The sequence below is a fragment of the Hordeum vulgare genome, chromosome 1H (genome assembly GCF_904849725.1).
Source record: "Hordeum vulgare subsp. vulgare chromosome 1H, MorexV3_pseudomolecules_assembly, whole genome shotgun sequence".
Lineage (NCBI taxonomy): Eukaryota > Viridiplantae > Streptophyta > Magnoliopsida > Poales > Poaceae > Hordeum > Hordeum vulgare.
Window position 1 is genome coordinate 43,512,273 of NC_058518.1, and position 144,179 is coordinate 43,656,451.

General features: G+C 45.8%; 1 protein-coding gene across 3 annotated transcripts; it reads right to left on the bottom strand.

The window, feature by feature from the left end:
• Window positions 1-27,146: 27,146 nt before the first annotated feature.
• LOC123412728 (dnaJ homolog subfamily B member 4-like) lies at window positions 27,147-55,305 on the bottom strand. 3 transcript variants are annotated; one of them, XM_045105840.1, is made up of 3 exons: window positions 55,012-55,303; window positions 54,435-54,907; window positions 27,147-27,458 (listed from the first exon to the last, which is right to left on the bottom strand). In XM_045105840.1, exons 1-3 carry the CDS (start codon window positions 55,168-55,170, stop codon window positions 27,455-27,457), a joined length of 636 nt encoding a protein of 211 aa, XP_044961775.1. In that variant the 5' UTR covers window positions 55,171-55,303; the 3' UTR covers window positions 27,147-27,454. The 3 variants fall into 3 exon arrangements, with proteins under 3 accessions (XP_044961775.1, XP_044961701.1, XP_044961632.1); XM_045105766.1 differs by lacking the exon at window positions 27,147-27,458 and adding an exon at window positions 35,679-36,647 and having other exon boundaries at window positions 55,012-55,305; XM_045105697.1 differs by lacking the exon at window positions 27,147-27,458 and adding an exon at window positions 45,870-46,114 and having other exon boundaries at window positions 55,012-55,305.
• Window positions 55,306-144,179: the final 88,874 nt, after the last annotated feature.

Here is a 144,179-nt window from a genome sequence, read left to right on the forward strand (position 1 = left end):
TCTCCCCCTCGCGCAAGAGCTCAGGCGACGCGTGCCCGTGCGCGCCCGACGCGACTGAGCATGCACGGTCGCTGAAGTTCGTCCCCACTCCCTTTCCCTCTGCGGCCGTTGCACCAGGAGGCCCTAAACCACGTCCCGAACCCGTGGTTTCGCGGTCAGCACCTCACTCTGCTTGCACGCGTGCCCCGGTGAGTCACCGGCGTGCCCGAGTCGGGTCACCGTCGTTGGCCTATAAATAGACCCCCCCCCCCCCGGCACTCCAGCACCCTCCAAGCAGCTTCAGCACCGCCAGTAGACACTCCCTAGCCGCCCAATCGAGCTCGCAGAGCCCCGGTGCCCGAGATCGACCGAGGCCCCTCCGCTTCGGAGCTCCGGTCAATCTCCGGCTACACGTCGGCTCCTGCGCTGTCCGACCTCCCATTACACTCCCCTCGACACCAGGAACGTTTCCCCTAACTACCCCGAGCAAATCCATACCTCTAGCCCCTAGTTCAACACGAACCCGAAACCCTTCCGCCACGAGCACCTCGTCGCCGGCGACCCAGACCACCTTCGGTGATGTCCCGACCACGAGCAGGTAGGCGGAGGCACGAGGAACCCGTTCCCGTGCCTAGCTAGGCCCAAGGACAACGGCAGCCTCGCCGGCGTCCATCTCCACCTCTCTGGCCGGAGGTAGGATAAGGACCCGACAGGTGGAGCCCACCTGTCGGTGTCCTGGGGCAGCCAGCGCGCGCAGCCGCTGACGCTGACCCCAGGGGCCCGCAGGTCAGGTTTGAACCTAGCCCGCGCGCGCCTGGTGGCCAGGCCTGCTGGCAGGGCCGGCTGGATTTGGTTCCCTCGCCTTTTTCTTTTGTTTTATCCCAGCAAACTAAATGATTTTTATAAAAAGATTTAGCCAGTAGAAAAATATAATTCTTCCACCAATATTTTTCTAAAAATGAGTAGTATTTGATTCTGTTATAGTTGACATTTATCAATAACAGAAACTATTTTGGTATAATAAAATGATATTAAAAAGCACTTGTTTGCTTCTGTTTGCTTTTAAATAAATATGATTAGCTAATAAAACAATAGGAAACATTTTTCAAAATAATATCCTGAATTTATTCAAGCCTTGCAACATTTTTAATAGCACTTTGTGATATGTTTTAGTGAGAGCTAGTATTTATTTATTCCTTTCTCGACGGTAGAGTTACCGAGTGACGGAGGATCCGGAGCGGAAGACCTCGAAGACCCCGGATACTTAGCTGACCAAGGCAAGCATGCCCTTTTGCCATGACTTAAGTAAATAAACTGATGCATGCTAGAATAGCAAGTATTTTCCGTTGCATGTAATCACGATGCCGGTTCATCACCGATGTGATGATACCGAAGGCTTCTTCAAAGCCCTTGCATTATAATAGTGATGTTCACTTAGCTCCTCGGAGCACAAACATGATGAGCTTGATCTTACCCTCTACGAAGGTCTTGCTACTTTCATGTTGACTAGTAGAGTATAATCACTGCATTGAGCTTGACCGTGAAGGTCACGATACTATCATGATGACAAGTAATGTTAAGGCATATCATGTTGACTAGTAATAATAATAAGAGCATTTTTATCATGAGCATAATGATGAATTAAATAGAGAATTTATGAAAACCCCGTCGGGTGCCCCTAATGCCCGAGGGTGATGATGAGTTGGTGATCACTTTTGGTGAAGTGATGCACCAGTGATTTTGGTGTGAGTATGGTTTTGGAAATGGATTAGATTTATGATGTGTCGACCGTCCCAACCTTACCCAGTACGACCACGATACCCCTTTATGGGACGGGGCTTTGTTTATTACTCTGGTCGGTGCTAGCAAAGAGCCACATTACTAGTGGCGGGAGTGGTCGGTGTCACTCTCATGATGGGGTCGTGCCAGGTAGGACGACTATGCCATTATTATGAGTTCCAGGCACACCGTTGGTCCCTGCATGGTTGATACAGTCCAGAGTCGGTGCTCGTAAGACGTACAACATGTGGGCTGGGTACCAATTGAGTGGATCTCCTTGTCTAGTATCGTCAGGGGAAAGATGATGATCGGATACTTACCTCGGGTATATGTGATATACCGCGAGTCGTGGATGACACGGAAGTATTCCGTTTCTCGTGGGTCCAGCGTACTACCTCTGCAGAGTGTAAACTATTCGAATAGCCGTGTCCACGGTCAAGGACAGTTGGGTGGTGCTGCTTAAACTACGTCCTGAGTTTCCGCATAAACCAAGTGTGTGTGTGTGTGGTGTTAAAAAGGTGTTTTCTATAATCATGCTAATCACAGTAATATGATCAATTTCGGTGACTTGACATATAGGGTAAACCCGGATGGTTTAACCCTCATTAATACCTTGAGATTATGACAAGTCCGATGACTTGGCATTTAGGGTGAACCCGGTGTGTTCAACCCTTTACGGATATGTCAATTTCTGTAACCTGTTCTTCAAAAGTAATTCATTAACCTGATGCATATACATGATCATTCCACCCAGATGAGTTACACTAAAGATGCATGTAGCTGTCATTCATTACCATTTATGTCATGGGCTGTTTGCGAGTACATTCAAAGTACTCATTGGCTTGCCACTGGTTATGTTATTGACCAGACATGGAAGGACTGGAGTTTGGCGATAAGTACGCCGTCGGAGACGGACCTGCGATCTAGGACGCTTCCAAGTCAGAATGCTTGTCGGTGTAGGCTTGATGGCATGCGCACCGCTTAGCCCTTACGAGTTTCCGCTACTCGATGTATCCCTTTTATTTGGCTTTAGGCCTTGCTCTTAAACCCGACCTTCTGGTCAGTTGATGTAATAATTTGGTACTTGGATGTAAGACTCTATCATTCAGTATCTGTGTTCAGTGAACATTGATCCTTGGGGTCACTGGGCACGGCGAACTCGACTTGCTAGTCGGGGTCCCCACAGTCCATGATAGACTGAAAGATGATCTTTGGACCTTGCTGATGACAAATTTCAGCCTACCGTGAGAGGAGGATCCAAATAACCCAGTTATAGAGCAAAAGGTCAAGGCGTTTGCTCTTAAGAAGATGGTAGAACTATTCAAGAACTCGAGGAAACATTTGAACACAAAGTTTGTCGTGAAAGACGAGACTCCAGAGTTCATCGGTCAATATGAGAAGATCAGAGATTACTGTCCCGCATTTGTGTCCTACAAGAAATCGAACAATGGTAAGCAAAGGTCAGAGACAAACAAGCGAAATGCTGCAAAGAAGAAGTATCACCATATCACAAGGTCAGGTGGCTACAACAAAGCTCGGCCATTGTGGGATAAAGCTGAGGAAGACCTGCTTGCTAAAGGGGTCCAACCAGCGACATTGCACTGCCCATATCGGTCAAGGACTTGGTTCTTCGGGGTTGGGGGAACTTTGGACCCAGAATCAGGAAAGTGTGTTTTGACGAACGAACAACTTGCAATACCCATTACCAAGCTTGAGGAGGCAATCAATGCAGCGCAGGAAGGGACATTCATTCCCGAGAGAGAGAAGGGTGAGCTGACAGAGGCCCTCGGAATCCTGAACACCCTGGACGAACACGACGCACATCAGGCTCCGTTTTGTGGGTGCATGGGTTTCCCGACAGCGTTGGTTATAGAAGCCGACAGAGAAAGAAAAAACAGGAAGCAATTGAAATGGAGAAGCTGAGTGCAAGATTAGCGAAACTAGAGGAACTTGAGATCCAGCGAGCTACCAGCCAATCATCTCAACCGCACGAAGATCCTTACTTGGACGCTGCCACATAAGCTACCCCACCATCTCAGCAGAGAAGCAGTGTGGCTTCCATGGAGCTCGTTCGGCCGGATTTAACGGCTCCTCGCTACCCCGTGGATAGTATCATGAAGGCTGAACATTGTGCGCTAATGGCGAAATGCCAGAACCTGACCTTGAAGGTGGCGCTCGGCTCGGTTCTACCTCCTCGAGCTGAGGGAACTTTCAATTGCCTTCCGATTCCACATGGCTATGCTATTGTGACACTGGATGAAATAACAAAGGGATTTGAGGAGCTGGATCTTGACTACCCTACACGTGAAGGGGAGATTCATCTGGAAAATGCTTTAAGGTATACATGTTTATGGAGAAAGGAGTACATCAAGCTTCCAAACTCGAGGCCTCAGGAGACTGATCAGCGGACTCCGCCTCCTCCTCCCCCGCCGCCTCCGGCGCGTGAGCGCACTCCGCCTCCGCCTCCTCCTGCACATGAGCGCACTTCACCTCCTCCTCCTCAACCTCCTCTGGCGCGTGAGTGCAGTCCACCTCCTTCTCCGCCTCCTCCGGCGCGTCAGCAACGGCGGAAGAGAGATGCCGCCGCTCCCGTGGCTAGCAGTACAAGAGGCGGGAAGGAATTAAAATTTTGTCCAACCTCAAGGCTCCTGCAAAGTTACCATATGAGAGGACTAAGGAGGAAAACGTGTAAATCGTGGATGCCTATAATAAGGATTTATTTTTGCACCTAAACGTCCACCTCCAAAGGAGAAATTCGATACGATAAAAGTGAAGCGTTGTTTGGATGCCCTTGAGCGACCACCACCGGTACCGCGTCCGCTGCCTTCACACTATGAGCAAACTATTCAGAAGACATATGTTAAAGCGAAGCAGTCGGAAAACTTAAGCACCAATGGTTCGAGAAGTGGGAAAACAATTCCCAGTTTGGCGAACAGTTGAAGCAATCGTGCCTCCTGCTCAAGGTGTTTACCGATGTCACTAATGTTGTTCCGGGGGTAGTGGTCGCTAATCACTACAAGGAATATGCTAGTACACGACGCTATTTTTTCGTCGCTACATCGTCACGGTTTTTCATTTACGACGATCGCACGACGAAAAACCAAGCGTCGGAAATGGAGCGTCAGAAATGAACAGCCACGACGTTTTGATCAAAATCGTCGTAACTTTACGACGATTCCTAGATTGTCGTAACCTTGACGACGATCCTAAATCATCACTGACAATCAAACCCAGTCCTACGTGGCAGTCCTATGTGGCAAAATTACGACAAAATCAAAACGTCATGGCTGAAATCAGCCCAACCCATTTCAATTGATAACATGGGCTCGTTTTATTTTTTTGGGGGCTTTTTTTATTGGGCTTTTTTTGGGCCTTGGCCTATTTACATCCACTTTTAGTTTTTATTTTTCGAATTTTTTTTGGGCCCTGGCCTTCTAGTGCCTAAATACATTTGGTCGAGTTTCAGTTTTGGCCTTTTTTCATTTTTGAATTCAGCAACTTTTTTTTCAAGAACTTGGTTTCATTTCTATTTATTGGGCCTTTTCAACCAATTATTTGTCCAATATTAAATGCAACACTATTTCATATTCAAATTAAGAAAACTCCAAGTCGAATTAAAATCATCCATCATATAACATCACATAATACATCTCCCAGGTTTACATAACACAATAACTCATCTCATCAATACATTTCCTTACACAGGAATATAGCAAGAGCGAACAAAATTACACAACAGAACAATGGCACATCTGCTACTATCCCAACACTACAATGGACTTCATTCTTCTCTCCTATGAGACATGCTTGAGATGCAACAACTTGTCATCCTACAAGAACATTACACTGCACATGAATCAATCAAAAAGAAATAAATATAAAAAATATTAGAAATAAAAAGATTTGTGTTCATCCTGAAGATGATGTTAAAAATATCCTTCGTATCACAAATGATTTATCCGTTCTACTGCAACAAAATATAACCACAAGTCAATTGTATCTACACATATTTTGTGTTGAGAAGAAAGAATGCAAAGAATGCATTTTTAATGGACACTTCACATCAAGCAAATAGTGCAATAGTGATGAAACACTAGTGGTTCAATTAAGAGACGGGATAAACCATTACCTCTTATGTACTTCTCCTTCGATGGACGCTCAATGTGGTTGGTGGCCTTCACAATCACAATATCAAGTTCCTATTTGTTCCGAAGAAATGGTAAGCCAGCAGGGACTGAAGCATGATAAAAGTCGAGGTTCAAGTATGAAAAGCTTCAAATACAATTCAACATTCAATGGAATCATAAGTGGCCCAACCAACAGAAAAGTGTGTTAAATGAAAGTATAATCAAGTTATCCTACAAGTGACAAGTAACAAACACACATCACAGAACTGAAAGTGCAATAGGAGCAGCAATTGCTTTGGCCATTCGTTATAGACCGAACAATCAATAAGTGTATGGGGCTAACGAGGCTAGGAGCTGCCTATTTTCTGGCCTAGAAAACAAACATGAGATTTTTCAAAGTAGAAAGCAAACAATTTTCTGGCCAAGCAAACAAATATGAGATTTCTCAAACAAGAAAGCAAACAAACGTGCTACAGACAATTACTTAGTTTTTTTGTGAGAGGAAGTTGTGCACCTGTACAAGTATTCATTTTACGTGGATCAAACATTTATGTACTCTAAAAGAAATACAAGAAAAAGTGAGAGAGACGGACACTTAGTTTTTTTTGTGAGAGGAAGTTGTGCGCGCATAGACATGGTACCACACCATTCAAGATAATTAACAGGAGTAAAGGAGTAAAGGACAATTCTTTATAGAATGATAAACAGATTTCAGCTAATACCGTGCTTTCTTGGCTAAGCTAGTTAAAATGAGATAGTCATACAAGACAATAGAGACAATATGAATATGCATGGCACAAGTGCAGGTCCTGGTTAAATAACGTGCTTTCACAAATAAATAAATTCTGCTATAATAAGACTGCTGCTACAAGCTGAAATCATGTCCTGAATTTCATATTGACTGATACATCTTTCTACAGTTATAGAACGTGTTGAGCACCCTGTATATTTGTTGTTTTGTCAAATTATTTTTAAATTATTTAGTATATAGTAACAAATTTCTCAACTTCAAACAATGACCATGGTAGGTTGCACTAATTACCCCAAAAAAATGCTATAATGTACTTACGAAAAATGCATATATTAGTCAAAATACAGTACAAACCCCCTGCTATTAGCACATACATCAATGGCAAGTACAGAATCGTCTACTTGCCATTGTAAAACTGTGCACTTACTACTCTGCCTTCTCTGTTTACCCCACCCATGGTCACGAGAAATTGTTCCTAGTAGCTCACCATCAAGAGGTCGAGCTCCTAGCCGCCGGAGGGAGCGCCGGCGGGGGGGCAAGGGCAGCGGGGCGCGCGTGGCCATCTGCGCGGCGATGCGGTGGAGCTAGTCGACGGGGGTGGCGATGCGTAGGCAGGCGACGTGTAGAGAACATCTTCTTCTTCAGGGCGGCCCCTGCATCAAGAATACTCTTCACTAAAAAATTCTCATCAAATTGGTGCCATCAATAAATGACTATTATAGTAACCAACTTGGTTGAATAATAAATTGGAATTATTATCATCAAATCACCAAAGTGACACACATCCAATATTATGTAAATTTGCTTAAGTGTAACCAAGAGCGCACCTTCAATTGATCCATGTGGTTTTCTTGCTCGCTTTATACCTTTTGTTGGTCCAGTGGTACTCTCCTTATGATACCCTTGACTAATCTCTCCCTTCCCAGCTTCAGAATGGGCATTTTCTATTTGAATTTCCTCCTCATTTTCCTAAATCATGTGAAGAAGATACATGAAGATGTTGGTAACACTTATAGTATCATAGTAGAACACTAACTCGCTAACATTCTGCAGCTAATTGCCTAACCATATTGGAACACTGTGTCATTTCTAACGATGAATTATGAGATCCATGAGTCTTGAAATGGATGGCATGCTGTGCTAACTTGCTATTTTTTTTAGAATAAGGATATAATCAAAGGAATTCAGCAAGCACAAGCCCTCATTCCAAGGGCTGAAAATGGAGTTAGGATATATACACTACAAAACCAGAGTTCAACAATTTCTATAAGAAACTGTGAACAACATTGCACTATAAGTTCAGTACCAGGACAGTCTTATCTCATAAGGCCAGGTACAAAAGATCTTAAACCTTCAGCCTGAAAATCATCCAAAGACATTATATGCTGCTACAACTCACTTTACACATTCAAGGTGAGACTAAAATCATCACTTCAACTATACTTAGACAACCTGGGTCACCACAACCAAAGATACACACAGAACATGTTACTATGGCCAGTTCTAAGCTGAAGATAAGCTGCATAGAAGAAGTAAATGAGGATGCATATATATAATAACTAAAGCCCACATACACAAGGCTGCTTTACTAAATAGTCTTCATCTGAGATGTTCCCTCCAAAACAGAGCATGTCAATCGGATGTCGGTTTCATGGTTGCAGTGCAGGTTTGTTCGAACACTTCAAGAATTTAATCTAACATGGCGATCGTTACTACGCACATTGGCCATCTATAAATGCAAGTAATGTTAAACGGAAGCATACAAAAAATAAACAGAAGCATTTCCACTCAGCTGATGAAACCAGCATATAATTTCAGGAAAACACCAGTCCAAATCAGTAGTGCCTATCAAGAGTAAAAAAAGCCTAACTGGACTAGACTTGACTTGAGAGAAACTAAGAGCAGGCAAAAATATCAGCCACTATACTACCACTTAGCAATTCAGACACCGAACTTGCCGAGAATCAGCTAAAACACAAAGCAGTTATTCCAGTTGGTATGGTGCTGTGCTCCTGCACCAGCCAAGGCGCCAACCACAAGTAGGTAAGCAGGAACAGAGAGCTCAACAAGAAAGAAAATAAGCCACAACCACACCAAGAATCCACACAGAAACACTAAAAGTAACAGTAGCACTGTCATCATTATTTTCTGATGGGCGCCACAGCCTGCATGTATTTGGCTATCTGAACATGAGAAACCATCTAAACTACATCAAGATTCATGTTGTTTATGTTGTTTGTTTTGTTGCACTGTAATCGCAACTAACAATGGAGTATTTGAATTAATTATTTGATTTTGGTTGGTAGCATAATCTGGAATACAGTAGTTAAAGTCCACAAACATGTTCTGATACAGAGCAAACTTCTAAAAGGAAAATAAACCTTTTTTAAGCGTGAAAAGAAATAATTAAAGTTAAAGAGAACCAGGAGAAAGGCGGTGAGATGTTTGCATATGACATATTTCACAAAAGATATGCAGATTCGGTAAACTGCTTATACGAGAAATGGGCAGAAAAAAGCAGAATGGCCAATATTCACATTCGTATAATTTTTTACCTCAATAAAATTTGAGATATGTAAGAACTCAAGACTCAGTTTTATGTGTTTACCGGTGTATTTTGCGATACAATTTGGGGACCTAGCCAGAAAAAGAATAAGGGTAAACATGTCCATAAGTAATGGATCTAAAAGAACTTGACAGTCATGAACGGAACGGTAGCTTCGTGTTATAGGACTTCGGATATTACCTAGTGTCAAAAAGGCAAAAAGCATCTTATATTTTGATACTGAGGGAGTACTAGTTTGCTTAGCTAGTTTAATGGATTTCTAACTTGAGAAATACAGGGGTCTCAGTAGGGTCGATCAACAAACTACACTATATTGTGTCACCTACAAAAGACAATTGTTGGAACTATCTAAAAAGCATCGTAGCCCTGCCTCTAATTCTATCTTCAGAAGATGATTTCAAATCAAAATAGTTTCTGAGCACAAGCTATTCTTACTACTTAAATGGCAACTCCATTGCGCAATTAGAGGAGGAAAGGGAGAAGTCGTCGGCGAGGGCAACCAACGGCCGAGTTGGTTGAGCCTGAACACCATCTCATCCCCGAGAATCTCCCTGTATAGGCCATCTCCTCCTCCTCCTGGCTGCTGCTCTGGCACGTCTGATTGATTCTGTAAAATAACCATGGATGGGAAAGAGAAACAGTTTCATGCGGGGAAGGAGCACCTAGATGGCTGCGCATGTGTGAAATTGAACGCGCACCGGAGACGGGGGCCGTGGCGAGGCTGGCCTTGACGCTGGAGGAGGAGGAGGATGAGGACGGCGACGGAGGGGAGCGAGGTGGAGGAGGGAGCCATGATGAGCCGCCCGTCGCTGGCGCGTGTGTGGCCTCCGTGGATAGGGGGGCGGCGGTGGAGATTGCTCGCTGGCGGATCCCCATGCCCATGCATGTATCACACACACCACCGTCAGCGCCATGCGGATCGGTCGGCCGAGGGCCGATCTGGAGGAGGGGAGGGAGATCTGGAGGAAGGGGAGGGAGATCTGAGGGAGGGGAGGGGAGCTTACACGTGATTCACCCTTGACACCGGCCAGGAGAGGGAGGGTGCAGACCGGCGGCGAGGGGAGAGGGAGGCGGGTGGCGGATTTGGATCGGGGAGCTGTGGTGGGAGGCGGCGGCGAGGGGAGAGGGTGGTGGGTGGCGGATCTGGATTGGGGAGATGGCTAGGTTTCGTGTGCGTGCGAGAGAGGGGAGATGTTTTCTGTGAGAGAGAGAGAGGGAGGGAGATGTTTTCTGCCATAGAATAGGATGGACCGACGGATGTATGGATGGATGGGATGGAGAGATGGATGGATGGATGGACGCCATGTCATCGATCCGTGGGAAGGGTTCTGAGTGTTTGTGACGATCTCATTTTATGTGGTTACGACGTTTTTGACTCACATCGTCGTAATTTATATGTAGATTTGGTCCCCTCAAACGGTTTACGACAATCCCAGATGAAATCATCGTAGATTTATGACGAATTCATCAACGACGTCTTAAAAAACATCATGTATGAGCATATTTCTTGTAGTGAATTATCCTGGTTTCACTATTGCTGATTTCATAAGCGACGATGTACAGTTCGAAACTGCCCCGATAGTAGCCCTTAGATACGAGCACGGGAAGCCTCTCGTCAAACCTGAGCAGTTGACGGAACTATCAACGATGATGCGAAGACTACATGATTGGTACTTGAAAGCCTGCAAGGATGGGACCAACATTATCTACGTGGGAATTAAGGATGATGACTTTTACAATGGAAACGGGTCATTGTACATTGAATTTGACAAATTATTTTAGTTATAAAATCAAGACGCCCTCGACAAAATGATCGTCGATTCCTATTGTTTGTAAGTATTATTTCTGTAATTAAGTCCCTGGCTCAGCTCCTTCATTATTGCATGTGTAACTATCCTTACTATATTATGCAGATTGAAGATCCTCAAATGCAAAAGAGGATAAATATATGGCATTGGGTTCATTAACCCAAATACCGTAAATGCACATAACGTATGTAAGACTCCCAGGGATACAGAGAACAAGTTGCTAACTGCGTTACTTCGACAACATGGCAGTAGGGAAATACTAATTCCTTACAACTTTGGGTGAGTGTTACTAGTAGTCTTCTGCACATTTTGTTTCGCTTACTCGAGGTTAAGTGTAATTGATGAGTTATGCATGCGCAGGTTTCACTTTGTTCAGCTAATCATTTGGCTTGATGAGGAACTAGTACTTGTCTTGGACTCGCTACGTAAAGACCCTACAGAGTTGGCGCCGATTACTGAAATGCTCCAGAAGTAAGTTCAATCATTATCGCACCATATCAACAACTTCCTTTCATTTAATGATATCAAGTAATCATTTTATTTGCCGTAGTAGGGTTTGGAAAAAGTTCACCAAGACTGCTAAAGGTGAATGGAATAAGGAGCTGCGGTTTTCCTTCTTCAAAGTAAATTGTACTAGCTAGTTCCGCACATCTCTCATTCATTCTAGTATCAATACTATTATTATGCTTGATTATTATTTTGATTGAACTCTATTATCGTAAAGTACTGCTTGAGGCAGGAATCCGGGACTAATTTATGTGTATACTATGTTTGCGAGAGGATTCACCACACGACCTGTGAGAACGGTAGATCTTTTAAAGAACTTGATGTACGTAAACAATATTCACATTTTTAGTTTATGACCATCAACTGTGTTGGGTTTCATATATATATATATAGACACACACAGGGGTAGTTATCCCACATGTTCCATATACTACCACGCGTGAGTATATATACTAATTTATCTTTTTTAATATGTTCATATACTATATATAAGATTTTTCAAAGTGAGTTACATAAAAAAATTACAAGTTGACCCATAGTTTTTATTATATTTGTGAAATAAGTATATATTTATATGTAAAAAAGAGCATACACAAAATATGACACATACTACCAAAAAAATAGTATATATACTACCTAAACATGATTATATACTACATACTACACATACATACTCTCCGATTTGATATATACTACATACAACATACAAAACGCAAGTGGTGGTAACTACCGCCGGTGGTAGATAAAATTTATATATATATATATAACATTATTCATCATCCACGGTGCGGAATAAGTTATTCTTCACCCGAGGTTATTTTACAATTGTTCATACATAAATTACATATGATATACAAATAGTTACATTCATATTGATTCACAACATATAATTTGACATAAAAAACAAAATTATGGGTCACAAGACCTGAAAATTTGTTTTTATGTACACTTTACACTATAATTTTACGTTCATAAATATACGTAACATAAAATAATTTTACGTTGATTATGTTTTTTCTTACGTTTAGTTTTATGTGTGAAGTAAGATAAAATTTACGGGGCGTAAAAATACGGTGCATTGATATTAAAATAGGAGGGGGTGAAGAATAACTATTCCTCACCCAGGATGACGAATAGCGCGACCCTATATATATATATATATATATATATATATATATATATATATATATATATATATATATATATATATATATTGACCCCCTTCTTTAAATTAGATCAAGCGGAAGCGGGAAGAACTCCTACCAACTGATCGCATCTGAGCAATTCAAGAGGAATTGGCGGGATTCCTTGTTGACCATGTCATACCCACAGAAGGGGAATATCATGAGGATTTCCTTATCAATGTTGGTAGGTACAGATAGATATTAGCTAGTTAAGGGTCGCAAGAGATGTTAATTATTGTATATATGCATGATCGTGTACTATATGTAGTAGCTTCGAGTTGTTCGACCAAGCACGGAGAAAGAGAGGTCACTTCTCTCTGTATATGTTCATGACGATGTTGTGTAATTAATGGTTCCTTCATTTGCTTACTAGTTAGCGTCGAGTTATCTCTATATGTAGTAGCTACCGTCGACCAAGCACGGAGAAAGATAGGTTACTTCTCTCTATATGTAGTAGCTAACTAACACAATAGGAAATCCCTAATAAATCCCTCCAAAACCCCTAAACCCCCCTTTCAAAACAAAAACAAAAACCACAGCACCTGACACGTGCTGACGCGTGGCCGCCTTTTAGTCCCGGTTGGTGTCACCAACCGGGACTAAAGGTCCCCGCCCCCTGGCGCCCCAAAGTGGCCACGTGGAGCACTGTTAGGCCCGGTTCGTATGCCAACCGGGACTAAAGGTTTGGGCCATTACTCCCGATTGTTTAGTCCCGACTGGAGAACCGGGATTAAAGGCCCTATGAAACCGGGACTAATGGGCCTTTTCCTACTAGTGCTTGGATTCATTTGAAATATTGCTTTTTGATGAACTTGAATCTTGCTATGATTGTGGCCATGCTGCCAATATGAATTATGATTATGAAGATGAACTTGCTATAGTTCGTTATGTTAAGCATGAAATTGTTGCTATTGCACCCACGCATGATAGTCCTATTAGCTTGTTGAATTCGCCTAACTACACTATTTCACACAAGTCTGTTCTTATTAAGGATTATATTGATGGGTTGCGTTTTACCATTACACATGATGATTTTGATGTATATAATATGGATGTGCTTGCTACTCCTACTTGCAATTATTATGAGAGGGGAACTACATATCCACATCTTTATGTTTCCAACACGATAAAATTGCAAGAAACTGGTTATGCTATGTATTGGCCTTTACCTGTTATGCATGAATTGTTCTTTTATGACATGCCGATGCATAGGAAGAGAGTTAGACTTTGTCATTGCATGATATATTTTGTTTTGTGCTCCTTACTAAATTACAGATCACTGTTAATTAAAATTGGCTTTGATATACCTTGGGATCCAGGTGGATCAATTACTTGATCAATTTATGCCTACCTGAATGGGTTTAAAGAAAGCATTGGCAGGGAGACAACCCAGAAATTTTAGAGTCTGTTGTTTCCTTTAAAATATTTCAAAACAAAAAAGTGAGGAACTTAAAACTTTTTCAAAAAGAAAAGTGAACGTGAGAAGGACGAGCACCATTGAAGTGGGGGCTAGCCTTGAACATTGTTCATACCCATGGAGACATTGTGAATGTTGATTATAGAAACTTTTCAACAAAAAATAATTATCCCCGTGTATAAATACCATTGTATTATAAAAATAATGTACCAAGATTTTCCTTTAGGATGATTAGATTAATTGTTGGTATGTGTGGTGCAAAAACAGAAACTTTCGCTGTAGTGCGTGAATTTACATTTTTTACTCGAACGTCGAAAGGTTCTGTAATTTTGACCAAGTAATGCTAGGCAATTTTACATAAGTATGGTCAATGTCCAGAGTATTACAGGTTAGGTTGTCCTATTTTTATAGATTCTGTTTTTGATGCATTGTTTTGCTCATTTTGTTGAAACTATCGATTTTATCGATGGTATAAGCCATGGAGAAGTTATATTACAGTATCTATAATGTAAAAAAATGAATGGGTTTGCAATAGTACTTAAGGTAGTAATTTGCATTATTATACTAACTGATCTCACGAGTTTTCTGTTAAGTTTTGTGTGCGTGAAGTGTTCGAAGTTCGAGGAGGTCTCGATATGAGGAAATGGAGGAGAGGCAAGAGTTCAAGCTTGGGGATGCCCAAGGCACCCCAAGTAAATATTCAAGGAGACTCAAGCGTATAAGCTTGGTGATTCCCCAAAAGGCATCCTGATGGGGTTTACAGTCCCAGGGTAGGATCATAGGCCTGCCCTATAGGTCCTACCCAAGGACTACCCTTCATAGAGGACAAGGCCCTTAGACAGTTCCGACTGAACTAAGGACTCCCCCATCATCCAGTCAGTGACGAGCATTCGGAGCGTATCTAACGTACCGACTGAATTCCACTCTGTACATAGTAACCTCCCAGGAGGGAAATGGTCATACGTTTTCATACACCATTATTAGCATTTAAGGCATACGTTACCTGTAACGTAGGCATTTATTCGCCACTATTCCACCCCTGTCCACCGGGCCGTTGTGGAGGGCAGCGCACTCTATATAAGCCGCCCTTCCCCACTAGTACAGGGGTTGGCATTTACTGTAATCCTATATTCCACTCGACACTAAAGCTCCCAAGAGCACTGAGACGTAGGGATTTTACCTCCACCGTAGAGGGGCCTGAACTCATACAACCTCGCCGTAGCTAAGGCTCTGACCGTCCTTTCATACCCTACACATCTACTGTCAGACTTATACCCACGACACATCCCATCTTTCATCAACAAGTATCGGTATGTTTTCTTCTTCGTTTCGTTCACGTGATATGCGTAAATCTTGGAGCGTCTTTTGTGTTTAGTTTTCACTTCTATTTTATGCACCATGCTAGTATGATAGTCCATCGTTTATTTATACAATCCTCATTGCACTTCACTTATATCTCTTGAGTATGACTTTATAGAATGCTTCATGTGCTTCACTTACATCATTTGAAGTTTGGATTGCCTGTTTCTCTACATATAGAAAACCGTTATTTGTAGAATGCTCTTTTTCTTCACTTATATTTATTAGAACGTGGTACTTTGTAGAAAGAATTAAACTCTCATGCTACACTTATATCTATTTAGAGAGTCAAAAGGAATTGGTCATTTACATGGTTATTCATAAAACCCTACATAAAACTTGTAGATCACTGAGTATGATATGTTTGATTCCTTGCAATAGTTTTGCGACATTAAGATAGTAATATGTGGGTGCACTAGTTTATGATTGTGGATTAGTAAGAATAATGATGTTAAGGTTTGTGATTCCCGAAGCATGCACGTATAGTCTCTAGTTATGCGATGAAGTTGGTGCATTATTTATCCTTGATTTAAATCCTTTGTGCTATTATAATTGGAGTCACGCGATGGTTAACTCCTCCCAACCTTCTCCCTAGCGGCATGCGAGTAGTGCTTTGCTTCAAGGGAGCTAATAAAATCTTGAAATGAGTATGTGATTTCTTTCTGACTGATGTGAATCCATGGATATACGCACTCTTACGTTTCTGCAATTTGCTAGACTCTACGGTACCATGCATTGCCCTTTCTCACCTTGAGAGACAGTGCAAACTTCACAGGTGCATACAAACCCCATGATATGATACGCTGAAAGCTCAATTTCTCCCTAAGGTGGTTTTGATAATTGATCACAACATATGCATGATTGGTCTAATAATCTTATCCAAGTATATTTCAGAAAAGTTCAAAGATGCCTTGGCTAAAGGATTGTCAGGAGAAACCACCTTTATGAAGGAAAGAATAGGATTGGCTCAAGCTTCAAGCAAGAAGACTCTACATGTTACATTTGTGAGAAATCACTTTTGAGTCCATAGGAAAGCCAATGCTATAAAAAGGGGGTGAGGTATTATGATGAATTGGTTGATCAAGTGCTTAGAGGTAGACACCAAAAATATTCACTCATTCTCCTACAGATATCTCTATCCAAAGCCAAATCAGCAAAATCGGTGCCACCAATGTTTTCCACTCGGCCCTACCTATTTTCCACCACACACATCCTTTGCCAAACCCTAATATCTCGGTACCACCAACTTTCATATTGGTGCCACCGAGATTCAGTGAGCAACTTTTTGTTGAGCAAATTCCAGGAATCGAAATTTTCCAAGAATGGAATTGGTCTCACCGAGATTTGGAAACTGGTCTAGGTCATCGTATCGGTACCACCGAGATTCATATATCAGTCTCACCGAGAATTCAAAAGTTGCCACATTTAGTGCAACTCGGTACCACCGATATCCATTTCGGTGTCACCGAGTTGGGCAATACTGTTGTAACGGTTAGATTTCTGGGGATGCCTATATATACCCCATCCACCTACTCTCATTTGTAGAGGAAGCACTCAGAAAACACTTACACTTGCGAGATCCTTTTTTCTGAGAGAGAGAGAGAGCCACCTACTCATGTGTTGATATCAAGAGATTCCAAACCAACCATTTGAAACTAGATCTCTAGCCCCCCCCCCCAACTTGTTTTCTACAAAATCAATCTTTTCTACCCATGCCAAATCTGTGAGAGAGTGATTGAATGTTGAGGAGATTATCTTTTGAAGCACAAGAGCAAGGAGTTCATCGTTCTACCACATCTATTACCTTTTGGAGGGTCGTGCATCCTAGATTGGTTAGGTGTCACTTGGGAGCCTCCTACTACGTGTTGTGGAGTTGAACCAAGAAGTTTGTAAGGGCAAGGAAATTGTCTACTTCATGAAGATTTACCGTGAGTGAGGCTAGTCGTGTGTGAACGTAAGCCATGGTGGAATACACAAAGCCGCTTCTTCATTGACCCCTTATGGGTGGAGCCCTCTCTGGACTCTCGCAGCCTTACCCTTCGTGGGTTGAAGTCTCCACTAACGTGGACGTATGATAGCACCTCCTATCGGAACCACGACAAAAATCGACGTGTCAACCTTTGCGTTTGATCTTCCTACCCTACCGTCTACATTACATTCGCATGTCTTTAATTTCCGCTGCTACACTCTTAGATAGGCACGTGTAGGGTGAAGTTGACTAGTCATAATTGCTAAAACTGGCCCACAACTAAAATTGGGAAAAGGCTAAGATTTTATCTTTTCAAGTAGTCTAATCACTCCCCCTCTAGACATACTTCGAATCCTACATACACGCATCACACATAAGCCTTATTACATCTTCCTCAAAGCAACCACCATACCTATCTATTATAGCATTTCCATAGCCATTCCGGCATATATTGCCATGCAACTTCCACCGCTTCCATTTTGATGACTTGAGCATTCATTGTCATATTGGTTTGCATGATCGTAAGATAGCTAGCATGATATTTCCATGGCTTGTCCATTTTTTTTATGTTCGTGCTATGCTAGATCATTGCACGTCCTGGTACACTGCCAGAGGCATTCATATAGAGTCATACTTTGTTTCAGGTATCAAGTTGTAATATTGAGTTGTAAGTAAATAGAAGTGTGATGATCATCATTATTCATTAGTAGAGCATTGTCCTAGTGAGGATAGGATAATGGAGACTATGATTCCCTACAAGTCAGGATGAGACTCCGTACGAGAAAAAAGAAAAAAAAGAAAAAAGCAAAAGCAAAAAGAGAAAGAAAAAAGTAAAGAGAACGGGAAAGAAAAGAAAAAAAGAATAAGAAAAAATGAGAGAAAAGAGAGAAGGGGCATGCTAATTCCACACTTGTGGTTCAAAGTAGCACCATTTTTTTCATATGCAGAGTCTCCTATGTTATCACTTTCATACACTAGTGGGAATTTTTATTATAGAGTTTGATGCACACCCACTTAGTTTTCATATTGTTAGTGCATCCGTTGCATGGCAATCCATACTCATTGCATTGATGTCTATTGATGGGAATCTTCATAGCCATTGATACGCTGAGTTGATGCGAGACTTTCTTCTTTATTTTTACCCCTTTGAAACCTACCATCATATTCTATTCAACCTTTATGCTATATGCAGGGTTCACGCCCATTATTGAGTGAGTAATAAAAAGTTGAAGCGCGTTAAAAAGCACGATCCAATTGCTTGGTTTGACACTGGGGTGCTCATGATTTATACCTTATGCTAGGAAGCCATGACAGGATATATGATTTTGTAGGGATAGAATTCCTCAAGCATTATTATTTTGAAAGGACATGATTGTTTGCCAGTAAAACTGAGTATGGATGTCTTTTTTTCAAATGATAGACATTGCCTTGAATCACTCCTATCTTAATATTCATGCCATGGTTAGATATATGATCAAGATTATGCTAGGTAGCACTCCACATAAATATTATCTTTTTTTATCATTCACCTACTCAAGGATGAGCAGGAATTAAGCTTGGGGATGCTGATATGTCTTTGTTGTATCTATAAAAAATTTATTGTTCCTTGTCAATATTATACAACTTTCACATATTTTTGGCAACATTTTATATGATTTACTTGACTAACATATTGATGCAGTGCCAAGTGCCAGTTCCTATTTGTTGCATGTTTTTTGTTTCGCAAATTTCCATACAAACGAAGTCCAAACACAACAAAAATTTACGAAGAATTATTTTGGAATATACGTGATTTGGGGGGCGAAATCAACGCAAACGGAGGCCCACGGCCTCCACTAGACACCAGGGCACGCCTGGCGCCCCAAGTGCGGGGTGGTTTCTACTAGGAACCCCTTAAGTCGGTTGGGGATCTTCTTCGGGCGCAAGAAAGCTAATTTATGGATAAAACCCCCTCAAAATTTCAGCGCAATTGGAGTTACGGATCTCCGGTAATTTAAGAAAAGGTGAAGGGCGAGAAAACAGGAACTCTAAACATAAGAGAATAGAGAGGGAGATCCAATCTCGGAGGGGCTCCTACCCCTCCGCCATCATGGAGGCCATGGACCAGAGGGAGAACTCTCCTCCCATCTAGGGGGGAGGTTGTCACGCCCAAGATGAGACCCTATCCTTAATTTGGCACGAAGGCCTCGTCAGGGATAGAAGCGCATCTCGTCGTGTCGCAAGAATGGATATACAAGTAGATGTACTGAAAAAAGAGATATTTCTAAATAGAATTGGCTTACACTCGCCACAAGCTACATCAGAGTCACAGCAGTACAATACATAATCATCATGAAGAAGAGCAGGGTCCGTCTACGAACGAAAACAAACGAGAAAAGAAAAACGACGTCCATCTTTGCTATCCCAGGCTGCCGGCCTGGAACCCATCCTAGATCGATGAATAAGAAGAAGAAGAAGCAACTCCAAATGAACAATCAACGCACTCGCGTCAAGTAACCTTTACATGTACCTGCAACTGGTGTTGTAGTAATCTGTGAGCCACAGGGGACTCGGCAATCTCATTTCCAAAGGTATCAAGACTAGCAAAGCTTATTAGGTGAGGTATGCTTAAGTGGTGAGGTTGCAGCAGCGCTAAGCATATATTTGGTGGCTAAACTTACGAGTACAAGAAATAAGAGGGGGAAGATCTACGCATAGAGGACGTTACTATTGATGATCAAATGAATGATCCTGAACACCTACCTACGTCAGACATAACCCCACCTTGTCCTCGATCGGAGAAGGAACTCACGAAAGAGACAGTCACGGTTACGCACACAGTTGGCATGTTTTAATTAAGTTAACTTCAAGTTATCTAGAACCAGTGTTAAACAAAGTTTCCACGATGCCACATAACTGCGGGCACGGCTTTCCAAAAAGATTTAACCCTACAGGGGTGCTCCAACTAGTCCATCACAAATTACCACAAGCCGCATAGAAATCCTCAATCACGAAGCTCGCGACCTCGTCGGATTCCTTAGTGGAAAACCTCAACTCTGAGATTACCCAAAGCATCACCGGAATCCCGATGCACAAGACATTTCGTCAAAGGTAAAACTAATCCAGCAAGGCCGTCCGACGTGTCGACGATCCCAATAGGAGCCGCGTATCTCGTTCTCAGGACACGACGGGTGAGCGATGGTTACCACGCCAAACGCCGAGTTGCCCCGGGTAGCGTTAATAAGCTGCTCTATTTTGGACCAACACTCATGAGGAGCACTAGCCCGGGGGTTGATTAAATTATCCTCGGGGTCCGGAAAGTCCCTATGCAATTTTATAAGGTGTTTAGGCAAATGTAGTACCAATGTTGGGCCTTGCCACACCAGCTTTAATCTAAAATGAATTATCAAGGGGGTCCCCATAACAACCCCGATCATGTTAGGAGCTCTCAATTATGGAACATAACACCGGTAGCCGAAACTAAGGGGGCAAAGGTGGAACAAAACACCAGGCTAGAAAGGCCAAGCCTTCCACCTTTTACCAAGTATATAGGTGCATTAAATTAAATAGCATTAATATGGTGATATAACAAGGGACCCATGTTAACACATGGAAGCAACTGCACCTGCAACTAGCAACGCTACACAGGGTTAAGAAAGCGGTAACATAGCCAATCACTGGTTTGCTAGGTTGAACAGTTGAAGGTTTCATGCCATTGTTGAGAGGCTGATATTTAACATGTGGTAGGCAACGAGACATAATCGATAGAAGCGATAAAACTAGCATGGCAATGATAGTAATGGTATCTGGGGAAATGGTCATCTTGCCTGAGATCCCGCTTGGAAGAAGAATGACTCCGTGAAGCAGACGAACCGACGTAGTCGAACGGGTCCTCACAATCCGACACGCTTGCGGAACTCTATCGAGGCGAAGCAAACCGGAAACAAGAATCAACACACAATATACACCACACGATGCACAACACAAATGATGCATGAGCAGCTCAATTCATGCAAGTCACGGCATGGCAATTCACAACACTCAAACACTACACATTAAGTGAAGTTCAATGTGCAACGAGTTGCATATTGACGAAACTCCACGTTTAACTATTTAGTTCTATCCCGATTAGATACACGACAATATTAAATGTGGTTAAACATGGCAAGAGGTGAAGCGTAATTAAACTACCTATCTAGGCATTTTAAATGATGTCAGAAATGACATATAGCATCTCCGAGACGACCTCACATGTTAATTTACAATTTTGTCCAGATCTGAACTAACATATTTAATTAGTTGTTAAACATCAAAACAAATAGGTTCACGTGATTCTACACGCCGTTTCAAGCAATCTACACATAAAGACCATCTCCAACGGAGCTACGGTTCAAAAGATACAAGCACCGCAAGATATGATGGCATGAATGCAATATGTGTGCAACGACGGTCACGAGCTCTTCAAAACATACAACCAGCAAGAGAAAATGAAACTACACAAGATTCTAAGCAAGTTTCATATAGGACACGTTCAAATCGGAGCTACGGTTCAACAACTACGAACAAAACAAGAAATGACTATAATCTGCCAAAATCAGCCATATAGCATTTTCTACACCCCACAACTACGAGCTACAAAATCCCAATATGCTCAAGCAAGGCATGAGACGATAGAGAGCAAGAAGCACTACAACAAACAACTAACAACAACTAGCATGGCATCATGGATCACTAGGGAAAGAAGTCATAAAATGGCTCCTCACACGCAGTTTCAGACTTAGTGAAAATTACACTTCATGAAAGTGCAGTTTTCGATCTGAAGCCATATTGACAGCAGAAAAATCATAAGCTACAAGACTCCAAATGGCATGAAAATTCACAGCATGCTAGAGAATCACAAGGTCTACAACTAACTCCATTGCACCAACCTCAAAAGAGCTACAGAACAAAAGATAGAAGCAAGACAAGACAGCAACAAAATATAACAGATTCCAGACTTAGAAATATTTCTGCACCTCCAAATCAGCACTATTTCTAGCAACTTGAGAGCAAGAAAACCACACCTAAACATGCATTTCTATTGCAACCAAAAATACCAGGGGCTAGAGTAAACATCAAAGAACAACTCCCTAGTTGACAACTCCTTCAAACGAAGCACGGAATAATTCCTACGAAAAAGACAAGAGGGCAACATGGCAAAATATCGCGCGAACTAACTTGCTCAAAAGCCAAAACTAATTGCACATACCCCAAAAACATATAAAACATGTGGGGTTGCACAACAAAAATAGCGCCACACGTAAATGCAAGATGATAACCTAAGCACGGAAAATAAACTAGCGGCAAATCCCTACACGCAAAAATACCAACGGCTACTCTAAAATACATGGCAAGAGGGTTCCTAAAACATGAACATTTAACCTACGGCATTTGGGCAAACCGGACACGCGCGGAAAATAAATACGGGACGCAAACACAATAGGACAACACGTTAATCTATGCATTTGGCACGCTAAACTACGTCAAACAAATATGCAAGTTGCACCAACGTAATCTACGCATAAAACTACACGAAATCCATATGCTACACGCCTCGTTCCGACTAACGGTTAAAAAGATATGGACGTTTAACTATCCGTCTAGATCCTGAAATAAAACTAAATTTCGAAAATCCCTAAATAGCTAAACGGGCCAACTCGGGCGCAGCATACCGAAAATAACCTAGGCGGAGAATAGAGGCAGTGGAAAGGGGATCTCACCTCGCTTCATGGGCCGGCCTGGCCGGGAGGAGAGGCCTGGGCCGCGGGTGGAGACTCGGCCAGCTGGGCCTGGCTGCTGGGCCGGCTCGGGAATGGCGGCCCACATGGAGGCCATGCACGGTCAACGCGCCCGAGCGGCGCTCGTTCTTCTGCTCGACCCCGAGCAACGGAGAGCTGGCGGCTCGCTGCACCGGGGCAAGGGGCGAGGGCGGAGGCGGTGCCTAGCAGCTCGGCGGCAGGGTCGGGGCGACGAGGGCGGCGCGGTGGTGACGCATCCGACGACCAGTCTCGGATGGAGGCAGGGCATGGTGTCGCACGGGGCGCCAGTGCTCTCGGGAGCTGCGGCCTGGGCAGGAAGGCTGATTGGATGGCGGCGCGGTTGGGGGCTCCAGCGAGGTCCGACGGTGGGGCACCGGCAGCGGGACGGAGACCGGTGAGGGGCGGTGCTCCGTGACCTGGGCTGGAGCAGGGAGCACGGGGAGGCGGCCGGGAGCACCTCGGGCATGGCGCTGCCATGAGAGGAGCTGAGGATCTCCAGATCTAGAGCTGAGGGCGAATGGGCCTGCCCGGGCCCGATCTGGGCTCGGCGGGCCTCGCGACTCGAGGAGAGAGGAGGAGGCTGTGGTGGAGGCTAGGGCTAGGGTAGGTGGCGCGGATTCCGAGGTAGGAGGCGAGGGGGTTGTCTAAAATACCCGGGGTCTATTTATAGATAAATGGGGGGCTGGGTTAACCGGAATTTCGTTCCGGATCCAACCGTGGGGTCGGATTCGAACGATTCCGCGCGCGGGAACGGGTACGTGGCTGTGAAGAGTGTTTTACCGGAGACGAGAGGGAAAACGGGCGGCGCGGCAACGAGATTTGAAACACCGACAAACGTCTGACGGTAGACCGAATACGGTGCCGCTACGGTCGACCGTTCGGGTACCAAACGAACTCCGATCGCGACGAAATTCGACAAGCGACCTAGCTATAACTAATAACTACCGCATGCCAAGTCTCAACCCAATCAGAGAAATTTTTACGCACACTTTTAAAACAAGGTTCTGACGATGCCGCGGGCGCATGCATGTGTGAACGGGCTCAAAACGAACAATGACGAGAACCGGCAACTAACAACGGATGCAACTTTTGAAAACTGGTGGCAACGAAGACGTCGATGCAATGCAGATGATGCGCATGATGCGATGATGATGCGACAAATAAAAATAACCACACGACAAAAACGGAATAAAGGGGGAATCTTCTAAGGCGTCGGTCTCGGGCTGTCACAGAGGTCAAGGAAGAATAAGGATGGGGATCTCTCCCCCTCTCTCCCGGTGATGCTGGAGTGCTGCCAAGGTAAGGAGCGTGACGAGGATCTACATCAACAATCTTGTCGCTGTCAACACCAACTCTTTCCCCCCTCTATGCAGCGGTGTAATACCTATTTCCCCGCAGTAATTCTCTACTTAAACATGGTGATCAACACTACATACTATGTCCCAATGATATGTGGCTATCTTATGATGTTTGAGTAGATTTATTTTGTCCTACGGGTTAATTGTGATATGATGTTATTGATATGAGTTGTGTGTTGATATGGTGTTGTCCTAATGTCCCTTCCATGAGGCACACAAGTGAAGGATACAGGTGGAGGTTTGCAATATGTTCATAATTCGCTTGTAGAGGATGGCCAGAGTGACAAAAACTTACACCCGAGTAAGGGAGTTGTGCGCGTATGGGCGTAAAGAGGACTTGATGCTTAATGTTATGGTTGGGTTTACCTTAATGATTTCTAGTAGTTGCGGATGCTTGCTAGAGGTCCAATCATAAGTGCATATGATCCAGGTACGAAAAGTGTGTTAGCGTATGCATCTCCCTCATTGCACATAATAAGTATCTATCATGTCATATTCAATTGCCTATGGACAATCTTTTTCTTACGTTACATAATAAGCTTTCTATTAGACAGCCCCAAACTTTTATTTACTTGCTCTTTATTTTTCCGCAAAGTAGTATCATACTTGTTCTAGGTAAAGTAAGCGTTTGCGTGTGTTGAGTTGTATCGGTGGTTGATAGAACTTCAGGGAATATTTGTTCTACCTTTAGCTCCTCGTTAGGTTCGACACTCTTATTTATCAAAAAAGGCTGCAAACGATCCCCTACACTCATGGGTTATCAGGTTCACGGGCCATCTCCCATCACAATCCTGCGCATTGCGAGGACGTGCGGTGTCAGTCCTAGCACCTCTTAATACAAGATCCATGCTTACGCGGACCCCCGAGCGCGTGCCGCTCAACTGTGACATCGGAAGAGCTTTCGGGCAAATGTACGACGCAGAGTACCCATACTTATTCCCGTGTGGTGGTTAGTGCGAAACAGGCCAAAGGCCTTCTCACATCACATATCCAAACCCATTAAAGCTTTGTTGAACTACGGCTACGATCAATGATCCACGATAAGTGATCTTGTCGCCCCTTCTCGAGGTCTTGTGGCAAGGGCCAAGAATGCCCGGCCACGCCTCGTTGCAATTACGCGGGTATCCACCCGCACCACACATCTCATCATGTTCAAGTAGTAAAGTTGAAGTAAATGTGTGTCTATAACATCAAGGGAATCTAAGGTATCACCCTCTTTGGATTCAAATCGATGTAACCGTCAAGGTGACCAGGGAGGAATCACCCTCAATGGTTCACACTTGAGGGGTTGCACGACAGAGTCGTTATCGAAAGTGGTGAAGAAGGAATCACCCTACGTAAGCCACCTCTGATTAACTACACTACCGAGTAAACATTAGGAGTATATTACAAAGTATCACCCTCGATATTCAATAGTAGCTCCGCAGGGACGTACAACTGAGAGGCGTGAGGTGATGTGACGAGTCATGGCTTGTCGATCAGTTGACCGAGTCTTCGAGTCTCCGAGCCTACAAGCCGTCGAGTCTTCGATGATGAAGCAGGGCAACTTGGGTAAGTGGGGTCACTAGGGATCACTAATCAACATATACTAAGCATTTAATATGACTAGGGCACAACAACAATTTAACAAAAAGAGGTTATGCATCAAAATAGGAGCTATCTACAACAGTACAAAAATCTAATAAAAGCACGAGGGAGAACGAATGAGTGATATCATAATGATCGAGGGGTGCTTGCCTTATTGCTCTACTGCAAAAGGCTGATCGTCATGGGCGTAGTCGTACCCGGCAGCAGCGCCAGTCTCGGTGACTACGAGAGAGAAGAGGGGGAAGAAACAATAAATAAAACCAAGCAGATGCAACACGATGCATGACATGGCAACATGCGGTACTAGGGATGAGCTAACGCAGTACTACACAGCACAAACGGAGCGGGAAAATATTTGACGATAATTCCCGGGTCTTTGTCTACTGTCGGACAGATAATCCTAACGTCAAAGTGTCCACGTTCATCATGCTAGGAGCAAGTGTTCATCATGCTAGGAGCATGTGATACATGGACGGACAGCGTATTCAGATTCATGGGATTTTTCTAAGCAACTTTCATATATGTAAATTATTTTCATCCAAGCTACGGATTATTTTATATGATTTTACAAAGTTTTAATAATATTCTGAAATAAACAGATTTATTTTAATTTAGAAAATGCAATTTATGCATCAACATGATGTCAGCATGACATCGGCATTTAACCCAGCTGTCTCACGTCAAACTTGACAGTTGGGCCCCACATGTCATTTACCTAAAGACTAAATTTGTGCTAATTAAGTTAACTAACTAAATCACTATTTAATTAGTTAATTAACTAATTTATTATTGTTATTATTTTAAAACCTTTTCTTTTAATTTTTTTGTGGTCGACCCCACTCGTTAGTGGCCCATTGTCTACAAGCACACAAGCACACACTACCACTCGGCCAGCACCGTATGTGACGCCCCCAACTTAATCGTACGATGATCATACACGCAAATGCGTACGATCAAGAGTAGAGACTCACTGAAAGATATCACAACACAACTTTAAACACAAAATAAAGTCATACAAGCTTCATATTACAAGCTAAGGGCCCCGAGGGTTCAAATACATAAGCTCGAATACACACGAGTCAACGAAAGGAAAATATCTGGGTACAAACATAAGTCATCAAGTTTTGTCTTAAAGAAGGATAACACAAACATAACATAGATCGAAAGAGGTGAGGCCTCCTGCCTGGGAACCTCCTAACTACTCCTGGTCATCAACGGCCTCCACGTAGTAGTAGGCACCGTCGGGGTAGTAGTCGTCAGCGGGATCAGCCATCTTCTAGGCTCCGTCATCTGGTCACGACAATCATATCAAGAGGAAAAGGGAGAGCAAAGCAACGGTGAGTACTCATCCAAAGTACTCGCAAGATTGACATCAAAACTATGCTAAGTATGCATCAATATCAAAGGAGTGGGGCTATATCTTGGACTGACTGCAGAAATGCCAGAACAGAGAGAAGGTCTAGTGCTATCGAAGACTAGCATCTTTAGTGTCTTACAGCATTAGAAGAGTATAGATTAGTAACACATATGTAGTCATATTGTTGCACCAAATTTATTAAGCACGCCCAGAGATTCTTCCTCGACTCCCTACGAGAAAGCAATCTCAGAGCCAATCATTCAAGTTAAGTCACAGTTCTAGTTATATTAGATCGGGATACAACTCCAAGTCGTCATGTTACCGTGGACACGACTATTCGAATAGTTAATTCATCCCTGCAGGGGTGCACCACGCTTCCCAACTCGCTCAATCAACTCCTGCCAAGCACACTTTCCTGGGTCATGCTCGGCCTCGGAAGATCAACACGTTGTAGGCCTACCTAGGCTCAACAAAGAGGCCAGCCCACCGGTCCACATCCTAAGCGTGCAAGCGTCATGGGACCATCGCCCTTTGCATTCCTGCATGTTGCGTGGGCGGCCGAGATGAGTCCTGGCACGAATCGCTCAAATGCTGACGTCCGAAGAGCTTCAGCAGATAAAACGACGGTGAGTGCCCATAACTATCCATGAGTGAAGGTTAGCGCGAAAAGGGTCAATCGACCAACTCAAATCAAATACCCAATCTCATTATTGTTTTGTTAACTGCGATGCCGATCAGAGATCCACGATATGTGGTCCCGTCACCCCGTCTCGAGGACGTGTGGCAAGGGTCAAGAATGCCCGGCCACGCCTCGTCACAACCACACGGGAATCCACCCGCACCACACATTTCATCATGTTCCGAGTAGTAAAGTGAAAGTAATTGTGTGTCTGTAACATCCGAGGAATCCGAGGTATCACCCTTGATGGATTCCAATTGATGTAACCGATAAGATGACTAGGGAGGAATCACCCTTGATGGTCCACACTTGAGGGATTGCACGGCAGAGTCGTTATCGGAAGTGGTGAAGGAGGAATCACCCTCCGTAATCCACCTCTAGTTAACTACACTACAGAGTTAACATCAAGTATCACCCTCGGTACTCGATAGTAGCTTTACAGAGTCGCAAAACTAAGGGGGGTGAAGTGATGTGACGGGTCATGGCTAGTCGATCAGTTGATCGAGTCTTCGTGTTTTCGATAATAAAGCAGGGGCAAATGAGGCTAGTGGGGTCACTCGGGATCACTAAGCCACCTATACTAAGCATTTAATATGTAGTAGGGTACAATAGCAGTTTAACAAAAACATGTTATGCATCAGAATAGGAGCTATCTACAACAGTAGCAAAATCTAATGCAAGCGTGAGGAAGAAAGAATGGGCGATATAAGGATAATCAAGGGGTGTTTGCTTGCCTTGTTGCTCTACTACAAAAGGCTAGTCGTTAGTAGGATAGTTGTACCCGGCAGCAACGTCAACTTCGACGTCTACCGGAGAGAAGAGGGGGAGAAACGATAAATAAAGGCAGACAGATGCATCACGATGTATGCCATGGCAATATGCAGTGCTAGACATGAGCTAACGCAGTATTACACGTCATGGACAGAGCGGGAGAATACATGATGATACTTGCTAGGTCTCTAGCTACTACCGAACAAATGATTCTGGCGCTAAAATGTCCATGTTCATCATGCTAGGGGCATGTGGCAGATGTACTAACGTCGTATTCTGATTCGTGGGATTTTTCTAAACAACTTTCATGTACAAAGTATTTTCATCCGAATTATGAATTATTTTATCTTAATTTTTGAAGTTTTATTAATGTTTTGGAATTAACAAATTTAATTTAATTAGAAATATGGTATTACGACATCAGCATGATATCATTGTGACATCAACACTCAACAGTCTTTGTTGACTGGTCAAACTGACTGCTGGACCCCACGTGTCATAGACAGTGGGTAATTCTAGAGTTAAAATAACCTACTTAACTTAATCAAATTAACAGAGCCCACTTGTCATTGCCTCATAGGGCAAATTAATTAGTTTATTTAGTTTAGTTAAATTAACAATTTTAAGCAGGGATTGATTATGTCATTAATTAATTAACTAATAAATTACATGATTTTATTATTAATATTGTTTTATTTTTGTTTATTATTCACTTATTTTATTTTTTGTTTTATCAGGCGTGGGCCCGTGTGGTTTGTGGCTTTGGCCATTGGACGGGCTACAGGCGAACTGGCGCTGGGGTGGGGCTCCACCCGAAAGCTCCCCCGTGGTTGCCCGAAGGCAAGCGGGGCAAGGAGTGTCGGAAGTGGCAGAGGACCGCGCCAGGGCGGAGTACGGTGGCAGGGGCGCATGGCCGGCGGCTACAACAACTAGGAGAGTTGTGAGTGGTGTCGCGTGCGCGCAGGCGGCTGGACGAGGCATGGTTGGGCGCTCGCTAGGACGCGGCGAGGCAGGATGGGGGCAAGGCGGTGCAGCGCAGGGCACGATGGCGTTGTAGAAGGGGGCGCATGGCACGCTTGGTGTGGTTGTTAGTAACGCTGCCAACAGTGCAACGGCGATGCGGGTGCGAGTAGCATCGAGGGAAGGGGTGTGTGGCCAGGGGTGAGTGGGGCAGAACCGTGAGGGAGGAGAGGGGAGGCCGGGGGCCTCACCGCGTTCGATGGGGGTGGGGCATCGAGGCTCGAGGATGGCCGGTGAGGAGGAGTCGGGGACGACAACAGCAACGGGCAGCGTCGGTGAGGGCGACTCGGGGTGGCAAGGGGGCGAGGTTGCGTCGGGGCAGGCGCAGGGGTGCACAAGGGGGCCCCGTCGTGGTGAGGGGAGAGTGGGAGGGGAACCTTCGCATTATATAGGCCAAGAGGGGGAGATGGGTCGAGTGGGTGTGATGAGGTGTAGCCCAGGGAAAATTGGAGCCTTTGCCCCTCCTTTTATTTCTCTTTTTCTTTTCTTTTTGCTTTTATCTTTTCTCTGCTTCTGTTTTCATTTTATTTATTTAACAAAATCCTTTGTAAAAAATTATGGCACTTGGTCCATTATTCATCTTGCAAATTTTGGTATTGCCACAAAATGTTTGGGACGCATTTGAAAGGTGTGGATATTTTCATGATTCAAAAGATATTAAATTAATTGTTTTGGCCTCTATTATAATTTAATTTGAGGCAACAAAGTACTTCATCCGTTCCTAAATATAAGTCTTTTTAGAGGTTTCACTAGGGATTACATACGGATGTATATAGACATACTTTAGATTGTAGATTGAATCATTTTGTTGTGTATCTAGTCCCCTAATGAAATCTCTAGAAAGACTTATATTTAGGAACGAAGAGAGTACTTGCTAAAATGCTTGTTCATATTTATAATTACTAGGTGAATATTTGCAATCTAGTCATGATTTTAGTTTTCTTGTTTGGAAAAATATTTAATCCACTTATTTAAAGGAGTTTGAATTTCAAAGGAAATTTGAAATGAGATATGATCCAAAGATTGATCAAGCACTGTTTAGCAAAAGCATTTAGCTTAATCTTGGACATCACTTTAGCATAATTACAATGATTAAAGTAGCTTAATCCAGGGATGCCACAACTCTTCCCTACTAAAAGAAATTCTGGACCTGAGAATTAAGAGGTAGAAGGAATGAGTTCAGGGTATTCATCACAAAGATGATCCTCGCATTCCCAACTGGCTTCATCTTCAGAATGATTTGAACACTTTGCTTTGAAGAACTTGGTAACCTTTTGACGAGTCCAACGTTCAGTTTGATCGAGAATGCAGACCAGATGCTCTTTATAAGAAAGGTCTTGTTACACCTCAAACATATCATGATCCATTGCTCGGATAGGATCCTCGAAGCAACGGCGGAGCTATGACACAGGGAGGACATCGTGAACCTAAGAAAGGTTCGACGATAGCTCCAATCGATATGCCACCTTTCCACGCCTTCCAAGAATAGTGAATGGACCAATATAGTGAGGAGCTAACTTGCCCTTGATCCGAAGCGGTGTGCACCTCTCATTGGTGCGACTCGAAGATAAGTCTTTTTGCCAGGTTGATAGACCATATCTTGGTGATGACGGCCATACTGACTTTTCTTACGAGACTCGGCAGCCTTCAGATTCTCGCGAATAACATGGACTTGATCTTCGGCATGTTGGATAATATCCGAACCGAAGAGTGATCGTTCCCAATTTCTGACCAATTTAGAGGAGTTCGACACTTTCGTCCATACAACACTTCAAAGGGGCCATCTTCAAACTAGCTTGATAGCTATTGTTGTAGAAGAACTCGGCATACGGGAGAGATTCCTCTCATTTCTTAATGAAAGAAATGACACAAACTCGAAGCATATCTTTAAGAATTTGGTTGACTCGTTCAACTTGTCCCTGGGATTGAGGATGAAAGGCAGTGCTAAAGGACATATGAGTTCCCATAGCTTTCTGGAAACTTTCTAGAATCTTGAAGTGAATAAGATGCCATGGTCGAAGCTATTTACCAATGGAATACCGTGGAGTGAAACAATTCTAGCCATATATAGATTTGCCAGCTGACTAGCAGTGATGGTTTCCTTGACGGCCAAAAAATGTGCAACTTTGGACAAGCGATCAATGACGACAAGAATAGCATCATTACCTTTCTGCGATCTGGGGAAACCAGTGACAAAGTCCATTTCAACATGGTCCCATTTCCATTCAGGAATAGGAATAGGTTGCAAAGTTCCAGTAGGCTTTGATGTTCTCCTTTGACTCGATGGCAAATGTCACATTCTGCAACCTAGCGTGCAATGTTTTGCTTCATGTTTGACCACAAGAATCTTTGACGGATGTCTTGGTACATCTTGGTACTAACCGGATGAATAGACAGAGGTGTATCATGACCTTCTTTCATCACCCTCGGAGTCATATTCAGGTTTTCCCTCTGACTTGGTACGATTAGGCGACCCTTGAAGTAGAAGGCGCCATCATCAGCCATAGTGGAGCAAGAGGGTTTACTTTCTGCAAGGTAACCTTTAATGTTTTCAACTTCATTGTCATAGACTTGAATAGTTTTGATGTCGCCCACGAGATCTGGTTCAACGGCCCGATTATTAAGAGAACCCTCATGGACAATACGGAGGTTCATCTGGCGAAACTCTTCAGGAGGGGGAGCAAGATAACCCTGGGGAACAATATGGAGATTCAGCTTGTTGAATTCTTCTTGAAGAAGGGCTTGAACCTTATGAACCTGGAGGTGGTTGAGTATGACTTGCGGCTCAAGGAATCAGCCATTACATTAGCCTTTCCAGGTGTATAAGAAATACCCAAGTTGAAATTTGTTATGCTCTCGATCCATCTCTATTGACGGAGATTCAGATACAGCTTAGTAAACAGGTACTTCAGACTTTGGTGATCGGTATAGATCTTACAACGATTACCAAGAAGGTAATGTCGCCATAGGAATAACACATACATAACTGCACGAAGTTCAAGGTCATGAACTGGATAGTTCTCTTCATGAGCACGCAACTGTCGTGAGCCATAAGCAATCACTCTGCCCTCTTGCATTAGGACATGAACTAAACCTTGACATGAAGTATCGCAGTATATGATGAAATTCTTCTTAGTATCCGGAGGAGCAAGCATTAGAGCAGATGTCAGTTTGTCTTTGAGTGCCTAGAAACTTTCCTGACATTTATCTGTCCACTCATACTTAACACCTTTATGTAGCAGATTGGTTAAGGGCTTTGAAATCTTGGAGAAGTTCTCGACAAATCGATAACAATAGCTAGAGAGTTCAAGAAAACTTCTAACTTGCATGACATTCTTCAGGGGAGTCCAGTCAAGAATAGCCTGATCTCGTTCAAGGTTGACCGCAATATCATCCTTAGAGATCACATGACCAAGGTAGGTCACTTCGTCCAGCCAGAATTCACACTTCAAATACTTGGCATAAAGTTGATGCTCCCGTAGCTTTTCCAATACACGACGAAGATGTTCGACATGTTCTTCTTTATTCTTGGAGTACACCAAGATATCATCCAGATAAACCACGATGAATTTGTCGAGGTGGTCCATGAAGGTTGTTGGGGCATTGGTTAAGCCGAAGGACATGACGTTGTACTCATATGAACCATATCGAGTAACGAAGGCAGTTTTTGGGATATCCTCTTCATGAACACGGATCTGGTAGTATCCCAACCTCAAGTCGAGTTTAGAGAAGATTGAGCAACCAGCAAGTTGATCATACAGTTCATTTATCCGAGAAAGAGGATACTTGTTCTGAATAGTTGCCTGGTTGATTGGATGATAGTCTTGAACGAAACGATTCGTTCCATCCTTCTTCTTAACAAAGAGAGAAGGTGCTCCCCAAGCAGAGGAACTTGGACCAATAAAACCACATCGAAGAGATTTGTCGATTTCTTCCTTAAGTTCAAGGAGTTCATGTGGCGGCATTTTGTAGGATCGTTTGGCGATAGGAGTGGTGCCTGGTACTAAGTCGATGACAAACTCGACGGCTCTCATAGGGAGAATCCCTGAGAGTTCTTCTAGAAAGATATTCGGAAAGTCACGGACAATTAGAATGCTTTCAATCCCCTCAAGAGGTGACACATTTAATGCATTCAAGGCATATAGCCGGGCTTCAGCATCTCAAACGAGATGAGCATGGTAGCTATTATTTCATTTCAAAAATGTAGGAGATGGACGGTTTTGGTGGCACAAACGATTGAAGTCGTATGATCTTTCAACCAGTCCATTTCTAGAATGAGGTCAATATTGGAAGACTTCAACAATATGGGAGCAGCAAGGAATTCCAATCCTTCAATCTCAACAGGGACATTAGGGCAAACCACGGTGGTTCGACACTGGCCCGCGGGGGTGTTTACCACTATTGGAATGTTCCATTTCTTTGCTTCGAATTTCATGCATGTATGCAAAATTTTCTGACATAAAAGAATGCGATGCTCCTATATCAAACAATACAGAAATTGGTACTGAGTTAACAAGTGTACCCATCACTGTAGAAGGCTAGTCTTGAGCTTGACTCGGTTCAGTGTTGTTAGCCTCATCACGAACATAAGCAGGCTTGGCATTATTCTTGGGAGGCTGGTTGTTTCCGCTTCCGGTTGAAGGAAGTGGCAGCTGATTCTGATTCTGCCTACACTCTCGGGCACGGTGACCTGGACGGACACACTTGAAGCACAGCCCGTCCTCAGGACGGGAAGGAGGAGCTTTGGGTGGTGGAGCTGAAAGCCTCGGCTGCCTAGGTAGTGGAGGAGGCAAACGAGGTGCAGCATAAGATGACCTTGGAGCAGGAGCAGGTGCATGGTACATGTTATGGGGAATCCAGATCTTTCATTTCGTTGCGGATGAGCCCGAAGATGAGCCTATGTCACGGTTGTGCTTGTTGCCATCCTTGTATTCCTGCAGGCAAGTTTCAACCTGGATGGCCTTGTTCACCAAGGTAGCAAAATCAGGATAGTCCTGGATAAGGAGCGCAAGCTTGATATCAGGATGAAGGCCATCACGAAACTTCTCATGTCTGCGAGTATCAGTAGCAACGTCTTCTTCATCAAAGCGGGACAAGTCTAGAAATTCCTGCTGATAAGCATCCACAGTTTTGTTGCCCTGGACGAGGTTGCGGAACTCACACTTCTTCCGGTCCATGAATCCCTGAGGAATATAACGGGCACGAAAAGCAGCTTGGAACTCTGGCCAGGTGATAATAGTTTCAGGAGGCTGAGAACGCCTGTGACTATCCCACCATTGTGCAGCAGGACCCTTCAGGAAGTATGCAGCAAAGGTGGCATAGCTTTCCATGAGAACATTGGCAGACTCCAGCTCATAAGCTATGTCATGGAGCCAATCATCAGCATCAAGAGGCTGAGTTGAGGTGCGGTAAATTGCAGGGTTAAGACGACAGAAGTCCTGCAGCGTCACGCCTTGCTGCTGGTTCATGTTCGGACATGGGAACTGGTCCATGAGACCTTGCATGAACTGATGGTTCGGCTCAAACTGTTGGATCATCCCAGCCATATATTCAGGGGGTGGTGGTGGGTTGGCGGCACCACGGCCACGACCAGCTGATCTAACAGTCCTGCTAAAATTTAACATGAATAGTTTAGCATAACATAATTGCAGGGGTATGGAATCATTCATGAAGTAATCAAGCATAATGGAAGGGAAATGTGATAGATACTTCATAGTAGCCAAGTACGACATACAGATCCATGCATAAGTTCAATTACAAACCAACGGTTACAAGTTCAAAATTTGACGATACCCACTAGGCAGCACACAGAGACGAGGTGGAGAGATACAATAACGGGACATAGCGATAATGCTACATCAACGTCGGAGCAACCACTAAAACCAGGTAACTGACAGCGACCCTGAACGGCAAATCTGGAGGCAGGATTTTGCATCTCGTTAAGACTATGATACAGGTATTGGTCCCGAATGGGGAACAAAGGTCCACTTGAAGGAGTACGGCCTCCAACAGCAGGCAACTCAAGACCTGATGGTAGTTCTGTCCTGCGCGGGTAAAGGATGTACTCAGGGTGTATCCTTGCACTGACTGCTGATAGCAACTATGTCATCGCGTCGTAAAGACAAGTACAGGTGGCGTAACGCTCAACGGTCAAAGCTCGAACAACACAATCCAGCATCGAAGTGTACCGAACCGGAACTTGTGGCTCGTAGCGACGACTCACGTAAGGGTACAGACAACGGTGGAGGATCGGTCATTACGTTGCTGCACGTAAGAAGTGGAGGCAGCAATGTCAGATCCAGTCTCATCCCCAACGAGAGCATACATGGTGTATCTAAATCCAGCCTCATCCAAGCGAGGGTGCTCTCCAAGGAGGCGGGTGATAGCAGTATAGACAGCATCATGGACTGCCATATCAACAGTCAGCCCAACACCGCAGAAGGTGTGCAACTCAGTAAGGAAGATGTCCTGCCAATCAAAGATACGAAAAACAACCTAATACTGCTCCTGGTTAAACTCGTGGTAGTGCTTGTAAATAGTGTACTAGAGTATCAACGATATCCCGGCCTGGTCAAGAGGTCGACCAAAATGGTCGAAAACCAGTCCCGTCGATAACCATAGTCAGGCGTGCGAGCTGTCTTGCGAGACGCATCTGAAATAAAGAGGTTCGAAGATGTCAAATGACAGTGTGTGCAACATATTTTCAAAAGAATAGCAGCAGATAATCTAGCTCTCGGGCGACTCGAGACACCCAGGGGGCGTGATGGCGTTGAGCCAAGTGTAGGGGTGCGCAAGTGGGCGCCGCCCGGGTGGGGGAAGCATGGGAGGGGAGGGAAAAGTTAGGGCAGGGAAGATGTGACGCCCTCGGTTTAATTATACGCTAATCATACACGCAAATGCGTACGATCAAACTCAAGGACTCACGGGAAGATATCACAACACAACTCTAGACACAATAAAACAATATCAGCTTCATATTACAAGCCAGGGGCCTCGAGGGCTAGAATACGGAAGCTCGATAAACACACGAGTCAGCGGAAGCAACAATATCTGAGTACACACATAAAACATGGGGTGCCTTAGAGAAGGTTGGCACAAAAGATACAACGATCGAACGAGGCGAGGCTCCTGCCTGGGAACCTCCTAACTACCCTCGTTGGATTCCGAAAGATGTATCCGTCAAGGTGGACTTAGAGGAATCACCCTCGGGGGTCCCACACTTGAGCGGTTGCACGAGAGGGGCATCGTCAGAAATGGTGAAAGAGGAATCACCCTCGATAACCACGACCGACTAGCTATACTATAGAGATATCATCAGGAGTACTTAGCGAGGTGTCACCTTCGGTACCCGATAGTATCTCTGTAGCGTCGTACAACTAAGGGGTGTATGTGTTGTGTCGGGTCTGGCTCGTCGATCAGGGATCGAGATTTAAAAGCAAAGCGGAGCAACTGGACTACGGGGTCAGAAGGGATGACTGCTCCACCTATACTAAGCAGATTAAAAGTACAATGCTGAAAGTAGCAGTTCATCAAAAATAGGCTATGCATCAGATATAGGAGCTAACTACAACAGTAGCAAAATACCAATGCAAGCAGTAGGGAGAAAGACATAGGCGATATAGAAATGATCAAGGCGGGGTTTCTTGCCTTGCTGCTCTGCGGCAAAGGACTGATCGACAGGGTCGTAGATGTATCCGACAGCAGCGTCAGTCTCGGGGTCTACCGGTAAGAAGAGGGGGAAGAAACAATAAATAATGGCAACGATGCAACACGATGCATGACATGGCAAGATGCAAGCTAGACATCAGCTAACGCACCAACATCCGTCATAGACGGGTCAGAAGAATATCTGACTATATTTTCCGGGTCTCGGGCTACTATCGGTCAAACGAAAAACGATGGAAAAGTTTCATGTTTGCTATGCTAGGGACGCATGTCAGACGAATGGACCGTGTATCCGGATTTGTCTCGTTCTGCTGATCAACTTTCATGTTGAAAATATTTTAATCTGACTTACGGATTATTTTATATTAATTTTTTAAAATTTTATTAATTATTTAGGAATTAAAAACAGATTTAAATAAATTGATTAAAAGCAATTATGACATCAACATGATGTCATGCTGACATCAGCAGTTGACTGGTCAACTAACCAGTGGGTCCCGTGCGTCTTAGACACACATTTTTAATTAGGTTTAAATAGTAATTAATCAAACTAATTTAATGGGGACCCACGTGTCATACTCTAATTATTCTAATTACCTAATTATCCATTTAATTAATTAACTAATTAATTAATTAATATATCTATTTATTTATATATTAAAAACATATTTTTTTTATTTTTACATTTTCATTTTCATTTCTCTTAAAAGAAGTTGTGGGGCCTCCCTGTCATAGACAGCGGGGTGGGTTGGCCCCACCGTTAAGTGGCAGTAGCCACATACACATATTTACCCATATAATAAACATAACTTATTTCTCCATATACCTACATACATACGTGCATCTCATACATACAAAATACATACGGCATCTAATACATACATACACAAATAAATCATTTTATTTTTCCTTTTCTTTTTCTCATTTCTCTGCTAACTCTCTCTGAAAAACCTCTTTGGCAACAGAGAAATAAGGAGCATCTCCAACTACACCTACACGAGCACCACGACGTCGGAACGGAGCGCCGTTTGCCGAAATGAAACCGGGACGGCGCAAGGAAGGAGACGGTGGGAGGAGCCTGAAAAGGAGCTCACCGACGTTGACGAGAGGGCCCGGTGAAGCCGGAGTTCTCGGGAGGCGCGGAGGAGACGACGTGGAGGAGGACGAGGTGCTGGTGGTGACGGTTCCGGCGAGGTGGGTCGCCGGAGGGGCCTTCCGAAGGGGCCGGCCGGCGTGACGAGGAGGGGGACCTCCCTGCCCAATCCCTCCTGGATCGAGCGGGAGGGAGGGAGCCCGATGGGGAGGGGCTCAGCCGCCGGGATCCGGGGCGCCAACGGGAATGGGAGGTCGCCGACGGGAGGAGTCGCAGAGGGGGGCTCGACCGGCACGGGGTGAGCAGGGGAAGCGAGGTGGGGGCCACCAGAGTGGGGGGAGGCCGACGGGAGGGACGCAGGGGAGGGCCTCGGCGGGATCTGGTGGTACTGGGGGATGGGGAGAAAAGGGGTTCGGTCTCTGGGAGGGAGAGCGAGAGGCAGGGGGTTCGTGGGGATTCTGTGCGTGGGGGTAGGTGGGAGTGGGGCGCTCGGTGGTGGGTGAGACCGAGAGAGAGGGAGGGTGAGGTGCGGTAGGTGGGGAGCTCGATGGCGGCGACCAGAGGGAATTGGGGAGCGGGGTCGGTTCGGCTAGGGTTAGCCTCCTGGGGGGCCTCATACCCAGGGGGTGGGCCGAAAGAGGTGGCCTGGCTGGGCCAATTTTGGCCCAGTTGGGCCAGGGGGCTTTTCTTTTCTATTTGTTGTTTTTTGTTTTTTGTTTTTTTTGTTATATTCTTTTACTATTATTTTTAATTACTTTCTTTCCTTTATTTATTTTACACAAAGCTTTTTTTAAATATGTAGGGATCACCTAATAATTTCAATAATGCCCGATTCCATTTATAATTCGTTAGAGAATTTTTATAACTGTCCGACGTTTTTATTCTAACAACATAAAACCTTTCTCGTTCGACTTTAAGTTTAAGTTTCAAATTTTAATTCTGTTTCAACTAACAATCGCGAGCGCTACGATAATAATCACCGTGGCGTGGCATCATTAGCGTGTGATCACTGTAGCTTAATTACAATCATCACTATAGCAAAAGTCGAGGATGTCACAATTCTCCCCTACTAACAAGAATTCTCGTCCCGAGAATTAAGAGGTAGAAGGAAAGAGCTCGGGGTATTCATCACGAAGATGATCCTCGCGTTCCCATGTGGCTTCAGCTTCAGAGTGATTTGACCACTTCACTTTAAGGAACTTGGTGACTTTGCGACGAGTCTTACGTTCGGCTTGGTCGAGAATGCGGACCGGATGCTCTTTATAAGAGAGGTCTTGTTGCAGCTCAAGCATACCATGATCCACTACTCGAATAGGATCCTTGAAGCAGCGGCGGGTCTGAGAAACATGGAAGACATCGTGAACCTGACAAAGGTTCGCCGACAGTTCCAATTGATAAGCCACTCTCCCACGCCTTTCGAAAACAGTGAAAGGACCAATATAGCGAGGAGCTAACTTGCCCTTGATCCCAAAACGATGTGCACCTCTCATTGGTGTGACACGAAGATAAGCCTTTTCGCCAGGTTGATAGACCATATCTTGATGATGACGGTCATACTGACTCTTCTGACGAGACTGAGCAGCCTTCAGATTCTCATGAATAATGCGGACTTGATCTTCGGCATGTTGAATAATATCCGTACCGAAGAGTGATCGTTCCCAGTTTCTGACCAATTCAGAGGAGTTCGACACCTTCGTCCATACAATACTTCGAAAGGGGCCATCTTTAGACTAGCTTGATAGCTATTGTTGTAAGAGAACTCGGCGTACGGGAGAGATTCCTCCCATTTCTTACCGAAAGAAATGACACAAGCTCGAAGCATGTCCTCGAGAATTTGGTTGACTCGTTCAACTTGTCCCTGGGATTGAGGATGAAAAACAGTGATGAAGGACAGATGAGTCCCCATAGCCTTCTGAAAACTTTCCCAGAATTTTGAAGTGAACAAGCTACCACGGTCCGAGTTGATTACCAATGGAATACCGTGAAGTGAAACAACCCTTGACATATAAAGATATGTCAGCTGACTAGCATTAATTGTTTCTTTGACGACCAGGAAATGTGCCACTTTGGACAGTCGGTCAATGACAACAAGAATAGCATCATTACCTTTCTGAGATTTGGGAAAACCAGTGACAAAGTCCATTTGAACATGGTCCCATTTCCACTCAGGAATAGAGATAGGTTGCAGAGTTCCAACCGGCTTTTGATGTTCTGCTTTGATACGCCGGCATATATCACATTCTGCCACATAGCATGCAATGTCCTGCTTCATGTTGGGCCACCAGAATCTTTGTCGGATGTCTTGGTACATCTTGGTACTACCCGGGTGAATAGACAATGGTGTGTCGTGAGCTTCTTTCATCACCTCTCCGGTGATCCTGAGATTTTCCTTCTTATTTGGGACGGATAGGCGACCCTTGAAGTACAAGGCGCCATCTTCAGCAACAGTGAAAAAGGAAGGTTTACCCTTCGCGATATAGCTCTTAATCATGTCAACATCATCGTCAAAGCCTTGCAGGTTTTTTATGGTGCCCACAAGATCTGGTTCAACAACTAGGCTACTGAGGGAACCATGATTAACAACACGAAGGTTCATCTTTTGACACTCTTCAGGAGGGGGAACAAGGTAACTCTGAGGAACAATATGAAGGTTCAGCTGACGGAATTCCTCTTGCAGACGATCTGAACCTTATGAACCTGGAGGTGGTTGCAGTATGACTTGCGACTCAAGGTATCGGCCATTACGTTAGCCTTGTCAGGGGTATATGATATACTACAGTCAAAATCTGTTATACGCTCCATCCATCTTTGTTGACGTAGATTTAGCTCAGGCTGAGTGAACAAGTACTTCAGACTTTGATGGCCGGTGTAGATTTCACAGCGATTATCGACAAGGTATTGTCGCCATTCTTTCAGTGCATGAATAACTGCGGCAAGCTCGAGATCATGAACTGGGTAGTTCTCTTCATGAGCACGGAGTTGACGTGAAGCATAAGCAATCACCTTGCGATCCTGCATCAGGACACAGCCTATTCCTTGACGAGAAGCGTCACAATATATGACGAAATCCCTTTTTGTATCCGGAGGAGCAAGTACTGGAGCGGACATCAGTTTGTCCTTGAGCGCCTGGAAACTTTCCTGACATTTATCAGTCCACTCATACTTAACACCTTTGTGAAATATGTTGGTTAAGGGCTTCGCAATCTTGGAGAAGTTCTCGACGAACCGACGGTAATAGCTGGCGAGTCCGAGAAAACTTCTGACTTGCTTGACATTCTTCGGGAGAGTCCAGTCAAGAATAGCTTGAATTCGTTCGGGGTTGACTGCAATACCATCCTTGGAAATCACATGACCAAGGTAAGTCACTTCGTCTAGCCAGAATTCACATTTAGAATACTTCGCATAGAGTTTATGCTCCCAAAGCTTATCCAGTACAAGACGAAGATGTTCAGCATGCATGCTCTTCTTTATTCTTCGAAAATACCAGAATATCATCCAGATATACCATGACGAATTTGTCGAGATAATCCATGAATATATAATTCATCAATCGAGAGAAAGTTGCCGATGCATTGGTTAAGCCGAAGGACATGACGGAGTACTCGTATGATCCATAACGAGTAACAAAGGCGATCTTTGGGATATCCTCTTTGTGAACACGGATCTGGTGGTATCCCAACCTCAAGTCGAGCTTAGAGAAGACGGTGGCACCAGCAAGTTGATCATACAGATCATTTGTCCGAGGGAGAGGATATTTGTTTTGAATAGTGGCCTGGTTGATAGGACGATAGTCTTGAACCAATCGATTTGTCCCATCCTTCTTCTTAACAAAGAGAGAAGGTGCTCCCCAAGCAGAGGAACTCGGACGAATGAAACCCAAACGAAGCGAGTTGTCAATTTCTTGCTTAAGTTCAAGGAGTTCATGTGGTGGCATTTTATAAGGACGCTTGGCAATAGGAGTGGTACCGGGTACCAAGTCAATGACAAACTCGACAGCTCGAGCAGGGGGAATCCCCGGAAGTTCTTCTGGAGAGACATCTTGGAATTCTCGGACCACTGGAATGTTTTCAATCCCTTCAAGAAGCGACGCATTTAATGCATTCAAGGCATATAGCCGTGCCTCGGCATTTCGAACGAGATGAGCATGGTAACTTATTAATTCATCTAAAGGGTGTAGGAGGTGGACGGTCTTGGTGGCACAAACAATCGACGCCGTATGAGCTTTCAACCAATCCATCCCCAGTATGAGATCAATGTTGGATGACTTTAGCAGGATGGGGTTGGCAAGGAATTCTAATCCTTCAATTTCAACTGAAACATGGGGGCAAACCACAGAGGTTTGGCATTCGCCCCCAGGGGTGTTTACCACTATCGGGATGTTCATCTCTTCGCTTCTAATGTCATGCATGTATGCAAAATTTTCCAACATAAAGGAATGTGATGCTCCTGTATCAAACAATACAGAAGCAGGTACTGAGTTAATGAGAAGTGTACCCATCACGGTAGCAGGCTGGTCTTGAGCTTGACCCATATCAATGTTGTTGGCCTGACCACGAACATAAGCAGGCTTAGCGTTGAAGTTGCGGTTCTGGTTGTTGCCACTGCCAGTTGAAGGAAGTGTCAGCTGATTCGGATTCTGCCTGCAGTCTCTAGCATGGTGACCTGGATGGCCACACTTGAAGCACAGCCCATCCTCAGGACGGGAAGGAGGAACTCGAGGAGGTGGAGCTGGAAGCCTCGGCTGCCTAGGTGGTGGAGGAGGCAGGCGAGGTGCACCATAGGACGGCCTCGAAGCAGGAGCAAGTGCATGGTACATGTTGTTGGGAATCCAGATCTTCCGCTTCTGTGCATATGAGCCCGAAGATGAGCCCATGTCACGGTTGCGCTTGTTGCTATCCTTGTATTCCTGCAGACCAGTCTCAACCTGAATAGCCTTGTTCACCAGGGTGGCGAAATCAGCATAGTCCTGAACGAGGAGTATCAGTTTGATATCAGGGTGAAGGCCTTCACGGAACTTCTCCTGTCTGCGTGCATCAGTTGCAATATCTTCTTCAGCATAGCGAGATAAGTCCAGAAATTCCCGCTGATAAGCATCCACAGTCTTGTTGCCCTGGACCAGGTTGCGGAACTCACGCTTCTTCCGGTCCATGATTCCCTGAGGAATGTAGCGAGCACGGAAAGCAGCCTTGAACTCTGTCCAAGTGATGACGGTTCCATCGGGCTGAGAGCGCCTGTGGCTGTCCCACCATTGAGCAGCGGGACCCTTCAGGAAGTAGGCAGCAAAGTTGACATAGCTCGCCAGGGGCACATTGGCAGACTCCATCTCGTAAGCAATGTCACGAAGCCAGTCATCAGCATCAAGAGGCTGAGTTGAGCTGCGGTAGGTCGCGGGGTTGAGGCGGCAGAAGTCTTGCAGTGTCACGCCTTGTTGTTGGTTCATGTTCGGCCTTTGGAACTGATCCTTGAGCCCTTGCATAAACTGACGGTTCAGTTCAAAATGTTGAATCATCCCCGCCATATACTCAGGAGGCGGGGGTGGTGCATCGTTGGCAGGGCCACGCGGGCGGCCAGCTGGTCTAACCATCCTGTTAAATATTTAACAGGGGTAGTTTAGCTTAAAGTAATTGCAAAGGCATCGCACGCATTAATGAAGTAATCAAGCATGATGAGAAGGGAAATGCGATAGATACTTCATAGTAGTTGAGTTCGACATACAGACACATACATAAGTTTGATTACAGACTAACGATTACAAATTCGAAATTTATCGATACCCTGGACGCATTAGACGATACCCTAGACTCACTAGGCGGCACGCAGGCACGCGGTGGAAGAGTACCACAACGAGATATAGCGATAAGGCTACATCAACGCTGGAGAGGACGAACGAATCCTGGTAGCTGACGATGATAGAAGGTAGGAACAAGACCCTGTGTCCCGTTGTGACTCTGGTGAGGGTACCGCATCCACTCGAGGAGCTAAGGTCCAAGTGCAGGGGTTCTACCCCCAACATCAGTCCACTCGAGACCTGATGGTAGCTCTGTCCTGCTCGGCTCACGGATGTGCATAGAGGGAACCCTCGGATGGTGTCTTGGCTGCAGCTCTGTCAACGCATCGTAAAGACGAGCACGCCTAGCGTACAGCTCCACAGTCAGAGCTCGAAAAGCACGATCCAGTGCCTCAGTGTACTGCACCAGAACCCGCGCGTCGTAGCGACGCGTCACGTAGGGGGCGCAAACAGCGAAGTAGGATCGGTCGCTGCACTCCCGAACGATAGCAATGTAGGCAGTGAGATCAGACCCAGTCTCATCCCCAGCAGGAGCATGCGGGATGTATCTGAAAGGGCTCTCCTCCAGGTGTACGCTCCACGAAGACGGGTGATAGCGATGTAGGCCGCATCATGGACGGCCATCTCGACCGACATTCCAATACCACAGAAGACGTGGCGCTCGAGGGTGTTGTCGCCCATCTGGTCGAAGATGCGAACCTCAGCCAGGTCCTGGTACTGATTGTACTCGCGGAAGTCCTCATACACAGTGTACTCGGGGTACCAGCGATATCCCAGCCTAGTCAGGAGGTCGACCAAAATGGTCGGGAACCCAGTCGTCTCAGTGGCCTGTGTCAGGCGCACGTGCTGTTTTGCGGGACGCATCTGAAAATAAGATTGACGGATGTCAAATGACAGTGTGTGTAATATATATTCAGAAGAACAGAGTAGATAGTCCAGCGCTCCGGGTCGATGTGATTACGAGAACCTAATGTTAGAGTTAGCAAAATCTTTAACCCGAAAGAGAAGAGAGAGTAGAGCCCAGAGTATAGGAAAGGAGTAAAAGATACTAATACCACCCAATTGAGATGTGGGCCGTAAGCCACAACATCAGTGTTAATAAAGTTTTTCAAACACTAGACTCAACTTCAGCTAAGGAGTTGGAAAGGGGGCTACCTACAGGCAGTCGGCTCTGATACCAACTTGTGACGCCCTCGGTTTAATCATACGCTAATCATACACGCAAATGCGTACGATCAAACTCAAGGACTCACGGGAAGATATCACAACACAACTCTAGACACAAATAAAACAATTTCAGCTTCATATTACAAGCTAGGGGCCTCGGGGGCTAGAATACGGAAGCTCGATAAACACACGAGTCAGCAGAAGCAACAATATCTGAGTACAGACATAAAACATGTGGTGCCTTAGAGAAGGCTAGCACAAAAGATACAACGATCGAACGAGGCGAGACCTCTTGCCTGGGAACCTCCTAACTACTCCTGGTCATCAGCGACCTCCACGTAGTAGTAGGCACCGTCAGGGTAGCAGTCGTCGTCGGCGGAGACCTCCATCTCCTGAGCTCCAACATCTGGTCGCAGCACGGATCAAGGGGACAAAGGGGGAGCAAAGCAACAATCAGTACTCATCCAAAGTACTCGCAAGTCTTACATCAGAACTATGCTAAGTATGCATCAGTATCAAAGAAGGGGTTTATATGTGGACTGACTGCAACAATGTGAGAGTAGAGAGAGAGGGCCTAGTCCTATCAAAGACTAGCATCTTCAGGGTCTTGCAGCAATAGACGAGAATAGAGCAAGGTAACACAATTAATAATCATATTGTTGCAGCAGTATTAAAGTGAGGTCACGCCCAGAGATCCTCCCTCGACTCCCTGCGAGGAAGCAATCCCGAGGCAACTAATTCCAGTTAAGTAACAATTGTAGTTGTATAAGATCAGGACACAACTCCAAGTCGTCGTGTAACCGTGGACACGGTTATTCGAATAGTTAATTTTCATCCCTGTAGGGGTGCACCACATGTCCCGTCACGCTCGATAACACTCTGGTTGGACACACTTTTTTGAGTCCTGCCCAGCCTCGAAATATCGACACGTCGCAGCCCCACCTAAGACTCGACAGAGAGGCCAGCCCGTCGGTCTAAATCCTAAGCACAAACGGTTCATGGGCCCAGTTCCCCTTCGCGCTCCTACACGATGCGTGGGCGGCCGACGTCAGTCCTAGCATCCCTTAATCACAAGCGCGATGCATCTCGAAACCACTCGGTCGTGCGCCGCTACATTGCTGACATTTGAAAAGCTTCGGCTGATACCGCGACGTCGAGTACCCATAATTCTTCCCGCGTAGCCGGTTAGTGCGAAAAGGTCTCCAACCAACCTAGATCAAATACCCAAATCCATTATCATTTTAATTAGGCCATCGACACAATCTCGCGGGAATCCATCCGTCTAACAACTAATCACCAATGATCCCAGTAACATGGTCGAGTAACTGTGTGGTTGTAACATCGGGGGGAATCCGAGGTATCACCCTCGTTGGATTCCGAAAGATGTACCCGTCAAGGTGGACTTAGAGAAATCACCCTCGGGGGTCCCACACTTGAGGGGTTGCACGACAGGGGCATCATCGAAAATGGTGAAAGAGGAATCACCCTCGATAACCATGACCGACTAGCTATACTACAGAGATATCATCAGGAGTACTTCGTGAGGTGTCACCCTCGGTACCCGATAGTATCTCTGTAGCTCGTACAACTAAGGGGGTGTATGTGCTGTGTCGGGTTTGACTCGTTGATCAGGGATGGAGATTTGAAAGCAAAGCGAAGCAACTAGACTACGGGGTCAGAAGGGATGACTGCTCCACCTATACAAAGCAGATTAAAGGTACAGTGCTCAAAGAAGCAGTTCATCAAAAATAGGCTATGCATCAGATATATGAGCTAACTATAACAGTAGCAAAATACTAATGCAAGAAGTAGGGAGAAAGATATAGGCGATATAGGAATGATAAGGGGGTTTGATTGCCTTCCTGCTCTGCGACAAAGGACTGATCGACAGGGTCATAGATGTACCCGACAGCAGCGTCAATCTCGGGGTCTACCGGTAAGAAAAAGGGGAAGAAACAATAAATAATAGCAACGGTGCAACACAATGCATGACATGACAAGATGCAGGCTAGACATGAGCTAGCGCAGCAACATCCGTCATAGACGGGTCGGAAGAATATCTGAAGATATTTTCCGAGTCTCGGGCTACTACCGGTCAAACGAAAAACGATGGAAAAGTTCCATGTTTGCTATGCTAGGGACGCGTGACAGACGAATGGACCATGCATTCGGGTTCGTCTCGTTCTGCTGATTAACTTTCATGTTGAAAATATTTTGATCTGACTCACGGATTATTTTATATTAATTTTTTAAAGTTTTATTAATTATTTAAGAATTTAAAACATATTTAAATAAATTGATTAAAAGCAATTATGACATCATGCTGACATCAGCAATTGACTGGTCAACTGACCAGTGGGTCCCGTGCGTCTTAGACACACATTTTTAATTAGGTTTAAATAGTAATTAATCAAATTAATTTAATGGGGACCCACGTGTCATACTCTAATTATTCTAATTACCTAATTATCCATTTAATTAATTAACTAATATATCTATTTACTTATTTATTAAAAATATATATTTTTTATTTTTACGTTTTCATTTTTCTCAAAAGAGGTTGTGGGTCTCCCTGTCAAAGACAGCGGGGTGGGTTGGCCCCACCGGTAAGTGGCAGTAGCCACATACACATATTTACCCATATAATAAACATAACGTATTTCTTCATAAACCTACATACATACGTGCATCTCATACATACAAAATATATACGGCATCTAATACATACATACATACACAAATACATCATTTTATTTTTCCTTTTCTTTTTCTCATCTCTCTGCTAACTCTCTCTGTTCACATAAGAACCTCTCTAGCAACAGAGAAATAAGGAGCATCTCCAACTACACCTACACGAGCACCTCGACGTCGGAACGGAGCGCCGTTTGCCGGAATGGAACCGGGACGGCGCAAGGAAGGAGAGACGGTGGGAGGAGCCCGAAAAGGGGCTCACCGACGTTGACGAGAGGGACCGGTGAAGCCGGAGTTCTCGGGAGGCGCGAAGGAGACGGCGTGGAGGAGGACGAGGTGCTGGTGGTGACGTTTCCGACGAGGTGGGTCGCCGGAGGGGCCTCCCGAAGGGGTCAGCGGCATGACGAGAAGGGGGACCTCCCTGCCGAATCCCTCCTGGACCGAGTGGGAGGGAGGGAGCCCGATGGGGAGGGGCTCGGCCGCCAGGATCCGGGGCGCCGACGGGAATGGGAGGTCACCCGCGGGAGGAGTCACAGAGGGGGGTTCGATCGACGCGGGGTGAGCATGGGAGGCGAGGTGGGGGCCGCCGAAGTGGGGGGAGGCCGACGGGAGGGACGCAGGGGAGGGCCTCGGCGGGATCTGGTGGTACTGGGGGACGGGGAGAAAAGGGGCTCGGTCTCTGGGAGGGAGAGCGAGAGGCAGGGGGGTCATGGGGATTCTATGCGTGGGGGTGTAGGTGGGAGTGGGGCTCTCGATGGTGGGTGAGACCGAAAGAGAGGGAGGGTGAGGTGCGGTAGGTGGGGGGGCTCGATGAGGGCGGCCAAAGGGAATTGAGGAGCGGGGTCGGTTCGGCTAGGGTTAGCCTCCTGGGGGCTTTATACCCTAGGGGTGGGCCGAAAGGGGTGGCCTGGCTGGGCCAATTTTGGCCAGTTGGGCAGGGGGGTTTTCTTTTTTGTTCATTGTTTTTGTTTTTTTGTTTTGTTTTGTTATATTCTTTTACTATTATTTTTAATTACTTTCTTTTCTTTATTTATTATACACAAAGCTTTTCTTTTAAATATGTAGGGATCACCTAATAATTTCAATAGTGCTTGATTCCCATTTATAATTCGTTATAGAATTTTTATAACTCCCCGACATTTTTATTTTAACAACATAAAACCTTTCTTGTTCGACTTTAAGTTTAAGTTTCGAATTTTAATTCGGTTTCAACTAACAATCGCGAGAGCAACGATAATAATCACCGTGGCGTGGCATCATTATCGTGTGTAGCTTAATTACAATCATCACTGTAGCAAAAATCGAACATGTCACAAAAGAACTTGCCCATTATGTAGGCTAGGGGAGGGGTGATGGGATGTGGCCGAGGGGAATTTGGTGCCTTTGCCACTCTCTTTTTTTCTTTTTCTTCTTTTCTTTTTTGCTTATCTTTTGTTTGTTTTTGTTTTCACTTTATTTATTTAACAAAATTCTTTATAAAAATTATGGCACTTGGCCCATTATTTATCTTGCAAATTTTGGATATTTTCATAATTCAAAAGATACTAAATTAATTGTTTTGGCCTTTATTATAATTTTATGTGCGGCAACAAAGTACTTGCTAAAATTCTGGTTCATATTTTATAATTAGTAGGTGAATATTTGCAATCCAATCATGATTTCAGTTTTCACGTTTGGCAAAATACTTAATCCACATATTAAAAGGAGTTTGAATTTTAAAAGGAATTTGAAATAAGATATGATCCAAAGATTGATCAAGCACTATTTAGCAAAAGCATTTAGCTTTAATCTTGGCCATCGTAGCTTTACTCTAGCTTAATCCAGGGATGTCACACCGTAGCAGCCGCCGGCGGGGAGTGGTGAGGCCCTGCACGGGCCGAGGCCCGGTCGGGGAGCGATGGCGGACATCGGCGATGGGAAGCGGTGGCGCGGCGAGCGCAGCAAGGCGTAGCGGGGCGAGGCAGGCAGCGGTCGCGGGAGCAATGGCGGGCGGGGGCAATGGAATTGCAGACGACCGCGGGAGGCGCGACGCGCGAGGAGCAATAGCAAGCAGCGGGAGCAGCGCAACGAGGCAGGTGAAGTGTGGCAGCAACGCAGGCAGCTAGTTGCAGAACAGAGCGAGCGACGCGGTGCAGCGGTGGTTGCGGGCGCGCGACAGACGGAGCGCAGCGACAAAGGAGCACAAGGCGCGGGCGATGCGCGTGTCGGGCGTGGGCGGGTGCACAAGACGCGCGCCTAGGCACAATCGGGGCGTCCGGCGAGCGCAGCCAGCGGCTCGCGGGCGTGCCGGAGGCGACGGCCACGAGGGGTGAGCGGGGCGACGAGGGCGAAGAGAAGGGGAAGTCGGTCCGGCCTCACCAGCTTTGCAGGGAGGAGGGTGGCGAGGCAAGATGGAGTCGTTAGGGCAACGTCACGTCGGCGAGGAAGCGACAACGGGGTCAGGTGGCTCGGCGTCGGGCGAGCCCAAACTCAAGGAAGATGGAACGGGGGCGCGAGGTGGGAGGAGCAGCTAGGGTTCCAGGGAAGGGTCTTTGGGGCTTTTAAAGGGAGGGGAGGAGGGCGATATGGGATGGCATCGTGACCTAGTGGCTAAGGCGAGGGTAAGGGGTTCCCTTTTTCTTATTTTATTTAAGTCCTTTCTGTTTTGATTTAAAACCAATACCAAAAATACTTTTGTAAAAAGAGAAACATGCCCATTATTACAAATGCAATATTAGGCACTACCATAAAAAAATTGGAGGCATTTTGAAAAGTTTGGAAATTTTCATAAATCCAAAGGCACTCAAATTATTCTTTTGGCCTCTAATTTAATTGTTTTGAGATATTAAAATACTTGATAAAATGTTGGTTCCAATTTCATAAATATCAGATGAATATTTGTAACCCAAACATGATTTTTGTTATCAGGTTTGAGAGTTTATTATTTCATATTTTATTTGAATATTGAAATTCAAATGTGAATTTGAAAAGAGAGTTGACTCAATTGTGATCAAAGACTGATTAGCAAAATCGATTAGTTTAATCTTGTGATCACTGTAGTTTGATCACATATGCTACTGTAGCTGCTGATCCAGGCTTATTACACAAAGTTGGTACATCTTGAAAAACCATGTAACCATTTAAAACTTTCCTTATATGTGAACTAGAGGGCTTATTAAGGAAGCTCATTATGGCCCCGCCATGCATTTTGCCCTGCCATTACTACAGATAAAACCATCCAAACTCATTTTCTTTAGAAAATCCATAATTGCAGCAATAATAAGCATGAACTATGAACATAAAAATTCTCCATCCTCAAACAGTTTCCCGTGTTGGATCTATAGGCAGGAAGGTGGTGATGCCCATTTATATGGGAGCAGATACATTATTGAGAAATGATATAATGGAAGCAGAAAAGCACACAAGAATACGTGAAGGTACCAGTAAACGCTATAGAGCTATAACACTATCAATTGACTTATTTATAGACTAAAACATTTCTGGCATTCTGCAATACCCCCAAGTGCCTAAAAGGAGGATTTGTTCTAAAATTGGAAAGGTTGTTAAAGTAGAATTTATGGTTTTACTCAAGACAAGGTATCATATTGGTAGAAGACAGACACCGTGTTTGGCTGCACATAGATCGGATTAAGCTAGTACATTGAAAAAATTAGTGATATAAGCAATGCACAAATTCTTCAAGGCAAATTGAGAAATAAGTACCACGTAAGCATCTCAATGTCATAACAAAATCATACTGTCAACTCCAAGAAAATCATGAGTGGACTGTGCAGCTCAAACTTAAAGAAAATTACAAAGGCCTAAACTGCCCAACTGGAAACCACACAAATATGAGCAGCTCAAGTTTTTTTTTCTGGCATCTAGGTCATTGTCAAAGTATAAATATATAACTGCATAATAAGTAGGGGGAGTACTGAGAGGCTACATGTACTATTCAAAATATCGGACGATATTAAAGTTAATTGCCACTCGGCACCTCACCAAATCGAATAACCCCTATTCGGCTCTTTAACTGGTCCAACCGATTTATAGGTCTAACAGCCGATAAAAGGCCGAATTATCGGGTGACCACGTTAGCTGCCAGAGGAGGTACATAGCTATTTGGGCGAAACGTGGCTCGTTTCCCTCTCTTCTCCCAGCCGCCCCACTATCTAGGTGTTCAGGCTCCCACTCCTTGTCCTAGAAGAGCAGCTGCCTCGGCCCCGAGCAGCCAACGACGAAGTCAGCCAGCCCGCGCCTCCCCTTCTCCAGGAGCCTCCCCTATCCTGGTAATGATGTGTATGTTGCTGTTGTGCTGCTACTAATGTGTGCAATAACATATCTAGACATTTAGTACAGTGCATGTCGCTATGCAGCCTAGGATGCATAAATATGGCCCTAGCTAAACCTACCGATAAATGGGTCACCAATAAATTCAGTTAATAGCATAGTTAAAAAGGCATACCTAGGCTATAGGCAATAGCAAAATGCATAGCCCTTAATTGCGCATAAGTGTGCGCTTTGGTCAGAAAAAGCGCAAGGCGGTGGCAAAACTCACAATTAATGCCTAGCGTTATTTGAACTATGGTTAATAGGCTGATTCACTGATTAATCCCTACTCAGCTCCCGATCGAGCAACTACCAGTTACCAATATCCTGGGAATGGCGACATTCAACAGGAGTATCATGGATTGGAAACACACTACGGCCTTGTTTGGATACGCTGTTTTAGGCAAACTGGTTTACCGTCAACTCGAATAACTGTGTAACAAACGAAATCCATGTTTGGGGGCTACAACAAAATGTGGATAAGTAAAATTTCGTTTCAATAAAGCTAGGAAAGTACGTTTTGTCAAAAGCAACTAATACACGTTTTTATGAAAACACGATTACAGAAAACTCGCCAACTGACTCCGGCGATGGGGACGCCGATGATGACGGCCCAAAGCATCCACCAAAGGAGCTTGTGCTTGATGACAACACATCCAACGTCGATGTACCAATCCTCCTAGGACTCCGACAGTCTGACTAGAAAAGACATAGAAAGCTTGTGCAGAAGTTGACAAAGGGCAGTAGAGGCAGCAACCTAGATGCCGAGAGAAAGCAGTGGCCGACGGCCGCGCGCGCCGTGTCGTTGACAGCCGAATGGAGGCGAGTTGCAGCATTGATGAGTTGAGGACGACGGGGGAGTAAGGGAGAGGTTATATAGCAGCCGAGAAGTGGTGGTTGTGGCAAGAGGCAACGACGACCATGAAACGGACATTGCAGATTGGGAGCTCTGTCCGGCGTGCACGCGGACTTTAGAAAGGCCATGAATTCACGGGTATGGGAATAGAAAATCGCTTTTTCATGAGGGAGGGAATAGTAATAGCCGATCTCCAATCAAGGTACTAGCCAGGCTGGTTTCACACATTCTTAACTCAAACAAAGTTTTCTTTAAACCGGTTATGCAAAGAAAAAAACAGTAATACCATGTTTACTAAACATCGGCAGAAAACTTGTTTTCTAAAACTCAAGGCTAATACACACTATCCAAACAACCACTAAGACTAAGGTCCGTGTTAATTTAGAAGGCATGTTAGTGTTGAGCTGGTATGTAGCTCAGAATATGGAGTGCTTTAGCATAAGAGAAAACAAACAAGTTAAACAGACATTGCTAGTGTTGCTCTGAGTCTCCCACCCTCTCTCCTCTGTTCTTATGCAACATGTCTACCAAATTCCTCCCTTCTCAACCATTCCTTCTTAGGTCTCATTATTTCCTGACCATATTTTCTTCAATTCGACCCATCAACTATTTAGAAATTGCAGTGATACTGGCAGCCCAGCGGGTGACAGAAAGAGCTACCGCTGTCAATACAGGCATATCAAATTGCATATTTGCATGACAAAAAAGACATACCAAGAGGCAAGTACTGGTTACTACCACTATCAGACTGAAATCAATCACCAATATCACAACAATGCCGATGCTTAAAACCGAATCCACCAATAAATCCGATCTATTTAGTCTAGAGCATGATGAGTAGAGAACGAAAGAGCAAAAGAATCCATCTTACCCGACGGGGTCGAGGACATCCCTGGAGATCTTCATCTTCTTGGTGGCGCCCTTGTGCAGGTCTTCCAGGCTGCAGGCCAGCTGACGCTCGATCGCCGCCCCCTTCCTCGCCGACCCCCCGCCGGACGCTTCCCCTGACCCGGGAGAGAAGGCGGCGGCCGCGGCGGCAGCTTTGGCGCCGCATCCTGGTACAGACTGCGGAGCGCTGCCTTCGCTCCAGGGCCTGCGCGGCCCCTGCCCAAAGTACGAGGCCCCGAACATCTGCCCAAAGTACGAGGTCCCGAACATCTCCTGGAAGATCTCGTCGGCGCTCGTCGGATGGAAGCGGAACCCGGGGCCGCTGCCGCTGCCGCTGCCGCCGAAGTCGTGGGCGTGCGCGGGCGCGGCGGAGGGGGGCGGCGGGGCCACGCCCGCTTTGACCCCCTCCTCGCCGTACTGGTCGTAGACGGCCCGCTTATCCGGGTCGCTGAGCACCTGCGGGGAGGAGACAGACAGAGAGGCCGTAAGGCGACAGATTGATAGGGTTCTCGTCGTCGGCGGTGGCGGCAATGGAGGGAGGAGGAAGGGAGGGGACGTACGTCGTAGGCGACGGAGACCTGCTTGAAGAGGGTGTCGGCCTGCGGGGAGGGGTTCTTGTCCGGGTGGTACTTCATGACGAGGCGGCGGTAGGCCTTCTTGAGCTCGTCGTCGGTGGCGCCGCGGCCGACGCCGAGCACCTTGTAGTAGTCCGCCTCCATCGACGGCGACGGCTGATGCGGCAGGTGCTTCCGGCTCCCAACTTGGGATTGGCTTTGGCTGGTTGCGGACGACAGGGAGGGAGGGGGAGGGTGACGACGAGGGTTTTGCTTCCCCTTTGTTCCTCCTTGAGAAGGGGCTGGTTTTGAGGTTTTCTCGTCTTGCTCTATTATTTTTGGGAGCTATTAGGCCAACTCCATCTCCGCGCGACCATAAACGGACGTCCGGTTTGGCCGGATTTTGTCTGTTTGGGGACGGCAATGGATTTGTCTATGTCCGCTTCTGTCCGTTGGTTCGTGTGTACGTCCATCGCGCGGCCGCACCTTAATCATGTATGTGTTGGACGTGATTAAAAAAATAAAAAAACTTAAATAAAAAGTAAATAAACGCAGTTAAAAAAACTTAAAACATAACATTAAGGGTGACGGCCACAGAACGGACCAGTTTCACCGTCGTTGATATAATTAACAACAAAAAAACGCCCGTCGATATCGTGGTCGTCGCCGTCTTCAGTGGTCGCCGGTGTCGTCGTCGTCGCTGAGGAGGTCGACGTAGGCCGGCGGCGTCCAGAGGTGGGCCGGCGATGATGGGGTTATAGCCCTAGGGTAGGGTCATAGGCCTGACAAGTCCTACCCAAGGGCACCTCATTATTAGCTTAAGGATCACAAGATACTTACCGGCTGGATTAAAACAACCTCTGATCTACTCGGTAAAAAACCACTCAGAAGATTACCTAATACTCGACGACTGGATTCCACTCGGTAAAGACCAAAAACCAGTCGACATAGAAGACCAGAAGCCACTCCAGTGAGGCTAACGGTCAGACGACAGACCATTGTAGTTGATGTCATTTATGGCATACGTTACCTGTAATGTATGCATTCAATCTCACTTATAGCACCCTTGAAGGCTGGACACTTATGAGGAGCAACGCACTCCATATAAGCCACCCCTCCCCTCTGGCACAAGGGTCGCATTCTGTAACATTCATATTTCATTCGACACTAAAGCTCCATAGCACTGAGACGTAGGGTTGTTACCTCCACCGCAGAGTGGCCTGAACTCATACAACCTTGTTGTAGTTAGGACTCTGCCCTCTACTTTTGTACCCTACACATCTACTGTCAGGCTTATATCCACGACAGTTGGCGCCCACCGTGAGGCAGGCGTCTAGACGACTTCCGGCAAGTTTGCGTTTTTTCCTCTTCACCATGTCTTCCGGCGGTGATTTGTGCGTGGGCCACGAGATCGTGTTCGGCGCACTCGTCTTCGTCGCCGACGATTGGGCATGGCTTCGGGAGGCGCCTCTCGACGTCGAGGCGCTTCTAGTTCGCGGGGCGACGTTCTTCCGCGCTAGTTCCTGCGGAGTTGTTCTTCGCCAATCGTCGACTATGCTCCCCATCGCACGTCGCAACAAGCGATCCGGTCGCTCACGGCTCCAGCGCTGGGTGCGTCAAGCGTCTTCGCCGCAGATGGCAGCCATTGAACCTGCTACACCTCCGTGTGATGCATCTCACCCTGTGTCAGATTCGTCTGGCTCTTCTTCCGAGTGTGAGAACCGCAACCCTGTGGCGGAGGTTTTCATGGTCGGCTCACACGAGAGCCCGCCAAGGACCAATCGGGGCAAGCGAGAAACCGGAGAGACTTCGGGTGCGCGTCATCATCCGCGCCCTCCAGCATCCGGTCGGCGTTCTCATCACGACAACATCGAGGTATTCTGCACGCTTATCCTCAATTTGGCTGCGGCCGCAAGGATTGCGGACTCCATCCAGCCGTCAAATTCATCAGCGGGCACAGGAGTGCAGCAGATCCGTGCCCTGTTGCAGGCGGCACAGCAGCAGAATTCCGCTGTATCTCAGTCTCACAACAGACTGCACAGCAATTCCGTCCGAGCAGACACAGTTTGATCGATTTACAGCCCAGGTTCTCCCCAGCGTCGCAGAGGAGGAGATCACCGAGAAGATCGATACAAAAACCAGGGGAGGAATCCGCTCCCTCCCGGTTCAATCGTGAAGATCGCCATCGCTCACGCTCTCCTCCGCGGAGTGGTTCGTATGCGCCCCGGCGCAACGACGGAAGGCGATCAGTGGGCGACGACCGCGACCAAAGGCGTGATGTAAGGGATTATCTCACTCAGAAGAGAGTGGATAGAGGCCGAGCCCATCATGACGGACACGATGTTGACCGTCCGAGTGGAAGTGGCTTTGTCATCTCTGGACCCGAGTGTTTCAGCCGAGCAATCCGCTCCGTTGATATTCCCCCAACTTCAGGTTGGCGACCGGAATAAGCAAGTCCACTGGAGAATCCAAGCCAGAGACGTGGCTAGATGATTACCGAGTGGCAGTTCAGATCGGCGGCGGCAATGACAACGTCGCAATGAAGCACTTGCCCCTGATGCTGGATGGTTCGGCCCGTGCCTGGCTGAATCAACTAGCTCCATCAAGCATATACTGCTGGGCAGATTTGGCTCGAGTGTTCATCAAGACCTTCGAGGGCACCTGCAAGCGCCCTGTTGGTCTCTCCGATCTACAACATTGTCTCCAGAAGCCGAATGAGTCTTTGCGCGATTTCATCCAGCGCTGGACCACTCTCCACCACACTGTGGAGAACGTCACCGAGCATCAAGCAGTCTGCGCTTTCAAGGCAGGCGTCAGGTTCCGCGAGTTGTACTTGAAGTTCGGTCGGACGGGAGATATGTCTATGAGCAAGATGATGGAGATAGCGACCCGCTATGCCAATGGAGAATAAGAAGACCGCCTCCGTAGCGGCAAAGGCAAAGCAGTCAATGGAGATGCCAATTCCAACCAAAAGCAGAAGTAGAAGTTGGAGCGCACACCGCCGACACAAGGAGCCGCTCTGGGAGCGGGAAAGTATGTCCCCACTCCGGGACTTCAGGCTCTCGTTGTCGACCCTGTGGTAGAAGGAGTTCGACTCCGCAAGGTGTTGATGGATGGAGGGAGTGGTTTGAACATCATGTACGCCGACACTCTCAAAGGGATGGGCATTCCGATGTCCAAGCTCAGTGATAGCAATATGCAGTTTCACGGAGTGATCCCAAGGAAGAAGGCCAAGTCACTCAGCCAGATCGCGTTAGATGTCGTCTTCGGCTCTGACAAGAACTTCCCCAAGGAGAAACTCACGTTCGAGGTGGTGGACTTCCAGAGTGCCTACCACGCCATACTCGGTCGACCAACGTATGTACGTTTCATGGCCCGACCATGTTACGTTTATTTGAAGATGAAGATGCCAGGGCCAAAGGGAGTCATCACCATCACTGGCGATCGGTAGACAGCAGAAGAATGTTTGCAGCAGGGCTCCAAGATCGCCGACCAGCACATGGCAATGGCAGAGCTCGATGAGTACCGACAGACAATAGATCCCGCCAAACTGATGCGCGTGAAGAAGCTAGCTTCCGAGTCTGCATTCCAGTCGGCAAGAGAAATCAAGAAGGTCAACATCCACCCGACGGATCCTACGGCTTCCCCGACCAACATCTCAACAACCCTTGATTATAAATAGGAAGCTGAGCTCATCCAGTTCCTCCGTGAGAACTGGGACATCTTCGCATGGAAGCCCGCTGACATGCCTGGTGTATCCAGGGAACCGGCTGAGCACCGACTAAGGGTCGACCCCAAAGCTTGACCTGTCAAAGAACATATGCGTCGGTCTGCCACGCAGAAACGGAAAGCAATCGACGAGGAAGTGGCTAAGCTCCTGGAGGCCAAGTTCATTCGTGAGGTTTACCACTCCGAGTGGCTCGCAAATGTCGTCATGGTGCCTAAGAAGGACAAGTCACTCCGAATGTGCATCGACTTCAAGAATATCAATCGGGTCCGCCCGAAAGACCACTTCCCACTCCCCCGCATAGATCAGATTGTCGACTCTACCGCGGGATGTGAGCGATTGATGCTTACTCTGGGTACCACCAGATCCGTGTGTATGGCCCAGATGAACTAAAAACAACTTTCACCACCCCGTTTGGGTGCTTCTGCTACATCACTATGCCATTCGGTTTCAAAAATGCAGGAGCCACTTTTATGCGCATGATTCAAAAATGCCTCCTCGACCAGATCAGTCGGAACGTGGAGGCATATGATGACCCACAAGTATAGGGGGTCTATCGTAGTCCTTTCGATAAGTAAGAATGTCGAACCCAACGAGGAGCAGAAGGATCTGACAAGTGGTTTTCAGCAAGGTAATCTCTGCAAGCACTAAAATTATCGGTAACAAGTAGTTGTGTGGTGAGATGATTCGTAGAAAGTAGCAAGTAACGAAAGTAACCAAGGTGCAGCAAAGTGGCCCAATCCCTTTTGTAGCAAGGGACAAGCCTGGACAAACTGTTATAGGAGGTAAAACGCTCCCGAGGACACATGTGAATTTCTGTCAAGCTAGTTTTCATCATGTTCATATGATTCGCGTTCGCTACTTTGATAGTTTGATATGTGGGTGGACCGGCGCTTGGGTACTGCCCTTACTTGGACAAGCATCCCACTTATGATTAACCCCTCTTGCAAGCATCCGCAACTACGAAAGAAGAATTAAGACAAAGTCTAACCATGGCATTAAACTAGTGGATCCAAATCAGCCCCTTACGAAGCAACGCATAAACTAGGGTTTAAGCTTCTGTCACTCTAGCAACCCATCATCTACTTACTACTTCCCAATGCCTTCCTCTAGACCCAAATAATGGTGAAGTTTTATGTAGTCGACGTTCACATAACACCACTAGAGGAAAAACAACATACAACACATCAAAATATCGAACGAATACCAAATTCACATGACTACTTATAGCAAGACTTATCCCATGTCCTCAGGAACAAAAGTAACTACTCACAAAGCATAATAATAATCATGACGAGAGAGGTAATGAGTAGCATCAAAGATCTGAACATATAATCTTCCACCAAGTAATCCAACTAGCATCAACTACAAAGAGTAATTAACACTATTAGCAACCTTACAAGTACCAATCGGAGTCGCGAGACGGAGATTGGTTACAAGTGATGAACTAGGGTTTGGAGATGAGATGGTGCTGATGAAGATGTTGATGGTGACGAGTCCCCTCCGATGAGAGGAGTGTTGGTGATGACGATGGCGATGATTTCCCCCTCCAGGAAGGAAGTTTCCCCGGCAGGATCGTCCTGCTGGAGCTGTAGATTGGTTCTGCTCAAGTTCTGCCTCGTCGCGGCGGCGAATCCTCCGAAAAGCCTCCTCCTGATTTTTTTCTGGAACGAAACCCTTCTTGTAGAAAAAGAGGGGGGCCAGAGGGACAGCTGGGATCCCACAAGCCCCCTAGGCGCGGCCAGGGGGGAGGTCACGCTTAGCAGGCTTGTGGCCTCCTACTGGCGCCGCTCTGGTACTTCTTTGGCCCAGTATTTTTATAAAATCCAAAATAAATCCTCGTTGATTTTCACGGCTTTTGGAGTTGCGCGGAATAGGTATCTCAAACTTGCTCCTTTTTCAGGTCAGAGTTCCAGCTGCCGGCATTCTCCCTCTTCATGTAAACCTTGCAAAGTAAGAGAGAAAAGGCATAAGTATTGTACCGTGAAGTGTAATAACAGCCCAAAAAGCGATAAATATCAACATGAAAGCATGATGCAAAATGGACGTATCAACTCCCCCAAGCTTAGACCTCGCTTGTCCCCAAGCGAAAGCCGAGATCAATAAATATGCCCACATGTTTAGAGAGAGAGGTGTCGACAAAACAAGATATGGACATGCAGGCATCATGATCATAGTCAGAACAACAATATCATCATATCATCTCTTATGCTAAAGTGACAACTCCTTCACAAAGTAAAGCATGGATCAAGAACCTTACCGAGAATTAACAACCGATAGCCTTTAGTCATTGATGCAATTGCAATTTATCACAACATCAGAAAGAGTCAAATAAGAGCTTGTAAAGCAAATCCACATACTCAATCATACTTTTGTCTTCTACAATTGCTATAACTCACGTGGTACTCATGAGATCAAAGTTTCAGTCGGACACAGAGAAAGACAGGGGCTTATAGTTTCGCCTCCTAACCATTTACCTCAAGGGTAGTGTCAACAATAATAATTCATGAACACTTACTTCCAAGTTCACATATGAATATAGATCTTTCCCTAGCATATGACGTTAGCCAAGATAAAGGCGAAATAAGGAATTGGTGTAGATCACCATGACTCTTACAAGGGCAAAAAGTAAAGGTACAAGATAGGCCCTTCGCGGAGGGAAGCAGAGGTTGTCATGCGCTTTTGAGGTTTGGATGTGTGTCCTCTTAGAGTGGAGGAACGTCACTTTATATTGCCTCGTGTGATAAAGAACTTTATTATGCAGTCTGTCGCTTTTATGTCTTCCTCATCACAGGCTCATACAAAGCTTATTTTCCACACACTAATAGATCATACATAATTAGGGAGCAATTTTTATTGCTTGCACCGCTGACAACTTACTTGAGGGATCTTATTCAATCCATAGGTAGGTATGGTGGACTCTCATGGCAAAACTGGGTTGAAGGTTTATGGATGCACAAGTAGTATCTCTACTTGGTGCGGGAGGTTTGGCTAATATGAGGTGGAAGCAATCGTCACATGCTAAGGGATCTCTAGTCATATAACATTAGTCGGAACCAAGCAAACACAATTCATTGTGTTGTCTTCCTTGTCCAACATCTACTTCTAAGCATGTAATAGTGTAGTGAGTGTTCACAATCATAGATGGTGTCAAAGATGATATATTTTTATGTGAACCTCTCCTTCTTTATCACTTCCTATTAATTGCAACAATGACCAAGGTCTACGTTTGTCTACCCTCAACAAGTTTCAATCATCATTCTTTTTAAATGTGAAGCCATCACTTCCCATAAGATCATTACATGATCTTTCATGCTTTTGTTCTTTTCTCATTCTTTTGAGCATGGCAAGAGGCTGGGCCCTTAACTAAGACACTATTATATGGCTCACGAGCTCGATAACATCGTGGGTGACACAAAGCAAAACTCAAGCCTAAAACACTAAGACCTTTATTCTACTAGATAAGAATAAAACCGAAAAGGAACGAACTAAGAAAAGGTAAAGGCAAAAGATGTGATGGTGATACGATACCGGGGCAACTCCCCCAAGCTTGGCACAAGCCAAGGGGATTGCCCATACCCATGCTCAGTTGTCTTCTTTTGGAGGTGATGGTGATGGAGTTGTTTTCTCCTTTGATTCCAAGAGGGCCATTAATCTTTGATTTATACCTTGGAGATGTGTGATATGTTTCTCCAGCAAAACAACTTCACGAGTGAGATAAGTATTGCGAGCACGAGTTGTTTCACAAAACCTCAAGAGTTCAATCAAGGATGGAGACAGTAGGTGGAGGTAGGGTTGGAGGAAATCCACTTCTTCAACTTCTTCCTTGTTGAACACAGATTGTACTTCGTCCCACGCCTAATTCTACCCCTTAGTTCTGCCCTTGATTTCCGTGACTTCCACTCTTTTCAGATCAGCATCTACTTCTTCATGTACTTGAGGGAAATTGTTCTCCCCGACATATTCCTCACACGACATCCTTGCTCTAAATCTGCGGCAGAAAACAGGCTCGAAACGAAAATAGAGAAAATTTGTGTGATACGAGGGTCAGACCTTTCGGGAGAATATATAATGATTTTTTTCCTACCAGAAGGAGTACTCCGCAAGAAAATTGAGTCCGGGAGGCACACGTGGTGGCCACAAGCCCCCCAGGCACGACCAGGGGGGTTGCCCGCGCCTGGCAGGCTTGTCGCCTCCTCGTGCGCTTTTCGGACTGCTTTAAATTTTTCTATTTTTTCAAATATTCTAAAACGGAGAAAAATTTCTACTGGAAAAGATTTGGAGTCTGTTTACTTACCGAATCACATACATCTTCGTTTTTGTGGTCTGAAACAGGCTAATAAATATCCCTTATGTACTCCTTCGGAGTTATGGTATTGATAATATTGCTTTCAACATTTATGGGAGTACCTGAGATATAATGCTTGATTCTTTGCCCATTTACCACTCTCGGAAAGTTACCTTCCGTGTTGTTGATCTTGCTGGCACCTGGACGATATACTTCCTCCACAATGTAAGGACCTTCCCATATAGAGAGAAGCTTGTCTGCAAAAAAATCTGAAATGAGAATTATATAGCAAGACATAATCACCTACATTGAACTCACGTTTCTGTATCCTTTTATCATGCCACCTCTTAACCTTTTCTTTGAACAACTTGGCATTTTCATATGCCTGAGTTCTCCATTCATCAAGCGAGCTAATGTCAAATAACCTCTTCTCACCATCAAGTTTGAAATCAAAGTTGAGCTCTTTGATTGCCCAGTAAGACTTATGCTCTAGCTCAATAGGTAAATGACATGCTTTGCCGTAAACCATTTTGTACGGAGACATGCCCATGGGATTCTTATAGGCAGTTCTATAAGCCCACAATGCATCATCGAGCTTCTTAGACCAATTCTTTCTAGACCTATTGACAGTCTTTTGCAAAAGTAGTTTAATCTCTCTATTGCTTAGCTCTACTTGACCACTGGACTGAGGATGATAGGGAGACGCAATTCTATGGTTGACATCATAATTAGCAAGCGTTTTACAAAAAGCACCATGAATGAAATGTGAACCACCGTCGGTTATTAGATATCTAGGGACTCCAAATCTAGGGAAAATAACTTCTTTAAGCATCCTGATAGAAGTGTTGTGATTAACACTACTGGTTGGGATAGCTTCTACCCACTTAGTAACGTAATCAACAGCAAGTAGGATATGAGTATACCCGTTGGATTTTGGAAAAGGTCCCATATAATCAAAGCTCCAAACATCAAATGGTTCAATGACAAGTGAATAATTCATAGGCATTTCCTGACGTTTACTGATATTACCTATTCTTTGACATTCGTCACAAGACAAGACAAACTTACGGGGATCCTTGAAGAGAGTGGGCCAATAGAAACCTGATTGCAATACCTTGTGTGCAGTTCTATCTCCCGCATGGTGTCCTTTGTAGGCCTCGGAGTGACACTTCTGTAGGATCTGTCCCTGTTCATGTTCAGGTACACAACGTCTAATAACACCATCTACTCCTTCCTTATAAAGGTGAGGATCATCCCAAAAGTAATGTCTCAAGTCAAAGAAGAATTTCTTCTTTTGCTGGTAAGTGAAACTAGGTGGTATATATTTGGCAACGATATAGTTTGCATAATCAGCATACCACGGTGCACTACGTGAAGTATTGATGACATTCAATTGCTCATCAGGAAAGCTATCATCAATAGGTTGTGGGTCATCAAGAACATTCTCCAACCTAGACAAGTTATCTGCTATGGGGTTATCAGCACCCTTCCTGTCGACAACGTGCAAATCAAATTCTTGTAGCAAGAGAACCCATCTGATGAGTCTAGGTTTAGCGTCTTTCTTCTCCATGAGGTACTTAATAGCAGCATGATCAGTGTGAATAGTGACTTTGGAATCAACTATGTAAGATCTGAACTTTTCACATGCAAACACGACTACTAAAAATTCCTTTTCCGTTGTGGCATAGTTTCCTTGGGCACTGTCCAGAGTTTTACTAGCATAGTGAATAACATTCAACTTCTTGTCAACTCTTTGTCCTAGAAGAACACCAACATCATAATCACTGGCATCACACATGATTTCAAAACGTAAGTTCCAATCAGGTGGTTGAACAATAGGTGCAGTTATCAAAGCCTTCTTAAGTATTTCGAAGGCTTCCTCACAATCATTGTCAAAAACAAAAGGAATATCCTTTTGCAAGAGATTGGTAAGAGGCCTAGAAATCTTAGATAAGTCCTTAATGAACCTTCTATAGAAACCAGCATGACCAAGGAAACTTCTTATACCTTTGATATCTGTGGGGCATGGCATTTTCTCGATTGCATCAACCTTAGCCTTATCGACTTCAATACCTCTTTCAGAAATTTTATTTCCTAAGACGATGCCTTCATTAACCATAAAGTGGCACTTCTCCCAATTCAAGACAAGATTGGTGTATTTACATCTCTGCAAGACTCGATCAAGGTTGCTGAGGCAATCATCAAAAGAAGACCCGTAAACGGAGAAGTCATCCATGAAAACCTCAACAATCTTTTCACAAAAGTCAGAGAATATAGCCATCATACATCTTTGAAAGGTGGCAGGTGCATTACATAAACCAAAAGGCATGTGTCTGTAAGCAAAGGTACCGAAAGGGCGGGTGAAAGTGGTATTCTCCTGATCAGATTGTGCAACAGGTATTTGCGAGAAACCAGAATAACCATCTAGAAAGCAGAAGTGTGTGTGTTTAGACAGTCTTTCTAGCATTTGGTCGATAAAAGGCAAAGGGTAATGATCTTTCCTAGTGGCTTTATTCAATTTCCTAAAATCGATCACCATCCTATAGCCAGTAATAATCCTCTGTGGGATCAATTCATCCTTATCATTAGGGACAACGGTAATGCCTCCCTTCTTAGGGACGCAATGCACCGGACTCACCCAATCACTATGAGCAACGGGATAAAAAATACCTGCTTCCAGGAACTTTAGTATTTCTTTTCTTACTACCTCTTTCATCTTAGGATTTAATCTCCGTTGATGATCATCAACTGGTTTGGAATCAGGATTGGTTTTAATCTTGTGCTGGCATAGAGTGGGACTAATGCCCTTAAGATCATCAAGAGTATATCCAATAGCAGCACGGTGCTTCCTCAGAGTTGTTAGTAACTTTTTTTCTTCATGCTCTGAGAGGCTATCACTAATAATAACAGGATATATCTCTTTTTCACCAAGATAAGCATACTTAAGAGTATCTGGCAACTGTTTAAGCTCGAACACAGGATCACCCTTTGGTGGGGGTGGATCCCCAAGCAGTTCAACAGGCAAATTATTCTTAAGGATATGATATTGTTCTAATAAAACTCTATCTATCTCATCCCTTTCATCCATATACATATCACTTTCATGCTCAAGCAAGTATTGCTCTAAAGGATCAGTAGGAGGCACAACACTAGAAGCTAGGGCAATAGTTTCATCCTTACTAGGCAACTCCTTTTGATGAGGTTGTCCACCAAACTTGGAGAAATTGAACTCATGTGACACACCTTCAAAGCCAACAGTGACAGTTTGCTTCTCACAGTCAATATGAGCATTGACGGTATTGAGAAAAGGTCTACCAAATATGATGGGACAAAAGACATCTTGTGTGGTAGCAAGAACGAGGAAATCAGCAGGATACTTCCTTTTACCACACAAGACTTCAACATCTCTAACAATTCCCACATGGCAGATAGTATCTCTATTGGCAAGCTGAATAGTGACATCAATGGGTTCTATCTCGATAGGTGCAATCTCGTCTTTAATTTTATCATATAAGGATTGAGGTATTGCACTAACACTAGCACCCACATCACATAAACCATGATAACAATGATCTCCTATCTTAACAGAAACAACAGGCGTGCCAACAACAGGCCTATGTTTGTCTCTAGCGTGTGATTTAGCAATTCTAGCAACATCTTCACAGAAGTGAATATCATGGCCATCAAAATTGTCAGACAGGAGATCTTTGATAATAGCAATGCTAGGTTCAACTCTAATTTGCTCAGAGGGTGTAGGTGTTCTAATGTAGCCTCTACGTATCACAGTTGAAGCTTTAGAATGATCCTTTATCCTAACAGGGAATGGTGGTTTCTCAATGTAAGCACTAGGAACAATAGGATCATTATAGGCAATGGCTTTCTCTTCAACTGGATTGGGTTTAACTACATTGAATTCTAAGGGAGGATGATATTTAAACCACTTCTCTTTGGGGAGATCAATATGAGCAGCAAATGATTCACACAATGAAGCTACTATCTCAGAGTCAAGTCCATACTTAGCGCTAAAATCACAAAAAGTATTTGTTTCAACAAAGGATTTAACGCAATCAAACTTGAAATTCATACCTGACTCCTTACCTTCATCAAGCTCCCAATATTCAGAGTTGCGTTTAATTCTCTCCAATAAATTCCATTTGAAGTCAATATCTCTCTTCATAAAAGAACCGGTACAAGAAGTGTCAAGCATGGTGCGATCATCATGAGAAAGCCGAGCATAGAAGTTCTGAATGATAATTTCTTTCGAGAGCTCATGGTTGGGGCATGAATATAACATTGATTTAAGCCTCCCCCAAGCTTGAGGGATGATTTCTCTGTCACGAGGCCAAAAATTATAAATATAATTCCGATCACGATGTACTAGATGCATAGGATAAAACTTTTGATGAAATTCCAATTTCAACCGATTGTAGTTCCATGATCCCGTATCATCACATAGCCTATACCATGTCAACGCCTTATCCCTCAAAGATAAGGGAAAGACCTTCTTCTTGACCGCATCCTCGGGCAAACCTGCAAGCTTAAATAAACCACAAATTTCATCTACATAGATTAGATGCAAGTCTGGATGTGAAGTTCCATCTCCTGTAAAAGGATTAGCGAGCAGTTTCTCAAGCATACCTGAAGGAAATTCATAGCAAATATTTTCAGTAGGTGCAGCAGGTTGAGGAGCAACTCTTTGTGCTTCCGTTCGAGGTGAAGATACCCCGAACAAGGCCCTCAAAGGATTAGTTTCCATAGTGACAAGTAACAATAAATTTCAGCACACTATATAAATGTTTCCTTACCAAATTCCACTTACCAAACGCACTTCACTCCCCGACAACGGTGCCAGAAAAGAGTCTGATGACCCACAAGTATAGGGGATCTATCATAGTCCTTTCGATAAGTAAGAGTGTCGAACCCAACGAGGAGTAGAAGGATCTGACAAGTGGTTTTCAGTAAGGTAATCTCTGCAAGCACTAAAATTATCGGTAACAAGTAGTTGTGTGGTGAGATTATTCGTAGCAAGTAGCAAATAACGAAAGTAACCATGGTGCAGCAAAGTGGCCCAATCCTTTTTGTAGCAAGGGACAAGCCTGGACAAACTGTTATAGGAGGTAAAACGCTCCCGAGGACACATGGGAATTTCTGTCAAGCTAGTTTTCATCATGTTCATATGATTCATGTTCACTACTTTGATAGTTTGATATGTGGGTGGACCGACGCTTGGGTACTGCCCTTACTTGGACAAGCATCCCACTTATGATTAACCCCTCTCACAAGCATCCACAACTACGAAAGAAGAATTAAGACAAAGTCTAACTGATGGGGTTATAGTCCTAGGGTAGGGTCATAGGCCTGCCCTATAAGTCCTACCCAAGGACTACCCTTCATAAGGGATAAGACCCTTAGTCAGTTCCGACTGAATTAAGGATTTCCCATCATCCAGTCGGTAACGAATCCTCCACCATCCAGTCGGAGATGAGCATTCGGAGTGTATCAAACTAACCGACTCGATTCCACTCTGTGCATCGTAACCCCCTGGAGGGAAATGGTCGTACGTTTCCATGTGCCTTTATTAGCATTTAAGACATACTTTACCTGTAACGTAGGAATTTATTCGCCACTACTCCACCCCTGTGCACCGAACCATTGTGGAGGGCAGCGCACTCTATATAAGCCGCCCTCCCCCACTGGTGCAAGGGTTGGCAATTCACTGTAATCCATATTCCACTCGACAACAAGCTCCCAGAGCACTAAGACGTAGGGCTGTTACCTCCACCGTAGAGGGGTCTGAACTCATACAACCTCGCCGTAGCTAAGGCTCTGCCCATCCTTTCGTATCCTACACATCTACTGTCAGACTTATACCCACGACAGTTGGCGCCCACCGTGGGGCAGGCGTCTAAGCGACTTTCGGCGAGTTTGCGACTACATCTTTTTGTCATGTCATCCGGTGGAGATTCGAGCATGGGTCACGAGATCCTCTTCGGCACTCTCTCCTTCATCGTCGACGATTTGGCATGGCTTCGGGATGCCCCTCTCGATGTAGAGGCGCTTCCCCGTCGTGGAGCTACGCACTTCTGTGCCGGCGCCCGCGACATTCTTCTTCTCAAGCAGCCGGCTCCGGTGTCAACCTACACCGCCGTCACACGCCGCAACAAGCGGTCCCTCCGTCCACGGCTCCAGCGTTGGGTGCAACACGCCTAGGCGCGCTAGAACGCGTCTTCGCAAGTGGCGGTCCTAGAGTCGGTTGTGGTTGCCCCGCTGTCCCAGCACTCGGACTCAGTTCCGACTGAGTTTCCTTCCGAGTACTTGGGTCACGGGCCTGCAGCAGAAATACACATGGCCAACTCCCACGAAAGTCCCCGCCAAGGTGATCGGAACGAGCACGAGATCGGTGAAACATCCGGCGCTCGCCGTCCACCTCGCCGTTCTGCCAGTCGGCACACTCGGCGGAGCAACGTAGAGTTGTTCCGCACACCCATCCTCAACTTGGCTGCCGCTGCCAAGATAGCCGATTCCCTTCAGCCGACTGATTCAGAGGCTGGCACGGGGATCGAGCAAATCCGTGCCCTGCTGCACACGGCGCAGCAGCAAAACTCGACGGTCTCCCAGTCGCACAACATGATCCACCATAGTTCTGTTCATGCGAACATGCATCGGTCAGTTCACAACCCTGGTTCTCATCAGCGACCCAGGGGAGGCAACCGTTCCATGAATCCCGAAGATCGTCACCGTTCACGCACCCCTCCGCGGGGTGGGCCCTACGGGCCCCGATATCATGATGATCGGCGTTCAGTCGGTGACACTTACGATCCAAGGCCCGACGCGAGAGGGCATATCGCCCAGCGGAGGGTCGACAGGGGCCGAGCCCACCGCGATGGTCACGATATTGACCGTCCGAGTGGAAGCAGGACCATCGTTTCTGGTCCCGAGTGTTTCAGTCGAGCCATCCGTTCGGTTGACATCCCTCCCAACTTCCGATTAGCGACGGGGATCAGCAAGTTTACAGGAGAGTCCAAGCCAGAAACGTGGCTGGATGACTACCGAGTGGCAGTCCAGATCAGAGGAGGGGACGACCACGTCGCCATGAAGCACCTCCCTCTGATGCTCGACGGCTCAGCGCGAGTGTGGCTGAACCAATTGGCCCCCTCAAGCATCTACAGCTGGGCAGATCTGGCCCGAGTGTTCATCAGGACCTTCGAAGGGACGTGCAAGCGCCCTGCTGGCCTCGTGGAGCTCCAGCACTGTGTCCAGAAGCAGAATGAGCCCCTGCGCGATTTCATTCAACGTTGGACGACCCTCTACCACACGGTGGAGAACGTCACAGAGCACCAAGCAGTCTGCGCCTTCAAGGCAGGCGTGCGGTACAGGGATCTGTACCTGAAGTTCGGTCGAACAGGCGACATCTCCATGAGCAAGATGATGGAGATAGCGGCACCCTATGCAAATGGCGAAGAAGAGGACCGCATCCGTAGCGGCAAGCACAAAACAATCGCCGATGGAGATGGGAATAACACTCGGAAGGAGAAGCAGAAAGCTCCGTCCACTCCGCAGGCAGAAGCCGCAGCTGTTACCAATGCCAAGTTCAAGGGCAAGGGGAAGGCTCAGTTCACCCCCAAGAAGAAGCAGTTCAACAACCCCATCCTAGACCAGCCATGTCCGATTCACACGAAGATGGATGAAGAGGGCAACACCATATATCCGAAGCATACCAGTCGGCAATGTCGCCTCCTGATTCAGGGGTTCGGCGAAGGGCAACCGAGTGAAAAGGGCAATGAACAGGATGAGGAGGATAAGGAGGATCCGTTCCCCCAAGTCCATGCAACACTGATGATTTTTGCTGACGTTGAGGGCAAGAGTCGACTGAAGCTGGTGAACAGGGAGGTGAACATGGCCACGCCTACCAACCCCAAGTTCCTCAAATGGTCTCAGACTGCGATCACCTTTGACCAGTCGGATCATCCAGCACACGTACCCACCCCAGGGAGACAGGCTCTGGTCATCGACCCGGTGGTGGAAGGAGTCCGACTGTGCAAAGTCCTCATGGACGGCGGCAGTGGCTTGAACATCATGTACGCCGACACTCTCAAGGGGATGGGCATTCCGATGTCCAAACTCAGCGAGAGCAGCATGCAGTTCCATGGAGTCGTCCCTGGACGAAAGGCCAAGTCACTCGGCCAGATCACGTTGGACGTCATTTTCAGCTCCGACAAGAACTTCCGCAAGGAAAAGCTGACGTTCGAGGTGGTGGACTTCCAAAGTGCGTATCACGCAATTCTGGGCTGCCCGGCGTATGCGCGTTTCATGGCCCGTCCATATTACGTGTACCTGAAGCTAAAGATGCCAAGCCCAAAAGGTGTGATCACTATCACAGGCAATCGACAGCGGGCCGAAGAGTGCATGCAGCAGGGATCAAGGATCGCCGATGAGCAGATGGCTGTCCTCGAGCTTGACGAGTACAAGAAAACAGTTGACCCCGTTGACTTGATGCGTGCGAAGAAGCCAGCTTCGGAGTCTGCATTCCAGTCAGCGGGAGAGACGAAGAAGGTCAGCATCCACCCGACGGACGACACCGCTGCCCCGACGAACATCTCCACCACCCTCGTTCCTATATAGGAAGTCGAGCTCACCCAATTCCTCCGTGAGAACTGGGACATCTTCGCATGGAAGCCCTCTGACTTGCCAGGTGTACCCAGGGAGTTGGCTGAGCACCGACTGCATGTGGATCCCACCACTCGGCCGGTCCGAGAACGCGTGCGTCGGTCCGCCACGCACAAGAGGAAGGCAAACGGAGAAGAAGTAGCCAAGCTTTTGGCAGCCAACTTCATTCGCGAGGTACACCACTCCGAGTGGCTCGCCAATGTTGTCATGGTGCCCAAGAAGGACAAGTCGCTCCGAATGTGCATCGACTTCAAACATCTCAATAAGGTCTACCCGAAAGACCACTTTCCGCTCCCCCGCATCGATCAAATTGTCGATTCGACTGCGGGTTGCGAGCGTTTGTCATTTCTTGATGCCTACTTGGGCTATCATCAGATCCATCTGTATGGCCCCGATGAATTAAAAACCGCCTTCATCACCCCATTCGGGTGCTTCTGCTACATCACTATGCCATTTGGTTTGAAGAATGCAGGAGCAACCTTTATGCGCATGATCCAAAAATGCCTCCTCGACCAGATCGATCGGAACGTGGAGGCGTATATGGATGATATCATAGTCAAGTCACGCAAAGGTTCCGACCTGCTGACTGACTTGGCAGAAACATTCGCCAACCTTCGTAGGTACGATATCAAGCTCAACCCCGCCAAGTGTTCATTCAGCGTTGCCAGCGGAAAGTTACTCGGTGTCTTCGTTTCCGAATGAGGGATCGATGTCAACCCCGAAAAGATCGGGACCATCGTCCGAATGGAGCGGCCGGTTAGAATACACGATGTTCAACGGCTCACAGGTTGCCTAGCGGCTTTGAGCAGGTTTATCAGTCGACTCGGCGAGAAAGCATTTCCTCTGTACCGACTCATGAAGAAATCAGATACTTTCGAGTGGACAGACGAAGCCCAAGTTGCATTCGACGACCTCAAAGTCCTACTTTCCACCCAGCCGGTTCTTACTGCTCCGCTCAGTAAAGAGCCCCTTCTTCTGTACATCGCGGCTACAAATTAAGTCGTTAGCACTGTTCTCACAGTCGAACGAGAAGAAGAAGGCAAAGCATACAAAGTTCAGCGGCCAGTGTATTACGTCTTCGAAGTCCTGACTCCTTCCAAGAAGAGGTATCCCCACTATCAAAAACTTGTTGGAATTATGCCCTAGAGGCAATAATAAATGTATAGTTATTATTATAATTCCTGTATCAAGATAATAGTTTATTATCCATGCTATAATTGTATTGAATGAAGACTCATTTACATGTGTGGATACATAGACAAAACACCGTCTCTAGCATGCCTCTAGTTGGCTAGCCAGTTGATCAATGATAGTCAGTGTCTTCTGATTATGAACAAGGTGTTGTTGCTTGATAACTGGATCACGTCATTGGGAGAATCACGTGATGGACTAGACCCAAACTAATAGACGTAGCATGTTGATCGTGTCATTTTGTTGCTACTATTTTCTGCGTGTCAAGTATTTATTCCTATGACCATGAGATCATATAACTCACTGACACCGGAGGAATACTTTGTGTGTATCAAACGTCGCAACGTAACTGGGTGACTATAAAGATGCTCTACAGGTATCTCCGAAGGTGTTAGTTGAGTTAGTATGGATCAAGACTGGGATTTGTCACTCCGTGTGACGGAGAGGTATCTCGGGGCCCACTCGGTAATACAACATCACACACAAGCCTTGCAAGCAATGTAACTTAGTGTAAGTTGCGGGATCTTGTATTACGGAACGAGTAAAGAGACTTGCCGGTAAACGAGATTGAAATAGGTATGCGGATACTGACGATCGAATCTCGGGCAAGTAACATACCGAAGGACAAAGGGAATGACGTACGGGATTATACGAATCCTTGGCACTGAGGTTCAAACGATAAGATCTTCGTAGAATATGTAGGATCCAATATGGGCATCCAGGTCCCGCTATTGGATATTGACCGAGGAGTCTCTCGGGTCATGTCTACATAGTTCTCGAACCCGCAGGGTCTGCACACTTAAGGTTCGACGTTATTTTATGCGTATTTGAGTTATATGGTTGGTTACCGAATGTTGTTCGGAGTCCCGGATGAGATCACGGACGTCACGAGGGTTTCCGGAATGGTCCGGAAACGAAGATTGATATATAGGATGACCTCATTTGATTACCGGAAGGTTTTCGGAGTTACCGGGAATGTACCGGGAATGACGAATGGGTTCCGGGAGTTCACCGGGGGGGGGGGGGCAACCCACCCCGGGGAAGCCCATAGGCTTTGGGGAGACACACCAGCCCTGATTGGGCTGGTGGGACAGCCCCAAAGGGGCCTATGCGCCAAGGATAAAGAATCAAAGGAAAAGAAAAAAAAAGAGGGAGGAGGTGGGAAGGGAGGAGGACTCCCTCCCACCAAACCTAGTCCAACTCGGTTTGGGGGGGGGAGAGTCCTCCCCCTTGGCTCGGCCGACTCCTTGGGGGCCCTTGGACCCCAAGGCAAGGCCCCCTCCCTCCTCCTATATATATGGAGCAATTAGGGCTGATTTGAGACGACTTTCTCACGGCAGCCCGACCACATACCTCCATAGTTTTCCCTCTAGATCGCGTTTCTGCGGAGCTCGGGCGGAGCCCTGCTGAGACAAGGTCATCACCAACCTCCGGAGCGCCGTCACGCTGCCGGAGAACTCTTCTACCTCTCCGTCTCTCTTGCTGGATCAAGAAGGCCGAGATCATCGTCGAGCTGTACGTGTGCTGAACGCGGAGGTGCCGTCCGTTCGGTACTAGATCGTGGGACTGATAGCGGGATTGTTCGCGGGGCGGATCGAGGGACGTGAGGACGTTCCACTACATCAACCGCATTCTCCAACGCTTCTGCTGTACGGTCTACAAGGGTACGTAGATCACTCATCCCCTCTCGTAGATGGACATCACCATGATAGGTCTTCGTGCGCGTAGGAAATTTTTTGTTTCCCATGCGACGTTCCCCAACAGTGGTATCAGAGCTAGGTTCATGCGTAGATGTCTTCTCGAGTAGAACACAAAAGTTTTTGTGGGCGGTGATGTGCGTTTTGCTGCCCTCCTTAGTCTTTTCTTGATTCCGCGGTATTGTTGGATTGAAGCGGCTTGGACCGACATTACTCGTACGCTTACGAGAGACTGGTTTCATCGTTACGAGTAACCCCCTTTGCTCAAAGATGACTGTCGGTTTCTCCAACTTTAGTTGAATCGGATTTGACCAAGGAGGTCCTTGGATGAGGTTAAATAGCAACTCATATATCTCCGTTGTGGTGTTTGCGTAAGTAAGATGCGATCCTACTAGATACCCTTGGTCACCACGTAAAACATGCAACAACAAAATTAGAGGACGTCTAACTTGTTTTTGCAGGGTATGATTGTGATGTGATATGGCCAACGATGTCATGTGAATATATTGGATGTATGAGATGATCATGTTGTAATAGAAATATCGACTTGCACGTCTATGGTACGACAACCGGCAGGAGCCATAGGGTTGTCTTTATACTAACGTTTGTGCTTGCAGATGCGTTTACTATTTTGCTAGGATGTAGCTTTAGTAGTAATAGCATAAGTAGCACGACAACCCCGATGGCAACACGTTGATGGATGATCATGGTGTGGCGCCGGTGACAAGAAGATCGTGCCGGTGCTTTGGTGATGGAGATCAAGAAGCATGTGATGATGGCCATATCATGTCACTTATGAATTGCATGTGATGTTAATCCTTTTATGCACCTTATTTTGCTTAGAACGATGGTAGCATTATGAGGTGATCTCTCACTAAAATTTCAAGACGAAATTGTGTTCTCCCCGACTGTGCACCGTTGCTACAGTTCGTCGTTTCGAGACACCACGTGATGATCGGGTGTGATAGACTCAACATTCACATACAACGGGTGCAAAACAGTTGCGCACGCGGAACACTCGGGTTAAGCTTGACGAGCCTAGCATGTGCAGACATGGCCTCGGAACACATGAGACCGAAAGGTCGATCATGAATCATATAGTTGATATGATTAGCATAGGGATGCTTACCACTGAAACTACTCTCGACTCACGTGATGATCGGACTTGGGATAGTGTAAGTGGATCATGAACCACTCAAATGACTAGAGAGATGTACTTTTTGAGTGGGAGTTTAAACATATAATTTGATTAAGTTAAACTCTAATTATCTTGAACATAGTCTAAGTCCACTTTGAATATATTTGTGTTGTAGATCATGGCTCACGCAACAGTCATCCTGAATTTTAATACGTTCCTAGAGAAAGCTAAGTTGAAAGATGATGGAAGCAACTTTGTAGACTGGGCTCGTAATCTTAAGCTAATCTTACAAGCTGGGAAGAAGGATTATGTCCTTAATGCTGCGCTAGGAGATGAACCACCCGCTACGGCTGATCAGGATGTTAAGAACACTTGGTTAGCACGTAAGGAGGACTACTCAATAGTTCAATGTGGAGTCTTGTATGGCTTAGAACCGGGACTTCAACGTCGCTTTGAGCGTCATGGAGCATTTGAGATGTTCCAAGAGTTGGAGTTTATCTTTCAGAAGAACGCCCGGATCGAGAGGTATGAGACCTCCGATAAATTCTATGCTTGCAAGATGGAGGAAAACTCGTCTGTCAGTGAACATGTGCTCAAAATGTCTGGGTACTCAAACCGTCTAGCTGAACTGGGGATTGAACTCCCGCAAGAAGCTATCACTGACAGAATCCTTCAATCACTGCCGCCAAGCTATAAAGGCTTTGTGTTGAACTACAACATGCAAGGGATGAACAAGTCTCCCGGCGAGTTGTTTGCGATGCTGAAAGTCGCAGAGTCTGAACTCCGTAAAGAACATCAAGTGTTGATGGTGAGCAAGACCACTAGTTTCAAGAGAAACGGCAAAGGCAAGAAGGGCAATTCGAAGAAGAGCGACAAGCCTATTGCCAATCTGCCGAAGAAACCCAAGGCTGGACCTAAGCCTGAAACAGAGTGCTTCTATTGCAAGGGTATGGGTCACTGGAAGCGCAATTGCCCTAAGTATCTGGCAGATAAGAAGGCGGGCAAAGAAAAATCAGGTATATTTGATATACATGTTATTGATGTGTACTTAACCGGCTCTCGTAGTAGTGCCTGGGTATTCGATACCGGTTCTGTTGCTCATATTTGCAACTCGAAGCAGGAACTGCGGAATAGACGAAGGCTGGCGAAAGACGAAGTGACGATGCACGTAGGAAACGGTTCCAAGGTTGATGCAATCGCCGTCGGCACAGTGTCACTTCAGCTACCATCGGGATTAGTGATGAACTTAAATCATTGTTATTTAGTGCCTGCGTTGAGCATGAACATTATATCTGGATCTTGTTTATTGCGAGACGGTTACTCTTTTAAGTCTGAGAATAATGGTTGTTCTATTTCTATGAGTAACATCTTTTATGGTCATGCACCGAATGTGAGAGGATTGTTCATATTGAATCTTGATAGCGATACGCATGTACATAACATTGAGACCAAAAGAGTTAGAGTAAACAATGATAGCGCCATATTTTTGTGGCACTGTCGTTTAGGTCATATTGGTGTAAAGCGCATGAAGAAACTCCATGCTGATGGACTTTTGGAGTCACTTGACTTTGATTCACTTGACACGTGCGAACCATGCCTCATGGGCAAGATGACTAAAACTCCGTTCTCCGGAACAATGGAGCGTGCAAGTGACTTGTTGGAAATCATACATACTGATGTGTGTGGACCAATGAGCGTAGAGGCACGCGGTGGATATCGTTATTTTCTCACCTTCACTGACGATTTAAGTAGATATGGTTATGTCTACTTGATGAAGCACAAGTCTGAAACATTTGAAAAGTTCAAGCAATTTCAGAGTGAAGTGGAAAATCATCGTAACAAGAAGATCAAGTTCCTACGGTCCGATCGTGGGGGTGAATATCTGAGTTTCGAGTTTGGTGCTCACTTAAGACAATGTGGAATTGTTTCACAGTTAACACCACCTGGAACACCACAGCATAATGGTGTGTCCGAACGTCGTAATCGTACTTTGTTAGAGATGGTGCGATCTATGATGTCTCTTACTATTTGCCGTTATCATTTTGGGGTTATGCATTGGAAACAGCTGCATTCACTTTAAATAGGGCACCATCAAAATCCGTTGAGACGACACCATACGAACTGTGGTATGGCAAAAGGCCAAAGTTGTCGTTTCTTAAAGTTTGGGGATGTGATGCTTATGTCAAAAAGCTTCAGCCTGAAAAGCTGGAACCCAAAGCGGAAAAGTGCGTCTTCATAGGTTACCCAAAAGAGACAGTTGGGTACACCTTCTATCTCAAATCCGAGGGCAAAGTGTTTGTTGCTAAAAATGGAGCTTTTCTCGAGAAGGAGTTTCTCTCGAGAGAATTGAGTGGGAGGAAGATAGAACTTGACGAGGTTGTCAAACCTCTCATCCCTCTGGATGGTGGCGCAGGACAAGGGGAAACCTCTGTCGTTGCGACGCCGGTTGAGGAGGAAGTTAATGATGATGATCATGAAACTCCAGTTCAAGTTTCTGTTGAACCACGCAGGTCAACGAGATCACGCGCTGCTCCAGAGTGGTACGGTAATCCCGTCTTATCAATCATGTTGTTGGACAACAATGAACCTGCAAATTATGAAGAAGCAATGGTGGGCCCAGATTCCAACAAATGGCTAGAAGCCATGAAATCTGAGATAGGATCCATGTATGAGAACAAAGCGTGGACTTTGGAGATACTACCTGAGGGCCGCAAGGCTATTCAGAACAAATGGATCTTTAAGAAGAAGACGGACGCTGACGGTAATGTGACCGTTTATAAAGCTCGACTTGTGGCAAAGGGTTTTTTCACAAGTTCCAGGAGTTGACTACGATGAGACTTTCTCACCCGTAGCGATGCTTAAGTCCGTCAGAATCATGTTGGCAATAGCTGCATTTTTCGATTATGAAATCATGCAGATGGATGTCAAAACGGCGTTCCTTAACGGTTTCCTTAAGGAAGAGTTGTATATGATGCAACCCGAAGGTTTTGTCGATCCTAAAAATGCTGACAAGGTGTGCAAGCTCCAGCGATCCATTTATGGACTAGTGCAAGCATCTCGGAGTTGGAACAAACGTTTTGATGAGGTGATCAAAGCATTTGGGTTTATACAAGTGGTTGGAGAATCTTGTATTTACAAGAAAGTGAGTGGGAGCTCTGTGGCGTTTCTAATATTATATGTGGATGACATATTACTGATTGGAAACAACGTAGAGCTTTTGGAGAGCATAAAAGGTTACTTGAATAAAAGTTTCTGTATGAAGGACCTAGGAGAAGCTGCTTACATTCTAGGCATTAAGATCTATAGGGATAGATCAAAACGCCTGATAGGACTTTCACAAAGCACATACCTTGATAAAGTTTTGAAGAGGTTCAAAACGGAACAGTCCAAGAAAGGGTTCTTGCCAGTTTTACAAGGTACGAGATTGAGTAAGACTCAGTGCCCAGCAACTGATGAAGATAGAGAGCATATGCGCTCCGTCCCCTATGCTTCAGCCATAGGTTCTATCATGTATGCGATGCTGTGCACTAGACCGGATGTTAGCCTGGCCATAAGTATGGCAGGTAGGTTCCAGAGTAATCCAGGAGTGGATCACTGGACAGCGGTCAAGAATATCCTGAAGTACCTGAAAAGGACTAAGGAGATGTTTCTCGTGTATGGAGGTGACGAAGAGCTCGCCGTAAAAGGTTACGTCGATGCAAGCTTAGACACAGATCCGGACGACTCTAAGTCGCAAACCGGATACGTATTTATTCTTAATGGGGGTGCAGTAAGCTGGTGCAGTTCCAAGCAAAGCGTCGTAGCAGATTCTACATGTGAAGCGGAGTACATGGCTGCCTCGGAGGCGGCTAAGGAGGGTGTCTGGATGAAGCAGTTCATGACGGATCTTGGAGTGGTGCCAAGTGCACTGGATCCAATAACCTTGTTCTGTGACAACACTGGTGCCATTGCCTTAGCAAAGGAACCACGGTTTCACAAGAAGACCAGACACATCAAACGACGCTTCAACCTCATCCGCGACTACGTCGAGGAAAAGGACGTAAATATATGCAAAGTGCACATGGATCTGAATGTAGCAGACCCGCTGACTAAACCTCTTCCACGGCCAAAACATGATCGACACCAGAACTGTATGGGTGTTAGATTTATTACAATGTAATTCACATGGTGATGTGAGAGCTAGATTATTGACTCTAGTGCAAGTGGGAGACTGTTGGAATTATGCCCTAGAGGCAATAATAAATGTATAGTTATTATTATAATTCCTGTATCAAGATAATAGTTTATTATCCATGCTATAATTGTATTGAATGAAGACTCATTTACATGTGTGGATACATAGACAAAACACCGTCCCTAGCATGCCTCTAGTTGGCTAGCCAGTTGATCAATGATAGTCAGTGTCTTCTGATTATGAACAAGGTGTTGTTGCTTGATAACTGGATCACGTCATTGGGAGAATCACGTGATGGACTAGACCCAAACTAATAGACGTAGCATGTTGATCGTGTCATTTTGTTGCTACTATTTTCTGCGTGTCAAGTATTTATTCCTATGACCATGAGATCATATAACTCACTGACACCGGAGGAATACTTTGTGTGTATCAAACGTCGCAACGTAACTGGGTGACTATAAAGATGCTCTACAGGTATCTCCGAAGGTGTTAGTTGAGTTAGTATGGATCAAGACTGGGATTTGTCACTCCGTGTGACGGAGAGGTATCTCGGGGCCCACTCGGTAATACAACATCACACACAAGCCTTGCAAGCAATGTAACTTAGTGTAAGTTGCGGGATCTTGTATTACGGAACGAGTAAAGAGACTTGCCGGTAAACGAGATTGAAATAGGTATGCGGATACTGACGATCGAATCTCGGGCAAGTAACATACCGAAGGACAAAGGGAATGACGTACGGGATTATACGAATCCTTGGCACTGAGGTTCAAACGATAAGATCTTCGTAGAATATGTAGGATCCAATATGGGCATCCAGGTCCCGCTATTGGATATTGACCGAGGAGTCTCTCGGGTCATGTCTACATAGTTCTCGAACCCGCAGGGTCTGCACACTTAAGGTTCGACGTTATTTTATGCGTATTTGAGTTATATGGTTGGTTACCGAATGTTGTTCGGAGTCCCGGATGAGATCACGGACGTCACGAGGGTTTCCGGAATGGTCCGGAAACGAAGATTGATATATAGGATGACCTCATTTGATTACCGGAAGGTTTTCGGAGTTACCGGGAATGTACCGGGAATGACGAATGGGTTCCGGGAGTTCACCGGGGGGGGGGGGGGCAACCCACCCCGGGGAAGCCCATAGGCCAGAAGCTCGAGAAGAAGTTTGAAGGTCTAGAACTCCACCATGTTCCACGACTGAAGAACCAAGCAGCTGATGAGTTGGCAAAAGTCGGATCCACTCGGAGACCAGTCCCGAGTGACGTCTGCCTCGAGCACCTCCACCTTCCCTCAGTTAAAGAAGATCCTTTCACAGAGGAACCAATACAACCAAAGAGCTCGACAGATCCGACTGAAGTCGACGTACCTGTTGTGGTTGATTTGATCATGGAGATTCTTGCTGTCATCCTCGATTGGACTGTGTCGATCATTGCATACATCCTGAGGTAGGGATTACTAGAAGACGAAGTCCAAGCCAGACAGATCGTCCGCAGGTCAAAGTCGTTCACTGTCATTGATGGCCAGTTGTACAAGGAAAGCGTTTCAGGCGTTCTCCAACGATGCATCTCCTCTGAGGAGGGACAGTTAATCCTGGAAGAAATTCACTCGGGAACCTGCGGTCATCACGCCTCTCCAAGAGCAATCGTCGCCAAAGCATTCAGAGCTGGCTTCTTCTGGCTGCAGGCGAACGAAATGGCTAAAGATATGGTCGACCCATGTGAAGGCTGTCAGTTCTACTCCAACAAGTCCCACAAGCCAACATCTGCGTTGAAGACAATCCCTCTTGTTTGGCCGTTTGCAGTATGGGGATTAGATACAGTCGGTCCATTCAGGACAGGCCAAGGGGGATACACACATCTGTTGGTGGCAGTCGACAAGTTCACAAAATGGATTGAAGCCAAGCCCATCAAGAAGCTCGACGCCCTAACGACCATCAAGTATGTCAGGGACATCATCTCCAGATCCGGGGTACCTCACAGCATAATCACGGACAACGGGACAAACTTTGACTCGGACAGATTCAAAGGTTTCTGTGCAAGCCAAGGTATCCGAGTGGATTTTGCATCTGTGGCGCATCCTCAAACAAACGGACAAGCAGAGCGGGCGAACAGACTTATTCTGCAAGGTTTGAAGCCTCGACTCCTGCGGGAAGTGGGACATGCCGCTGGCGCATGGGTCACGGAGCTACCTTCGGTGCTTTGGGGTCTCCGCACAACCCTGAATAGATCTACAGGGCGATCCCTGTTCTTCCTCGTTTACGGAGCAGAAGCGATCCTTCCGAGTGACTTGCTTCACAACGCTCCACGAGTTGAACTCTTCTCCGAAGCTGAAGCAGAACAAGCAACGCAAGACGGAGTGGACCTTCTAGAGGAAGAGAGCGAGATGGCACTGACTCGCTCAACCATTTATCAACAAGATCTGCAGCGCTTTCACGCGCGACACGTCAGGAGTCGTACATTCCAAGCAGGCGACCTGGTGCTCCGAGTGGATCAGCAAAGACCTCACAAGTTGGCTCCCGCCTGGGAAGGACCCTTCATCATCTCCAAGGTGCTGAACAACAGAGCATACAGACTCTACAATATCGACAGGGAAACGGACGAGCCGCGAGCATGGAACGGAGATCTCCTAAAGCGCTTCTACACGTGACCGTCGACTGAAGCAATGTAAAGAACAAGTATTGGTGAAATAATACAAAGCAGATTGAGTTTTTGCAGATTCAAAATTCTTCCGCGGTCGCAGACTCCGGTCTCAAAAAAAAAAACTTAGCTGCGATCAAGAATCGCCTAAGTACTAACTTTCTCCGAGTGTGCACAAAACGTTGCACTCGGGGACTTAGCTGCGATTAAGAATCGCCTAAGTACCAACTTTCTCCGAGTGTGCACTAAACGTCGCACTCGGGGACTTAGCTGCGATCAAGAATCGTCTAAGTACTAACTTTCTCCGAGTGTGCACTAAACGTCGCACTCGGGGACTTAGCTGCGATCAAGAATCGCCTAAGTACAAACTATCTTTGAGTGTGCACTTCACGTCGTACTCGGAGACTTAGCTGCGATCAAGAATCGCCTAAGTATTAACTTACACCGAGTGTGTACTTAACGTCACACTCGGGGACTTAGCTGCGATCAAGAATCGCCTAAGTATTAACTTTCTCAGAGTGTGCACTTCACGTCGCACTCGGGGACTTAGCTGCGATCAAGAATCGCCTAAGTATTAACTTACGCCGAGTGTGTACGAAACGTCACACTCGGGGACTGAGCTGCGATCAAGAATCGCCTAAGTATTAACTTTCTCCGAGTGTGCACTTCATGTTGCACTCGGGGACTTAGCTGCGATCAAGAATCGCCGAAGTACAAATTTTCTCCGAGCGTGCACTAACCATCGCACTCGAGGACTTAACTGCGATCAAGAATCGCTTAAATAGAAAGCTTCCTTCGGCTGTATCCTACAGATACACTAGGGGACTCAGCAGACCCTCATTGAGGCTCATGTGGATGTCAAGACCACTGACAATTACATGAGTAGCAGAACCTCATTGAGGCTCATGTAGATGTCAAGACCACTGACAATTACATGAGTAACAACTCGCTCCGAGTACGACCTTACAGTCGCACTCGAAGACTTAGCCGCGATCACGAATCGCCTAAGTACTCAAATGCCTTCGACTGTATCCTACAGATACACTCGGGGACTCAATAGACCCTCAGTGAGGCTCATGTAGATGTCAAGACCACTGACAATTACATGAGTAGCAGAACCTCATTGAGGCTCATGTAGATGTCAAGACTACTGACAATTACATGAGTAAGAACTCGCTCCGAGTGCGACCTGACAGTCGCACTCGAAGACTTAGCCGCGATCACGAATCGCCTAAGTACTCTATTGCCTTCGAGTGTATCCTACAGATCCACTCGGAGACTCAGCAAACCCTCGGTGAGGCTCATGCAGATGTCAAGACAACTGACAATTACATGCTCCGCATGTTTTCCATTGGCTTCACCAAGAAACGCCAAACAAAAAACACGAGCCAAAATCGTATCAACAACTCTTTGGCAAAATAAGAGCAACAGATTCGATTCAAATTCAAAGTTCACCTAAAGATAGTTGGCTCGGTGTAGATCAAGCTTATCCACACCGAAGCAAGAATGTGACGGCCAACATCAGTGGCCAAAGTTTCTTACAACCAACACTCGGCATACCGAGGTAAAAGTTTTCTCAAACGTCGTCAGGACTGGCAGGCTCTACGAATGTGTCGAGGTCGATCCCGTCGGCGATGCGGGTGGCGCTCTCAAGGAAGGTCTCTAGGAAGTCTTTGAATCGAAGCTTTTTCGTGTTGGCGACCTGCAACGCCTTCAGCTTCTCTTCGCGAGCCTCCTTGTAGTGCACTCGGACCAAAGACAGAGCGACGTCCGCACCACAGCGAGCCGCAGACTTCTTCCACGCCTGCACTCGGTTCGGGACCTCCTCCAGCCGAGTCATCAAGCCTTCCATCTCGTGCCGAGACTCGTCTTCAGGCCAAAGCTCCTTGTCGATTCGGCCGACGACTTCTCTCAGTCGACCGATGAAAGGTCCAACTTTGCCCAGGCGAATGTGCGCTCGGAGCAGATCTCGATTGGCGTCCTCGCCGAGTGGAATGTTCTCAAAAATCGACCACTCAACGTCATCTGCTTCAATCTCAGCGTCCAAGCAAAAATCTGCAAAGACAGGACGAGCAAACAATAAGCGCCGAATGAAATGCACAGTCCACAAGCACTCAGAAAAACAGAACTTACCACCCAGAAGCGCTATCCTCTTCCGGGCCCAGTCACTGACGTATTTTTCCTGTGCTATACACCGCCTGTTCAACACTTTCATTTGTCCCATCAGCTCGGTCCTTTGTTTCCCCATTTTCTCCACTTCAGTAGTCAATGCCTTGTTTGCCTCACTGGCCTGCTCCAAGGACTTTTCTCGTTCCGCCAGGACATCCTTCATACCAGCCATTGCAACCATCGCTGCATCCAGTTCCCCAGCGAACTGAACCTTTTCAGCCCTTAGAGTCTCGTACGCTGCTCCCATCACGCAAGTTTTCTGCAAGACAGTGCAAAGAGAGGATCAGACAGATTCAACACGGGTAACAATAAAAATCCTAAGTTCTTCAGACCCCTGCCGACGCAAGCAGTCGACAGCGGTCTCGGAGACTACACCCAGTGGGTTCACTAAGAGTGACCCCACTGGCATGAACCTCAAACAGGTCCGCCCTATTGAGGTACATGACAAAAAACAAGCCTATGAGGTTCCTTCTACCCGACCTGAGTAAAATTACTCTCGGGGACTCATCCAGTAGGTGCACTCGGAGTGCCCCCAATTCTAACATTCGAGCAGAATAGTTTTTAATCTCATCAAGTTAAAGAAAAAGTATAAAGACAACTGCCGGTGCAAGCACTCGACAGAAGTCTCGAGGACTACACCCACTAGGTTCACTAAGAGTGAACCCACTGCAAAATAATCATACAATATCCGAGTGCATTGCTCAAATACCCAGTGGGTTACAAGAGGAAAGTAAATACTTACTAGCCCACTTACTCGGATATCGTCCCGCAGTTCCAAGCTTCGCTTGTACAAGGACGCGATGGAGTCGTACGCTTTCTTGGCCTCTCCCGCCATCAGCTCCGCCTGCACCATGCCCCCCTTGGCAGCTCCCACCTGATCTTCCGGGAGGCGCTGGACGTTGTACTCAACAGTCGACGGGCCTGGCATCGTAGGAGGCTCCTTGGGAATCCCAAGGCCTGCTCCAGTCGGTTCAGCAGCAACCAGCGCCGTTTCAGTCGACGGCATCGCCTCAGTTGGCGGCGCGTCCATGGCGAGAGTAGTAACTGGCGGAACAGCCTCAAGGACATGCACTGTAGCTTGCTCAGACCTCCCCTAGTCGCCCTCCTCCACATAAATCACCCCTGAGGGAAACCCGACCGAACAGCGTGAGATCACAGGAAAAAAGGCAAGACCAAAGACAGAATTCGTGATGCAATAATGTAAACTCTCGGAATCGCTACGACACACCTGGCTGGGATGTGACAACGTTGTCCATGTGCATGGGATCGTCCCCCTGGCGTGCCGAAGAGGTGGCAGAGGTGGCAACTCTGTCGAGTGAAATTCATTCGATCAATAAGTAGGAGTTCAATCAAATACCGGAAGAAGTTAGAAGAACAATGCACTTACGTTAAGGTGACGGGAACTGTGACCCTCATCCGCGGCAAAGCCTTCCGAGGCTTAGGTCCACTCGGTTTGGCCACCTTGGAGGGCTGACCCGCAGGCTCAGCAGCAGCGTCCCTGGTCCTCTTGGTGCTCCGAGCACTCGGAACCACGCGAACGGTTGGTGGGGCGCTCGGAACCACAAGAGCGTCTGGCGGGGCACTCGAGGATGCTGGAGGGGCCGAAGGAGCCGCGGGTTCATGTCGTCGTTTGGTTCGAAGCTCTGGCGGTGGGGGTGGCGAGTTCTGCTCTTCATCTTCCTCCTCCTCTTCTTCGGACTCCTCCTCCGTCTCCCCACTGTCGGAGACGTACTCGACACTCTCCACGCTGCCCTCCTGGCTGCCTTCCTCCTCCTCGGCCGGATTCCCGTTCGAGACAGGAGAGAACCAGTTGGTCCACGTCTTCACAAGATACAGTCGACGACATCAAACGTCAGAGAGTGATTCAAGAAAGCGATAAACCTAAGACAGTTGTGTGCACTCGACAAGTTGTACTCACCTCGTTCGGAGGAGGGTTGTCCGCACGGAAGGCCTTCACTCGCCGGGCCCCTCTGGGGTTTTCGCAGGCGCGTGTGATGTTGAGCACCCACGACGCCACCGTCTCCCCGTTCACGCACTCGACGTTGGTCCGAGTGGAGTCCTCAGGCCCCGTGTAGTGCCACATGGCGTGGTGTCGAGCCTGCAGAGGCTGGATGCGCCGGCCCAGGAAAACCTCCAGCAAATCTATGCCGGTGACTCCCCTTCGGACGACATCTACGAGTGCGTTGACCAGAGGCTGGATATGGATCTTCTCCGCCTTCGTGAGCGCGAGCTGCTTAGGCGGAGCCGGTCGATCTAAGCTAAAAGGAGGCAATCCTGTCGTGGCATTCGGGCAAGCAACATCCTGGCAGTAGAACCATGTCGACTGCTAGTTCCTAACAGATTCACTCAGCTGAAGAGCGGGATAACTACTTCTACTCTTCTTTTGGAAGCCTAAGCCTCCGCAGAGCTGGAGAAGGTGAGTTTTATCATCCGACTGGTTAAGTCGTTTGATGGTTTGGGATCTAGCAGAGAAGATGTGTTTGAAAAGCCCCCAATGGGGAGGACAGCCGATGAAACACTCGCACAAGACTACGAAGGCAGAGAGATGAGCTATGGCTTTTGGGGGAAAATGGTGGAGCTGCGCCCCGAAGTGGTTCATTATGCCTTTGAAGAAGGGATGTGGGGGCAGAGAGAAACATCGGTGCACGTGGCTGAGCAGCAGGACGCGCTCCCCCTCCCGGGGCGCCGGATCGGTCTCGTCCTCCGCCGGCAACCTCCACGACTTGTGCGCAATCATCCCGTGCTCCACCAACTCCAGCAAGTTCTCCTCCGTCACCGTGGTGGGGAGGAAATCCCCCTGGATCCACCCCGCCGGTAGCGTTCGCTGCCTCCGCTGAGCAGGAGCCGCCGCCTTCCCCTTCTTCTTCCGCACCTCTAGCTTGCTAGTCTGTCCCTTTGTCATGGCGGAGGCTGCAGATTCGCGAGGGAGAAGAAGTGGGAAGGAGCTTGGGGTGCGCAGAGGATGGCGAGAGAAGCGGAGCAAAGGCAAGTTATCCGGCGAGTGTAATGAAAAAACCCTCGCCACTGAGGTTTAAATAAGGTTCCGACTGGGTCACTGGCAAGTGGCCCCGAAATCTTATCCCCCGATCGGTCGCGGCGATATCAGTGGAGAAGATGAAGGCGCGGGAATCGAGGCGTCATGTACTACTCGAGCGCGATGTCGTCATCCCCGCTGAGCGCGCGGCAACCGAAATTTGAGGATCCCAGAAAATCCGCCGCTGTCAGTTGACTCGTCACGTCAGAAGATACCACGGAAGCACTCGGTTCCCGACAGTTCGTTTCACAAATACTTCCACTCAGATCGTTGGTCAAAGTAGATAATGGATCGAGGCAAGCAACGCCAAAGTCGCATCCGTACCAGTCGGATCCATACTTCAAGCATCGCTTCGTCGTTCCAACCCCAATCCATTCGGGGACTAATGATGGGGTTATAGTCCTAGGGTAGGGTCATAGGCCTGCCCTATAAGTCCTACCCAAGGACTACCCTTCATAAGGGATAAGACCCTTAGTCAGTTCCGACTGAATTAAGGACTTCCCATCATCCAGTCGGTGATGAATCCTCCACCATCCAGTCGGAGATGAGCATTCAGAGTGTATCAAACTAACCGACTCGATTCCACTCTGTGCATCGTAACCCCCCTGGAGGGAAACGGCCGTACGTTTCCATGTGCCTTTATTAGCATTTAAGACATACTTTACCTGTAACGTAGGAATTTATTCGCCACTACTCCACCCCTGTGCACCGAGCCGTTGTGGAGGGCACCGCACTCTATATAAGCCGCCCTCCCCCACTGGTGCAAGGGTTGGCAATTCACTGTAATCCATATTCCACTCGACAACAAGCTCCCAGAGCACTAAGACGTAGGGCTGTTACCTCCACCGTAGAGGGGTCTGAACTCATACAACCTCGCCGTAGCTAAGGCTCTGCCCATCCTTTCGTATCCTACACATCTACTGTCAGACTTATACCCACGACAGTTGGCGCCCACCGTGGGGCAGGCGTCTAAGCGACTTTCGGCGAGTTTGCGACTACATCTTTTTGTCATGTCATCCGGTGGAGATTCGAGCATGGGTCACGAGATCCTCTTCGGCGCTCTCTCCTTCATCGTCGACGATTTGGCATGGCTTCGGGATGCCCCTCTCGATGTAGAGGCGCTTCCCCGTCGTGGAGCTACGCACTTCTGTGCCGGCGCCCGCGACATTCTTCTTCTCAAGCAGCCGGCTCCGGTGTCAACCTACACCGCCGTCACACGCCGCAACAAGCGGTCCCTCCGTCCACGGCTCCAGCGTTGGGTGCAACACGCCTAGGCGCGCTAGAACGCGTCTTCGCAAGTGGCGGTCCTAGAGTCGGTTGTGGTTGCCCCGCTGTCCCAGCACTCGGACTCAGTTCCGACTGAGTTTCCTTCCGAGTACTTGGGTCACGGGCCTGCAGCAGAAATACACATGGCCAACTCCCACGAAAGTCCCCGCCAAGGTGATCGGAACGAGCACGAGATCGGTGAAACATCCGGCGCTCGCCGTCCACCTCGCCGTTCTGCCAGTCGGCACACTCGGCGGAGCAACGTAGAGTTGTTCCGCACACCCATCCTCAACTTGGCTGCCGCTGCCAAGATAGCCGATTCCCTTCAGCCGACTGATTCAGAGGCTGGCACGGGGATCGAGCAAATCCGTGCCCTGCTGCACACGGCGCAGCAGCAAAACTCGACGGTCTCCCAGTCGCACAACATGATCCACCATAGTTCTGTTCATGCGAACACGCATCGGTCAGTTCACAGCCCTGGTTCTCATCAGCGACCCAGGCGAGGCAGCCGTTCCATGAATCCCGAAGATCGTCACCGTTCACGCACCCCTCCGCGGGGTCGGCCCTACGGGCCCCGACATCATGATGATCGGCGTTCAGTCGGTGACACTTACGATCCAAGGCCCGACGCGAGAGGGCATATCGCCCAGCTGAGGGTCGACAGGGGCCGAGCCCACCGCGATGGTCATGATATTGACTGTCCGAGTGGAAGCAGGACCATCGTTTCTGGTCCCGAGTGTTTGAGTCGAGCCATCCGTTCGGTTGACATCCCTCCCAACTTCCGATTGGCGACGGGGATCAGCAAGTTTACAGGAGAGTCCAAGCCAGAAACGTGGCTGGATGACTACCGAGTGGCAGTCCAGATCGGAGGAGGGGACGACCACGTCGCCATGAAGCACCTCCCTCTGATGCTCGACGGCTCGGCGCGAGTATGGCTGAACCAATTGGCCCCCTCAAGCATCTACAGCTGGGCAGATCTGGCCCGAGTGTTCATCAGGACCTTCGAAGGGACGTGCAAGTGCCCTACTGGCCTCGTGGAGCTCCAGCACTATGTACAGAAGCAGAATGAGCCCCTGCGCATAAACTACGAAAGAAGAATTAAGACAAAGTCTAACGATGGCATTAAACTAGTGGATCCAAATCAGCCCCTTACGAAGCAACGCATAAACTAGGGTTTAAGCTTCTGTCACTCTAGCAACCCATCATCTACTTACTACTTCCCAATGCCTTCCTCTAGACCCAAATAATGGTGAAGTTTTATGCAGTCGACGTTCACATAACACCACTAGAGGAAAAACAACATACAACACATCAAAATATCGAACGAATACCAAATTCACATGACTACTTATAGCAAGACTTATCCCATGTCCTCAGGAACAAAAGTAACTACTCACAAAGCATAATCATAATCATGACCAGAGAGGTAATGAGTAGCATCAAAGATCTGAACATATAATCTTCCACCAAGTAATCCAACTAGCATCAACTACAAAGAGTAATTAACACTACTAGCAACCTTACAAGTACCAATCAGAGTCGCGAGACGGATATTGGTTACAAGTGATGAACTAGGGTTTGGAGATGAGATGGTGCTGATGAAGATGTTGATGGTGACGAGTCGGCTCCGATGAGAGGAGTGTTGGTGATGACGATGGCGACGATTTCCCCCTCCGGGAGGGAAGTTTCCCCGACAGGATCGTCCTGCCGGAGCTGTAGATTGGTTCTGCTCAAGTTCCGCCTCGTGGCGGCGGTGAATCCTCCGAAAAGCCTCCTCCTGATTTTTTCTAGAACGAAACCCTTCTTGTAGCAAAAGAGGGGGGCCAGAGGGCCAGCTTGGAGCCTACAAGCCCCCTAGGCGCGTCCAGCGGGAGGCCGCGCCTAGCAGGCTTGTGGCCTCCTGCTGGCACCCCTGTGGTACTTCTTTGGCCCAGTATTTTTTATAAAATCCAAAATAAATCCTCGTTGATTTTCATGGCTTTTCGAGTTGCGTAGAATAGGTATCTCAAACTTGCTCCTTTTTCAGGCGAGAATTCCACCTGCCGGCATTCTCCCTCTTCATGTAAACCTTGCAAAATAAGAGAGAAAAGGCATAAGTATTGTACCGTGAAGTGTAATAATAGCCCAAAAAGCGATAAATATCAACCTTAAAGCATGATGCAAAATGGACGTATCAGCATACATGGACGATATCGTAGTCAAGTCACGCAAAGGTTCCGACCTGCTGACTGACTTGGCTAAAACGTTCACCAACCTTTGAAGGTTCGACATCAAGTTCAACCCAGCCAAGTGCACATTCGGAGTACCCAACGGCAAGTTACTCGGTTTTCTTGTTTCCGAACTGTAGCGACCCGACTCAAGACGAGTCAAGCCTCTGGTGTTTCCGTACCATCCCAAGATCATGCTGGTACACACACAATACATAATGTATATATTCAAGAGTTCAATCACACAACTTTATTAATCGAAATCTCATAAAGAGTACTTTATTACAATAAAGTGGCTGAAGGCCAACTCATGAGATATCTAACGAAGACTAGCGGAAGCATCAGGTAGACGAGTCCATCCGACTCCAAGGGCATGTCGCTGAGCGTAGATCGTAGCCTCACTCCTGGTCGGAAAAGTACTCTGCAACATGATACATTGCAGCCGTGTAGGTCAGCATATTGAATATGCCGGCAAGTCATCAAAGAGAGGAGTAAAATAATAATCAACTATCTCTACATGCATATTTGGCCGGTGGGGCTAAGTTTTGCATAAAGCCAGTTTTATCCTACAACAAAAGGGGTTGGAAGCAAAATGTTACTACATCGTTTGTTGTTAACGAGATGGTTCCGCCATTCTCGTACCCGAATAGTTGTTAACACCCACATCATTATTAAGTTGTGTCGAGAGTTCAGGGGAAATTCAATGCCTTCGGCTCAAGTTGTCCATGACCGTGGTCACGGCTAATCGATTAGGTTGGGCACTCTGCAGAGTTTTGCACACGTTCCCCACAAGATTTGATCGCCTCCGGGTTTGTCCTCGCACTTGAGGGTGTTTGAAGACCGGATGATCAAAACATGGTCTTTCAACGGGTCCCTCTGAATCCCTGTTGGTGCCCATCCATTCCTACCGTTCTTCTACATCTGCTAGCACCGCCTGTCCAGAGTCGCCGCGTTGTCCAACCAAGCCAGAGCCCATAATGACTTGTGGCTGTGCAGGTAAGCCTTGAGTCTTGAAGTCTCCGTCCGTCTCTTCGAGCCTGGGTGAAGCTTTCCGCAGGATGACATGGCCTCTCCAGCATCCCGGGCATCCACTGGGTTCTCCAGGGAGCCGATCAACCGTCCTTCACCCAGAGTTGCATTGCGTTCGAGGTCTTGAAAATCTTGTCTTAACCGGTCTTGATTATTTAATCAACCCCGCATCACTCGTGATATACACTCAACCGAAAACCCGTCTACTCAAGCATAGCATTAAGAAATTGTCGTCCCGGGGCCAAGTATCGGGGTTGTTGTGTGCCTACCACATGATACTACAACTTATACTAAAGTTTCCAAGTACCTAGGCAGCATGCAATTGGGCAAAGAAATGTGATCTACCATGCATCGAAAACATAGGTAAAATAACATGATCAAAATGACTTGCCTTGATGATAGTTGTCTTGATCGAGCGCTTCTAAGTAACACGCTTCGCACTCCGAATGATCTACCGATACAAACACAAAGCACACCATAAGCACTACAATCAAGCCACAAGTATAAATAACATCACAAGTAAGGTTTTGTTAAAGCCTAAGTAAAAGAATTCATCACGCGCCGGTATGGCAGAAACTTGTTTCTGTTGAAAACACCAGTAAAAATACTTTACAAATTTTTAAACTTCTACCACAGTAAGATTTAATCACTAGGAAGTAGTAGCAAAAAGAATCAACTCAAAATCATTTTTTAAACTCCTGGAATAGGCAAAACAAGGTTTAAACTAAATCTGATCTAACTTGTATTTGAAAATTTCAAACGTAGACAAATTATATGTTTTTAAAAACTACAGAAAACTTGGAGTCTACTGGAACAAGAATCAATGTCATTGGACTTCGGGATAAAAAGTTGTGGCCAAAACAAAACAGAAACTTTTCTGTTTTTGCAAATAGGCAGAAAAAATGAAACTAATCTAGCTAACTAATGGGGTAGACGTGGCGTGCTGTGATAGGCTGCGGGAGATGTTTGTTGCAACGATTGGAGCAAACGGCCGAGGCTAACAAAAATTTGCTGGCTAAATGATAAGTGAAATTAAAACCGCCGGTTTTCTACTCTAAACCGAAGGGTTATTCTAGGATCTAATCTAAACCATTGAGTAGAGATCTAATGGCTACAAAACAAGAAAAGAGAAATAACAGAGAGAAAAGAAAGTCTACCGGCAGTGGGGGCAGCTCCGGTGAGGTGGCGTCGCCTGTGAGGGTGAGGGGGCTGGGGGGGGGGGGGGGCGGTGGAGAGACGGGGAGGCGGCGGCGGTGGTCCTCCTCCGAGGGGTGGCGTCGGGCGGAGTGGAGAGGGGCGCTGGGGCGCTGCTCCAGGAGGGGCGGCCGAAGGTGCAGCTGCAACTGCTGGTGGGCTGCGGCAGGGGAGGCTCCGGGGCGGCGGCTCGACGGGGTTAGAGTGGGAACGGGGGCGGCTGGGGGTGGGGGTTCTTATAGGCGAGGGGGGGAGAGGAAAGGAAGGAAGAGAGGGAATCGGGGTAGGAATCCCGAGTCCTGGGGGGGCTCGGTCTCGGGCAGTAGCTTTTGGAAAGAGGAAGAAGAAGATGGCCGACGGGGTGGGGGAATCGGCCAGTGGGGCCCGCGGGGCATAGAGAGAGAGGGGGCTGGGAAGGAAAGGTCGGCCGGCTATTAAGGGATTCATTCCTTGGGGCCGTGGGATTCGGCCCAGCCTTATAATGCGCTCGGGGGCGGCGGCTAAAACTTTCCTATTTTAAAACCTTTTTCCAAATCCGAAAATAAAAGCGAATAAAGAGGAAGTACATCAAAATATTAATATAGGGTATTATATACCAAAAAAATCAGAAAAATATTCTCTACCCGAATAACATTTTTCCAAAGCAAAAATGAAAACTTTAAAAAAATGTTTTTTCAGAAATTCCCAAATTTGTTTTATTTTCTTTTTGTAAATATTTTTGCAATAAACTTTGTATTTTGTTGGCTCAAATATTTCAGAAATGCCCGTACTTTGGAGGGTCATTTTCCTCCTCTCTCTCTCTTGCGTGCAAGAGAGTATTTCTCCGGGCATTTCTCGTGCGAGGAAAAATGGAAATGCGAATCAAAAGACGAAAGAAATTCACGTGCTAAATTTATTTCAATCAACATGCATAGATGCTTAGCTACAATGTAAAACATTCCCAATTAGGAAAATTGGGATGTTACAAACCTGCCCACCTTAAGATGAATCTCGCCCTCGAGATTCGGGTTGGCTAGAAAACAGGTGCGGGTGGTCTCGACGAAGATCCTCTTCTCGTTCCCAGGTGGGTTCTTCCTCGGTGTGGTGGCTCCACAACTCCTTGCAGAACTTGATGATCTTGCCGCGGGTAACTCTGTTGGCAGTCTCGAGAATCCTGACGGGTTTCTCCTCATACGTCAGATCACTGTCAAATTGTATGGCCTCTAGGGGCACTGTATCTCTCAACGGAACATCGGCAATTTCAGCGTGGCATTTCTTCAACTGGGAATCATGGAAGACATCATGAACTCCGGACAATCCTTCCGGCAGTTCCAGTTTGTATGCAACTTCGCCTCTACGTTCAAGAATTTTGTAGGGGTCAATGAAACGAGGTGCTAATTTTCCTTCCACAACGAATCTCTTGATTCCTCGAAGTGGAGACACCCGAAGATATGCTTGGTCTCCCACTTCGTACATTACTTCCTTGCGTTTGCTGTCAGCATAACTCTTCTGCCTGGACTGAGCTATCTTGAGTCGGTCACGAATTAGCTTGACCTTCTCTTCAGAATCTCGTATAAGGTCGGGACCAAAAAGTTGTCGGTCTCCAACTCCATCCCACATCAACGGTGTTCTGCACCTCCTTCCGTATAGAGCTTCGAAAGGGGCCATCTTCAGACTGGTCTGGTAGCTGTTGTTGTATGAGAACTCGGCATAAGGTAAATTGTCATCCCAACTAGACCCATAGTCTAGTGCGCAAGCTCTCAACATGTCCTCCAGAATCTGATTGACTCTCTCGGTCTGTCCATCTGTCTGCGGGTGAAAAGCGGTGCTGAACTCCAATCTCGTTCCCAAGGTTTCATGCAGTTGGTGCCAAAATTTTGATGTGAACTGAGTCCCTCTATCGGACACAATGCTCTTCGGTACTCCGTGCAGACATACGATCCTCGTCATATATATCTTGGCCAGCTTGGCACTCGTGTAAGTACTCTTCACCAGAATGAAGTGAGCTACCTTGGTCAAACGATCGACCACAACCAAAATAGAATCATAGCCAGAACGGGTCAGAGGTAATCCTGTGATGAAGTCCATACCAAGCTTTTCCCATTTCCACTCGGGTATCGGCAGAGGTTGGAGCAAACCTGCTGGCTTCTCATGCTCGACTTTTACTCGCTGACAAACATCGCATATTGCTACGAACTCGGCAATGTCTTTCTTCAATCCTGTCCACCAGAAACTTTCTTTCAGATCCAGATACTGTTGGAAATATGCCCTAGAGGCAATAATAAAATGGTTATTATCATATTTCCTTGTTCATGATAATCGTCTATTGTTCATGCTATAATTGTATTAACAGGAAACAGTAATACACGTGTGAATAAATAGATCACAATGTGTCCCTAGCAAGCCTCTAGTTGGCTAGCTCGTTAATCAATAGATGATCATGGTTTCCTGATCATGGGCATTAGATGTCATTGATAACGGGATCACATCCTTGGGAGAATGATGTGATGGACAAGACCCAATCCTAAGCCTAGCACTAGATCGTATTGTTCGTATGCTAATGCTTTTCTAATGTCAAGTATCTTTTCCTTCGACCGTGAGATTGTGAAACTCCCGGATACCGTAGGAGTGCTTTGGGTGTATCAAACATCACAACGTAACTGGGTGACTATAAAGGTGCACTACGGGTACCTCCGAAAGTGTCTGTTGGGTTGGCACGAATCGAGATCGGGATTTGTCACTCCGTGTGACGGAGAGGTATCTCTGGGCCCACTCGGTAGAACATCATCATGAGCTCAATGTGACTAAGGAGTTAGTCACACGATGACGTGCTACAGAACGAGTAAAGAGACTTACCGGTAACGAGATTGAACAAGGTATAGGTATACCGACGACCGAATCTCGGGCAAGTTCTATACCGACAGACAAAGGGAATCGTATACGGGATTGATTGAATCCTTGACATCGTGGTTCATCCGATGCGATCATCGTGGAGCAAGTGGGAGCCACCATGGGTATCCAGACCCCGCTGATGGTTATTGGCTAGAGAGGTGTCTCGGTCATGTCTGCCTGTCTCCCGAACCCGCAGGGTCTACACACTTAAGGTTCGATGACGCTAGGGTTATAGGGAATTGTTATACGAGGTTACCGAAAGTTGTTCGGAGTCCCGGATGAGATCCTGGACGTCACGAGGAGCTCCGGAATGGTCCGGAGGTAAAGATTGATATATAGGATGGATGGTTTTGGATACCGGAAGTCTTTCGGGCATCACCGGTAACGTACCGGGACCACCGGGACCACCGGAGGTGGCCCCGGGGGACCACCGAAGGGGGGCAACGACCCCGGGAGATAAGGTGGGCCAAGTGGGGGTGGGAACCAGCCCCTAGGTGGGCTGGTGCGCCTCCCCACTCAGCCCATAGCGCAAGGGAGAGAAAAGGGGGGGCAAACCCTAGGCCAGGTGGGCCTAAGGCCCACCAGATGGTGCGCCACCCCCTCCTCCCCCTTCTGGCCGCCGCACCTCCCATCTGGGGGGGCTGCCGCACCCCCTAGGGTGGGAAACCTAGGGGTGGCACCCCCTCTCCCCTCCCCCTATATATATCGGGCACGTTTGGCCATTGAGATACACGGTTTTTCCCTCTCTCTCGGCGCAGCCCTGCTCTTCTTCCTCCTCCTCTTTGCCGGTGCTTGGCGAAGCCCTGCCGGGAGACCTCGTCTCTCCATCGACACCACGCCATCGTGTTGCTAGAGTTCTTCCCCAACCTATCCCTCCTCCTTGCTGGATCAAGGTGCAGGAGACGTCACCGGGCTGCACGTGTGTTGAACGCGGAGGTGCCGTTGTTCGGCACTAGATCGGAATCGCTACGAGTACGACTTCATCAACCGCTTTCTAGTAACGCTTCCGCTTAGCGATCTTCAAAGGTATGAAGATTCTCTTACCCCTCTCTCGTTGCTGGTCTCTCCATAGGAAGATCTGAATATGCGTAGGAAAATTTTGAATTTATGCTACGTAACCCAACAGTGGCATCCGAGCCAGGTTTTCTATGCGTAGATTCTATGCACGAGTAGAACACAAAACTTGTGGGCGATGATTTGTCAATTTGCTTGCCTCTACTAGTCTTATTCATTTCCGACGGTATTGTGGGATGAAGCGGCCCGGACCGACTTTACACGTACACTTACGTGAGACTGGTTCCACCGACAGACATGCATATCGTGCATAAAGGTGGCTAGCGGGTGTCTGTCTCTCCTACTCTAGTCGGATTGGATTTGATGAAAAGGGTCATTATGAAGGGTAAATAGCTTTGGCATATCATCGTTGTGGCTGTCACGTAGGTAAGAAGGCGTTCTTGCTAGAAACCCAAATCAGCCACGTAAAACTTGCAACAACAATTAGAGGACGTCTAACTTGTTTTTGCAGGGTTTGACATGTGATGTGATATGGCCAAAGTTGTGATGTTGCATGTATGATGTATGAGATGATCATGTTATTGTAATAGGTTTCACGACTTGCATGTCAATGAGTATGACAACCGGCAGGAGCCATAGGAGTTGTCTTAATTTATTGTATGAGATGCAACGCCATGTGCTTACTACTTTTACTTCATTGCTAACGGTTAGCTATAGTAGTAGTGATAGTAGTAGTTGGTGTGACGACTTCACGGAGACACGATGATGGAGATCATGATGATGGAGATCATGGTGTCACACCGGTGACGATGATGATCATGCGATGCCTGAAGATGGAGATCGAAAGAGCAAAGATGATAATGGCCATATCATGTCACTATATGATTGCATTGTGATGTTTATCATGTTTTACATCTTATTGCTTAAAACGACGGTAGCATAATAAGATGATCCCTCTTAAAATTTCGAGAACGTATTCCCCTAAGTGTGCACCGTTGCGAAGGTTTGTTGTCTCGAAGCACCACGTGATGATCGGGTGTGATAGATTCTAACATTCGCATACAACGGGTGTAAGCCAGATTTACACACGCGAAACACCTAGGTTGACTCGACGAGCTTAGCATGTACAGACATGACCTCGAATACAAGAGACCGAAAGGTCGAACATGAGTCGTATGGTTGAATACGATCAGCATGAAGTTGCTCACCATGCTGACTAGTCCGTCTCACGTGATGATCGGACACGGGTTAGTCAACATGGATCATGTATCACTTAGATGACTAGAGGGATGTCGATTTAAGTGGGAGTTCATACTTAATTTGATTAAATGAACTTAATTGTCATGAACTTAGTCTAAAAGTTGTCTTTATAAATATTGTAGATGTCCAACGTCAACCTCAACTTCAACGCATTCCTAGAGAAAAACAAGCTGAAAGATGATGGTAGCAACTATGCGGACTGGGTTCGCAACTTGAAGCTCATCCTTGAAGCAGCTAAAAAGGCTTATGTCCTTAATGCGCCGCTAGGTGACCCTCCCGCTCCCGCAGCAGCCCAGGACATTCTGAACGTCTGGCAAACGCGGAGTGATGACTACTCTCTGGTCAGGTGTGGCATGTTATACAGTTTAGAAACGGGGATCCAAAGGCGTTTTGAGCAACACGGGGCATATGAGATGTTCGAGGAGCCGAAGCTAGTTTTTCAAGCTCATGCCCGTGTCGAGAGATATGAAGTCTCCGACAAGTTCTTTAGCTGTAAGATGGAGGAGAACAGTTCTGTCAGTGAGCACATACTCAAAATGTATGGGTTACACGGTCGTCTGACTTCACTTGGAGTCGAACTTCCTGATGATGCTATAATTGACAGAATCCTCCAGTCTCTCGCACCAAGCTTCAAAGGCTTTGTGCTTAACTACAACATGCAAGGGATGGAGAAGACCATTCCCGAGTTGTACTCGATGCTCAAGTCTGCAGAAGTAGAAATCAAGAAAGAGCATCAAGTGTTGATGGTCAACAAGACCACTAGTTTCAAGAAAGGCAGGGGTAAGAAGAACTTCAAGAAAGATGGCAAAGCTGTTGCCGCACCCGGTAAGCCAGATGCCGGGAAGAGGAAAAAGAACGGACCCAAGCCTGAGACTGAGTGCTTCTATTGCAAGGGAAAGGGTCACTGGAAGCGGAACTGCCCCAAATACTTAGCGGACAAGAAGGCCGGCAACGTTAAAGGTATATGTGATATACATGTTATTGATGTGTACCTTACCAGTGCTCGTAGTAGCTCCTGGGTATTTGATACCGGTGCTATTGCTCACATTTGCAACTCAAAGCAGGAACTGCGGAATAAGCGGAGACTGGCCAAGGACGAGGTGACGATGCGCGTCGGGAATGGTTCAAAGGTCGATGTGATCGCCGTCGGCACGCTGCCTCTACATCTACCGTCGGGATTAGTTTTAAACCTTAATAATTGTTATTTAGTACCAGCTTTAAGCATGAACATTGTATCAGGGTCTTGCTTAATGCGAGACGGCTACTCATTTAAGTCATAGAATAATGGTTGTTCTATTTATATGAGTGATATGTTTTATGGTCATGCTCCGCTGGTGAATGGTTTATTCTTGATGAATCTCGATCGTGATGTTACACATATTCATAGTGTGAGTACCAAAAGATGCAAAGTTGATAATGATAGTCCCACATACATGTGGCACTGCCGCCTTGGTCATATCGGCATTAAGCGCATGAAGAAGCTCCATACTGATGGACTATTAGAGTCTCTTGACTTTGAATCATTTGACACATGCGAACCGTGCCTCATGGGCAAGATGACTAAGAATCCATTCTCAGGAATAATGGAGAGAGCAACCGACTTATTGGAAATAATACATACTGATGTGTGTGGTCCAATGAACGTTGAAGCTCGCGGTGGTTATCGTTATGTTCTCACTCTCACCGATGATTTGAGTAGGTATGGGTATATCTACTTGATGAAGCACAAATCTGAGACATTTGAAAAGTTCAAGGAATTTCAGAGTGAGGTTGAGAATCAACGTGACAGAAAAATTAAATGTCTGCGATCTAATCGTGGAGGAGAATATTTGAGTCACGAGTTTGGCACACACCTAAGGAAGTGTGGAATCGTTTCACAACTGACGCCGCCTGGCACACCGCAGCGCAACGGAGTGTGTGAACGTCGTAATCGCACTTTATTAGATATGGTACGATCTATGATGTCTCTCACCGACTTACCGCTATCATTTTGGGGATACACATTAGAAACTGCAGCATTCACTTTAAATAGGGCACCGTCTAAATCCGTTGAGACGACACCGTATGAACTATGGTTTGGCAAGAAACCTAAGTTGTCGTTTCTTAAAGTTTGGGGCTGCGATGCTTATGTGAAGAAACTTCAACCAGAAAAGCTCAAACCCAAAGCGGAGAAATGCGTATTCATAGGATACCCTAAGGAAACTAGTGGGTATACCTTCTATCTTAGATCCGAAGGTAAAACCTTTGTTGCCAAGAACGGATCCTTTCTAGAGAAAGAGTTTCTCTCGAAAGAAGTAAGTGGGAGGAAGGTAGAACTTGATGAGGTAATTACACCCCCTCTCGAACAGGAAAGTAGCGCAGCGCGGGAAGTTGTTCCTGTGGCGCCTACACCGACTGAAGAGGAAGTTAATGATGATGATCATGAAGCTTCGGATCAAGTTACTACTGAACCGCGAAGGTCCACAAGGGCACACTCCGCACCAGAGTGGTACGGCAACCCTGTGATGGAAATCATGTTGTTAGACAACGGTGAACCTTCGAACTATGAAGAAGCGATGGCGGGCCCGAATTCCAACAAATGGCTTGAGGCCATGAAATCTGAGATAGGATCCATGTATGAGAACAAAGTATGGACTTTGGTGGACTTGCCCGATGACCGGCGAGCCATAGAAAATAAATGGATCTTCAAGAAGAAGACTGATGCAAACGGTAATGTAACCGTTTACAAAGCTCAACTTGTCGCAAAGGGTTTTCGACAAATTCAAGGAGTTGACTACGAAGAGACTTTCTCTCCCGTAGCAAAGCTGAAATCAGTTCGAATCATGTTAGCAATTGCCGCCTTTTATGATTATGTAATTTGGCAAATGGACGTCAAAACAGTGTTCCTTAACGGGAACCTTAAGGAAGAGTTGTATATGATGCAACCAGAAGGTTTTGTCGACCCTAAGGGTGCTAACAAAGCGTGCAAGCTCCAGCGCTCCATCTGTGGGCTTGTGCAAGCATCTCGGAGTTGGAACATTCGCTTTAATGAGGTGATCAAAGCGTTTGGGTTCATACAGGTTTACGGAGAAGCCTGTCTGTACAAGAAAGTGAGTGGGAGCTCTGTAGCTTTCCTCATACTATATGTGGATGACATATTATTGATGGGGAATAATATAGAGATGTTGGAGAGCATAAAGGCCTATTTGAACAAGAGTTTTTCAATGAAGGACCTTGGAGAAGCTGCATACATATTAGGCATCAAGATCTATAGAGATAGATCGAGACGCCTCATAGGTCTTTCGCAAAGTACATACCTTGACAAGATATTGAAGAAGTTCAATATGGAAAACTCAAAGAAAGGGTTCTTGCCAGTTTTGCAAGGTATGAGATTGAGTAAGACTCAGTCACCGACCACGACAGCAGATAGAGAGAAGATGAGTTCTGTCCCCTACGCTTCAGCCGTGGGCTCTCTAATGTATGCCATGCTGTGTACCAGACCTAATATAAACCTTGCCATAAGTTTGGTAGGGAGGTACCAAAGTAATCCCAGTAGGGAACACTGGACAGCGGTCAAGAATATCCTTAAGTACCTGAAAAGGACTAAGGAAATGTTTCTCGTTTATGGAGGTGACGAAGAGATCGTCGTAAAGGGTTACGTCGACGCTAGCTTCGACACAGATACGTATGACTCTAAGTCACAGACCAGATACGTATATGTGTTGAATGGTGGGGCAGTGAGCTGGTGCAGCAGCAAGCAAGAAGTCGTGGCAACATCTACATGTGAAGCGGAGTACATAGCTGCTTCAGAAGCGGCTCATGAAGGAATTTGGATGAAGGTGCTCATCACCGACCTTGGAGTTGTTCCAAGCGCGTCGGGTCCTATGACACTCTTCTGTGATAACACTGGAGCCATTGCCATAGCCAAGGAGCCCAGGTTTCACCGGAAGACGAAGCACATCAAGCGCCGCTACAACTCCATCCAGGACCATGTCCAGAGTGGAGTGATAGATATTTGTAAAGTACACACGGATCTGAATATTGCAGACCCGTTGACTAAACCTCTTCCACGAGCAAAACATGATCAACACCATAATGCTATGGGTGTTCGATACATCACAATGTAACTAGATTATTGACTCTACTGCAAGTGGGAGACTGTTGGAAATATGCCCTAGAGGCAATAATAAAATGGTTATTATCATATTTCCTTGTTCATGATAATCGTCTATTGTTCATGCTATAATTGTATTAACAGGAAATAGTAATACACGTGTGAATAAATAGATCACAATGTGTCCCTAGCAAGCCTCTAGTTGGCTAGCTCGTTAATCAATATATGATCATGGTTTCCTGATCATGGGCATTAGATGTCATTGATAACGGGATCACATCATTGGGAGAATGATGTGATGGACAAGACCCAATCCTAAGCCTAGCACTAAATCGTATTGTTCGTATGCTAATGCTTTTCTAATGTCAAGTATCTTTTCCTTCGACCGTGAGATTGTGCAACTCCCGGATACCGTAGGAGTTCTTTGGGTGTATCAAACGTCACAACGTAACTGGGTGACTATAAAGGTGCACTACAGGTACCTCCGAAAGTGTCTGTTCGGTTGGCACGAATCGAGATCGGGATTTGTCACTCCGTGTGACGGAGAGGTATCTCTGGGCCCACTCGGTAGAACATCATCATGAGCTCAATGTGACTAAGGAGTTAGTCACACGATGACGTGCTACGGAACGAGTAAAGAGACTTACCGGTAACGAGATTGAACAAGGTATAGGTATACCGACGATCGAATCTCGGGCAAGTTCTATACCGACAGACAAAGGGAATCGTATACGGGATTGATTGAATCCTTGACATCGTGGTTCATCCGATGAGATCATCGTGGAGCAAGTGGGAGCCACCATGGGTATCCAGACCCCGCTGATGGTTATTGGCCAGAGAGGTGTCTCGGTCATGTCTACCTGTCTCCCGAACCCGTAGGGTCTACACACTTAAGGTTCGATCACGCTAGGGTTATAGGGAATTGTTATACGAGGTTACCGAAAGTTGTTAGGAGTCCCGGATGAGATCCCGGATGTCACGAGGAGCTCCGGAATGGTCCGGAGGTAAAGATTGATATATAGGACGGATGGTTTTGGATACCGGAAGTGTTTCGGGCATCACCGGTAACGTACCGGGACCACCGGGACCATCGGAGGTGTCCCCGGGGGACCACCGAAGGGGGGCAACGACCCCGGGAGATAAGGTGGGCCAAGTGGGCGTGGGAACCAGCCCCTAGGTAGGCTGGTGCGCCTCCCCACTCAGCCCATAGCGCAAGGGAGAGAAAAGGGGGGGCAAACCCTAGGCCAGGTGGGCCTAAGGCCCACCAGATGGTGCGCCACCCCCTCCTCCCCCTTCTGGCCGCCGCACCTCCCATCTGGGGGGGCTGCCGCACCCCCTAGGGTGGTAACCCTAGGGGTGGCACACCCTCTCCCCTCCCCCTATATATTTCGGGCACTTTTGGCCATTGAGATACACGGTTTTTCCCTCTCTCTTGGCGCAGCCCTGCTCTTCTTCCTCCTCCTCTCCGCCGGTGCTTGGCGAAGCCCTGCTGGGAGACCTCGTCTCTCCATCGACACCACGCCGTCGTGTTGCTGGAGTTCTTCCCCAACCTCTCCCTCCTCCTTGCTGGATCAAGGTGCGGGAGACGTCACCGGGCTGCACGTGTGTTGAACGCGGAGGTGCCGTTGTTCGGCACTAGATCGGAATCGCTACGACTACGACTCCATCAATCGCGTTCTAGTAACGCTTCCGCTTAGCGATCTTCAAAGGTATGAAGATTCTCTTACCCCTCTCTCGTTGCCTGTCTCTCCATAGGAAGATCTGAATATGCGTAGGAAAATTTTGAATTTATGCTACGTAACCCAATAGATACGTCTTGGTGTTGCCGGGGTGTATCGAGTACGGGGAATCATGGGCCTCCTGAAGTATCAACTTCCCGAGTTCGGGATCATTGGGCACATAGATGCGATCCTCAAACCATAAAGTTCCGTGTTTATCCTCACGAAAACCTTTAGCCTTCCCGTCTTCCATTTTCTGCTTAATCTCAGCTATCTCCTTGTCCGATTTCTGTGCTTCGCGGATCTTTTCTGTCAAAGTGGACTGAATTTCCAGAGTGGCAACAAATCCTCTTGGAACTATCTCCAATTTGAGCTCTCGGAGGTCATCGACTAACTCCTGGGGTAATCCTCCAGCTGTGAGTGTGTTCACATAACTCTTGCGGCTCAACGCATGGGCTACAGCATTTGCCTTGCCTGGGTGATAATGCAATCTCATGTCATAGTCCTTGATCAACTCTAGCCATCGCCTCTGTCTGAGGTTTAACTCCTTCTGCGTGAAGATATATTTGAGGCTCTTGTGATTAGTGTAAACATCACAACTATTTCCGATCAGGAAATGTCTCCGGGTCTTGAGAGCGTGCACTACGGCTGCTAGTTCCAAGTCATGTGTGGCATAATTCAACTCATGAGGTCTGTCTGGATGCATAGGCTACAACTTTGCCTTCTTGCATGAGCACTCCTCCGAGTCCTTGACGAGAAGCGTCACAATAAACCTGGAAATCCTTCCGAATGTTCGGCAATATCAGCACTGGGGCTGTAACAAGATGTTTCTTCAGCTCTTGAAAACCGGTTTCACATTCCTCAGTCCAAATATACTTGGATTCCTTCTTCAATAACTCTGTCATGGGCTTGGCAATCTTTGAGAAATTCTCAATGAACCTCCGGTAATATCCGGCAAGTCCGAGGAAACTGCGGATCTCCTTGACTGAAGTGGGTGCTACCCATTCGGTGACTGCTGCGACCTTGGCAGGGTCCATTGCTATTCCTTCTCCTGAGATGACGTGTCCGAGGAATCCAACTTCCTTCAACCAAAACTCACATTTGCTGAACTTTGCATATAGCTTATGCTCTCGAAGTTTCTCCAGAACTAGACGCAGATGTTCCTTGTGTTCCTCTTCGTTGTGGAGAATATCAGTATGTCATCGATGAACACCACGACAAACTTGTCCAAGTATTCCATAAATACCTTTTTCATCAGATTCATAAAATATGCCGGAGCATTGGTCATTCCAAATGACATGACCGTGTACTCATACAAGCCGTACCGAGTGGTGAAGGCTGTCTTGGGTATATCCTGATCACAAATCTTCAACTGATGATACCCGGATCGAAGATCGATCTTTGAGATTACGCGAGCTCCAACTAACTGATCAAACAGATCATTGATCATCGGCAAGGGGTACTTGTTCTTGATAGTCACATCGTTCAATGCACGATAATCGACAACCATCCTCAAGGACTTGTCCTTCTTTTCAACCAAGAGCACTGGGGCTCCCCAAGGTGAAGAACTTGGGCGAATATACCCTTTGTCCAACAACTCCTTAATTTGCTTCTTGATTTCTATCAAGTCATTTGCGGGCATCCGATAGGGTCTCTTAGATATCGGGGCTGTTCCAGGTAATAGTTCAATCAAGAACTCAATCTCTCTATCGGGTGGCATGCCTGGCAATTCCTCCGAAAATACATCTGGGTACTCCTGTACAATCGGTACTTCCTCCTGGACTATTCCCATGAGAGAGTTTACTCGCTTACTCCGTGTCGGGCGCTGAGACACGTACTTAATCCGCTTCTGCTCGGGGGTGGTGAGCAAAATAGACTTAAGGGCACAATCAATATTCCCTTCATACTTGGCCAACCAATCCATGCCTAGGATTACATCCAATCCCTGGGACTCTAATACAATGAGGTCGGTGAGAAAATTATGGTTCCCGATGTTGAGACTCAAAGCATGGCATCCTATCCCGGCTGTCATCATGCCTCCTGGGGAACTGACCTTAATAGGCTGGTTGAGGGTTCTAGTTGGCAAACTATACTTTTCCACAACTACCCTTGATATGAATGAATGTGTTGCACCTGAATCAAAAAGTATCAATACTGGACGTGAATTTAGCAAAAACTTACCAACCACAGTATCAGGGTGATCATAGACCTCTTCAACATCAATGTGGTTCACCTGAGCTCGAGGAAAAGGATTGGGCTTCTTTGCTGCAGAGTTGCCGTTGCCGTTTCCATTTCCTTGCTTGTTCTGGGGACATTCAGTGGCATAGTGTCCCGTCTTCTGACACTTGAAGCATGTGATGTGAGTCAGATCCTTCTGAGCTGGAGCTGAATGCTGCTGAGTGCCAGTACCGCCATTCTTGAAGTTGCTGTTGTTGCGGTGGTTCCCATTTCCTCCATGGTTGTGGCCTCCATGGTTGTGCACCAGGTGGTTATGCTAAACGTGTCCTCCAAACTTACCGGATCCAGTCCCGGTATTCCCTGAATAGGGGGTGTAGCGAGGCTTCTGCTGAGTGCCGGAGTTGAACTTTCCAACCCCATACTTTCGCTTGCGATTCTCCATCTGTTGGTGTTTCCCCTCCAAGATGAGGGCCTTATCAACCAGCTCCTGGTAGTTGTTGAAGGTGGCTACAGTCAACTGAATGCTCAGCTCATCATTGAGTCCCTCCAAGAACTTTTCCTGCTTGGCCGCATCATCGGCCACATCTCCAGGTGCATAACGGGCGAGCATGCTGAATTCATCAACGTACTGGGCCACAGAGCGATTCCCCTGGCGTAAGTTGCGAAACTCACGCTTCTTCAGACTCATTGCACCAGCTGAGACATGTGTGGTGCGGAAGGCTTGCTTGAATTGCTCCCAAGTGACTCCAGCAATGGGATAAGTGGTGGTGTAGTTCTCCCACCAAGAAGCCGCAGGGCCTTCAAGTTGATGCGCGGCAAAACACACCTTCTCAGCTTCAGAACAACCAGCAGTGATAAGTTCACGCTCCATCTTGCGGAGCCAATCATCTGCCACAATGGGCTCAATGCTGCTGGAGAAAGTTGGAGGGTTCAACCTCAGGAAACGGGTGAGATTGTCAGCTTGGGGTGGATGATGGTTGTTGTTATTGTTCTGGTTCTGGATGATCAGCTGTATCAGGGTGTTTTGTTGCTGGATCAACTGGGTGAGTTCCGGCGGAAAGTTGGATTCAGGGGTGCGTCTCGGAGGCATCTGATGTTTGTAGAGGGGTGAGATTAGCATAGAACAATGGTCTAAGAGTAATTACACTACCCATATGAATGCAACACACAAGTATCACACCACACATCTTATTCAATATCACCACAAAGGTTCACACGGGGATACAAAATTCGATAATCCTAAACATCGGCCTAAAACGTATAACGATAAAGTAAATTTGGTGGTCTAGTCTAAGTGTCCTCCTCAGAATAGCATGGTGATGGGTCCTTCGGTGGAGCTTTCTTCATAGTCCTGGTCGTTGCTGATCAAGGGGGCTACGTCTCCTTCGGGATGAAGGTTCTCGCCCATGTCCAGTTCCTCCTCCAGGTATGCAACTCGAGTCTTCAGCTTCTCGATCCGCTCCAGAAAGTCCTTCACCTCCAGCTCATGCTCATAGTGGGCTTCCCGGGCTGCATCTTCAAGTTCAAGCTCGCGGAGTGACAGTTGCTTGATCTTCCTGGCGTCCTTGATCACGTGATGCTCCAGAGTCCCGCTGTGCTTCTCCAAGGTCTAGGCATAAGACAAGAGAGCGTCCTTGGTCTTGCTTGAGATGATATCTCCGTCTTCATTTCTCCGGGATACGGTGAATAGGTCTGGAGAAATAGGGCTGCCTTTGTATTCTTCCTCGATACGTCCGAGTGCACAATGGATCGCCATGTCCCTTCCGAGAATCCAGTTGGGTGCGATGAACTTGAAATCCATCGGCTCAGTGCGCGGCTGGAATGTCCTTCTGGGAACGTGCACCTCGATCCTGTAGCGTGAATCCTCCGGGTAAGACGAAGTTGGCTTCCCTGTGATAGTCGGCAGAGCAATCCTCAAATCCTTGGTGATCTGCACCAGCTCTTTTCCGAACGGCATAGTGGTGTCGGGCTGGCAAAACTCCGTGAACTTAACAGGGATGAAGGTGGCCATCTAAACATTGGAAAATCGGAGAGAAGTCAGAAATGATCAGAAGAGGAAATAGAAGATTTATAGACATAAGAGAAAATAGTTTTCTTCCTAAGGCTTTTCCATTCCTAGAGGTTACGTCCTAAGGTCAGCGTGTGCTCTGAATACCATTTCTGTAGTGACCCGACTCAAGACGAGTCAAGCCTCTGGTGTTCCCGTACCATCCCAAGATCTGGTACACACATAATACATAATGTATATATTCAAGAGTTCAATCACATATCTTTATTAATCGAAATCTCATAAAGAGTACTTTATTACAATAAAGGATTACAATAAAGTGGTTGAAGGCCAACTCATGAGATATCTAGCGAAGACTAGCGGAAGCATCAGGTAGACGAGTCCATCCAACTCCAAGGGCATGTCGCTGAGCGTAGATCGTAGCCTCACTCCTGGTCGGAAAAGTACTCTGCAACATGATACGTTGCAGCCGTGTAGGTCAGCATATTGAATATGCCGGCAAGTCATCAAAGAGAGGAGTAAAATAATAATCAACTATCTCTACATGCATATTTGGCCGGTGGGGCTAAGTTTTGCATAAAGCCAGTTTTATCCTACAACAAAAGGGGTTGGAAGCAAAATGTTACTACATCGTTTGTTGTTAACGAGATGGTTCCGCCAACCAATTCTCGTACCCGAATAGTTGTTAACAGCCACATCATTATTAAGTTGTGTCGAGAGTTCAGGGGAAATTCAATGCCTTCGGCTCAAGTTGTCCATGACCGTGGACACGGCTAATCGATTAGGTTGGGCACTCTGCAGAGTTTTGCACACGTTCCCCACAAGATTTGATCGCCTCCGGGTTTGTCCTCGCACTTGAGGGTGTTTGAAGACCGGATGATCAAAACATGGTCTTTCAACGGGTCCCTCTGAATCCCTGTCGGTGCCCATCCATTCCTACCGTTCTTCTACATCTGCTAGCACCGCCTGTCCAGAGTCGCCGCGTTGTCCAACCAACCAGAGCCCATAATGACTTGTGGATGTGCAGGTAAGCCTTGATTCTTGAAGTCTCCGTCCGTCTCTTCGAGCCTGGGTGAAGCTTTCCGCAGGATGACATGGCCTCTCCAGCATCCCGGGCATCCACTGGGTTATCCAGGGAGCCGATCAACCGTACCTCACCCAGAGTTGCATTGCGTCCGAGGTCTTGAAAATCTTGTCTTAACCGGTCTTGATTATTTAATCAACCTCGCATCACTCGTGATATACACTCAACCGAAAACCCGTCTACTCAAGCATAGCATTAAGAAATTGTCGTCCCGGGGCCAAGTATCGGGGTTGTTGTGTGCCTACCACATGATACTACAACTTATACTAAAGTTTCCAAGTACCTAGGCAGCATGCAATTGGGCAAAGAAAGGTGATCTACCATGCATCGAAAACATAGGTAAAATAACATGATCAAAATGACTTGCCTTGATGATAGTTGTCTTGATCGAGCGCTTCTAAGTAACACGCTTCGCACTCCGGATGATCTACCGATACAAACACAAAGCACACCATAAACACTACAATCAAGCCACAAGTAAAAATAACATCACAAGTAAGGTTTTGTTAAAGCCTAAGTAAAAGAACTCATCACGCGCCGGTATGCCAGAAACTTGTTTCTGTTGAAAACACCAGTAAAAATACTTTAAATTTTTTGAAACCTCTACCACAGTAAGATTTAATCACTAGGAAGCAGTAGCAAAAAGAATCAACTCAAAATCATTTTTAAACTCCTGGAATAGGCAAAACAAGGTTTAAACTAAATCTGATCTAACTTATATTTGAAAATTTCAAACATAGACAAATTATATGTTTTTAAAAACTACAGAAAAATTGGAGTCTACTGGAACAAGAATCAATGTCATTGGACTTCGGGATAAAAAGGTGTGGCCAAAACAAAACAGAAACTTTTCTGTTTTTGCAAATAGGCAGAAAAAATGAAACTAATCTAGCTAACTAATGGGGTAGACATGGCGTGCTGTGATAGGCTGCGGGAGATGTTTGTTGCAACGATTGGAGCAAACGGCCGAGGCTAACAAAAATTTGCTGGCTAAATGATAAGTGAAATTAAAACGGCCGGTTTTCTACTCTAAACCGAAGGGTTATTCTAGGATCTAATCTAAACCATTGAGTAGAGATCTAATGGCTACAAAACAAGAAAAGAGAAATAACAGAGAGAAAAGAAAGTCTACCGACAGTGGGGGCAGCTTCGGCGAGGTGGCGTCGCCGGCGAGGGTGAGGGGGCTCCGGGGGACGGTGGAGAGACGGGGAGGCGGCGGCGGTGGTCCTCCTCCGAGGGGTGGCGTCGGGCGGAGTGGAGAGGGGCGCTGGGGCGCTGCTCCAGGAGGGGCGGCCGAAGGTGCAGCTGCAGCTGCTGGTGGGCTGCGGCAGGGGAGGCTCCGGGGCGGCGGCTCGACGGGGTTAGGGTGGGAACGGGGGCGGCCGGGGGTGGGGGTTCTTATAGGCCAGAGGGGGGGAGAGGAAAGGAAGGAAGAGAGGGAATCGGGGTAGGAATCCCGAGTCCTGGGGGGCTCGGTCTCGGGTAGTAGCTTTTGGAAAGAGGAAGAAGAAGATGGCCGACGGGGTGGGGGAATCGGCCAGTGGTGTCCGCGGGGCATAGAGAGAGAGGGGGCTGGGAAGGAAAGGTCGGCCGACTATTAAGGGATTCATTCCCTGGGGCTGTGGGATTCGGCCCAGCCTTATAATGCGCTCGGGGGCGGCGGCTAAAACTTTCCTATTTTAAAACCTTTTTCCGAATCCGAAAATAAAAGCGAATAAATAGGAAGTAAATCAAAATATTAATATAGGGTATTATATACCAAAAAAATCAGAAAAATATTCTCTACCCGAATAACATTTTTCCAAAGCAAAAGTAAAAACTTTTAAAAAATGTTTTTTCAGAAATTCCCAAATTTGTTTTATTTTCTTTTTGTAAATATTTTTGCAATAAACTTTGTATTTTCTTGGCTCAAATATTTCAGAAATGCCCGTACTTTGGAGGGTCATTTTCCTCCTCTCTCTCTCTTGCGTGCAAGAGAGTATTTCTCCGGGCATTTCTCGTGCGAGGAAAAATGGAAATGCGAATCAAAAGACGAAAGAAATTCACGTGCTAAATTTATTTCAATCAACATGCATAGATGCTTAGCTACAATGTAAAACATTCCCAATTAGGAAAATTGGGATGTTACACGAACGAGGAATCGATGTTAATCCCGAAAAGATCAGGGCAATCGTCCAAATGAAAAGCCCTGTTCGAGTACACGACGTCCAGAAGCTTACATGATGTTTGGCAGCATTAAGCAGATTCATATCTCGACTCGGATTGAAAGCCTTATGATATGTCTCGATCATATCTACTTTTCCAAACTCTTTTGCCCTTGCTTTGGACTCTAATCTGCAAGGTTTGAATGGAACTAACCCGGACTTATGCTGTTTTCAGCAGAATTGCCATGGTGTTGTTTTTGCGGAGAAATAAAAGTTCTCGGAATGACCTGGAAATTTATGAGGATTTTTTGTGGAATATATAAAAAACACTGGCACAAGAATTACCTGGAGACGCGGAGCCAGGAGCCCACAAGCCCAGGAGGCGCCCCCCTGGCCGCGCCTGGGAGGCTTGTGAGGCCATCGTGGCTCCGCAACCTCCAACTCCAGCTCTATATAAGAGAGAAGAGTTCATCGCGTTTCATGATACGAAGCCGCCGCCACCACCTGTTCTTCCTCTGGAGGGCAGATCTGGAGTCTGTTCTGGGCTCCGGAGAGGGGAAATCGACGCCGTCGTCATCACTAATCATCCCTCATTGCCAATTCCATGATGCTCTTCACCATTCATGAGTAATCTCATCGTAGGTTGCTGGACGGTGATGGGTTGGATGAGATCTATCATGTAATTGAGTTAGTTTTGATGGGGTTTGATCCCTAGTATCCACTATGTTCTAACATTGATGTTGCTACTACTTTGCTATGCTTAATGCTTGTCACTAGGGCCCGAGTGCCATGATTTCAGATCTGAACCTATCCTGTTTCCATCAATATATGTGTGTTCTTGATCCTATCTTGCAAGTTGTAGTCACCTACTATGTGTTATGACCCGGCAACCCCGGAGTGACAATAGCCGGTACCACTCCCGGAGATGACTATAGTATGAGAAGTTCATGTATTCATTATGTGATAATGCTTTGTTCCGGTTCTCTATTAAAAGGAGACCTTAATATCCCTTAGTTTCCATTAGGACCCCGCTGCCACGGGAGGGATGGACAATAGATGTCATGCAAGTTCTTTTCCATAAGCACGTATGACTAAAATTACGCTGTGGTGTTCCAGGCGGTGTTAACTGTGAAACAATTCCACATTGTCTTAAGTGAGTACCAAACTCGAAACTCAGATATTCACCCCCACGATCAGACCGTAGGAACTTGATCTTCTTGTTACGATGATTTTCCACTTCACTCTAAAATTTCTTGAACTTTTCAAATGTTTCAGACTTGTGTTTCATCAAGTAGACACAACCATATCTACTCAAATCGTCAGTGAAGGTGAGAACATAACGATATCCGCCGCGTGCCTCCACGCTCATCGGACCACACACATCGGTATGTATGATTTCCAACAAGTCACTTGCACGCTCCATTGTTCCGGAGAACGGAGTCTTAGTCATCTTGCCCATGAGGCATGGTTCGCATGTGTCAAGTGAATCAAAGTCAAGTGACTCCAAAAGTCCATCAGCATGGAGTTTCTTCATGCGCTTTACACCAATATGACCTGAGTGGCAGTGCCACAAAAATATGGCGCTATCATTGTTAACTCTAACTCTTTTGGTCTCAATGTTATGTATATGCGTATCAGTATCAAGATTCAATATGAACAATCCTCTCACATTAGGTGCATGACCATAAAAGATGTTACTCATAGAAATAGAACAACCATTATTCTCTGAATTAAAAGAGTAACCGTCTCGCAATAAACAAGATCCAGATATAATGTTCATGCTCAACGCAGGCACTAAATAACAATGATTTAAGTTTATCACTAATCCTGATGGTAACTGAAGTGAAACTGTGCCGACGGCGATTGCATCAACCTTGGAACCATTTCCTACGCGCATCGTCACTTCATCTTTCGCCAGCCTTCGTCTATTCCGCAGTTCCTGTTTCGAGTTGCAAATATGAGCAACAGAACCGGTATCGAATACCCAGGCACTACTATGAGAGCCGGTTAAGTACACATCAATAACATGTATATCAAATATACCTAATTTTTCTTTGGCCGCCTTCTTATCTGCCAGATACTTGGGGCAATTGCGCTTCCAGTAACCCATACCCTTGCAATAGTAACACTCCGTTTCAGGCTTAGGTCCAGCTTTGGGTTTCGTCGTCGGATTGGCAACAGGCTTGCCGCTCTTCTTCGAATTACCCTTCTTGCCTTTGCCGTTTCTCTTGAAACTAGTGGTCTTATTCACCATCAACACTTGATGCTCTTTACGGAGTTCAGACTCTGCGACTTTCAGCATCGCAAACAACTCACCGGGAGACTTGTTCATCCCTTGCATGTTGTAGTTCAACACAAAGCCTTTATAGCTTCGCGGCAGTGATTGAAGGATTCTGTCTGTGATAGCCTCTTGCGGGAGTTCAATCCCCAGCTCAGCTAGACGGTTTGAGTACCCAGACATTTTGAGCACATGTTCACGGACAGACGAGTTTTCCTCCATCTTGCAAGCATAGAATTTATCGGAGGTCTCATACCTCTCGATCCGGGCGTTCTTCTGAAAGATAAACTTCAACTCCAGGAACATCTCAAATGCTCCATGACGCTCAAAGCGACGTTGAAGTCCCGGTTCTAAGCCATACAAGACTGCACATTGAACTATTGAGTAGTCCTCCTTACGTGCTAACCAAGCGTTCTTAACATCCTGATCAGCCGTAGCGGGTGGTTCATCTCCTAGCGCAGCATTAAGGACATAATCCTTCTTCCCAGCTTGTAAGATTAGCTTAAGATTACGAGCCCAGTCTACAAAGTTGCTTCCATCATCTTTCAACTTAGCTTTCTCTAGGAACGTATTAAAATTCAGGATGACTGTCGCGTGAGCCATGATCTACAACACAAATATATTCAAAGTAGACTTAGACTATGTTCAAGATAATTAGAGTTTAACTTAATCAAATTATTTGCTAAACTCCCACTCAAAAAGCACATCTCTCTAGTCATTTGAGTGGTTCATGATCCACTTACACTAGCTCAAGTCCGATCATCACGTGAGTTGAGTGTAGTTTCACTGGTAAGCATCCCTATGCTAATCATATCATCTATATGATTCATGATCGACCTTTCGGTCTCATGTGTTCCGAGGCCATGTCTGCACATGCTAGGCTCGTCAAGCTTAACCCGAGTGTTCCGCGTGCGCAACTGTTTTGCACCCGTTGTATGTGAACGTTGAGTCTATCACACCCGATCATCACGTGGTGTCTCGAAACGACGAACTGTAGCAACGGTGCACAGTCGGGAAGAACACAATTTCGTCTTGAAATTTTAGTGAGAGATCACCTCATAATGCTACCGTCGTTCTAAGCAAAATAAGGTGCATGAAAGGATTAACATCACATGCAATTCATAAGTGACATGATATGGCCATCATCACATGCTTCTTGATCTCCATCACCAAAGCACCGGCACGATCTTCTTGTCACCGGCGCCACGCCATGATCTCCATCAACGTGTTGCCATCGGGGTTGTCGTGCTACTCATGCTATTACTAGTAAAGCTACATCCTAGCAAAATAGTAAACGCATCTGCAAGCACAAACGTTAGTATAAAGACAACCCTATGGCTCCTGCCGGTTGCCGTACCATTGACATGCAAGTCGATATTTTCTATTACAACATGATCACCTCATACATCCAATATATCACATCACATCGTAGGCCATATCACATCACAAGTATACCCTGCAAAAACAAGTTAGACGTTCTCTAATTTTGTTGTTGCATGTTTTACGTGGTGACCATGGGTATCTAGTAGGATCGCATCTTACTTACGCAAACACCACAACGGAGATATATGAGTTGCTATTTAACCTCATCCAAGGACCTCCTCGGTCAAATCCGATTCAACTAAAGTTGGAGAAAGCGACACTTGCCAGTCATCTTTGAGCAACGGGGTTACTCGTAACGGTGAAACCAGTCTCTCGTAAGCGTACGAGTAATGTCGGTCCAAGCCGCTTCAATCCAACAATACCGCGGAATCAAGAAAAGACTAAGGAGGGCAGAAAAACGCACATCACCGCCCACAAAAACTTTTGTGTTCTACTCGAGAAGACATCTACGCATGAACCTAGCTCATGATGCCACTGTTGGGGAACGTCGCATGGGAAACAAAAATTTTCCTACGCGCACGAAGACCTATCATGGTGATGTCCATCTACGAGAGGGGATGAGTGATCTACGTACCCTTGTAGATCGTACAACAGAAGCGTTAGTGAACGCGGTTGATGTAGTGGAACGTCCTCACGTCCCTCGATCCGCCCCGCGAACAATCCCGCGATCAGTCCCACGATCTAGTACCGAACGGACGGCACCTCCGCGTTCAGCACACGTACAACTCGACGACGATCTCGGCCTTCTTGATCCAGCAAGAGAGACGGAGAGGTAGAAGAGTTCTCCGGCAGCGTGACGGCGCTCCGGAGGTTGGTGATGACCTTGTCTCAGCAGGGCTCCGCCCGAGCTCCGCAGAAACGCGATCTAGAGGAAAAACCGTGGAGGTATGTGGTCGGGCTGCCGTGGAAAAGTCGTCTCAAATCAGCCCCAATACCTCCGTATATATAGGTGGGAGGGAGGGGACCTTGCCTTGGGGCTCAAGGAGCCCCAAGGGGGTCGGCCGAGTCCAAGGGGGGAAGGCTCCCCCCCAAACCGAGTTGGACTTGGTTTGGTGGGTGGGAGTCCTTCCCTTCCTTCCCACCTCCCTTTTTTTTTCTTTCTCTTTGATTTTCCTTTGTATGGCGCATAGGGCCCTTTTGGGCTGTCCCACCAGCCCACTAAGGGCTGGTGTGCCACCCTTATGTCCTATGGGCTTCCCTGGGGTGGGTTGCCCCCCCGGTGAACTCCCGGAACCCATTCGTCATTCCCGGTACATTCCCGGTAACTCCGAAAACCTTCCGGTAATCAAATGAGGTCATCCTATATATCAATCTTCGTTTCCGGACTATTCTAGAAACCCTCTTGACGTCCGTGATCTCATCCGGGACTCCGAACAACATTCGGTAACCAACCATATAACTCAAATACGCATAAAACAACGTCGAACCTTAAGTGTGCAGACCCTGCGGGTTCGAGAACTATGTAGACATGACCCGAGAGGCTCCTCGGTCAATATCCAATAGCGGGACCTGGATGCCCATATTGGATCCTACATATTCTACGAAGATCTTTATCGTTTGAACCTTAGTGCCAAGGATTCATATAATCCCGTATATCATTCCCTTTGTCCTTCGGTATGTTACTTGCCCGAGATTCGATCGTCAGTATCCGCATACCTATTTCAATCTCGTTTACCGGCAAGTCTCTTTACTCGTTCCGTAATACAAGATCCCGCAACTTACACTAAGTCACATTGCTTGCAAGGCTTGTGTGTGATGTTGTATTACCGAGTGGGCCCCGAGATACCTCTCCGTCACACGGAGTGACAAATCCCAGTCTTGATCCATACTAACTCAACTAACACGTTCGGAGATACCTGTAGAGCATCTTTATAGTCACCCAGTTATGTTGCGACGTTTGATACACACAAAGTATTCCTCCGGTGTCAGTGAGTTATATGATCTCATGGTCATAGGAATAAATACTTGACACGCAGAAAACAGTAGCAATAAAATGACACGATCAACATGCTACGTCTATTAGTTTGGGTCTAGTCCATCACGTGATTCTCCTAATGACGTGATCCAGTTATCAAGCAACAACACTTTGTTCATAATCAGAAGACACTGACTATCTTTGATCAACTGGCTAGCCAACTAGAGGCTTGCTAGGGACGGTGTTTTGTCTATGTATCCACACATGTAAATGAGTCTTCATTCAATACAATTATAGCATGGATAATAAACCATTATCTTGATACAGGAATTATAATAATAACTATATTTATTATTGCCTCTAGGGCATAATTCCAACACTGAGTTTGGGGGCGGTGGAGCCACGTGGGCCCCACAAGCCCTCACGGCGCGGCCAGGGGGGTGACCACGGCCTGTGGGCTTGTGGCCCACTGGTCCACCTCCTCCGGTGGATCTTTGTGCAGGTATTTTTCTTTTATTCCAGAAAAAATCTCCGTAAATTTTCAGGACATTCTGAGAACTTTTATTTCTGCACAAAAACAACACCATGGCAATTCTGCTGAAAACAACGTCAGTCCGGGTTAGTTCCATTCAAATCATGCAAATTAGAGTCCAAAGCAAGGGCAAAAGAGTTCGGAAAAGTAGATACGACGGAGACGTATCAACTCCCCCAAGCTTAAAGAATTGCTTGTCCTCGAGCAACTCAGTTGACAAACTGAGAGAGACAAAAGAAAAACTTTGACGAACTCTATTTGATCTTGTTGTTGCAACTATGTCTAACTCACAACCAGAATTTCAGCAAGATCACAAGCAAACCACATAAGCAAATGACATCTAGGTCTCACGGTAAACTCATATCAATGGCATAATCAACTAGCGAGCAAATAATAACAAGCCTCAAATGTCAACACTTCAATCAAAACAACATGAAGCACTACGAATAGATGGTATCTCGCTAGCTCTTTGTGCGACCCCAAAACATAAATGCAGAGCACCTTAAAAGACCAAGGGTTGACTAAACATTGTAATTCAAGGCAATGAAAATCCAGTCATAGTCATACTCAACACATTTAAAAGCAAATCATAAAAATGACAGAGGTGCTCTCTAATTTGTGCTTTTATAAGATTAGGATGACTCAACAGGAATATAAATAGACATGCCCTTCGCAGAGGGAAGCATTGATTTGCAGAGGTGCCAGAGCTCAAGCTTTGAAAACAGAGATAATAATTTTGGGTGGCATGCTTTCATTGTCAACGCAATGACTAAGAGTTCTCAACATCTTCCACGCTACAGATGCTATAGGCGGTTCCCAAATAGAAAAGTAAAGTTTTGACTCCCCCACCACCAATCAATCACACTCCACGGCTAGCCGAATCCTCGGGTACCGTCCATACCAACATCAATCCTGGGGGAGTTTTGTTTGCAATTATCTTTTCGATTTGAGCACGGAACTGGGAATTCCAATTACCGACCCCTTTCTCGTGAATGATAGTGAATTAACTAATACTGAGGATAACACGCCTAGCATGGAAGATACCAATAGCCCCCTGTCACCACATGAGCAGTTCGGGCATGCAAAACAGATTATTTCTTGAAGATTTAGAGAGTGGCACATGCAAATTTACTTGGAACGGCAGGTAGATACCGCACATAGGTAGGTATAGTGGACTCACATGGAACATCTTTGGGTTTATGGAGGTGGATGCACAAGCAGTATTCCCGCTTAGTACAAGTGAAGGCTAGCAAAAGACTGGGAAGCGACCAACTAGAGAGCGACAACAGTCATCAAAATGCAATCAGATTAACTAACATTGAGTGCAAGCATGAGTAGGACATAAATCACCATGAACATTAACATCATAGAGGCTATGTTGATTTTGTTTCAACTACATGCGTGAACATGCGCTAAGTCAAGCCACTTGAATCATTCAAAGGAGGATACCATCCTATCATACTACATCATAGTCATCTCAACATTCATGTGGGCATCCAAGACAAACCATTATAAGCCCCTAGCTAAGTAAGCATGGCATAAGCAACTATGATCTCTAAGTTGTCATTGCAAACATGTTTCTCTCACAACAAAGATGAATTAGGCATGATGAGCTAGTCATATTTACAAAAACAAAATAGATCGAGTTCATACCAGCTTTTCCAAGCTCAGTCACTTCATCATATATCGTCATTATTGCCTTTCACTTGCACGACCGAACGATGTGAACAATAATAAGCGTGCTCGTGTATTGGACTAAGATGGAATATGCAGGCAAACACAAAGGAGAAGACAAAGTAATATGGCTCTTTGAAAGCTAAACAGGTATGCATGCAAGAGCCACTAAACATTGTAACCAATATCTTCTACCTTGACCCAAAGAAAAAGAAAACTATCTACACGGGAAATCTCCCAACAAGCAAAAGAAGAAAAAGAAAAATCTTTTTGGTTTTTCTCAAACTAGACAGACACACGAAAAGAAAACAAGAAAAAGAAAATAAACTAACATGGATGATACAGTGGCAAAGTGTGAACACCGGCTAACAAGGTGAAAGCAAAAGAAAGAATGTAAAGTCGGCGAGAACACGTACTCCCCCAAGCTTAGGCTTTTGGCCTAACTTGGTCTACTCCCAAGGAGGGAAATAACCAGCTCCGGGGTACTCCGGAGTGGACTGAGGATGCCACTACTGTGTGAGCTCCTCTGGCTCCCACTGATAAAATGGCGTCTGGTACTCGACTGGCGGCTCGGGCACGGGCACCTGTGGTTGGGCTAAGCCCCAATATGCGTAGATGTCCGAGGGCATAATAGTGTACCTGCCTGCATGAAGATTGAACAACGAAGAAGCACGCAAAGTAATAGTCTCACGAGTACCTGATACGTCTCAAACGTATCTATAATTTTTGATGGTTTCACGCTGTTATCTTGTTAATTTTGTATGTTTTGTTTACCTTTTATATCTTTTTTGGGACTAACTTATTAATGCAGTGCGTCCGAGTTCCTGTTTTATTTGTGTTTTTGACTCTTTTTAGATCTGATTTTGGAACGGAGTCCAAACGAAATTAAATCCCCAAAATAACTTTTCCAAAACGGAAGAAGATCGGGAGGCTTGAGGGCCAAGGCAGGGGGCCCACAGGGAGCCCACAAGCCCTGTTGCCGCGACCAGGGGGGCCCGCGGCAACCACGCTTGTGGCCTCCCTGGCGCTCCCCTGCCCTAGGTCTTTGGCCTATAAATTCCCTAAAAATCCAGAAAAAATCAGGGCATCCACGAAAACACTTTTCCACCGCCGCAAGCTTCCGTTTTAGAGAGATCTCATCTGGAGACCCTTCCCGGTGCCCTGTCGGAGGGGACTTTGGAGTTGGAGGGCTTCTACATCAACATCATTGCCTCTCCAATGAGTCGTGAGTAGTCCACTTCAGACCTACGGGTCCGTAGTTAGTAGCTAGATGGCTTCTTCTCTCTCTTGGATCTTCAATACAAAGTTCTCCATGATCTTCAAGGAGATCTATCCGATGTAATCCTCTTTGGCGGTGTGTTTGTCGACATCCGATGAATTGTGGATTTGTGATCAGATTATCTATGATATATATTTGAGTCTCTGCGGATTTCTTATTTGCATGATTTGATATCCTTGTAAGTCTCTCCGAGTCTTGGGTTTTGTTTGGCCAACTAGATCTATGATTCTTGCAATGGGAGAAGTGCTTGGTTTTGGGTTCATACCGTGTGGTGACCTTTCCCAGTGACAGAAGGGGCAGCAAGGCACGCATCATGTTGTTTCCATCAAGGGTAACAAGATGGGCTTTTATCGTAGATATGAGATTGTCCATCTACATCATGTCATCTTGCTTAAGGCGTTACTCTGTTCTTTTGGACTTAATACACTAGATGCATGCTGGATAGTGGTTGACGTGTGGAGTAATAGTAGTAGATGCAGAAAGTATCGGTCTACTTGTTTTGGACGTGATGCCTATAGATATAATCATTGCCTTAGATAACGTCACGACTTTGCGCGGTTCTATCAATTGCTCGACAGAAATTCGTTCACCCACCGTCTACTTGTTTCATGAGAGAAGCCACTAGTGAACACTATGACCCTCGGGTCTATTCACACCTATCGTTTCCACTTTCACTTTTACTTTGCTTTGTTTACTCTTTGCTTTCAGTTCTCACTTTGCAAACAATCTATAAGGGATTGACAACCCCTTCATAGCGTTGGGTGCAAGCTCTTTGTGTTTGTGCAGGTACTTGTGAATGCTCCTCCTACTGGATTGATACCTTGGTTCTCAAACTGAGGGAAATACTTACCGCCACTATGCTACATCACCCTTTCCTCTTCAAGGGAACACCAACGCAAGGCTCCAAGGCCGCGGGGAAATCCTTTGCATATTTGCCAAGGAAGTCCCTATAGGCGTAGCCGTAGCAGCAGGATTCCTGGCGCCGTTGCCAGGGAAGGTCTGTTGTCGCAATAGCAGAAGGATTTCTGGCGTCGTTGCCGGGGAGGAGATCTATCCAAGTAGGTGTCAAAAACTCATCCCTTGCATTTACCTTTTTTTCCAGTTGCTCTCGTTTTCCTCTCCCCCACTTCACATTTTCCGTTTTCATTTGCCATTCTCCTTTGCCGTTTTCTTTTGCCCTTTGCCGTTTTCCTTTGCTGTTTTCTTTTGCCCTTTGCCGTTTTCCTTTGCCGGTTTTCTTGCTTGCTTGTGTTCTTGTTGGTTTGTTGAAGTCCTCATGGCTGAAAACACCAAACTTTGTGACTTCTCGAGTACCAACAATAATGATTTTATTAGTACTCCGATTGCTCCCGCCACTAGTGCGGAATCGTATGAAATCAACGCAGCTTTGCTGAATCTTGTTATGAAAGAGCAATTCTCTGGCCTTCCTAGTGAAGATGTCGCATCCCATCTCAATACCTTCATTGAGTTTTTCGATATGCAAAAGAAAAGAGATGTGGATAATGACGTGATTAAGTTGAAGGTTTTTCCTTTCTCGTTGCGAGATCGCGCAAAAACATGGTTTTGTTCTTTGCCTAAAAATAGTATCGATTCTTGGGATAAGTGGAAAGATTCTTACATATCAAAGTATTTTCCGCCGGCTAAGATTATCTCTCTACGTAGCGATATCATGAATTTCAAGCAACTTGATCATGAACACGTTGCACAATCTTGGGAGAGGATGAAGTTAATGATTAGAAATTGTCCCGCTCATGGCTTGAGTTTGTGGATGATTATACAAATCTTTTATGCTGGTTTGAATTTCGCTTCTCGCAATATCTTGGACTCCGTCTCAGGTGGAACGTTCATGGAAATCACGTTAGGAGACGCTACAAAACTCCTAGAAAATATCATGACCAACTACTCTCAGTGGCACACTGAAAGGTCGCCTGCTAACAAAAAGGTACACGCTATAGAAGAAATTAACTCACTTAGTGCTAAGATGGACGAGTTGATGAATTTGGTTGCTAGTAGAAATACTCCTTTAGATCCTAATGACATGCCACTATCTTCCTTGATTGAGAGTAGCAACGCTAGTTTGGACGTTAATTTTGTTGGTAGGAACAATTTTGGCAACAACAATGCTTTTAGAGGAAACTATGTTCCTAGGCCTTTTCCTAGTAACTCCTCTAACAATTATGGCCATTCCTACAACAACACTTATAGAAATCACAACAAATTACCCTCTGATTTAGAGAGTAATATCAAAGAGTTCATCAACTCTCAAAAGATTTTCAATGCGTCCATAGAGGAAAAACTACTCAAAATAGACGATTTGGCTAAGAGAGTTGATAGGATGTCTTGTGATCTTGATGCTTTGAAAGTTAGATGTGCTCCTCCCAAGGTCAACTTGGATGAAACTTTAAAAGCTATGCGTGTCTCCATGAATGAGAGCAAAGAAAGAACCGCCCAAATTTGCGCTAGGCATGAATGGTTTAAAAGGGTGCGTTCTAGTGATGCAAATCACGAATATCTTAAAGTGCTTGGTGTGACTCCTCTTGAATCTTTGTTTTCGCGTGTCAAACATATTGATGAAGGGGCTGGATATGAATCCACTTTGGTTGAAAAACGCCCCAATGATTCGGAGTCCACCTATCTTGATGATAAAGGTGTGGAGAGTAGAGTAGAAGAAATCAAAATTTTGGGTAGTAATGAAACTCCCACTTTGGATTTCAAGGAATTCAATTATGATAGTTGCTCCTTGTTTGAATGCATTTCCTTGATGCAATCCATTGCAAACTCTCCACATGCTTATAGCCAAAGCAAAGCCTTTACCACTCATATCATAGATGCTATGATGAAATATCTTAAAGAGAAGCTCGAATTAGAAGTCTCTATACATAGAAAACTTCATGATGAGGGGGAACCTACTATCAAAATCAAAATCAAAAACTATGAATGCAATGCTTTGTGTGATTTGGGTGCTAGTGTTTCCGCGATTCCAAAATCTTTATGTGACATTCTTGGTTTTCATGAGATTGAAGAGTGTTCTCTTAATTTGCATCTTGCGGATTCTACTATCAAGAAACCCATGGGAAGGATCAATGATGTTCTTATTGTTGCAAATAAGAACTATGTACCCATGGATTTCATTGTACTTGACATAGATTGCAATCCTTCATGTCCCATTATTCTTGGTAGACCTTTCCTAAGGACTATTGGTGCTATCATCGATATGAAGGAAGGGAATATTAGATTTCAATTTCCCCTAAAGAAGGGCATGGAGCATTTTCCTAGAAAGAAAATAAGATTGCCTTATGAATCTATGATAAGGGCTACTTATGGTTTGAGCACCAAAGATGACTATACGTGATTCCATCACCTTTTGCCTAGCTAAGGGCGTTAAACAATAGCGCTTGTTGGGAGGTAACCCAATGAATATATCCTTTTTATTTATGTTTTGTGTTTTCCACACTTTCATAATTCTGTTATGATTGTGTTTTTTGTGTTTCTTTTTGCGTTTGTGCCAAGCAAAACCGTTATGTTTAGTCTTGGGGATGATCGTTTGGTCATGCTGGAAAAGACAGAAACTTTCTGCTCACGATTTTTTTCTTCTGTAAGAGCTTTTGAGTTGATTCTTTTTGCTGCTGATTGCTACGCAAATTCTTCAGACTGTCGTAATTTATCAGAAGTTTTGAAGTACCAGAAGTATACGAAGTATACAGATTGCTACAGACTGGTCTGCTGTTAACAGATTCTGTTTTTGTTGAGTTGGTTGCTTGTTTTGATGAAACTATGGATAGTATCGGGGGGTATTAGCCATGGAAGATTGAAAATACGGTAACCCAACATCAACATAAGTAGAATTTAAGTTTGCTACAGTACCTAAGGAAGTGGTGGTTTGCTTTCTTATACTAATGTTATCACGAGTTTCTCTTTAAGTTTCGTGTTGTGAAGTTTTCAAGTTTTGGGTGAAGTTCTTATGGACAAAAAGATAAAGAGTGGCAAGAGCTCAAGCTTGGGGATGCCCAAGGCACCCCAAGTTGATTCAAGGATGCCGTAAAAGCCTAATCTTGGGGATGCCCCGGGAAGGCATCCCCTCTTTCGTCTTCAATCCATTGGTAACGTTACTTGGGGCTATATTTTTATTCACCACATGTTATGTGTTTTGCTTGGAGCGTCCTGTATCGTAGGAGTCTTTTAATTTTTGTTGTGTCACAATCATCCTTGCTGCACACCTAGAGAGAGAGACATGCACTCACCGTGATTTTGTCGAGCTTCACTTATATCCTTTGGTTAGACAATTCAGCTCACATGTGCTTCACTTATATCTTTTGAGCTAGTTGATTTTTCTCTATGTGCTTCACGTATATCTTTTAGAGCACGGAAGCGCATGGCTTGGTAGTTGATCTATGCTATGATAGTAGTCTCAAAAGGGGTAGTTATCCAAAGGGATATGAAAATTTCCACCTTCATGTGCATCGAATAGTTAGAGAAGTTTGATTCATCTCAATTAGTTTTGAGATGTGGTTGTGGTAATGTTGAAGTCATATTAGTAAGGTGTTGTGGATCTAGAAATACTTGTGTCGAAGTTAGTGATTCCCGTAGCATGCACGTATGGTGAACCGCTATGTGATGAAGTCTGAGCATGATTAGTCTATTGATTGTCATCCTTTGTGTGGCGGTTGGGATCGCGCGGTGGTTTATACCTACCAACCCTTCCCCTAGGAGTATGCGTTGAATGCTTTGTTTCGATTACTACTAAAACTTTTGCAACAAGTATATGAGTTCTTCATGACTAATGATGAGTCCATGGTTTAGATGCACTCTCACCTTCCACCATCACTATCTTCTTTAGTGCCGTGCAACTTTCAGCGGTGCACAAAACCCACCATTAGCCTCCCTCAAAACAGCCACCATACCTACCTACTATGGCTTTTTCAAAGCCATTCCCAGATATATTGCCATGCAACTGCCACCATGACATGTGCCACCACTTCTACCTTGCCATTTCATGATCATAAGATAGCTAGCATGATGCTTCCATTGATGTCTATGCCATGCTAGATCATTGTCACGGTACACTACCGAAGGCATTCCATATAGAGTCATCATTGCTCTAAGTTTTGAGTTGTAAGTGTGATGATCATCATTGATGGAGCATTGTCCCATGTGAGGAAATAAAAGAGGTCAAAGATGCCCACCAAAAAAAAGAGGCAAAAGAGCCCAACAAAAAAAAATGAGAGAAAAAGAGAGAAGGGACAATGCTACCACTTTTCCACACTTGTGCATATTAAGCACCATGATCTTCATGATTGAGAGTCTCTCGTTTTGTCACCACCATATAGCTAGTGGGAAATTTTCATTATATAACTTGGCTTGTATATTCCAATGATAGGCTTCCTCAAAATTGCCTTAGGTCTTCGTGAGCAAGCAAGTTAGATGCACACCCACTAGTTTTCTTTAAGAGCTTTCACATACTCTTAGCTCTAGTGCATCATTTGTATGGCAATCCCTACTCATTCACGTTGATATCTATTGATGAGAATCTCCATAGCTCATTGATATGCCTAGTCAATGTGACCATCTTCTCCTCGTTTGTCTTGCAACCTCCACCACACTCCACACCACTTATAGTGCTAAAACCATGGCTCACGCTCATGTATTGCGTGAGAGTCGAAAAAGTTTGACAAAGTAAAGGTGTGAAAACAATTACTTGGCCAATACCGGGGTTGTGCATGATTTAAATTCGTTGTACAATTATGATAGAGCATAGCTAGACTATATGATTTTGTAGGGCTAACTTTCTTTTGGCCTTGTTATTTTGAAAGTTCATGATTACCTTGCTAGTTTGCTTGCATTATTATTGTCTCCACATCAATAGAAAACTATTGTTTTGAATCTAATGGATCTGAAAATTCACGTCACATAAGAGGAGTTACAAAGGACATCTTTGCCAGGTAGCATGAAAGCATCAAAAATTCATTCTTTATCACTTCCCTACTCGAGGACGAGCAGGAGTTAAGCTTGGGGATGCTCGATACGTCTCAAACGTATCTATAATTTTTGATGGTTTCACGCTGTCATCTTGTCAACTTTGGATGTTTTGTTTACCTTTTATATATTTTTTGGGACTAACTTATTAATCCAGCGCCAAGTCCCAGTTCCTGTTTTTTCTGTGTTTTGACTCTTTTCAGATCTGATTTTGGAACGGAGTCCAAACGGAATAAAATCCCCGAAATAATTTTTCGAGAACGGAAGAAGATCGGGAGGCTTGACGGCCAAGGCAGGGGCCCACAGGGAGCCCACAAGCCGTGTTGCCGCGGCCAGGGGGTCCCGCGGCAACCAGGCTTGTGGCCTCCGTGGCGCTCCCCTGCCCTAGGTCTTTGGCCTATAAATTCCCTAAAAATCCAGAAAAAATCAAGGCATCCACAAAAACACTTTTCCGCCGCCGCAAGCTTCCATTTCTGCAAGATCTCATCTAGAGACCCTTCCCGGTGACCTGCCGGAGGGGACTTTGGAGTTGGAGGGCTTCTACATCAACATCATCGCCTCTCCAATGACTCGTGAGTAGTCCACTTCAGACCTACGGGTCCGTAGTTAGTAGCTAGATGGCTTCTTATCTCTCTTGGATCTTCAATACAAAGTTCTCCATGATCTTCATGGAGATCTATCCGATGTAATCCTCTTTGGCGGTGTGTTTGTCGAGATCTAATGAATTGTGGATTTGTGATCAGATTATCTATGATATATATTCGAGTCTTTGCTGATTTCTTATTTGCATGATTTGATATCCTTGTAAGTCTCTCCGAGTCTTGGGTTTTGTTTGGCCAACTAGATCTATGATTCTTGCAATGGGAGAAGTGCTTGGTTTTGGGTTCATACCGTGTGGTGACCTTTCCGAGTGACAGAAGGGGCAGCAAGGCACGCATCATGTTGTTGCCATCAAGGGTAACAAGATGGGCTTTTATCGTAGATATGAGATTGTCCATCTACATCATGTCATCTTGCTTAAGGTGTTACTCTGTTCTTTTGGACTTAATACACTAGATGCATGCTGGATAGCGGTCGACGTGTGGAGTAATAGGAGTAGATGCAGAAAGTATCGGTCTACTTGTTTTGGACGTGATGCTATAGATATAATCATTGCCTTAGATAACGTCACGACTTTGCACGGTTCTATCAATTGCTCGACAGTAATTTGTTCACCCACCATCTACTTGCTTTCATGAGAGAAGCCACTAGTGAACACTACGGCCCCCGGGTCTATTCACAACTATCTTTTCCACTTTCACTTTTACTTTGCTTTGTTTACTCTTTGCTTTCAGTTCTCACTTTGCAAAATCTCTATAAGGGATTGATAACCCCTTCATAGCGTTGGGTGCAAGCTCTTTGTGTTTGTGCAGGTACTTGTGAACGCTCCTCCTACTGGATTGATACCTTGGTTCTCAAACTGAGGGAAATACTTACCGCCGCTGTGCTACATCACCCTTTCCTCTTCAAGGGAACACCAACGCAAGGCTCCAAGGCCGCGGGGAAATCCTTTGCATATTTGCCAAGGAAGTCCCTATAGGCGTAGCCGTAGCAGGAGGATTCCTGGCGCCGTTGCCAGGGAAGGTGTGTTGTCGCAGTAGGAGTACCCTGACTAAATACCAGGTTATAAATCATCCTTCTACTTATATCTCTATCAAGAAAGTCATGGTGAACCATGCTATCGTAATCTAGATATCTCTCGTGAAGAAGGACCTCTTCTTCCTCGTCAAGTCTAATGGGTATCTCAAAGTGTCTGGCAAGACGGGTAGCATAGATACATCCATAGACGACACCTTTAGAACGGTTTAGGTTCAACCATTGAGCTACTATAGCGCCCAAGCTATAAGTTTTATCATTATAAAGGGCTTCACGCAAGACCGCAAGATTTGGGGAACTAAGTGACCGAGCTTTCCAACGGCCAATCAAACATTTTCCCACAAATAATGAGAAGTACCGAAGCACGGGAAAATGAATGCTAGCAGCTCTAGCGCAAGATACTCCTCTCTCCTCTCCTACAACAATTGTACCGATGAAAGCTTCCAAGTCCCGTGGACGAGGTTCATGAATATCTCCAACATAAGGCAATTTGCAAACATTGCAAAAATCCTGGAGTGACATGCGCTGGGGGATATCATAAAGTTTAAACTCAACCATAGGAGGATTCTTCCTCAGATAGAAGTTAAAGCTTTGTACGGAGATATTAGTGAGGAGGAGGTATTGCAGACACTTATATTCAATGAAGGAGGTAAGGCCTGCGTTTTCCACCAAGTGATAAAAGTCCTCATAAATTCCAGTGGCGCGTAAGAACACGTCGCTTGGCCATTCGCACGCTCGAACTTCTGCGACTCGAGGGACCGGATACTTGGGCTTCTTCTCACTCCCATCATCCTTGGGGCCACGTCTTGAAGAGCCTCTTAAGAACCTCAACATCTTTTCCATTTTCTATCTCTGAAAATTTCTGAAATTTTTAGTGATTCTAAGGAAAAGTGAATAAGGCTCAACCAAGCTTGTAGCAACTACTCCCACAAGTGCCTAGAGACCATATTACACATCAAAACTACTTGGGACCAGCTATAATCAGCATGCAAAGCTCAAGAACATGGTCACCAAGGCAACAAAAATACATGGAGTATACGACACTAGAGCAAAAACTAATTGGACCAATGGAGGAGTCACTTACCAAGGAGTAATTTCCCCAAAACAGTTCGGAGAACGGTGATTTGAGCAAAGATATCGAAAATCCCAGCAAGAGGAGCAAGAACACGGGTTTGAGATGTGAAACGATTTTTTCTGGAGGAAGGAGAAGCGGATGAGAGCAAGAATGAGTGGAGGGGGTACCTGTGGGCCCCACAAGCCTGGGTGGCGCGGCCAGGGGGGTGCCCGCACCCCTAGGGCTTGTGGCCCACTGGTGTGGCCCCGAGACAGACTCTTTATCCCACTTTTTTTCAAAAATTCCAGAAAAAATCGTACTTGATTTTCACGGCGTTCGGAGAACTTTTATTTTCGGGATACTTTTCTACCGGACGCTAAGACAGTAAACAGGGAAAACTAAACTAAATCTATCATTTTTCTTCTAAGCAACCTAAAGTGAAAGCTTGGAACAGAGGTTTGTGACTCCGTGATTCATCCATCTCATGGTCATCGAAAGAAATCCGTCAGTGAGGTTGATCAAGCCTCTTTGACAAACCTTTTTGAATCGCAAAAGAGAACGGAGAATTTTCGAATAGTCACTAGGTCACCTCAATGGGGATGTGTATCTCCCCAACAAGCAAATCATACTTCATCTTGACATGAGGAATAGGGCATTCAAAGCTCCCAATAGGAATCAATGAAGTTTTTTCGATAGCATTGATGCAATGTACTTGATATTGTTTGTTCGGAAGGTGCACCGTATGCTCATTACCGTTAACATGGAAAGTGACATTGCCTTTGTTGCAATCTATAACAGCCCCTGCAGTGTTTAAAAAGGGTCTTCCGAGGATGACCGCCATGGCATCGTCCTCGAGAATATCCAAGATAACAAAGTCTGTTAAGACAGTGGTGTTAGCAACCACAACACGCACATCCTCACAAATGCCGATAGGGAAAGCAGTTGATTTGTCGGCCATTTGCAGAGAGATTTCAGTGGGTGTCAACTTATCTAGTTCAAGTCTATGATAAAGAGAGAGAGAGGCATAACACTAACACCGGCTCCAAGGTCGCATAAAGCAGTTCTAACGTAGTTTCCTTTAATGGAGCAAGGTATAGTGGGCACATCGGGATCACCTAGTTTCTTAGGAGTTCCACCCTTGAAGGTATAATTAGCAAGAATGGTGGAAATCTCAACCTCAGGTATCTTCCTCTTATTAGTCATAATATCTTTCATGTACTTAGCATACAGAGACAATTTGAGCATATCTGTCAAATGCATTTGCAGAAAGACATGTCTGATCGTTTCAACAAAGCGCTCAAAATCCTCATCATCCTTTTTCTTGGATGGTTTGGGAGGAAAGGGCATAGGTTTCTGAACCCACGACTCCCTTTCTTTACCATGCTTCCTAGCAGCGAAGTCATTCTTATCATATCTTCTATTCTTAGGCTGTGGGTTATCAAGATCAACACCAGGTTCAATCTCCACATCCTTATGATTTCTAGGTTGAGCATCTTCATGAACATCTCCATTGATATTATCATTAGGCTCATGTTCATCACCAGATTGTGTTTTAGCATCAGAGACAGAGGCATCGTTTGGACTCTCAGGTGTAGCAGCAACAGGGTTGCTAGCGTGCATGTTCCTATCATCTTTCTTCTTCTTTCTAGGATGACTAGGTGCATGAGTGCTAACTCCTTGAGAATGTTGTTCAATTCTCTTCGGATGATCCTCAGGATACAAAGGTTCCTGGGTCATTCTACCGCCTCTAGTGACGACTCTGACGGAATTGTTATTCAACTCATTGAGCAAGTCATTCTGAGCTTTAAGTACTTGTTCTACCTGAGTAGTAACCATCGAGGCATGTTTACTCAGAAGCTTAAGATCATTGACATTTCTATCCACACAAGCACTTAAATGACTAAGCATACGAGCATTCTTTTCCAATTGTCTGCTAACATAATCATAGAAACTCTGTTGTTTGGCAACAAAATTATCAAATTCATCCATGCATAAGCTAGCTGGTTTATCAAAAGGAATATCACTCTCATCAAAACTGCACAGAGAATTTACTTCTACTACTTGTATCGGGTTATCGAGACCATGGATCTCTTCGATAGGTGGTAGATTTTTGACATCTTCAGATTTAATGCCTTTCTCTCGCATAGATTTCTTAGCTTCTTTCATATCTTCAGGACTGAGGAATAGAATACCTCTTTTCTTCGGAGTTGGCTTAGGAGGTGGTTCGGAAATAGTCCAAGCATTCTCATTGCACAAGATGTTATTCAACACAATCTCAGCTTGTTCTACAGTTCGTTCCCTAAAAACACAACCGACACAACTATCTAGGTGGTCTTTGGAAGCATCGGTAAGTCCATTATAGAAGATATCAAGTATTTCATTCTTCTCAAGAGGGTGATCAGGCAAAGCATTCGGTAGCTGGATGAGCCTCCCCAAGCTTGTGGGAGACTCTCTTCCTCAGCTTGAGCAAAGTTGTATATTTCCTGCAAGGCAGCTTGCTTCTTATGGGCAGGGAAATATTTTTCAGAGAAGTAGTAGACCATATCCTGGGGGCTACGCACACAACTAGGAGCAAGAGAAGTGATCCAGGACTTAGCATCATCCTTTAGGGAGAAAGGAAACAACTTGAGCATGTAGTAGTGGTGGATCTTTTCCTCACTAGTGAATAGGGTGGCTATATCGTGCAGTTTGGTAAGATGGGCTACAACCGTTTTAGACTCATAACCGCGAAAAGGATCAGATTCGACCAGAGTGATTAACTCAGGGTCGACAGAGAATTCATAATCCTTATCGGTCACAAAGATAGGCGAAGTAGCAAACTTCGGGTCGTATTTCATCCTAGCGTTCAGAATTTTTTCTTTCCACTTGCGCAATAGTTTCTCAACATCATAGCTATCCTTACACGCAAGAAAGTCCTCAGATATCTCTCCCTCCATAACATAGCGCGTATCAGGCATAACAGGCAATTCAGGCATAGTAGCAGGTTCTACTTCAATAGTATTAGCAGTTTCAGGCATGGCATCATCACATCTAGCAGCATCTCTAGCAATTTGTGCATCAAGGAATGCACCTAGTGGCAAAGCAGTATCACGCATAGTATCAAGCATAGCATCATCAGACATAGTATCAAGCATAGCAACATCATAAGCATCATGGACAACAGAAGTAGCATCATCAAGCACAGGCGACATATCAAGATTTCTAGCAGGAGGCGAAGTCGCAAACTTACTCAAAACTGAAGGTGAATCAAGTGCAGAGCTAGATGGCAGTTACTTACCTCTCCTCGTAGTGGAAGGTAGGATTTTAGTTCTTGGATCTTTCGGATTCCTCATAGTGATTAGCAGACGTCAATCCCATGTGACTCAGAGAATAAAGCTGTGCCTCCCCGGCAACGGCGCCAGAAAAAGCCTTGAGGACCCACAAGTGTATGGGATCGCAGGAGTTTTCGAGGGTAGAGTATTCAACCCAAATTTGTTGGTTCGCCAAAGAAGAAGCGAAAGAATATTCTCAAGTATTAGCAGCTGAGTTTGACAGATTCAACCACACCTGAAAGATTAGTGTCTACAAGCAAAGTATTAGTAGCAAGTAGTATGATAGCAACGGTGCGAGAAATGATCTGTTGACGGCAGACTATTCCTAACTGTTGTATCAATGGCGCCAGTGTTGCACGTGGGCGAGTAACTATTCTTCCCCGACAACAGTGTCGGAAAAGATCTTGCAACAAGTAACATCGAAGTAGCAAGGAACAGCAGTAGCAGCAGCAGTAGAGTAACAACAGTTGCAACAGAGTGACCCAATCCCTTTTGTAGGAAGGGACAAGCCTAGACGAAGTAACATAGCGAGGACCAGTAGTAAAAGACTCGTAGGCAGTGGATTGGTGATGGATGAGTGTGACGGATGTGATTCATTATGTAACAGCTATAACACGGAGAGATATGTAACTAGCTCCCGTTCGTCAATCTAATGTAGGCATGTATTCCGGATGTAGTCATACGTGTTTAGGGAAAAGAACTTGCATGGCATCTATTGTCCATCCCTCAGATGGCAGCGGGGTCCTAATGGAAATTACGGGATATTAAGGTTCTCCTTTTAATAAAGAACCGGACCAACGCATTAACACGCGGTGAATACATGAACTCCTCATACTATGGTCATCTCCGGGAGTGGTTCCGGCAATTGTCACTCCGGGGTTGCCGGGTCATAACACATAGTAGGTGACTACAACTTGCAAGATAGGATCTAAAACACACATATTGGCGAAAACATAATGGGTTCAGATCTGAAATCATGGCACTCGTGCCCTAGTGACAAGCATTAAGCATAGCCAAGTAGTAGCAACATCAATCTAGAACATAGTGGATACTAGGGATCAACCCACATCTAAAACTAACTCGATTACATGATAGATCTCATCCAACTCATCACCGTCCAGCAAGCCTACGATGAGATTACTCACGAACGATGAAGAGAATCATGGAATTGTCGATGGAGAAAGGTTGATGATGACGATGGCGACGATTTCCCCTCTCCGGAGCCTAAAACGGACTCTAGATCTGCCCTCGAGATGAAGAACAGGATGTGGCGGCGCCTTTGTATCACAAAACGCGATGAAACCTTCTCTCTGATTTTTTCCGGGCGAGACGGAAGATATAGAGCTGAGTTTGGGGGCGGTGGACCACGTGGGCCCCACAAGCCCTCACGGCGCGGCCAGGGGGGTGGCCGCGGCCTGTGGGCTTGTGGCCTAGTGGTCCACCTCCTCCGGTGGATCTTTGCGCAGGTATTTTTCTTTTATTCCAGAAAAAATCTCCGTAAATTTTCAGGACATTCCGAGAACTTTTATTTCTGCACAAAAACAACACCATGGCAATTCTGCTGAAAACAACGTCAGTCCGGGTTAGTTGCATTCAAATCATGCAAATTAGAGTTCAAAACAAGGGCAAAAGAGTTCGGAAAAGTAGATACGATGGAGATGTATCACCCACAACCTAAGAACAGGAGATATGATAAGAACGACTTTATTTCTAGGAAGCATGGTAAAGAAAGAGAACCATGGGTTCAGAAACCCATGCCCTTTCCTCCCAAACCATCCAAGAAAAAGGATGATGAGGATTTTGAGCGCTTTATCTCCATCGTATCCACTTTTCCAAACTCTGTTGCCCATGTTCTGGACTCTAAATTGCATGATTTGAAAGGAACTAACCCGGACTAACGTTGTTTTCAGCGGAATTGCCATGGTGTTGTTTTTGTGCAGAAATAAAAGTTCTCGGAATGACCTAGAAATTTACGAGGATTTTTTGTGGAATATATAAAAATACTGGCGCAAGAATTACCTGGAGACGCGGAGCTAGGAGCCCACAAGCCTAGGAGGCGCGGGCCCCCCTGGCCGCGCCTGGCAGGCTTGTGAGGCCCTCGTGGCTCCGTAGCCTCCAACTCCAGCTCTATATATTCTCTCTCGCCCGGAAAAAATTAACAGAGATGAGTTCATTGCGTTTCACGATACGGAGCCGCCACCACCACTTGTTCTTCCTCTAGAGGGCAGATCTGGAGTCCATTCTGGGCTCCGGAGAGGGGAAATCGATGCCATCGTCATCACCAACCATCCCTCATCGCCAATTCCATGATTCTCTTCACCGTTCGTGAGTAATCCCATCGTAGCTTGCTGGACGGCGATGGGTTGACTGCGAAGAAGGTAGCTCATTATTTTCAAGATCACTAGGTGTCTGTGGTCAGTGATGCCCCATTGTCAGAAATCCTTCACAATCGGGATGCATTGGGCCGAGTGGTGAAATGGGCAATGGAGCTATTATATTGTGACATAAAGTTCGAAGCCAAGAAAGCCATCAAATCTCAAGCTCTGGCGGATTTCATGGCTGAATGGGTGGAATATCAGCAACCAGCTCCAACTCAGTCGGTACATTGGACTATGTTCTTTGATGTCTCGAAGATGCTGAGTGGTTCTAGTGCAGGCGTAGTTCTTATATCCCCGAAGGGTGAAAAACTCAGTTATGTATTGCAGATTCACTTTGATTCCTCTAACAATTAGGCAGAGTATGAAGCTCTCTTTTACGGGTTGCGTATGACCATTTCACTCGGCGTCCGTCGCTTGATGGTATACGGTGACTCGGATCTAGTGGTTAATCAAGTAATGAAAGAGTGGGATGTGAGAAACCCTGCCATGACTGGATACTGCAATGCAGTCAGAAAACTTGAGAAAAGGCTTGAAGGTTTGGAACTTCATCACGTTCCTTGATTGAAGAATCAAGCTGCTGATGAGTTGGCAAAAATCGGATCCACTTGGAAAATTGTGCCTAGTGATGTCTGTTTGGAGCACATACACTCCCCTTCAGTCCAAGAAGATCCATTCACTGAAGAACCTCCTCAGCCTACAAGTGTAGTTGATTCGACTGAAGTAGAAATCCTAGCAATTGTCGACCTAATCATGGAGATTCGAGTAGTCACGCTCGATTGGACAATGCCATATATTGCATATATCCCGAGGCAAGAACTACCCGAAGATGAAGACGAAGCCAGACAGATCGTTTGCAGATCAAAAGCTTTCACAGTCATGGGAGATAAGCTCTATAAGGAAAGTGTGTGTGGCGTAGCTCAAAGGTGCATTTCCTTGAAGAAGGCCGACTGATTTTGGAGGAAATTCATTCGGGAATCTGTGGTCATCATGCATCCTCCAAAGCCATCATTGCTAAAGCATTCCGAGCTGGGTTCTTCTGGCCACGTGCAAGTGAAATGGCCAAAGAGCTTGTAGACCACTGTGAAGGATGTCAATTCTACTCCAACAAATCGCGTAAGCCGTCATCTGCTCTAAAGACAATCCCCCTCATATGGCCTTTTGTCGTGTGGGGCTTGGACATGGTTGGACCCTTTCGTACAGGGCAAGGTGGATTCACTCATTTGCTAGTTGCAGTCGACAAATCCACCAAGTGGATAGAAGCCAATCCAATCAAAAAGCTAGATGCACGCACTGCAATCAAATTCATGAGAGAAATCACTGTCAGATTTGGGGTCCCACACAACATCATCACTGACAGTGGATCAAACTTTGACTCGAATGAATTGAAGAGTTTTTTCTCCAACCAAGGAACCCGAGTGGAGTACGCATCCGTTGCTCATCCCCAAACAAATGGCCAGGCTGAACGAGCAAATGGACTCATACTTCAGGGGTTAAAACCTCGTCTCATGAGGGAGATTGGACACGCTGCAGGTGCTTGGATCACCGAGTTACCCTCTGTGCTCTGGGGAATCAGAATGACCCCGAACAGGTCGACTGGGCGGTTTCCATTCTTTCTCGTGTATGGTGCGGAAGCTATCCTTTCGAGTGATTTGCTTCACAATTCCCCCAAAGTTGAGCTCTTCTCAGAAGCCGAAGCTGAACAAGCCTGACAGGATGGAGTCGATCTCTTGGAGGGGGAGCACGAGATGGCTTTGATTCGATCAATGATCTACCAACAAGACTTGCGACGATTCCATTCAAGACACGTCAGGAGTCGGACGTTTCAAGAAGGCGATTTGGTGCTCCGAGTGCATCAACAGAGACCGCACAAGCTGGCCCCCGCCTAGGAAGGACCCTTCATCGTCTCCAAGGTGCTGAACAACAGAGCATACAAACTTTACAATTTGGAGAAGAAGATCGACGAGCCGCGAGCATGGAACGGAGACTTACTTAAGCATTTTTATGCTTGATTTATGACTATTGTGATGTAAGAAACAAGATTCCCTAAAGCAATTTACTTGCGAGAAGCTTTGATTACTTCAATATATTTACTTGCCAGAAATTTTTCCGAGTGAAGAGCTACCCTCTCACTCGGGGGCTTAGCCGCGAACCAGATTCGCCTAAGTTAGAAAAATTCGCCAAGTGAAGAACTACCCTCTCACTCGAGGGCTTAGCCGCGAACCAGATTCGCCTAAGTTAAAAAACTTCTCCGAGTAAAGAGCTACCCTCTCACTCCGAGGCTTAGCCGCAAACCAGGTTCGCCTAAGTTAGAAAACTTCTCCGAGTGAAGAGCTACCTGATACATCCATTTTGCATCATGCTTTCATGTTGATATTTATTGCTTATTGGGCTGTTATATTACTTGTGGTACCATATTTATGCCTTTTCTCTCTTATTTTGCAAGGTTTATTTGAAGAGGGAGAATTCAGGCAGCTGGAATTCTGGACTGGAAAAGGAGCAAATCCTAGTCCACTATTCTGCACATCTCCAAATGCCCTGAAAATTTACGTGGATTTTTTCTGGATTATATTAAATATACTGAGCGAAAGAACTACCAGAGGGGGGCCACCAGGGCCCCACAATCTTGCCCACCGCCACCACCCCCCTGGTGGCGCAGGGCAGGCTTGTGGGCAGCCCACTAGCCCACTAGCCCCCCTATTTTGCTATATGATGCGTCCTGACCTGGAAAAAATCATACGGGAGCTTTTTTGTGGTTTCGCCGCCGCCACGGGGCAGAACTTGAGCAGATCCAATCTAGAGCTCCGGCAGGACGATCCTGCCGGGGAAATTTCCCTCCCGGAGGGGGAAATCGTCGCCATTGTCATCACCAACGCTCCTCTCGTCGGAGGGGAGGCATCTTCATAAACATCTTCATTAGCACCATCTCCTCTCCAATCCCTAGTTCATCTCTTGTAATCAATCTTCGTCTCGCGACTCCGATTGGTACTTGTAAGGTTGCTAGTAGTGTTGATTACTCTTTGTAGTTGATGCTTGTTGGATTACTTGGTGGAAGAGTTTATGTTCAGATCCTTGATGCTATTCATTACACCTCTGGTCATGATTATGATTATGTCTTGTGAGTAGTTACTTTTGTTCCTGAGGACATGGGATAAGTCATGCTCATAATAGTCATGTGAATTTGATATTCGTTCGGTATTTTAATATGCTGTATGTTGTTTTTCCTCTAGTGGTGTTATGTGAACGTCGACTACATAACACTTCACCATATTTGGGCCTATAGGAAGGCATTGGGAAGTAGTAAGTAGATGATGGGTTGCTGGAGTGACAGAAGCTTAAACCCCGGTTTATGCGCTCCTTGGTGAGGGGCTGATTTGGATCCACTAGTTTAATGCTATGGTTAGACTTTGTCTTAATTCTTCTTTTGTAGTTGCGGATGCTTGCGAGAGAGGTTAATCATTAGTGGGATGCTTGTCCAAGTAAGGGCAGTACCCAAGCGCCGGTCCACCCACATATCAAACTATCAAAGTAACGAACGCGAATCATATGAACATGATAAAACTAGCATGACAGAAATTCCCGTGTGTCCTCGGGAGCGTTTTTCCTCCTATAAGACTTTGTTCAGGCTTGTCCCTTGCTGCAAAAGGGATTGGGCCACTTGCTGCACAGTTGCAACTACTTGTTACTTGTTACTCTTTGCTTGCTACGTTTCACCTCGCTACACAATCACTTGTACCGCTACTTTCAGTGCTTGCAGTTATTACCTTGCTGAAGTCCATTTATCAGAGCCTTCTGCTCCTCATTGGGTTCGACACTCTTACTTATCGAAAGGACTACGATTGATCCCCTATACTTGTGGGTCATCAAGACTCTTTTCTGGCGCCGTTGCCGGGGAGTGAAGCGCCTTTGGTAAGTGGAAATTGGTAAGGAAACATTTATATACTGTGCTGATATTTATTGTCACTTGTCACTAGGGAAACTCTTCCTTTGAGGAGTTTGTTTGGGGTATCTTCACCACGAAAGGAAGCACGAGGAGTTGCTCCTCAACCTGAGGTACCTACTGAAAATATCTTATATGAAATTCCTTTGGGTATGCTTGAGAAACTGCTGGCTAATCCTTTTACAGGAGATGGATCTTCACATCCAGACTTTCATCTAATCTATGTAGATGAAGTTTGTGGTTTATTTTAGCTTGCAGGTTTGCCCGAGGATGAGGTAAAGAAGAAAGCCTTTCCTTTATCTTTGAAGGATAAGGCGTTGAGATGGTATAGGCTATGTGATGATGCTGGATCATGGGGCTACAATCGGTTGAAATTGGAATTTCATCAAAAGTTCTACCCTATGCATTTAGTACATCGTGATCGGAACTTTATTTATAACTTTTGGCCTCATGACAGGGAAAGCATAGCTCAAGCTTGGGGGAGGCTTAAATCAATGCTATATTCATGCCCCAATCATGAGCTCTCGAGAGAAATCATCACTCAAAACTTTTATGCTCGGCTTTCTCATGAAGATCGTACCATGCTTGACACTTCTTGTGCTGGTTCTTTTATGAAGAAGGATATTGATCACAAATGGAATTTATTGGAGAGAATCAAGCGCAACTCTGAAGATTGGGAGCTGGAGGAAGGTAAGGACTCAGGTATAAATTTATAGTTTGATTGTGTTAAATCTTTTGTTGAGACAAACACTTCTAGAGATTTTAGCGCTAAGTATGGACTTGACTCTGAGATAGTAGCTTCTCTATGTGAGTCTTTTACTGCTCATGTTGAACTTCCCAAAGAGAAGTGGTTTAAATATCATCCTCCTATAGAAAGCAACATAGCCAAAACCAATCTAGTTGATGAGAAAATCATAGCTTTTAGTGATCCTATTATTCCTTGTGCTTACACTGAGAAACCACCATACCCTGCTAGAATGAAGGATTATTCTAAAGCTCCAACTGTGATACGTAGGGGTTACATTAGACCACTTGCACCCCCTGAGGAGATTAGAGTTGAACCTAGTGTTGCCATTATCAAAGATCTCTTAGCCGAAGACATAGACAGGCATGTTATTAAATTCTGTGAGGACTCTGCTAGAATTGCTAAACCTCACGCGAAAGACAAGCATGGACCTATAGTTGGCCTGCCCGTTGTTTTTGTTAAGATAGGAGATCACTGTTACCATGGTTTATGTGATATGGGAGCTAGTGTTAGTGCAATACCCCGTTCTCTCTATGATGAAATCAAAGATGAGATTGCACCTGCTGAGATAGAACCCATTGATGTCACTATTACGCTAGCTAATAGAGACACTATTTACCCTCTGGGAATTGTGAGAGACGTAGAAGTCGTGTGTGGTAAGATGAAGTATCCTACTGATTTCCTCGTCCTTGGTACTGCACAAGATAGCTTTTGTCCCATCATATTTGGTAGACCCTTTCTCAACACTGTCAATGCTCACATTGATTGCATTAGCAGACTGTCACAGTAAGTTTCGAGGGTGTGTCTCATGAATTTAACTTCTCCAAGTTTGGAAGACAACCCCACGAAAGAGAGTCATCTGGTAGGGATGAAATCATTGCTCTTGCCTCTATTGCCGTACCTCCTAGAGATCCTTTAGAGCAATATCTGCTTGAGCATGAAAATGATATGCATATGGAGGAGATAGATGAGATATATAGAATTGTCTTAGAACAACATCCTATTCTCAAGAATAATCTGCCTGTTGAACTGCTTGGGGATCCTCCCCCACCAAAGGGTGATCCTGTGTTCGAGCTTAAACAATTGCTTGATACTCTTAAGTATGCCTATCTTGATGAGAAGGAGATATATCCTATCATTATTAGTGCTCTCCTCTCAGCGCACGAAGAGAAGAAGTTACTAAAAACTCAGAGGAAGCACCGCGCTGCTATTGGATATACTCTTGATGATCTTAAGGGTATTAGTCCTACTCTATGTCAGCACACGATTAAAACCGATCCTGACTTTAAACCAGTTGCTGAACATCAAATGAGATTAAATCCTAAGATGAAAGAGGTCATTAGAAAAGAAATATTAAAGCTTCTGGAAGCAGGAATCATTTATCGTGTTGCTCATAGTGATTGGGTAAGTCCAGTACATTGCGTTCCTAAGAAGTGAGGTATCACCGTCGTTCCTAATGATAAGGATGAACTAACCCCACAAAGGATTATTACCGGCTATAGAATGGTGATAGACTTCTGGAAACTGAACAAGGCAACCAGGAAAGATCATTATCCTTTGCCGTTCGTAGACCAAATGCTAGAAAGGCTATCAAAGCACACACACTTCTGCTTTCTAGACGGTTATTCAGGTTTCTCGCAAATACCTGTTGCACAAGCTGATCAAGAGAAAACCACTTTCACCTGCCCTTTCGGTACCTTTGCCTATAGACGTATGCCTTTTGGCTTATGTAATGCGCCTGCCACCTTCCAAAGATGTATGATGGCTATATTCTCTGATTTTTGTGAAAAGATTGTCGAGGTTTTCATGGATGACTTATCCGTTTACGGGTCTTCCTTTGATGATTGCCTCAGCAACCTTGATCGAGTCTTACAGAGATGCGAAGAAACCAACCTCGTCTTGAATTGGGAGAAGTGCCACTTTATGGTTAATGAAGGTATCGTTTTAGGACAGAAAATCTCTGAAAGAGGAATTGAAGTTGATAAGGCTAAGGTTGATGCAATTGAGAAAATGCCTTGCCCCACAGATATCAGAGGTATACGAAGTTTCCTAGGTCATGCTGGTTTCTATAGAAGGTTCATTACAGACTTCTCTAAGATTTCTAGCCCTCTTACCAACCTCTTGCAAAAGGATGTTCCTTTTGTTTTTGATGAGGATTGTGAGGAAGCCTTTGAAATACTTAAGAAGGCTTTGATAACCGCACCTATTGTTCAACCACCTGACTGGAACTTGCCCTTTGAAGTCATGTGTGATGCTAGTGATTATGCTGTTGGTGTTGTTCTAGGACAAAGAGTTGACAAGAAGTTGAATGTCATTCACTACGCTAGTAAAACTCTAGACAGTGCCCAAAGAAACTATGCCACTACGAAGAAGGAATTTTTAGCAGTCGTGTTTGCATGTGAAAAGTTCAGATCCTACATAGTTGACTCCAAAATCACTACTCACTCTGATCATGCTGCTATTAAGTACCTCATGGAGAAGAAGGACGCTAAGCCTAGGTTGATCCGATGGGTTCTCCTGCTATAGGAATTTGATTTGCACGTCGTTGACCGAAAGGGTGCTGATAACCATGTAGCAGATAACTTGTCTAGGCTAGAGAATGTCCTTGATGACCCACTACCTATTGATGACAGCTTTCCTGATGAGCAATTAAATGTCATCCGCACTTCACTTAGTGCACCGTGGTATGCCTATTATGCAAACTATATCGTAGCCAAATACATACCACCCAGTTTCACCTATCAACAAAAGAAGAAATTCTTCTTTGATTTGAGACACTACTTTTGGGATGATCCTCACCTTTATAAGGAAGGAGTAGATGGTGTTATTAGACGTTGTGTGCCTGAACATGAACATGGACAGATCCTGCAGAAGTGTCATTCCGAAGCCTACGGAGGACACCATGCTGGAGATAGAACTGCCCATAAGGTATTGCAATCAGGTTTCTATTGGCCCACTCTATTCAAGGATGCCCGTAAGTTTGTCTTGTCTTGTGACGAATGCCGAAGGATAGGGAACATCAGTAAGCGTCAAGAGATGCCTATGAACTATTCACTTGTCATTGAACCATTTGATGTCTAGGGCTTTGAATATATGGGACCCTTCCCGAGTTCCAATGGGTACACTCACATCTTAGTTGCCGTGGATTACGTTACTAAGTGGGTAGAAGCTATCCCCACTAAAAATGTTGATCACCACACCTCTATTAAGATGCTTAAATAAGTCATATTCCCAAGATTTGGAGTCCCTAGATACTTGATGACTGATGGCGGTTCACACTTCATTCATGGTGTTTTCCGCAAGATGCTAGCTAAGTATGATGTCAACCATAGAGTTGCATCTCCTTATCATCCTCAGTCCAGTGGTCAAGTTGAGTTGAGTAATAGGGAGATCAAGTTGATCCTACAAAAGACCGTTAATAGATCTCGAAAGAACTGGTCTAGCAAACTTGACGATGCACTATGTGCTTATAGGACTGCTTATAAGAATCCCATGGGCATGTCACTGTATAAAATGGTTTACGGTAAGGCCTACCATTTACCTCGTGAGCTGGAACACAAAGCTTATTGGGCAATCAAAGAGCTCAACTTTGATTTCAATCTTGCCGGTGAGAAGCGGTTGTTTGATATCAACTCGTTAGATGAATGGAGAGCTCAGGCATACGAGAATGCCAAGTTGTTCAAGGAAATGGTTAAGAGATGGCACGACAAACGAATACAGAAACGAGAGTTCAATGTAGGTGACTATGTCTTGCTATACAATTCTCGTTTGAGATTCTTTGCAGGCAAGCTTCTCTCTAAATGGGAAGGTCCCTATGTTGTCGAGGAAGTATATCGTTCCGGTGCCATCAAAATCAATAACACGGAAGGAAATTTCCCTAGAGTGGTAAATGGGCAAAGAATCAAGCATTACATCTCTGATACTCCCATAAATGTTGAGACCAATATCATCAATGTCATAACTCCAGAGGAGTACATAAGGGATGTTTATCAGCCTGTTTCAGACCTTGAAAACGAAGATGTATCTGTTTCCGCAAGAAATTGGACTCCGATACTTTTCCAATAGGAAATTTCCTCAGTTTTGGAATTTTTGGAAAATTAGAAAAATAAAAAGCAGTCCGGAGAGCAAACGAGGAAGCCACAAGGGCCCACACCGCCACCCCCCTGGTGGCGGTGGGCAAGCTTGTGGGCACCTCATGTGCCTCCCGGACTCCGTTTTCTTGCGGAGGACTCCTTCTGGCCCAGAAAAAAAAATCAATATATAGTCGCCTGAAGGTTTTGACCC

Bases quoted from the DNA above. Each gene is read 5' to 3' on its own strand.
- LOC123412728 (XM_045105697.1), bottom strand. From the start codon at position 55,170: ATGGAGGCGGACTACTACAAGGTGCTCGGCGTCGGCCGCGGCGCCACC. The intron at 54,908-55,011 runs GTACGTCCCCTC...TCCTCCCCGCAG, and splicing joins AGGTCTCCGTCGCCTACGAC to GTGCTCAGCGACCCGGATAA. The intron at 46,115-54,434 runs GTAAGATGGATT...TGCTGCGACCAG, and splicing joins GATGTCCTCGACCCCGTCGG to ATGTTGGAGCTCAGGAGATG.